This window comes from Rhineura floridana, chromosome 8 (assembly GCF_030035675.1).
Source record: "Rhineura floridana isolate rRhiFlo1 chromosome 8, rRhiFlo1.hap2, whole genome shotgun sequence".
Taxonomy (NCBI): domain Eukaryota; kingdom Metazoa; phylum Chordata; class Lepidosauria; order Squamata; family Rhineuridae; genus Rhineura; species Rhineura floridana.
This window is the reverse complement of record NC_084487.1, coordinates 55,676,402-55,798,297: the sequence shown is the minus strand read 5'-3', so window position 1 is coordinate 55,798,297 and position 121,896 is coordinate 55,676,402. Positions and strand designations below refer to the sequence as shown.

Here is a 121,896-nt window from a genome sequence, read left to right as displayed (position 1 = left end):
TATAGAAACGCTGGACTTTCCTGTTCCAAGAATGGCAATAATCCTATGATCATCAGCCATCTCTCAACAGTTTATTTTGCCAGCAGTAGGTTGCTCCCATGCACTTGTTCCATAACTTGGATTTGCAGTTTGGTGGGGACAGAGCAAGGGCCCCAAAACAAATACTGACCATTATTTAAAATTCTCATGTAAAACATGTCCTTGTAAATTACTACCTTAAATTATTCCATAATTCCTGTGATTTGGGTCATCTTAAAAAGACAGACTCTCCAAACCCCAAGGTGCTCATGGTGGTGACGTTTATGAAGAGAGAATTATTTTTCCATACCTATCAGTGGCATAACAAATACATCTAGAAATATCTTGTGAAATTCTTGCTTGTGTGTGTTCAGGGTAACTCTCAGGCTGTTTTCAAAAGAACTGTAATGCCAAAAACAAATTCCACAATGAAAGTACTACAGTTATAAGAGAAATCAGTATGGGTTTCCATACATGTTAGTATATTTTGACAATTGTGCATGTTATAATTCTAGGTTATCACAAAAAAGGATTTTTTTCTACATTTAATAGCAAGCTTACTCCACTGCATACTTGTTATATGACTATGTTCTTCACGATAGACCTAGTAGTTGAACTTCTAGGTGGGTTTGCTACATCAGCTGAAATTGACAGGTCAAATCAACTATTTTTAATCTAGATTCCTGGCAACTAACATGCCTCCTTCCCCATTCTATTCAAGGAGTCTCTCATCTGTCAATTCAGATAATCCAAGTATTCTTCCATTTTTTAAGCATTAACTTTTATATTGTTCATTCTTGCTGAGTCATCCCCAGAGAACATAGCAGGACTTATTTCTGAGTTAATCATGCAATCTTGTGCATGTATGTTCTATTTGTTTGTGTCAGAGGGTTAGTTTGCTACGGTCATGTTATTACTTTCTGGCGTCCCTTTTAACAGCAGCCCTGAATTAAATGACTATTTGTAGTTTTGCTTTTGGGCCCAAGGCATTAATTTGTTTTCCTGACCATTTTAGCTTCTTCCATAGTTTTAAGTGTTGTCCAGCCACAAATGTGCTTTGAAGCACTTCACTTACATTGTCTTGATAATCCTTACAACAGCTTTGTATTATAGGCTAGTGTGATTATGCCTGAATTATAGAGGGGGGGGGCTGAGAGAGGGAGGGGAGGCAACCACATGCAGAGCTGACTTTTCATTTTACTTTTAATGGAGGCAAAATGGCTATATCATTTACATTAACTAGTGCAAACCACTTAGTAGGTACTAACCTTTTGCTCTGAAATTTACTATAACCAAAATAAGCATAAGTATTATATTTGATGAAAAATTGTTTAATTAACACTTCGACTAAAGCCTCTGTAACATTCAGTGTTACTGTGAGGCCCAGAAAGGATACCTTGAGAATACCAATCCAAAGGTTTTCACTTTCTTGCCTGTATTTTCTCTTGTAGGTTGTTCCATTTGGTATGTTTTACCCCTCTTAAACAACTATTTATAGTTTAACATATTCTGGTTCTCACTTAAATGTGTTCCTTCTTTAGCATCCATAACACACTGTGTTTTAAAAACTGGTATTCTTCATGCAACGACATACTTTTTCTCCAATTTGCAGTATAATGGAGTGTGAGAAGGGCAAATACCTGCTTCATCAGCACTGCAGTTTTTGTCTATTTGTATAAATGGTTGTTTACAACTTGACTTTCCACTAAAGATGAATTTCTTGCTAAATGATCTTGGCAATAGCTAGTTTATGCAGTGTACAGTGTTGGCTCGCTGTTGTAGGAATATTCCTAATGAGAGTAGGTTGCTCCTGTCCATATACCTGCTGACTGAAGTAAGACTCAGTGTGTATTAAGTTTTCTTCAGAGTAGCTCCATGGGACACCTTTAATGATTCAGACAAGATCTTAATGGCTCTGTAGCAGTCAAACACAGTCTCTGCAGAGACAGCATCTTGTCACACTATATGAAAAGCTTGCTAGCCAAGGGCCATGTAGAGTTAATCAATACAGGGAAGCAGGCAGCAGTTGATAAAGTCAAAAGATAATACTTGTAACACAAAAAGCATAAAAAGGAGGGTTTTGGTCCTACATTGACTTGGCCTCCAGAGAAGGCCCCTTTATGTATCTTTTAAAGCAGGAATAGCTAAACTGGCCCTCCAGATATTGTTGAACTCCCATCATCCCTGACCATTGGCTGTGCCAGCTGGGGATAATGGGAGTTGTAGTCCAACAACATTTAGGAGGCCATAGGTTAGCCATCCCTGCTTTAAAGGTACAAAGCAAAGGCCAAGTTGGCAGCATTTCTCACAAACTCAGTATTGCAGACCATGTACTTATGTACCACTTCTGCAGATAAATGGTAGCTTTAATTGACCATCATATTTCGGAAAAGTTGTCTGTACATAGCCTTAGACTGTTGCCTATATGATTTCCATGGGAAAGTCAGTTTTCTCTGCAACTTTAGCTTAAGCTCTATATTCAGCTGAGAAGCTTTTCATATATGAAAAGTCATATATATATGACTCCTGAGCAATGTTCCCTCTCTGCCTCACTGCTTCTGCTATTGGAATGGAATTGATATTTAATTAAGATGTTATGGTGCAGCTAGGAATAACTTGTTTTTCAGCCAGCAAACAAAAGATATTTGTTGCAACAGAGGCAAACTGTTTTCAGGAAGTAAATCTGTAGGGTGTTGAGGTGAGCAGCTGCTTAATTATGTGATAAACGTTGCATAGAATCAAAGATCTGTTTTTCAAGTTCTTTTAGTCATGTCTGTTGGCCTTTGCTTTTGCTGCTTGTTTGATAGGTTATCAAGGTGTATACAGGTAAATACAAATATTCTTTGAGGAAGAGCAACACTAGCACTCTGGATTTTCCAGTGTAAGGAATCATACTTGTTTCCTGAAGTAACAAGAATGTACATAGACATATAATGACTTGAGATTGTAACTTTTGAACAAGTACTTTATTGTAATAAAAAATTATTTCCTGTTTCTAAACTTCTTCAGATGCTTGACTTATATAAACTGTACTTTTATATAACTTTCTGAATTTCTGCTTTCTCTCATTAAAAGCTTGTACTACCCTGTTTTCCTTCTTCTCCTGTGTTACTTTGCCACATCTATTCTTCAATAGCTTACTGGTTTAGTCTCATAGACAAGGTTACAATATTTTACCCTACACAACCTACAAGTGAGCAGTTCCCTGATTTTAGAATTGCTGATGGAGAATCCGCCCTTAACCCTTTAACTGCACCAACTATGAGTGCAAAATAATGGCTGATATGTATAAAGGCATAATTAACTTGCTTTAAATGATCATTGCTGTGTGCCTTCCTTCTAATGCCAGTGTTTCTTCTCTCTTGTTTTTGCATTTTTCTACCACGTTTTCCTTTCTACAACATAAAACAGTCATTTGTTTTATGCCACTTTTGGCTTGTAAAGAGTTAAATAACCAGTGGTAATGTAAGAGTTTGGGGGCAGGATGAAAAGAGTATTTCACCCTCATGTCACTCATTCAGGGTTTTGCGGAATAAAAATAACAAGGTTGTCAAACCAAAGAATTTTAGAGTATGCATCATATGCCCTCTAAACTATTAAGTAATAGTTTCTGCACCCGTCTGGTGCTATACTCAGCTGGGTAATCCTTTTTGGAGATGGCAAGTGCAGCAGTAGGCCGGCTGGATGTAACATGGCACTGAACCTTCAGCTGGGTGGCCTCCACATTATTTACTTATTGGATTTATATCCCACCCTTCCAGTAGGAATTCCATTTCTGTGTAGATGAGGTACTCACTAGATCAGTCCACATTTTGGTGCTTGCTAAAAACCTTTTTTACCCAAGTCTTTCCTGATTAAGGTTTAACTCTATTTTACCTCTTCACACATAGTTCTGCATATGTTGTAATTGGAATTTGTGGCCTGTATTTTAATTTGTTTTGCATCTCATGTATTGATTTTATTGTACAGCACTTAGATATGTCAGTTTGAAGCAATATATTAAAAATAATAATACTTACCAAAGGCTTAATATTGGTGCTTATAACTGAATAAAGCTACCACTCATTGGCCTTGTTCAGACATAATGCCAAACCATAATTGAGCACTATGGGAATGAGCCTGGGAAAGCACTGGCTTCATACACTCTCCTCTTCCAGAGAGGCTATGAGAAGATGAGAAAACTGTGGTTTATCATTATACCTGAACCAGAATAAACTGGTTAGTTTTAAGTATGGTTGGACCAAACAAGCCAACTTGAAACCATGGCTTGTAAAGATAAACTAAACACTAAACACAATTCCTATTTGGATATAATGACAAACTGCCATTCATCAAAAGCAGAAACAAATGCTTCTGATCTTGGTGTGACTGAAGGGAGAAGAGTGCATAAGCCCAAGGTTCACCCAGATGTATCCCTTCCTTATAGTGCTAAACTATGGTTTATCATTATGTCCAAATGTAGCTAGACTTCCTTAGTTCTTTTCTCACTCCCTAATACATAGCACATTAAAACGAAAGTAGCCTGTAAAATAGTGTACCCTGAAGTTATAATTGGTGTGGCTGCATTTTATCACTACACAAACCTCAATTAAACAACTTCTGTAAAATTTTAATCCAATTAAAACTTGGAATAAAATTAAATAAAATTAAAAGCTTGTCACATCATTTCACATATTTGTTTTTGCTATTTTCATAAGAGGGAAGAAAATGAAACAATGTCACTCTGTGAATGTGTCATAAAACCTAGAGTTCTTCACAACCTAAATATTGTCTGTTGGGTCTGTTCTGATGTGCTGCAACAAACCACATTTAAAGATTTGGATGTAGATGCTACAGATCATAGGAATGTCTATACAGAGTATTATAATACCTTAATCTATAATCAGCAGGTAAATGGTAGCCCCTGTTGTAATTGTGCCTGGTTAGGATAATTTGCTTTTGAAGATCTCTCACTGATTTGCTGTATCCATTGAAAATGTAGTTGGCAAAGAGGAGCTTTCCTCGCGTGTACATCTGTCAAAAACATATGAAACGGGTGAGTAGAATGGAAAGTCTACTTTTGATGAAACATGCAGCCGAATAGGACTCAGTTTGGTCTGGGGCCACATTGGCAATTTTAAATTAGCAGGCTGTACCACACTGAGCTGTGTTCATGAGCCATCCTGCTTACCTGTTGAACAGAGTACCCAGAACTGAGCACAATATTGTTTTACATGGCACTAGAAAGTCCTGTCACCTCAGCTATGATGCCTCCATTACTGGCTTTCTCCTTCTTCATTAGAGCACAAACTAATGTTCAATTTGTTACCTGCAAGACATCTTGAAACTGTTTAAATCATCTGTTTTTAGCTAGATAGTCGCCATCTTGTTCCTGTGGTAGTGTTTTTCATAATTTCATTTTACGGCAGGCCAGCTATCCAGTTTATTAAAATTTTCTATTTTTAGCCAAATTTATTTATTTTTCATACTTCAGGCTTACAGAAAGATACACTTATACTGCAGCCCTGTACCCATTTACTTGGGTACAGGTAACAGAGCTTTCTTCTTATGCACACGGTTGCGCGGTTTGTTTGCTGGGAACAGTAGGGGCTGATTCAGGGCTGCCTATATGGAACCCCATCAAACAGTCTGGAATCCAAAGGATTCCTGAAAGTGGGTGGTGGGTGGGATACTTCTGAAGTTGTCCTGTTAATCAAAAGGTAAAAGTGGAGGAAAATTGAAATAGTTACCTTGAATGTTTGGGTTTACCAGTATGACTTCAAGTGGATAGCTTCAGAGAAATATTTTTTTAAATCCTAATCTAGCAGAGTTTGGGGAGAATGTTTCCTCAGCTATATAAGAACAGATAGTGTAGCATTCTAGAAGAAGGGCTGAAGCACATGCAAAAAGTCCCAAGGTTCAGTCCCCAACATCTCCAGGTAGGGCTGCAAGAGACCGCTGTCTGAAAAGCTGGAGAGCTGCTGCCAGTCACGGTAGACCACTGTTCTTCAACCTCAGATCCCCAGATGTTGTTGGACTACAACTCCCATCATCCTTGGCCATTGGCTAAGATGGCTCAGGTTGATGGGAGTTGTAGTTTGACAACATCTGGGGACCCAAGTTTGAAGAACAGTACAGTAGACAACCCTGAGCTAGATGGACCAGTGGTCTGGCTCAATAAAAGGAAGCTTCTTAACGAATGTGAAGACAAGCACTTGCCCTGCTTTGCCAGTTGATTGGGAAACAGAGGTCAGGTGCAAAAAGTACCTACATTATATTGGCCTTTTCTCCATTAAGGCAATTGGCTCATGTAAGTCAAGGTTAATAAAAAGATTATGTACAACCCAGACTACAGATAACCCTATATTTGTTCCATGACATACATTTTTCACAATTTAAAACTATTATTAAATATAATACCTGCTCTCCTTGGTATTGGTCTGTTTATAAAAGAATCTGCAAGCTATATTCACTATATATAAAATACCACCACAAGAGGTGGTTGTTTTAAAGCTGTGTCCTCTGTTTAATAATCTGTATAGCGTTTGCACAAACATTAATGATAATCATGGGGAACCATACACTTGGTTACAAGACCTACTTCCTGCCTGGGTTGAAAGTGGGAGTCAAATGTAATAGTTCAGAAACTAAAGTAATTCCAAAATAGCTAAACTATAGTGAAAGTATTTGCAGCAGATCAAAATAGTAGGGCAGCTAGACATAAATGAGATGTCTAGATGTAGGTGGACAGAGGACCTCTGCTGGGCAAACTTAGAACTTACAATTTTTTATACTGGAGGCTACTTTGAGGCCACTGCCAAGTGAGGTTTTTATTTTTTAGCTTCTGGGACAGGCATAGAATATTTATTTGCTTCTGGACAGTAGATATACACTACTAGATACAGAAGAAAATGCAGGATAGAGTGAGTGCCCAATGGTGAAGAATGGAAAAGATGCCCTGTTGTTCCAGAGTGAACAAAGCTTACTCCTAGTTCTGGGGGATTATTCCTCCCGGATTCCTGGTCCCAGACACCACTTCAGCATATTTCTAACATGTCCCTTGCATTGGGAAGGGCATGCTAGCTATTTCATTTTTGCATGTTAGGCTTCTTCTACATTGGCATGTCTACCACATGCCCATTTAACCTAGAAGAGTCACCTTCCCACAGTTTGCATCACATTCTGAGAACCAGTTATGGGCCAGTTCACTAATGTGCTTACATCTCAATTTGTGACCCTCCAACTTTGCCTATCTACTTAAAACAGGGCGGGGAAAGAGAGATCCTTCCCTTAGGCCTCAGATCAAAAACTTGAGAAAGAGTTATTGAACCCCCTTCGATGGAGAAATTGGAATTCTATGCCTTTTTTCAGTTGTGTATTTTTCACCTCTCTGCAGAATTAAACTATAAATCTCTGTGTTTGTTAAAATGACAGTGATGACACCAATCCCAATTGAAATGGGGAGGATGTCAACAATGCCTTTGTGCTATATAGCCATTTGCTACAAAATTGAGAGTGAATAGTCAATTCAAAAATTCAATTCAAATTCAATTCAAAAGCACAGACCCTGTTTTGCTTTCAGCAGCTTTCTACCAAGCTTCTTCAGACTCGGAGAGCTTCAAAAAGCAGGGCGTTCATGGAGAGAGTGAATGAAACAAACTTTTCAAAACCAAAATATACATGTGTGAAGGATTTTCAGTCTCCACTGCATTCCATCAGGTACAAGAAGATGCCACTGGAAGGAAAATTAGCAACTTGCCTCATTTGTACATATCTGACATATTCATATCTCTGGTTCCCTGTCAATCTGTTTTTGAACTGAAATGGCCTGGATGTGCAAGAAGAGAGCTATGACAAGACAGTTGTAACCTACCAAAAACATGCCAGGAGCGATATTATGCTTTTTCACCAGTAATGAACCACAATGGTCTGTAAACTCGTCTGCAGAGTTGATACTGTATTTGAGCAGGCGAAAAGAGTCTAGGCGACCCTACAAAAATAAAGACAGTTTCATTATAGGAATAGGTCAACAATAATAACAATGAATCTTATTCTATTAGTTGTCAGAGCACAATGTTCCCATTGAAAAAGTCAGCATTAAAGGAATTGAATTATCTGCTCTTCGCTGCTCAGACTGGCAACTGACCCAAGTACATTTAACTTAGTGATGGACATTCCTGATTGTCAGAATATCCCTCTGATGTACTCCCATCTTTAAAAAAAAGGCCATTGCTGCTAAATTAGATTTAGTACATATAGAAATACATCAGCATTCATGCTCAGAATAAGCTCACCCATCGAGACCACTTATAACCTAACCATCCTCAAATGATGTAGAAGGAAGTTTCATTACCAAACTCCTGTGTCAACCACCTGATTTCTTTGTACTTGTATAAAGGCAAAAATATCCAACTTAGCAAATGAACAAAAGGGTGCTTTATAAAGTTCTTTAAAATCTTCTTGTGTTGCATCAGTCATTAGCCCAGTTCTCATGTAGCCAGTAGTGTAGTCTCAAATTCAGAAGTGCAGGGTCCTTTCATTATAGTCACAGCCACACCCCTTCCCCACTTTTTTGCTGCTGGCTTGAGAATGAGATCCCTGGCGATGTCCCTGGGAGTCAATCAGCATGAAAGGGAAAAGTGTTAGCTACTGAGAACAGTTTTCTCAGTGGCTGACTCACCTTTCACTCCAATCAACGGGAAAGGACAAGGAAGCATGTTAGAAGACTCTTCTTGCTGGCTAATACACTCCCCTTTCATGCTGATTGGCTCGTAGGATGCTGGAGACATAGGGACCCTGCTCCAAAAAAAGTAAGGGGTCTAAGACACACACACCTGAGACTACACCCCTGCATGTAGCACTAATCCACACAATGACTAAGCATGAACAGGCGAGCATGTGGATACTCACAGAGGAAATCATGCCTGTTTTACACACACACCAGTCCTGCTGCTGTCACTACCTAGACTTAAGCCATGGTTTGTCTTAGCATTAGCCACTATATTTATTATGAAATTTGTATCCTGACCTTCCTCCCAGAAGAAGCCCTGGGCAGCAACCAAGGGACAAAACACTAAAAACATCTTAAACCATATTTAAAAGAAAACATCTTAAAAAGAAAACATCTTAAAAACATATTTTTTAAAAAACTTTAAAAACATCTTAAAAAGCAATTTCAAAACAGATACAGACTGGGATATGGGCTCTACTTAAAAGGCTTGTTGAAAGAGGAAGGTCTTCAGTAGGCTCCAAAAAGATAACAGAGATGGTGCCTAATATTTAAGGTAAGGGAATTCCAAAGGGTAGGTGCTACAACACTAAAGGTCCTCTTCCTATGTTGTGTGGAATGGACCTCCTGATACAATGGTATCTGCAGGAGGCCCTTACCTGTAGAGTACAATAATTGACTGGTATATAAGGGGTAATATGATCTTTCAGGTATCCTGGTCCCAAATTGTATAAGGTTTTGTACACCAAAACCAGCACCTTAAACTTACCCCAGTAGCTAATGGGCAGCATATGCATTATATCCAAAACCCATCTTCAGACAAACCACAAGCAATAAACCAAGAACAAACCTTGGCTATGGCTCACGGTTTGTCTGGAACAAAACAAACCATGAACTTGGGTATGGAGATGTAACACTTAAGTCAAGCCATAGCTTAGTTCTGGGTAGCACAGTAGCAGGATGATGAGGCACTTGAAGTTTGTGCTGTGCGTAGCCATGGATTGGCTGAACACAGCATGTGAACCGAGCCACTGATGTGACTGAGACACCAACACTAGAGAGGCCTACCTGTGTACAAGGCATACTCCTGTTTATGTTCTTTCTTTCATAGAGCTGTTCCAGGTTCTTATCTGTGCTAAGATCATAATCTGTTGCTTTCAGTGAAATAGTCACACAGACCACAATGATTTGCTCTGGGGAAGACACTTGGTTATTAATAATGTGATTATATTCCAGGTCTGTAATATATGGAATCTGATGGTTGCTGCATCTGCATATCTTTACTTCATCTCCCAGCATTATTCTTCTAAGGGCTGCAGGGCAGGCCATCTGTAATGTACTAGATGCCTTTCCACTGTCAAGATGGTATAAGGATGCATAGGTTAGAGTGTGACTGAAGTAACAAAGTTTTGCCAGCTTACATATAGCTTATCTTCCTGACAAAGCCTCTGGGTAATTCAAAAGGCCATGCAAAATGATCTCTCTGTTGCTTTCTCTTTACCATTTCTCCATGTACCTTTTGGTGTCTGCTATTTCCTTGAAGGCTCTCCAACAGTTTGTCGCTAACTATAGCTCCTCTATTACCTTCTCATTTATCCCAGCTCTTTAGCTTCCAGCTGGTTCTTTCTTCTTCTCCCACAACCACCTTTGCACTTTCTGGAGTAGCCCCCCTCCCCTGGATTTGTTTATGCTGTACAGCAAGTGTGGGGAACCTTTGCCCTCCAGATATTACTGAACCAATAGACAGGGATGATGGGAGTTATAGTTCAGCAACATCTGGAGAGCCTATACTGGTATAGTTTTATACCAGATTATTGTTCATGGCCTTCTAAAGAGTCCTAGGAAGTCTACTTGGATTTGCTACATGTCCTGATCTGTTATCAGGGCAACTTGTGATAATATTTACTCTGTACCGAGGCGTGATCAGGCCCTTTTAAGTTCAGCAGTTAAACTGTAGCATGTATCAAAACTGCAGTTTGCTCTTCCGGGAAGGATGACTTCGCTTGTGCCTGCTTTTTGAGACGAGCTCTTGTCTCAGAAGAAGCTTTTTCAGTATAAATAAGTCAGAACATTCTTTTTTGACTGGTGATGATTTTTTCCCGGGCAGGGAAAAATGTAGAGATTAACCATTAAAGCCTGTTTTTGTTTGGGAGGACTGGATCTCATTAATTTATGAGAGAAGGTTCAGCCAGCAATGCCGGAGGACGTCCATCAACCTCTAACTGACTAAGTGACACGTTTATCTTTTCTTCAAAGAAAACGAACTTAAACAAGCAAGCATCCTTCTTTCTATATTTTTTTTTATTTGGTTTAAATCGTTGCAGCAAAAAAGAGATTTGTCAATGAATCGGCTATATAAGAACGGCTGGGTGAGTTAAAAATTTTCTCTGTTATTCACGAAACTAAGGAGGAAAGAAACTGAAAAAGCCTATCTTAGTTTTTATTGCAAAAAGCTGGCCGGGAAGTGCATTCTAAAGATATAAATGGAAGAGAGATTTCTATTTCGAGGAGGGAAAAGAAATAAATAAATTTGATTTATGAACTTTGGAGCATTATATGTCTGGGACTATTTTTTTTTTGGTCTATTTCATTTTGACGAATCTGCTTGTTCACGACACTACTAACTCTTTTGAAGCTGGGAGCTAAATTTGTTTTGTATTCCTGAATATAAGAGATAAGGCAGGCTGTACTGTCTACACTGTGACTTCATCAAGCCTGGAATATTAACCCAATTGTGACTGAAATAATTTTTGTTTTTGTGGTTTTAAGAATGGCAATCAGGAAAGTGGCTGAGACCATGGAAGAAATTATGTTTCAGAAAATAATGGATGAGATTGAGATAACGAAACAAACCCTGAGACAGGGTAGACAGGAGATGAAAAATGAATTTAGTAAAATGACACAGGAGTTTAAAGAAATAGTTGATGAGATTAGAGATGAAAAAAGAAAAACTAAAGGGAAGATACAAGCTCTGGAGATTGGAACAAATGTGAAATTGGAAAAAGATCTGGAGTTTATGGATACTAGAAATAAAGTTTACTGTTTGGAAATCAACGTTGTCTCTGAAGAAATTAATGAAGATAATAGAGATAAAGTTATTAATGTCTTGGATAATTTTTTGGACTGGAATGATGTGATGGAGCTTGACATAGAAAAAATCTATGGAATGGACTACAGATATGTGACAATGGAAAAATTCTTAAGAGATGAGCCAGTGCATTTTGTAAAAAAGAAGAACAGAGATATGACTTTACAACAATATTTTAGCAACATATTCAGAATTGATGGCAAGAAAATATTTGTGATAAAGGAAATTCCCATCAGACTCTTACTATATGACTATGGCTATGACAGCAAGATTAATATGGGATACTGATAATGGAAGAATGGATACTGAAATTACTGGACAGAACAGGACTATTGAAGATGGAAGATGGAATTAATATTGACAATGGAAGAATGGCTATTGAAATTATTGGCTCAAACAGGTTTGGCGAGATGGATTAATCTATATATTTATTTGGATTATGACAATGACAACAAGATTATTATGGGATACTGATAATGGAAGAATGGCTACTGAAATTATTGGATTCAATAGGATTATTGATAATGGAAGAATGGTTACTGAAATTATTGGACTTAATAGGATTATTGAAGATAGAAGATGGAATTAACATTGATAATGAGAATGGCTATTGAAATTATTGGACCTAACAGATTTGAATGAGATGGATTAATCGACATGTTTATTTGGAGAAAAATTGAAAGATATATCTCTCAAGGAACTGAAACCTCTCTTTGACTTTTTGTGGGAAGAATAAAGTAATGTTTATGAGATTTGATGATTAAGATAACTACTGGAGGAAAGTGATTTTATAATATAATTTAGGAGACAGGATTGTTATATATTGTAGACTTATAACTGATCTGCGACAAATCGGAAGTCAACATTTTATTTTATTGTTTAATTATTTTTGTTTTGTGTTTTTTTTTGTCTTTGAAAATTTGAATAAAAATTAATAATAATAATAATAAACTGCAGTTTGCTAAAGTATGAGGGGGTTTTCTTTTGCTATTTATTTAACATCACAAAGTAGCAGAGCTTGGAAGTAACTCGTTTTTTTAACGAGTTACTTGTAATTCGTTACAATTTTAAATAACGAGAGGGTAATTCCATTACATTTGGCAAGTAACGGAACGACTAGTAATTTCCCTACTTTTCAACTGCAACTTTAACGTTTCCACGTTAGGTTGGACATTACTTGGGGGCGGGAACAAGGGGAAGTCAGCTCCTGGCTGTGATTGGTGAACACAAGACATGTGCCTCACACTGATTGGACCTCTGCGCAGACTCTCTCTTCCCTCGGTGAATAGGCAGGGCCTGCTAGCGACTGAGAGGAAAAAATGGACGCTGGAGGAAAAAGCCAGGGCAAGGACAATGGAGGAGAAGGCAGCAGCAGAATGGCGAAGAGCTGTGGAGGTGAGTGACAATGATTTGTGTGTGTGTGTGTGTGTATGTGTGTGTGTGTGTGTGTGCCTCTCCTTACCTCGCTGCTGCCTCCGCGGCACCTTCTGCCCCCCCCACGGCCTACTTCTCTTCCTTCCCCCCCTTTTTGAACTCTCCCCCTTGTTCCCATGCATACCTGTGTGCTGTATTTATCCAGACAGAGCACTCCTGCCTTTTAAAATGCCGGCTAGCTTTTTATTGTATATTTATTTGAACTCCATCTTTCTTTTTATTTGTATTTTTGTCCTGTTTAATCACAAGACTGAATTGTATGTGGGACAAAAACTGTCTCGGTAATAATAATAATAATAATAATAATAATAATAATAATAATAATAATAATAATAAATCATTAGGCGTATAATAAATGGCTTAAGGCTGATTTTTTTGTTCTTGGCAGAGATGAGGTGAGAAGCAGGGTCCTTGCAGCTCCTCCTCTCAGTCCCCCAGCTCTCAAACTCATGTTCTGTGAGAAAGAGAGAGATTCCCAGTCCCAGAGAGAGACAACTCCTGTAAACCCCATTCTCTCCAACAGCATCCCCAGGCGGGGTACCTGTGAAGATCACCTCTTGTTGAAAAAAATCCATTTATTGCAGCTGAATATCTGGGCAATGTAAAATTAAAATGTTTAACTGATTAATCCTCTCCCTTTCAATAAACTGATCAATTACATTTCAATTGATTTGCTTATCACCAAGACTTCAAATCTATGAGAATTTCCAGAATATAATAATTAAAAGGAGTGCAAGACAATGAAGAATTCAATACAGAAGCTCTAGGGCACACAGTTAAAAAAAATCAAGGCTGATCTTTGTTATTGTTTCATGCATTCCCCGGTACAGTAACACACAAAATTACTCTAAAAACAATAAACAAGTGTCTCATATTAAAACTCATTCTTACCAATAAAAATAGGCCCCACTGATTAATCAACTCTCCTTTTAGTTAATTAATCTGCTGAAAATTAAAGCTTGTAGCCCTAGAGTTGGTTTTTTTTTTAAAAAAAAATCATTTGACCAGGAAGACAAGTACCGTTCAGTTCGCATACAGTGAATTTCAGAGTTGAGATTAATCTGTTCTCATCACAGCCCAGGCTTGTGTATTTATGTGCAAGCCCTTTCTTGATGACATTGCCATGTGGTGACCAAAGCAAGGAGGAGGGAAGTCTCAGGCTGTGTGGTGCAGTCGCTGCAACACAATTGCTGCCTAGAAAAGAATGTGAAGGTGCAAAAAGCAGAAGCTCAAGTAAGCTTCAATAAGATGAACAGTGCCAAAGCTGCACAGGCTGCAATAGGCAATGTTGAGGGGTTTCATCATTACTGCTTTTTAGGAAGTGAAGGTCAACCACTGTCAGTGCCGCCCTGGGCTCCTACTGCGAGGAAGGGCGGGATATATATAAATATAAATAAATATATATATATACAGAAAGAAAGAAAGGAGAGATGTAAAGGGGAGTATTTCTTTAGATGTTACCCTACTTTCCATTTTTGCTTTCTATTTGCTTCTAGCCCTATTCTGTCACTCTCCAGTACACATGAAGAAGGGGCAGTGAGGGCAACTCCCAAACCTGGGTGTTGCGCCTCCAAGTTAGTTACTTAGAACTAGGTATGCCTTTCCTATCTACGATGTATTTCTATAAATGAAATAGCTTTTCTTATTTTACTAAGTCTTAAGTCTCAGTGATCTCAGTGCAGGGTAAAAGCCTGCCACAAACACACACATTGGCACACACAAGCATCATAGACTGTTGACAATCTCTGCTAATATCTATACAAATGTACATAACATGCATCACCTGAACTCACATGATCTAGAGTTACCTTAGATCTTGCAAGATTTGCAAATGAGAAGCAATAGGGTTTTATATTAGTTCTGATTGTCTATTGGGCTATCATAGGTTATATGTTTTTTTCATTTTCTATGGCAAAAACTCCAACTTCAGTGGAATTTATGTGATGTGTTCTAATCATTTGAATTTGGCTAATGAATGCTTTATTCTTTCATCAGAACTTTAGCAGTAGTACTAAAATATTAATAAAAAAGAAAAGGGAAAGAAAAAATACTTTACATACATCATTCAGCTGTATTGCTAATTATAGATATAGATATAAAAGATAAACGGCATTTTGTCAAAAGTATTTTTGTCTACATTTTATACCTCATCCTTGGTTTTCCAAGCTTGGCATGGAATGCTTCTCATACAGAATTAATTTGAAATGCTGCATATTTATTATCATAATCATCATATTCAAAATAAAAAATATATGTACCGCCTTCAAGTCGATTCCAACTTACGGTGACCCTATGAATAGGGTTTTCATGAGGCTGAGAGGCAGTGACTGGCCCAAGGTCACCCAGTGAGCTTCATGGCTATGTGGGGATTTGAACCCTAGTCTCATTTTGTTCTCACAACAACCCTGTGAGATAGTAGGTTAGACTGGCCCAGGCAGGGTTATTCAGTGAGCAAAAATGATGCAAATAGGATCTCTTTTAATTGTGCTATCGACCTGCTTACTTCCACTCTGACTGGGGCATCTTGCAGCATGGGGAAGAGATGGGGGCACATCACAGCTGAAGTTCACCCATATAGGAGCATTATCTCTTGTTTATTACAGAGACGCCTGTTGCAGGTTTTGCTGCTGAGAGCAGCAGTCAGTTAGTGCAGCCACTTGAGTCACAGCTTGTTGATCCTGAGGAGGCAAAACTAGAAAGTGAGGTTCAGAAAGGAGGCCCTGTGCACGAGGAGGAGGAGGGCATGAAGCAGTGCCAGTTGCCCACAGCCACATCTGCAGAACAGCAAGTACCATGGGTTGGCTTTGAGAAAGCTTGTACATTTGTGAGCCAGAGTGGGAAAAATGTTGTTGTACGATGCAATTACTGCCTTCCAAGGATCAAAAATCTGAGATCAGCTGTTTCCTCCTCATCCAATGTGAAGAAACATTTTGAGGTAAGCCTTTGTCATGCTGGTCCTCAAAGAGTGTCCATTGTCTATTTATGTTTAAATTGTGAAGTTTTTCTTCCATTTTTTCTTGGATTCATGCTTTGTTCTTCTTCCTCAGAGGGCACACCCTGAGAAGCTGAGAGCAATTGAAGAAGCAATAAAGGCAAGGAGACGTGGCCTTCCTGAACCAATGCATGACACCCCTCCTCCCAAAATGCTGAAGCAGCAGCAGACAACCCTTGAGAGGTGGGGATCTGGCAGGGAGCCTGTCACCCAGAGCAATCTCGTCAGGAGAATCATTGATTTCATTGTAGAGGAGACATTACCACTTCAGACTGTGGACAAACCATCATTCATTAATCTGGTTCGCATTGGACTCCTCAAAGATCTCACCATCATATGTGCCAAGACTCTGAGAGACAGAATTGAGAAGAGAGCATGCCACATAAGAAAAACTCTTGCAAACCAAATGGGTGCTGTGGCATATATAGCAACCACTGCAGATTGTTGGACCAATGGCAAGAAGAGTTACTTTGGGGTAACAGCCCACTGGATCAACCCAACTACCCTGAAACGTGAGGTCGGAGCCTTGGCTTGTAAGTGTCTGAAGGGGCGCCATACATACGATGTCCTTTCAAAAGCACTGCATGATGTACATGTGCAGTACAGGATCCACAACAAAGTTATGTGCACTACTACAGACAACGGCTCCAACTTTGTGAAAGCGTTCAGAGTTTTCATGGCCAAAGAACCAGTGGAAGCTGCAGGCACCAGTGACGATGATGGTGATAACCAGGACGAGGAGGAGGCTGAGGTGGAGTTTGTGCCTATCTGTGAGATCCTGGACACAGGACCTGAGGCAGAGGAAGAAGCTGCAGACTCAGGAGAGGATTTGTTTTACCACCACACCAGAGATGTGCTAGCCACACCCTAAACCTTGTGGCAACACAAGACATAGAGGCCATGCTTTCTGACTCCTCCAAAAGTAGTCTTCTTGGTCCTTTCAAGAAACAGTTTCGTCCCTTGATGGGAAAGTGCAGCAAGTTGTGGTCCAAGCAGAACCAGTCAGCCCAGATTGCTGAGTATATCCGTGCGCAATGTGGTGTGTATCTGAAGGTACCGAATAAGACCAGGTGGAATTCCACCTTTGATGCGTTGAAGCAACTACATGAGCTCCTGTCAACTGTGCCACTAAAAATGCACGCCATAATGGACCGCTGCTCCTTGTCCAGGATCACAGCTGCTGAGACTGAAGTGGTACAGGAATACACAGAGATTATGGAGCCACTAGCCCAGTCCCTAGATATCCTGCAACGGGAGAACGGCATGTTCATGGGGTATTTGCTACCAACGCTCTGCAATCTGGACCTCAAGTTAGAAGGACTGGAAAACAAACCTGAGAGGTACACATACTGTTTTCAGCTGCTGAGAGGTGTGCGCGAAGCCCTAAGAAAGCGGTTTGCAGCTATCTGGGAGGACAAGAGGCTTCTTCTGGCAGCCTGCCTACACCCTCGCTTCAAACTAGATTGGCTGGAATCGTGTCAGGCCACCACCCATACCAACAAGTAAGAACATTAGGGAAGCCCTTTGGGTGGATTACTCCAAGGGAAATGTTGTCTCAAGGGAGGCATCAGAGGGCTTAAGGCAGGGGCTGGGCCTTTTCTTCCTGGGGCTCCTCATCACAACCTTGGGTTGCTGCAGGTAATCCTTAAGGGTCTTCTGTGCTGCCCCATGAGTGTGGTGACTTGGTCACCTTCCTACCTTCCATGTCATCATCCACAGGCTCAGGCTGGACCCTGAACCAGGGGACATGACAAGCATCAGGAAATGAAGAGCAGATGATGGTTTCCTAACATATATGTGTTAACATATCCTCTCTCTTTCTTAGATACACAATGGAAGCCTTGTTGAAAGCTGAAATAAAGATGGGTGTACTTAATGAGGACAGTGATCAGTCTTCAGATAAAGACCAGGAAGGAGATGACTTAGAAGATGACTTCTTTAACTTTCTGCCCCAGGGCAAGAAGTCAGCACTGGACACTGCTGAGGAGGAACTGGTGAGGTACCTGAGGTCTCCCAGCAGGGAAGTGTCATCACTCCATGGCTTTCCACGTGTGCTGCGGTGTTTTTTGCAGCACAACACAGGCATGCCTTCAAGCGCCGCAGTAGAACGCCTGTTCAGTACTGGTGGCAACGTAATGACTGTAAAAAGACATTCCTTGTCTGACATGCTCTTTGAGCATCTTGTTCTTTTGAGACATAACAGAAACATATTATAAAAGCATTTCAAGTGTAAAATTTGATTTCAAGAGTTGGGGTATCTTCATTGCTTGGGGGGATGTGAGATTCTGTTATGCCATTATGTTAATCTTATGGATAATTTTTTTTATTCTACTACCCCCTGTGTGTGTGTGTTTATTTTTAATATTGTTTTAGGCTTCTTAGATGTGCAGCAGCCAAGGCCAGCACCTTGTAGGAGTTTTTTTAAAAAAGTAACTGAAATGTAATTGTAGTGATTACTTTTGAGAAAAAGTAAAGTAATCAGTTACTTTCAGAGCAATTGTAATTGTAACGGTAATTACTACTTTTTTGGGCCAAGTAATTGTAACTGTAATTTATTACTTTTTAAAAGTAAATCTTCCAAGCTCTGCAAAGTAGTTTACAATATTTTGTTAGAGAGCCCAGCAATTCTCATCAATGATGTTACCATTCTCTTCCTCTCTTTCTTTATCTGTCATCCTTACCTCCTTTAACACACTTCCCCAAACAATTTTCCTGGAAAGCTTTTCCAGCACCATTGCCTTTTTATTCTTTTTGCCTTGTAATGCATATAGCTATTTTTTTAAAAAAACTTATTTAACCTTCACCTCCTTACTGGTTAGTTAAAAAATAAAATCTCACCGTTTCCATTCATTTTCATACCTCAGAAGACATTACTATCACTAAATACATATTATACAATGATAAATAAAAAACAAATTTTATAATTTAGTTCTTATCACTGAAATCTGACAACAGATATTCTATGCAATGACGGATTATTTCAATTTTTACATAATCTAAGTCAGAGGTGAATTTTTTCCCCAAAGTGTGGATCTATGAGTGCCTACTAGCATATTTTTCCTGACACACATAGTGCTTAACAGATAATGCCTAAGTTAAAATTATGCTTTCAAGATCTGGTTCTGGTTTCAGAGCAACCTGCTGTTGCAGAGAATGGGGGAACAATTGTTTCATGGGAAAAGCAGGTATCATCTACTTGGTTTTGAATTTCTGGCCACAGAAAAGATATCATGGGATTCAGAGGTAGCGCTTGGCTGCCAAATTCATGAAAGCCTTTTTGTGTGTGTGTGTGGGGGGGGGGGTTCACAGAGCAATGCAGCTGCTCAAAAGGGGAGAGAGGAACAAAGTTTAATTCATACACTTCTTTTCTCCTTGCCTTTTTATAAGCAACCCTTATAAAATTCAAAGTGTAAAAAGAAAATCTGAAAGGAACTGAACACCCAACTACACACACAAAATTGAAAAAAGAAAACAACCCCTGAGTCCTGACTTTCACTGAAATCCATGGTTTTCTAAAGGTATAATGTGTCCACAGACTTTTGATGTAATCTCTGATCCTTCAGAGCAGAAAAGCTAGGTAGATCAGTATAAAGAAAATCCTGTCAGACGCTCTTTGTGTGAATAAACGGGCTCAGCAAGTTTAGAAGACAGCCTAAAACAAAATGTGGGTAAGACACTGGATAACTAGTGACAAGGTCCTGAAGTGTTGAGACAAAAAGGCAGCAGGGACAACTTGCCAAGGATAGAGGATAGAGAAAAGTTTTTCTCCCTCTCTCATAAAGCTAGAACTCATGGACAGGACATCCAATGAAGCTGAATCTTGAAGGATTCAGGACAAAAGAAAGTACTTCTTCACATTGTGCATAGTTGAACTATGGAATTTGTTCCCACAAAAGGCAATGATGGCCACCAACTTGGATGGCTTTAAAAGGGGATTAGACAAATTCATGGAGGATAAGAATATCAAAGGCTACAAGCCAAGATGCCTATGCTCTGCCTCCACAGTCAGAGGCAGTGTGCTTCCGAATATCAGTTGCTGGAAACTGAAGGAGGGGAAAACAATCTTGCGCTCAGGTCCTGCTTGCAGGTTTCCCACAGGCATCTAGTTGGCCACTGTGAGAACAGGATGCTGGACTAGATGGGCCATTGGCTTGATCCAGCAAGCTCCTCTTACGTTCTTAAGGCTACCATAGCTATACCTAACATTACACTGATTCTACTTCAGTAGGTTGGTAACTTTATAAATGTCAGAAAGAAGTAGTGTCTTGCTGCAGAGGAAAAGACCTGTTCCTCAGTTTCCTAGTTGCAGCTTACAACTTTGGTAATCTCATGCAAATAAACCAAAGAGTAAAATTTAAGAGACTGGATTGCAAACTGTTAAATTCTACTCAGTTTTACTCCAAAGGGTTGGGCTCCTTTTGGGAGGAAGGGTGGGATATAAATGTAATAATTAAAAATATATAAATAAAATGAGGGGTGGATAGATGAAAAACCATGTATGTTGCCCTGAACTTCTTGGAGGACAGGTGGGATCTATAAGCATAATGAATAGCATAATAAATCTATAATATAAATAATACAAAATTATTCTTATGGTTCTGCTATACTAATGGGTCCAATTGCCATATTTTCCTTACCCCTCCAAGTACAATCACTTGAAGATGTATTTCAGCCATTACATGTTCTAAATAATGTAAATGGCATTTTAAGAATCCTAGTAAGTGTTCAAAATACTTAACAACTTATTTGTATTTAACTTTACCTACTTTGCTTTGGGCATGTCTCTATTTAGATTAAAGTGACTCACGAATGGTTGATTGGTTTTGAAAATGCTGCTCAATAAATGAGGAGATCTGCAAGAGAAAAATAACCACAATTACAACAATTGTTCTGCAGTTCTAAGACAAATACACTGATATCTATTGGTATGTAATGTAGACCCATTTCTAATGGCTGTTTCACACAATACAGCACTTTTGACAAAGTGCCCCATGATATTCTGAATATTAAGCTAGCTAAATGTGGGCTGGGTGGAACAACTATCAGGTGGATCCACAGTTGACTACAGAATCGTACTCAAAGAGTGCTTATCAATGGTTCTTTCTCAAATGGGGGGGATGTAATGAGCAGGGTACCGCAGGGGTATCTGTGATGCCCCTGTATTTTGATTACTGTAAATATGGTAAGTGCAGGTTTATTAAAGTATACATGGTAAGTGGATTGAGTGAGAGGGGGGAGTACATGGGCTAGAATGTTGGAGAATGCTGGATGATGATTGGCTGAGCATTTGAGTGGCTGAAGGTATAAATGGGAGGATAATAGTTGGTTGGGGTTCTGTTGGTGGAGTTTTGGAAGTTGGAGTTGGTTGTGGGTTGGATTATATTTGGCTGGTATTGAGGCAGATTATATATGACTAGAAACATAAAGAGGAACACAATATATGAAACCATATGCTTGTTAAATATACCTAAAGTAATCTTATTTCCTGGTGTTTATAAATAAATATTTTATTGGTTTACCAAAAGCCTGATCCTTGGCTGGGGCTTTCACAGACCAGAAGGGTGGGCAGGGTAATTACTAAGGTTGGGAAACAGTATCAGTGGTGGCAGCGGTGAAGAGATAGCGTATCATCAAGTATCCAGGGCAACCCAGGGCTGTATGCTTTATTGGCACAAAGATACAGGGGGGTTGTGGCCTGCAAGTGCACCCAGATACTAAGTAACAATAAGCCAGAAGGAGACTAAGGCAAAGTCCCCAGGCAATATTGTGAAATAGGGAGTGGCTGGTGGTGCTGCCTAGCAGTGGGATGTAGTGAGATCTGTTCTAGAGCCAGTGAGAGAACAAATAAAACTGAGGATCCTGACTGGAGGGACCTAACAGGTGGTGGTCTGAGGTGGGATCCTCACACTGTCCTGGGCCCAGTGCTCTTCAACATTTTTACTGAGATGAGAATGAGGAGGTGCAGGGAATGATTATCCAACTTGCAGATGATACAAAATGGGGAGGGATAGCTAATACCTTGAAAGACAGAAACAAAATTCAAAGGGATCTTGATAGGCTGCAGCATTAGGCTGAAAACAACAGAATGAAATTTAACAGAGATAAGTGCAAAGTTCTACACCTAGGAAAAAGAAACCAAATGCACAGTTATAAGATGGGGGATACATGGCTCAGCAATACTACATGCGAGAAGGATCTTGGGATTATTGTTGATCACAAGCTGAATATGAGCCAACAGTGTGATGTGGCTGCAAAAAAGGCAAATGCTATTTTAGGCTTCACTAACAGAAGTACAGTTTCCAAATTGTGTGAAGTATTGGTTCCCCTCTATTCAGCACTGGTTAGGCCTTATCTCGAGCACTGCATCCAGTTCTGGACACCACACTTTAAGAAGGATGCAGGCAAACCTACTTCCAAGTTGATAGAAGTTAGAGTCCCAAAATCTAGAAAGCCACAGGATCCTCACACCTGAATAACAGTTTTAGTAGGTACACACTGCATATCCAGTACACTAGAATTCCTAAAACATGTTAACAGAGCAGTATAAGATCCATCTGCAAAGGAAGTTGTTCACGTTCTGGGTAATTTATCCATTGAACTTATGTGTGCTGTGGTCAATTCCAGAGTGCACAAATCTTAATGGAGAATGAATATTGCAACATTTTACAGCTGTAGCTTTGGAAGATTTTCTCAATTTCTTTTCATTTGAAAAAAATGAAATGAACTGCCTTCAAGTCAATTCCAACTTATGGCAACCCTATGAATAGGGTTTTCATGGTAAGTGGTATTCAGAGGGGGTTTACCATTGCCCTTCTCTGAGGTTGAGAGGCAGTGACTGGCCCAAGGTCACCCAGTGAGCTTTATGGCTGTGTGGGGATTTGAACCTGGTCTTCCAGGTCGTAGTCCAACACTCTAACCATTATGCCACATTGACTCTCTTCTTTTTATTTACACAGCATAAAGATTTAAAATTAACTTTCCGAAAAGAACGGTAATATAAAATTGGTCAATCCTGAACAAATTATGGAATTTAACAGCATAAACCTATATTTACACAATTCTGGAGCATTTACTCCCCATTGCAAAGTGATTTGGCTTTTGCTGCTTTTACCTGGAAGAACCAGATGACACATCTTGTGTCAGGCTGCAAGATGGACTGGACTGGGAAGGAGGAATGTTGTCTGACATAGGAATCCTACTGTCATTCTCTTTTCCCTGTGGCATGTGGGAGTCAAGGGAAGCACCCACAAACTGCATTGTGCACTGTCTGCCAGCTCTTTGAGGGAAGGTTAAGGTTTTGTATGTATGTGGTGAGCTGATTTCTGAAATGTAACAATATACCACAGAGTCAACACCGACAACAAAATATAAAGAGGGCATTAATCTTGCCTCTGAGACAGCTGACTCAGATACATTTGAAATTAGTTAACTGTATGCACAATTACACTGCACAAGAACTGAAAGTGCAAAGCAAATATTCCCCCCAGGTGGAGTCCATCCCATTCATACAAAATTTGTTTTTAGGTGTCTAGAGTATAAAACAGGTACTTTGACCCAGGTGTTAAACAAATATTTGCAACCAAATGTTAACCTTTATATTAGTTGTAATGCTTAGAGTTTCTGCACTGGGATAATACTGGGAAGAGTAATCACTGTGAAAAAAAGATTACTATAAAGAATATCACACTTTGATTAATGCTTTTTCTGGTTAGTTTGCCACGGGGTAAGTAGGCTGCTTCGGATAAAATGTTGGGCACAGCCAGGAAGGTAATGTTCATGGACACCACCCCCACCACACTGCAGTCTGCTTCTCTCCTCCCCCGGGTCCCAGGCTTTCATCAGCAGCAGCTTCTCCTCCTTGCTCTTGGGGAGCAGGTCTTATCTTCTAGCTCAGTGATGGGGAATGTTGTTAGACTCCAACTCATCAGCCATAACTGGCCTGGCATAGCCAATAATCAGCTCAAACCCACGTTAAGAACAGAGCGTTCTTCTGCTATATGTGGTGACTTCCCTGAAGGAAACCTGCAAGTAGGACCTGAGTGTGAGAGGTCCTGTGGTTTCCAGCAACTAGTATTCAGATGAATGTGTGAACTCAGTTTTAAAACTTGGGGTTGTATTCAATATTAGTCCTACACAGCATAGACCCAGTGAAATGAATAGACAGGGCTAAATTAATTTCAATGGGCTTACTTTGAGCAGTGCTAAAACTGGATACAACCCTTTATCTTTATTTATTGTTTGTTATGGTTTTATCTTGCTTTTCAGACCAAAATGTATCTCAAAGTAGCTCACAGCAATTAAATTTTAAACACATGGATTCACTGATGGCTATATAACTAGTGTTCAAAAAAAAGTCCAATCTCAAAACATATCCCACATGCACACAAACTAATTAAGTGTGAAATCAATGTTTACGTTAAAGGCTATCTTTCAAATAATATAAATCACATCAAAATGTAAAGCAAAAATAAAACAGTATATTTTTATTAACAGTCTTAACATTAAGTGGCGTTAAGGTCTCTTTGCAAGGTGTCAGGTTAATGTTACATTAACAAATACAAATGCAGATGAATTGTACTGTTTAGTCTACACACAGTGATTATAATAATTTTTAACTTTCCCTTTAAATACCACGCCCCAAATATATAAACCATGTTCTGACTTATTTCATTCCTCTGGCTGATAAAATATAAATTAATTTTAAAATGTTAATATCCTCCTCCAATATACTTAGGCTACTAAATTAAGGACTGACCAAAAGCTATTCGGTAATACTCCATCCAGTCTTCCACAATATTCTTGATTTTCCTCCTCAGCACTTTTAGTTCTCTGGTAGGATTGTAGTATTTGATGTGGTTTATATTTCCTTCTGGAATTCTAGGTATTATCTCCTGTGATCGTTTTTTTAATAAAAAAAAGGAGTGCGCAATATAAATGTTTGTCTGCTGTTGTCACAAATTCTTAGAAAAGCAGGAATTAGAGAGAGTTCACCATTTTGCTACTTGGCAGGATTGGTGGCCAAAGTACCCTGACGTGAAGGTGTTCAACCTGGGCAAGTTGGCTTGTCTATACAAGTTCATTTATGCCTGGATTGTGGCAACTGCACTCCAGAATGTGCGGCAATGGCTACAGTTCGCCACTGGAGATCATATTGGCACTGCCTCCTCTGATGCTCAGAGCACTTCTTTTTTCTCATCTCTTGGGCAAGGCAAAGTGATTGAGGGTCTGGAGCAAGTTCCCTATCAGAAAAACTTACAACTTTGGGGGCTTTTCAGTTTATATAAAAGGCAAGTAAGAGGAGGTGTATAAAATTAAACATGATATGAGAAAGGTGTGTAGAGAAGTTTTTCTCCCTCTCTCATAATGCTAGAACCTGGGGACATCCAATGAAACGGAATGTTGGACGATTCAGTACAGAAAAAGGAAGTATTACTTAACACAGCACATAGTTAAACTATGGAATTTGCTTCCACAAGATGTAGTAATGACCACTAACTTGGATGGCTTTGAAAAGGATAAGACAAATGTATGGCTATCAATGGCTACTAAACACAACAGCTATGTTCTACCTCTACTGTTGGAGGCAGTATGTCTCTGAATACCAGTCGCTGAGAATCACAAGCAGGAAGAGTGCTATTGCACTCATCCTGCTTGAGAGGTCCTCACAGGTATTTGGTGGGCCATTATGACAACAATATGCTGGACTATATGGGTCTTTGGTCTGATCCAGTAGGGCTCTTCTTATGTTCTCTTAAGAGAAGCATGCTGTGGTGACTGCCCCTTTCATACCTGTGTGGAGGTTCTAATTCAGCATTTGCCCAAATAGCAACAAGTCTCCCCACAACATGCCACTGACTGAATCCATGGTAGCAATCATGTTCTGCCATCTGTCACTCTGGGCCAAACAACACATTTTGTTAGATATGAAGCTGTATGCAGGTTTTTTTAAAAAACACAATTTGACCATGCGGGCCTCTGATCCAGATCTGGATCCTAGCATGGGGTTGGAGGCTTTGACCCTTTACCTCTGCTCTGCTTCTGACCCAGGTAAGGCCTGCCACACCTGCGATTTGCTTTGCATGGGGAAAAAACCCTTCCATTTCTCTTCAATGAGAGTTTTTTTTCCTATTCAAATTGAAGGTGTGACACTCCTGATCTGGACTATAGAGGGGCACAAACAACTAAAGCACCACCTATTCCCCATACACTAGTATCAGGCTCTGGCAATTTGTGTAAAACAATAACACCCTGTACTGTAGCTAATGTAATGAGTGGTTTGGCCCTCATTCTCAGCTCAAGAGCAATAGTGGCTGCTGTACAAGATGGGTACTGGCCATCTTGTAAACTCCTTTCTTGAAGGCAATACACTCAATTTGTCAAGGAACAGGGGAGATGTTGCTGAGCAACAAATCCATATCATCGGTACTTGGCCATTTTGGTCTTAGAGATAATAGGGACATATGAGAAACTCAGCCTTATGGTCTCAGAGATATGTGTTTAACACAAGGTGGCTATATTAAAGTTTCAAAATGAAGAGCTCCACCAGTGCTTATAGCTGAAGAATGCCGCATGGCTACAAAGATAACCCACTCTACTGCTGGTCTCTCACTATTTTGTTTTGTTTTTTAACTATCCTCTGCCATGCTACAGTCCCTTTTGAGAGTACTAGACAAAAGTACACAAATATAAAACTTCCCTATTGAAGCTGGCATCTCAAAATTGATAATGGTTGGCACCAATGAAAGTCACAGATTAAAACGTAGAAAATTACGTGTATACTAAAATATTTCCTGTAGAGTTTGGATTTTTTTCATATCTGTCTTGGGTGTTCCAGCTGTTATATTTAAAGGGATTGTTGCTGAGATCTTGTGGCGCTATAGAGTTCAAGCATTCAATTACTAAAATATAGTGTATACAAAACACCACATCATATGTACAGATTAACTGAAGAAAATATTTCAACACCCACAAGTCACACTTAAAATGCTATTATTTCATCAACATGAAGCCAGACAACTAATGTCAGTTGCTAATGTGGATTAGATTTCCATGCCAAAATAAATGAAATAAATGTTAAGTCAGGTGGTGCTGAGTCATCACATTTATTACTATAGATATGAATCAGTATTTTAAAAGAGGTATCTAGATTTATGTTTTTAAATATAAGACTGGGAAAGAACATGAGTGTTTTGGAAGGCAATGGTCAGGCACCGTAAAACATGCTTGTGCTACACACACACACACAGAGCGCCAAGGCTGTGTACACATACTATTCCTTTAAAGCACATTCATATCACATTTCCCCCCACAAATAATCCTGGGAACTGTAGTTTCTTAAGTGTGCTAGGAAGTATAGCTCTGTGAGAGGGGTAAATGACAGTTCTCAGGATTTTTATTTTTTTTTTGTAGCTGAGGGCAAGTGCTTTGAATATGCTTTAAAAATATGGTCTGCACAGAAGCAGTTTAAAAGAGGCTTAATGTTTTATTTCTATGGCAATCTAATGATGCATTCTAGAAACTAATGGGAATAGACAACTCTTATTAAAAGCTTCATCTCTTTACTACAATTTACTCTGTCTTCAACTCGATTGGAAAAGGCAAACTGATTTTTTTTACATTATTTTATGAATCCATTTACTATTTCCAAAATACTACAGTGTTGGATTACTCAGCTAGGGACAAAATTCTGTCTCTTAGAAATATCTATTATTCCACTCAAAATCCCATTATTTTACAAAATTTAGTACATTTAAAACCCTATGAAGAAAGAGAATATCCAACAGGTTTAAAAATAATTTTCCCTTTTTCTTAATCCTCCTGGCATGATAGTACAATGGGTAGCTGCTCTGCAGCAATTAAATACTTTATGAGCTTTGGTATGCGTCTATGTTTAAATATCCAAATTGCTCACAATAAGGGGGAAAAAGCAGATATAATAAAAAGGACAAATTCTGAGTTCTTTATGTCTTTGGTCAGTGGGAAAACACTTGCATTACTTCCCTGTCTTGTATTTATATAGCTCAGCCGGGCTGTGCCAGCGGACGTCCCTCAGCCCAGCTCAGCTGGGCCAACCTGGCTCAGCTGAGACCAGCACTGGTGGCGCTGGCATAAGCTGGTGTAAGGCCCCAAAAGGAGTATGTTGAGGGCATGGCACGGAAGGGGGCCGAGGTGAGAGGACTTAAGCCACATCCAGCTTGTGTTCGGAGTGCTCCTGCAGGTCCCAATCCAGGCAAGAGTTGTGCCAAGAAAAAGGTCAGTCTAAGAAAATAATTACAGTAAAAGTCAATGTGGAGAGCTTATACCCTGGTAGCCATATTTGGGAGAGCAAGCTTTTACTTTCTGGTCCCTACGCAAAGCTCCTGGCTCAGCTGGCATTCAGCCAACTGAGAAGCTCTTGAATGACAACTGGATGCAACAACTAGCTTCTCTTGCTGCAGCACAATTTACACCAGCATCCCCTGAGTTGGATTGCTCTGCCTGGGAGCAATTCAAACTCAGCCAAGATCTGCTGGCATATGCAGAGTTTGGAATAGGCAGATCTCCAGATGAGCCTAGGCTGACGTCCTTCATCATGGCTGAGCTGATAGAGCAAAAGCTGGGGTAAGTCCTGACGAGGAGGTGTTCCAGGGGAATGGCAGGGCAGAGGGAGGCTTACCCCTATTCCAAATTCTGTTTAGCTCGGTCATGCAGCTCAGCAACCCAGCAGAACTTACACTGGCAAAAAAGATGCTGTAAGTCAAACTCTACTTTAAAGTCTACTTAAACCCTATTTGTATTCCTTCTGCCAGCTCAGCCGGCAGTAGCCTTCATTTCTGAACAGAATTACACCAGCATAATTTCCTCAGTGTAATGTATGCTGACTTCCTATCGTTTGAATTGCTCTGTAGGTCATGCTCAAATCCATTGATTTCAATGGATCTACTCAGAGTATAACATTGCATATCGCCCATTATTATTAATAATGATGTTGTACTTAAAAATTAATGACATTTTAAATTTTAAACAACATTTCCAAAGAGGTGTGTAATAAATATTAATAAAAACCAAAGCACATCAAATAAAAGTTCAGATCAAATTATGAGTAGAATAGCAAAGGAAAAGCAGAATCAAGCAGTAAAAGTAATAAAACTCCAGATAAAAGAACCACCTGTGCAAACATTCCCAGCCAAAAAAAATTAAATAGAAGTTCAAAGACGTCTGAACCTAGCACCATGATGTTCACTGGAAGCCTCTAGGCCAGTAATTGCTTCTCCACCTAACTCACCTCACAGGGTTGTTGTGAGGATAATATTGGGAGGGAAAGAACCATGAATATCCCCTTGAACACTTTGGAGTAAAAGCAGGATATAAATATAACAACACATAAATAATCCATAACAGAAGGGCAGCATGTAAACTTCTCTGGGTAGTGCATTCCATAACCAGGGTGTCATCACTAAAAAGTCCTTGTCCTGGCAACCATCTAACTCACATCTAAGTGCAAGGGCACAAATGCTAGTCCACTTCTCTTTCTTATTCTCAGTTGCCTTTGTTCCACTTTCCTTTCTCTTGGCCTCTATTTTCTGCTCCACTCTAAAGACTCCAGTTGCCCCTGCCTCATATTCTTAATTCAGTACCAGCTTTCTCTGTGTGTTATTTCTTAGTATGCCGGCTTCATCTTTCTCTCAGTCCTCTGCCTCCTCCCCTTTTCCTTTCAGTTCCTCACAATACAACTCCAATGGTAGGTATGTGTATGGATTGGAGACATAAGGAAGAGCAGGCAATATCTTAATTTTGGCTGGCTTTAACTCATTTTTCCTTTTCCTTGACACCTGCTTCCTTTGTCCTGTGGTTCTATGTCCTGCCTGTCCTTTTGCCTTCTTTTCATCCTCTGCTATCTTCCCAGACTCTTTTTTATGGTCCTCCTTCCTTTCCTGCATTTGCTGATATACGGTGGAATGATATTATTATGGCACCCAAGCATCCAGCAAATAGCTGCAAATCTTGCACACTGCCTTTCATTTCTATTGGATTTGGTAGTTATTGTATAATAAGGAATCAAAATTGCATTAGCTAAAGAAGCATTTTGCTTACAGTTTCATGGGGTTAAGATCAGCATACTGAAAATAAACTACAGCAAAATATCTGTTATGTATCATAATAGTTTATTGAAAGCAGGGGAATATGTTAGGAAAAAATACACTGTAGCAGTGTGAAAATAAAATTACATTTACTTATTTTAATAATGGTTTCTGACAGCTGCTTACGTCTTTTTTTAGAGGGTTCTTTGCCGCCGCCTCCGTTTTGCCATGTGTATTAGAAAATCCTTTGACTGATGTAGATGGTAAATTAACTTCTGTGAATATCTGACCCTAGAAAACAGAAAGATAGAGAGAACAAATAAAGGGACATATTTTAAGTATGTGCAATATAATGAGTTTCTATCTTTTTTCTTGCAGGATTTCCTGTATTATTCCAGTTGCATACAGACAACAAAACAGGTGAAACTTTTCTTGGCAAGGAGATGCAACAATGAAGAAAATATGTGCTGCTGAATTGCTGCCTGTTATGAAGTACACAAGCCCTACCGGAAAATAGCAGCAACAAAATTCTATGTGACCGCAGTGAGATTACCTGTAACAAAACAAGAGCGTATTACTATTTGGCTCCTGTCCTGATTGTGATGTAGTTACTGCTTAAAATACTGTTACATGCACCCCAATCTCCAAGGGATAAGAGATTTCAGGGGTGCCAGCACATAACTCAGGATTGGTTTGCTCAGATTGAAGGTCACTAGAGACTGTGGCACCTTTGTTTTATGACAGGTGGAGCTTCCAAAGGGTATTCCCACTCACTTCACTATCAAGCTCACCCTGATTCTGAATTCAATGGAGAAGTCTGTTTGCATGGAAACAATATGTGTGTGCAAGAACATACAGATGGGAACCTCATCAACTGGAAATTGCCTTCTTATTCTGTTTCTTATTGCTTTTCAAGCTACTGTACAACAGATATTTTACTTTCTAAACATTCCCACAACCAAATTTTCCCACACACAACCATGACGGCTGTTATCTCCAAGCAGCCTCTGTAGTCGTACAAGCTCTAGCCTGACTGGGATGTCGTGTGGTTTTGAATAATAAGTGATTGCACCATACCAGATTTTCTAACTGTGGAACAGCCACACCTCGTACTGGTGACAAAGACAAACGCACACTTTCATGTTGCCACTTGTAAAGCAAACCAACAGCAAAGCGTCCTGCAACCTTCACAGTGATGCATTTGTTAACCTAGCATAAGACATAAGAAATGTGTACTTGTTAGTATTCTTTGGATAAGAAATTTGTCAATATGTGAATACTTCAAAATGCGAACAGAAAGCTGATTAACCTACTATCTCAATCTATTAATCAAAATATATAGTAGGTTTATCAGCTTGTTTAATAATTTTCTGTCATTTTTTCTTCTATTTGTTTTTGAGTTTCCCATATAGGCATATATAGAGAGAGACAGTTTTGAAAGCAACAAACAGAACTTCACCCAAGCTTGCTCTGGATCCCTATAAAGATTCTGTTAATCACCTAAAAATATATACATCTAATTGTGATTAACAGAACAGTAAATGTTTACTAGCAAAACTAGCACCATGTCCATACAACTACTGGTCTGGAATGTTTGCACCTTGTGTTGGGCCAGAGGGACAGACTAGGAATCCTTTTGGTGTACCGCCCACCTTGCTGCCCAGTGGCTTCCTTAACTGAGTTGACGGAAGTGGTCTCGGAGGTATTGTTGAGATCCCCTAGACTATTAGTACTGGGGGATGTCAACATTCATGCCGAGGCTACTTTGTCTGGGGCGGCTCAGGACTTCATGGACTCCATGACAACCATGGGGCTGTCCCAATATGTTAGTGGCCCAACACATATATCAGGGCATACACTCGACCTTATTTTTGTTACTGGACATGGGGATAGTGATCTGGATGTGGGGAGTTTTACATCTCTCCCTTTGTCATGGACAGATCACTGCTTGCTGAAGTTTAGACTTTCAGCGACCTTTTCCCTCCGCAAGGGTGGGGGACCTATTAAATTGGTCCGCCCCCGGAGACTAATGAATCCTGAAGGTTTTCAAAGGGCTCTGGGGGATTTTCCGGCTGATAGGACCGGCGCTCCTGTTGAAGCCCTGGTTAATCTGTGGAATGCGGAGATGGCCCGGGCTGTCGACACGATCGCTCCTGCGCGCCCTCTCCTTTGCAGAGCTCATTCAGCTCCTTGGTATACTCCAGAGTTGAGGGCGATGAAGCAAGATAGGAGGCGGCTTGAGCGGAGATGGAGACGAACTCCTGATGAATGCAACTATACGCTGGTTTGTGCTTTCACCAAGCGGTATATAGGAGCGGTGAGGGCGGTGAAAAAACAATATTTCGCCGCCACTATTAAGGCATCTCTCTCCCGCCCAGCGGAGCTTTTTAGAGTTGTCCGAGGGCTACTCCATCTAGGCCTTCAGGACACTGTAGATACTTCGGTGGCCCGCTGCAATGAGTTTGCTGAGCACTTCCAGCATAAGATCTTACACATTCGTCGGGACCTAGACTCTCATTTTATAGCAGTTAACCCTAGTGAGGTGTCTGGTGCACAGTCTTATCATGTTTTGTTGGATGAGTTTCAGTCGGTTCAGTTCGATGACGTGGACAAGGTGCTTGGACAGGTACGTGCAACCACTTCGGTACTAGATCCTTGCCCCTCTTGGTTAATAAAAACTGGCAAGGAGTGAATGGGCGGAAAAATGGCAAATGCAATTCAATATAAACAAGTGTAAAATTATGCATATTGGAGCAAAAAATCTTAATTTCACATATACGCTCATGGGGTCTGAACTGGCGGTGACCGACCAGGAGAGAGACCTCGGGGTTGTAGTGGACAGCACGATGAAAATGTCAACCCAGTGTGCGGCAGCTGTGAAAAAGGCAAATTCCATGCTACGGATAATTAGGAAAGGTATTGAAAATAAAACAGCCAATATCATAATGCCGTTGTATAAATCTATGGTGCGGCCGCATTTGGAATACTGTGTACAGTTCTGGTCGCCTCATCTCAGAAAGGATATTATAGAGTTGGAAAAGGTTCAGAAGAGGGCAACCAGAATGATCAAGGGGATGGAGCGACTCCCTTACGAGGAAAGGTTGCAGCATTTGGGGCTTTTTAGTTTAGAGAAAAGGCGGGTCAGAGGAGACATGATAGAAGTGTATAAAATTATGCATGGCATTGAGAAAGTGGATAGAGAAAAGTTCTTCTCCCTCTCTCCTAATACTAGAACTCGTGGACATTCAAAGAAGCTGAATGTTGGAAGATTCAGGACAGACAAAAGGAAGTACTTCTTTCCTCAGCGCATAGTTAAACTATGGAATTTGCTCCCACAAGATGCAGTAATGGCCACCAGCTTGGATGGCTTTAAAAGAAGATTAGACAAATTCATGGAGGACAGGGCTATCAATGGCTACTAGCCATGATGGCTGTGCTATGCCACCCTAGTCAGAGGCAGCATGCTTCTGAAAACCAGTTGCCGGAAGCCTCAGGAGGGGAGAGTGTTCTTGCACTCGGGTCCTGCTTGCGGGCTTCCCCCAGGCACCTGGTTGGCCACTGTGAGAACAGGATGCTGGACTAGATGGGCCACTGGCCTGATCCAGCAGGCTCTTCTTATGTTCTTATGTTCTTAACAGTTGGCTGGGCCAGGGAAGTGATAAATGCCTCCTTGCGAGAGGGAGTGGTCCCTGGCTGTCTGAAGGAGGCAGCAGTGAGACCACTCCTGAAAAAGCCTTCCCTGGACCTAGAGGATTTCAGCAGCTACAGACCAGTGGCAAATGTTCCATATCTTGGCAAGATCTTGGAATGAGTGGTTGCTGACCAGCTCCAGGCGCTATTGGATGAAACCGATTATCTAGATCCATTTCAATCGGGTTTCAGGCCCGGTTTCGGCACTGAGACGGCCTTGGTCGCCCTGTTTGATGATCTATGTCGGGAGAGAGACAGAGGGAGTGTAACTCTGTTGATTCTCCTTGATCTCTCAGCGGCTTTTGATACCATCGACCATGGTATCCTTCTGGAGAGGCTTGCGGAGTTGGGAGTTGGAGGCAATGCGTGGCAGTGGTTCCGCTCCTACTTGGCGGGCCGTCTCCAGAAGATAGTGCTTGGGGAACATTGCTCGACACTGTGGGTACTCCAATGTGGGGTCCCGCAGGGTTCGGTTTTGTCTCCCATGCTTTTTAACATCTATATGAAGCCGTTGGGTGCGGTCATCAGGAGTTTTGGAATGCGTTGTCACCAGTACGCTGATGACACGCAGCTCTACTTCTCCTTTTCATCTTCCTCAGGTGAGGCGGTCAATGTGCTGAACCGTTGCCTGGACGCGACAATGGACTGGATGAGAACTAACAAACTGAGACTCAATCCTGATAAGACTGAGATGCTGTTGGTGGATGGTTTTTCCAATCAGATGGTGGATACATATCCTGTCCTGGATGGGGTTACACTCCCCTAAAGGAACAGGTGCGTAGTCTGGGAGTCGTTCTAGACTCTTCCCTGTCACTTGAGGCTCATGTAGCCTCTGTGGCACGGAATGCGTTCTACCAACTTCGATTGGTAGCCCAGCTACGTCCCTACCTGAGTAAGGAGGATCTTACATCAGTAGTACATGCTCTGGTAACCTCACGTTTGGATTACTGTAATGCGCTCTACGTAGGGCTACCTCTGAAGACGGTTCGGAAGCTACAGCTGGTGCAAAATGCGGCGGCCAGACTGCTAACAAGAACGAAGCGGTCTGACCATATAACACCTGTTTTGGCCCTCTTGCACTGGCTTCCAATACGCTTCCGGGCCAAATTCAAAGTGTTGGTATTAACCTATAAAGCCTTATACGGCGCGGGACCTCAATATCTGTCGGAACGCCTCTCCCGCTATGAACCCGCTCATACACTACGGTCTGCTACGAAGGCCCTCCTCTGGGTCCCGACTCATAGGGAGGCCCGGAGGGCAGTGACAAGATCAAGGGCCTTCTCAGTGGTGGCCCCCGAACTATGGAATAGTCTCCCCGAGGAGGTTCGCCTGGCGCCGACACTATCATCCTTTCGGCGAGGCATTTTAATTTTTTGTTAATGACTGTAATGTTTGTAATTTGATTTTAGCCTTTGCTGTTTTTAGACTGTGAAATTTGATTTTAGACTGATGTTTTGTATTATATTGTATTTTATTGTATCTATGTTCACCGCCCAGAGAGCTATTGCTAGTCGGGCGGTATATAAGTTTTAAAAATAAATAAATAAATAAATTTGGCTTCCGCCTTCATCAGCTACTAACATACAAATGCTTTTACCAAGGTGGCAGTTATAGAGCTTTGAGGATGGAATGCTCAGAGGGGCTTCATTTGCAGAATGAAGTAATGTTTGTAGTGGTGTGTATGTGCGTGTGCGTGCGTGCATGCGCATATATACAGCAATGATGAGATAATGCTGAACTACTAAATTGCAAAATGATATAGTGGCGTTCTCTGCACTAAAAAGAAATGCAAACAGAAAGCCACAGATGAGACTTGCAACCAACTACAGAGCCCCTGTTTAGTGTTCTAGTCTGCCATACCATCTTTCCAGGATACTCTAATCCATCCCCTCCCCCCTCCCCTGATGTTCCATTCCTCCCCCACTGCAATTTGCCATACTCAGTTTTCACTGGGTTGCTTTTGACCACCCTTTTAGGTTCCCCCCATAGTTTTTTTTGTACTTTTGCAAATCTCAGTTTCACCCAAACCTGCTGATTTTTTGTGGATAGGTGGTGCATGCTACTTATGCCTGACTGAACATCATAACTAGAGGGAATATAAATGTTGTCTAAAAAGACATACTTGAATAAAATATATTAGTCCCGTAATGCAGATAATAGGCACAGAAACAAAACTACAACTTATCTGAAAAGAAAGCTGTAATCATTTGCCCTTCAATTCTCTGCAAACTATTTCTGAGCAATTCCTCTGTTTAATATACTCATAATTGTAATTAATGGTTCCTTTTTTTCTGAAGTGAATAAAAGGTGCTATTTTTAGTTCTGTTTCCTTTTAGTAGCAGCTCTAGTGAAGGAGTGGTGTGAACCAAGTAAAAAAGACACTGCATTTCATTTACTATCTAAACGTCATTCTCTGCTTCCAGACTTTGCTTATTTTCTCCAGTAATATGTCAGTTTAAACTGTGTCAGGTGCTACAAACGAGAGGTTAGTCTGACATCAGTATGGTTGGTGTGTTTACAAACTTTTTCCTTATTAAGATCCTTTTACCTGAGAGAGCTTTTAAAGGCAATCTGACTACCTACTGATTATTATTTAACTAAAGTTTTATAGCCTGCCTTGATAAAATCAAACTCAAGGTGAGTGACAAAGGAAAATAAACTTCTTCTAAAAAAAAAATCCTAAAAATATTAGGTTTGAGAATTTTGCATGCTGTTTCCTGATTCTTTGTTCTGACCTACATTATCAGTGATGGTTTTCATGAAAAGCTTAATCCTTTTAATCATTTTATGATTATGTGGATGCTTGTTTGGGACAAAATTTGAGATACAAGTTTTAAAAATAAAATAATTCTTACTTAAATTAATGGACCGGCTAACTAATGATTTTACTGTTTTGTCATCGAAGAATAATTCTGACACATATGCATCCTGGTCTAGAGTTGCACTTGCATAGCAATATTCATAGAACTCTTCCCCTTCAGTGGGATGGGTGACAGCAAGTGTGTGTGAACAGAAGATTCTGGGGCCAGGTACACAGATAACAAAATGGTTGGTCATGCTGAAAGCAACATGGGCCTAGATTCATGCTGTGTCCTGCATGTTAGATGCCCCCTAAATGCTGCCTGCTCGATTTCTGTCACAGCTGTAGAGACAGCTGTAGACAGAAATGCCTCTGGAATATTTCTTCCTACAAGTTAAGAAAGTAAACACAGACATATCCTAAAGGAGTAAAAGTTATATATATATTCTGGCAGACTGCAAAGTCAAGGAGCTTCTATCATTTGTCTGAAAAGGTTCAGGACCTTTCCAGCTGTTTTATTCTCATTCTCTGCTTCTGCTACTAGGGCAACCTTTCCCAACCAGTGTGCCTCCAGATGTTGTTGGACCACAACTCCCATCAGCCTCAGTCAGCATTGCCAATGGTCAGGAAAGATGGGAATTGTGGTCCAACAACATCTGGAGGCACACTGGTTGGGAAAGGCTGTACTAGGGCTTCAAACCAGGTTACCACAGATGATTAAACATGCAGCTTAGTCCTAAAAAAACTACCCACCTATTGACATGGGTGGGTCCTTGTGTCTTTTGAACACATAGATATACTTTTGAACTAACATCAGCTCAAAGAACTCATCAAGAGAAGGCAGAGGCACAATAAAAACGTGCTTCCTTGCCACAATCATGCAACATCATAAGGGCCTTTTGAGTGCATTGTATGTGTGTACATAAGAATACAGAAAGCTGCCTTATACCAGATCAGACCATTGGTCCATCTAACTCAGTAATATTTACACCACACTGACTAGCAGCAGCTCTCGAGTTTCATACAGGATAAATCCCCAGTCAGACCTGGAGATGCCAGGGATTGAACCGAGGACGTTCTGCATGTAAAGCAAATGCTCTACAACTGAGCTATGGCCCTTCCCCAGAAATGCTGTTGTGAGAACATCTGTCTTACTGAGTCAGATCACTAGTCCATCTAGCTCAGTACTGTCAACACTGACTGGCAGTGGCTCTCCAGTGATTCAAACAGGAGTCTCTCCCAGCCCTACCTGCAGATGGTGGGGATTGAACGTGGGACCTTCTGCATGCAAAGCACATCCTCTATCACACCTTTTACAAATACTGTCTGCAAGTTATAATTGGGCATATGATAAAATCATGCCTCTGTCTTCTTGCCAGATGTAGGATGCTGCGGTAGTTGTAGCAGTTACAGGCCATGGCTAGTCTACTGCAGCTGCCATGGTTGGTTAGGTTTGGGCTGCCAGATAATGGGGTGAAAATTAAGTCTTTAATTCAAGTTTTGCATGACAGAAAGGAAATGTCAAGTGTGGACAAGACTTTTCCCCTCTTCCAGTTTAAAAAGTGCTAGGTTAAGCATGCTGCCCTAGGGGAAAGAGGAAGGAACAGAAGTAAAGCCAAGCAGTTCCAGTTTAAAGTGATGCACAATTTTCCCACTCTTCTTCTGTTTAATTCTTCTTCTTATATTTATTAGACTTGTTGGTCGCTTGTTACCCAAAGGTCTCCAAGCAACTTGCAACGTATTTAATAACATAAATACAAACTCATTATAATATTAACTCATACAAAATCAGATGCAGTTCATAAAAATATTAATTCAATATATGAATATGCTTTGCATTAATTGAATGGAATTATTAAGCACAAATATTAAGGTAGGTCATGTAAGAAATTGCTGTATGGAATCAGAGCCATACTGTGTGGTATCTGGAATGCTTGCACACTCACTTATAATCCCATCAACAGCATCACTTTTCCTAAACTGTACTTCCTATTCTTTGGAACCAACACAGCAATGACTCTGTGCCAAGCTTGTAATTAAGATGAATCAATCTTAATTCATAATAATGTTTGTGGTGCTTCATTGTAAGGATAAGAAAATGAATTCATAGACTTCTCTTCTTCATTAAGCTTCATTCTTCATTAATTTTACTATGAGCAAGCTCAGGTAGTCAACTACTTCTTTTAGCTGAAGAATTCACAACTTTGCAGACATTTTTTTCCCAAACGAAAAACAGTCTTATAAAAAGAATTAAATAAAAGTAATAATTTTTACCTTTATAATAACTGGGTCATCCAGCTTTCCTTCCCCAGGCCATTTCCACTGGCGCAGTATTTCTCCATCTTTATTAGTCACCATGCCTCCTTCCTGATTAAATATCATTGCTGTGTTGTTACTGCAGAAACCAAAAGCCAGTTTTTCATGGTACCATTGAGTAAAACATAATGAGTAACTCAAACTGTCTTACTTTGATCTTAGTGCTTTTAATTAATGTACTAATTTGCATACTTATCACTTCACCATATTTTCTTCACTCAGTATTCAAGACAGGTGTACATGATGGATATAAACAAACAATCCAGCCTTAAAGAGTCACAAAACTGTTTCGTAATGTAACCATTATATTTTAACTGTAAAACGTGAAGGTGCAGGAAAAGTTCCATCTTAATACTGCTTCTTGTCAGTCATTATTCTAAGTGTATTTCACAGGTATTAACTATACACACCATTATGGTTTTATTCATGGCAACCCCCCACAATTTATACTCTTTTATGGCTGTGATCCAAGAATCAGCTTAGTTAGCACACTTGACCCTAACACATCATCCCTGATCCAAGGAAGTGTGAGTACCAGAAGAATGCATGTTTGCTTCTACACAGTCTGGACTGACAGTGTTGAACCAGGTGCAAAAATCTTTGCTCTTTCCATAGCACAGACATATTCTTCCCATTCTATTTGATATAAAATGTTGTGTATGCGGAATGCTTGCACACTCGCTTATAATCCCATCAACAGTATCACTTTTCCTACACTGTACTTCCTGTTCTTTGGAACCAACACAGCAATGATTCTCTGCCAAGTTTTTTTTTTTGCTGACAAAGGATATCTGAAATCCAGAGAGCTCTGATTCCACACAGCAAGTTGTTACATGACCTACCTTAATATTTGTGCTTAATAATTCGATTCATATCATGCAGCCTATAGTCTACCATGTATATCTAACAGATTCTTAAGAAATGATATAACAAATGCTGTGCTAGCACAGCACCTTCACCTGTTGTGCCACTGTTGTAAGCTAACCAATCCAGCTCATCAGGCACAACCAGATAGATCAATGTCACCATGTGTGATACAGCAGCACTGAATTGGAATGGATTTTGGGCTAGCTCAAGATGTTTGTGTTGTCCTAGGTGGGATAAACAGAAGATTTTGAGGCACACTTTTAGTTTGCAAGAGAGTGAGTCATGCTTGAAGCAATGTGGGAGCCTTTGAATCATGTGCTATGTTCAGTACAGCAGGTACTGCCAAATGGCTGCCTGTAATACCACAGTGCCTGCCAGCCAACATTTGCAGTTAGTCAGGAAGCTCTCTGGAATGTTTCTGCCTACCTGCTAGAAGAGCAGATACTGCCATGTCCAGAAGGAGTAAATGTTCCAGGTAAAGCACAATCAGGAAAATCATTAAATATATTGGTGTACAAACCACCACAAGGAGGATCAGAGTAACTTTGACAGATGGCAATGTGCCCAGAGGGATAGCTAAATAAACAAGTTAAGGAGTTTCTAGCATTGGTCTGAGATAGGAAGGGCATTTCCAGATGTCTAATTATAATGCACTTCTATCTTATCACTAAAATAGCACTAAGCAAAGGCAACTGGCAAAGGGGACAAATCTAGTTGCACACCAGATCATCAAACTGCCAGGGGATCTCCTGTTTGGTGTATTTTCCCTTCGGTTAAGTAGGCTGCATGTGTATTCCACTGCTGAATAAGGAAAAAAAGAATCACAAAAGGTTGGGGGGAGGAGCTTTGCTGCTGTAGGGAGGAGACAGCCTTGTGGCCGCTCAGCTAGGATTTGTCCAAATTTTTTCAGCACTCTAGAGAAATGCCTTATTTATATATTTACTTATAAAATGTCTATGCTGTTCTTAATCAAAGGGTTAAAATACAAGGAGTTAAAATACATTAAGAACAGTTGAAATTCAGTTCAGTTGAAAACATACAATATCACTTCCCATGTCTTACAACGTAGGTCCACTAAAATTAAGTTAGAAATGTCTTTAGCTGATCCTGGAAGATGCACAGTTAAGTGCCAGCCAAACATCAATGGGGGAGGGGATGTACAAAGTTTGCGTGCTAATGCCAAGAAGGCCTTCTGATGGGTCAGAGTTCCTCTGATCTCACTCAAAGGGAGTATAACCAAGAGGGCATTCTCAGCTGATCTTAAAAGTCCAGGCAGGACAGGGAGAGGTGCTCCTACAGGTATCATCATCATTTATTACCCGCCCTCCACCCAAAGGTCCCAGGGTGGGTAACAACAATATAAAAATATGACATTAAAAAGAATTTAAAAACAACCTAGAGGAGTAGTGGGAACTGGAGTCCTGAACCATTTAGGTCGTTATACATCAAAACAAAATCATATCAACGTCAAATAAATCAAAACTAAAACCTTGAATTGGCCTTAATGACTAACAGCAGCCAACACAGATCTTTGAGGCCCAATGTAATATGGTCCTGTCCTGAAGGCACATCAAAACTTTGCTGCTGTATTTTACACTGGTTACAGTCTCTGACCCTTCTTCAAGGGGCAGCCCCATGAAGAGTTAATGACAATCCTCCAAACAGGAGGTTACTAGAGTGGGGATAACCACAGCCAGGCTATCCCTGTCCAAAAACAGCTGGAGCTGACAAACCAATTGTAGCTTGGAAAAGGCACTCTGTGTCACTGAAGCCACTTGGGCCTCAAATGACATGAGTGGAATCTAGGAGTACCCTCAGGCTATGGACCTGATCTTTTAGGAGAGTGTAACCCCAACCAGAGCAGGCCGACTTCCTATTTTCCAGTCTTATAAATGTACTGCCTTCAAGTCGATTCCGACTTATGGCAACCCTATGAATAGGGTTTTCATGAGGCTGAGAGGCAGGGACTGGCCCAAGGTCACCCAGTGAGCTTCATGGCTACGTCGGGATTCGAACCCTGGTCTCCCATGTTGTAGTCCAACAGCTTAACCCAGCCTAAAAATTGAGCTGAAGACTCAGTATAGTGGTGTACAAAAATCAATGGCTTGTTGTGTGTTGTTACTCATTCTATTTCTTGTCTATTCTGCATTTGGCGGCAGCTTAAATCTGCACAGTGCCGAAGATTCACAGGATTTACCAAATAGGCATCAAAATGCTTCCAAATTATAGGCAATCACTGTGGTTCACCGCAGTGACCTATCCTGTGCTAAAGTAACTGCTATCATGAATGACTTTCTATGTTGATCCACCCTGCTGGCAGGAGGTATTTGTTTGCCCATGCTCAGATCATCCTTTACATGTATATCTATATCTATTTCTGTATAAAACCTTGGATAGCCTGTGGTCTAGTCACTTCAGTGGAAAAGGGATCCTCATTTTTCTCAAATCAGCAGCAAATAAAGACCTGAAATTCTGATATTAAAGTGAGTAGGAACAATAATCCTTGGATCTTGGAAGTGACTCACTATTCATTTTTCTTTTTAGTCTGGTCAAAATGTTTTAGAACAAGCCATTAAAATAAAAAGGTTGCCTTTCTCATTCCAGGCTTAACTACATAAAATTCTACTTTGACATTTGGAAACATTAAAAAAAGCAGATGATCTAATTGGTAACATCTTGTTCTTCTAAAGTGATCTAGAACCTAACTGATTTACAGTTCAGTCCTGTGAATGTTTACTCAGAAGTTCTATTGTGCCTAAAGGACATTTACTTGTTGACTGCTAAGTATTCAGGACTGAATTAAACCATTTTTAATATTTGCTTTTTACTTGGTTATAGAAACCATTCCTCCCATTCCTACTAGATTCTCTTTTACTTTATATGTTCAAAGGATATTAGATGAAGGATGATCCATCAATCAATCCATAATGCAGTTTCTTAAAGGCTCGCTCAGCCTGTTTGATCATTGGCAACTGTAGTTTTTCATGTAGGACCTCAGAAGAAACTTTCTTACTGAGCCACCCTTTGATGTTATGAGGAAAGGTTTCCTTCTTGCCATCACCATAATGACGAAGAATAACAGGTTTGTCAAATCCTGATTCGTTCAGCTTAGAAAGCTGTTCAATTCTGTTTGGAAGATGAAAAACAACAACAATGATTTACTAAGAAATAATCTTAAAGAAGGTCTTAACCATATCTAGCATTTAGGCTGAAAATGTTCAGGCTATCTATAGGAACTGAATAAGCAGTGAAGTACAGAGTGTTCCAGGCAGCATTCTTCTATTTATCTGAGTCAAAAGCAGTTTCATTCCATCCAAACCCTGATTTTAGACAGAAAAACATTTTTAAAAGTATGGTGCAAATCTAAACTTGTTCTTTCCTCAGGTAGTTCTAGTGGATTCCTAATATAGATTCCAAACACAGACATCCCAGTCTAGACTAGGTTTGAGTCCTACTTTACCTTTATTGTTTAGTTGCAAAAAATAGAATAAAAGAATAAAAAAAATCCTTGACCATTTATTTGCCTCTTATTCTGAATTAAAAAAGGGACACTAGCTATTGCCAGGGCTTAGCCCCAGCCCAGACCTAGTGAAGAAGCTGTAACTCTAACTACTAGCATGCCAATAGTTGTCATTCGTCCTTCTACAGGGAAACTTGCACACCACTTGCAATGGTGAAGTAGGAAGGAACAATGGCCATCTACAACTCTAAAATAAAGTATCCCACCATATATTGAACTGCTAGGATAAACGGCGAAATGGAACAGAACAGCTAGCTTCGTTCACTCTAAGTACTGAGGAGAGAAAGGGTGATATTGTTTTTGTGCTGAGGAGGGCCAGGGTGATATTGTGTTGGCTTGCACCAGCACAAGCCACTGCTTGTACCACTTCAGTCAAATAAGTGGTATCAGACTGGGCTGTTATTTCCACTGGTTGGCAACATATTTACTATGAGTCTCTTCAAGCAGCCTTATTTCAATGTCACTCTGAATTTTCTCACAGTCTCTCTATTACACATTGCTGACTTTGAGAGAGTCAGATATCCAAACGTTTAACTAAAAGCAGGAATTAAGCAGGAAAGCATTCTAGACACTTGCAATTCTAAATATTAACTAGAGGAAATCTAAGGAGAATCCTTGATTGGGAGCCAACATTCCTTACATCTTAAATTCTGTAACAAGATAGCACTCAGGAGGATACCTTTTTGCTGATCAGGGTAAGAATGAGCATTCAATAACACTAAGGCAAGTGCAATAGGGCTGGCACAGAAACCTGGCAACCATCAGCACAGTACATTCCAAAATAAGGATCAGGATTTCAGTGCCAGGTTTATGTGCCAACAGGATGATAAACACTGAAAAAGAAAGCACACTCTCCTCCTTTGGGATGGATTGGTTTGCATTGGTTTTGCCTAGAAAATTATATCTTAGATGAAAATAAATCTTCTTCTAATAATAAGAAAACATAGAACTATATAAACAGCTTTAGCTAACAGAAAATAGTCATTTGATCTCAATTCAAGAAGCTTAATTAGGTTCTTCATTAAAACTGTCGAAGAAAATATAGGGCATGAGAAAGTGAACGACTTCTAAAGATGATATATTACTTGTTCTTCAAAAATATTTGTTAGGATTAATGTCAATTTGGGGATGAAACTCCACTCTGTTGGGGAACTTTTTTATTTCCTATGAAAAAGTATCTTCACTTTTTTCTCTTTCACATACCAAATATTTATTGTTCAATTATTTACTTTTTTCACAGGAACGAAGTTTCTGTAATCTGGTTTTGACACGTATTATGCTCTGTCTCATGGTTGGCCCAAGACATTTTGCTGCCTGAGGCAAAAGGAAAGAGGCTGCCCCCATATTCCATGTCCAGAACCTGCCTAGACTGGCAACAGATTCTTACTTCAATAGTGGTGAGGGGCAGCATCTTCCATTGCACCTGCAGGCAGCAGAACAGCTTAAGAAGTGTAAGGCAGTCTACCTGGCACACAAACACATACCTCACTGCTCCTGCACACTCCCTAGCACCTGCCACTGGAGGCAATTGCCCTGGTCTTCCTAATGGTAGAGCCAGCCCTACTCCACATGATCATCCACAGGAGCATGTGGGGTTGCTGTTGGGTTCATGACCCAGGAGTGATTGCATGAGTACACCGACTGTACTAACCATTACCTTCATGTGCCACCTTTTACACAGTAGCTGTGATTTGATCACAGTGGCTCAGAAACAGAGTGCCTTGATTATGAAAGTTGCAGCAGCTGTATATATGGCCCCCAGTGGAAACATCAATTCATACAGTCTGTGTTTCTACACCATCGTTTCCAGTTAGAAAACTCCTACTGGCTCTGCATATTTCCCCAAATGTCTAGTGCTCTCTTGCTCTGTGTTAGTAATTTAACACAACTTAAACCAACTTTGATTATTTTAGATTTGTATACAACAAAGAAATTTCAGTTTTATTTAATCACAATACAAAAAAAGAGCCATAATAGAAAATCCCATTTTGATACATTTGGGTCTTAGCCTTTCGTAGTCTTTCCACTGCCCAGACATATGGCTCTTTCCATTCTAGGTCTTTAGAGTCATAATCAGAATGTTGAAAAATCCAACCTTTATGAAGAAATGAAAAACAAACAAACACCACAGAATAAGTTACCTGAATTGCAAAACTAAAGGAATGAAAAAACTCAGAATTAGTCATCTGAATTACAGCCTGTATTGCAAAATAAATATATAACTCTTAAGTGCCTGTCAAATTTATCAGTACATGTTTGAACTAATCAAAACAATATACCTAAAAGTTAAGAAAGCCAGTTTGATATAATGGATAGCAAGTTAAATTAGGATATGGATGACTTAGAGATAAATTCTACCTCAGTCACAGACATACTAGGAGGCACAGGACTAAGGCAACGGATACAAACAAAATAAGTATCATAAGACTATAATGCTTATTTTCTTAATTTCCCAGCTCAGATCACTGAAAAACAAAAATTCTGTTCACATTGCAAACTGTATGAGAATGTGCATCTCAGCCATTATCTTGTGCTGAATATGTCTTGAACATAATTATATCTGGATACACACACAAAAAAAATTATATATAAAATGTACATATATATATAGGCTATCAACCAATTAAGGAAGTGTTAGTTGATTAAATGGCAGATAATTGATTAAATTTCAATGAATTATCATATTACTATACTAAAATGTGCCTTTTGGGGTATAGTGAAGTTAGTGTGATTAACATAGTTTAACACAAACACAAAGTACTGGTTATTGTTACATCTTCCTATAGAATGCTTTTGTAAGCATCACAGTACATGCTTCTGAGGCGAGGCAGGGTGGCGGCGGCACTAGCAAGTTGGGCGAGTTGGCTGGTGGCAGTGTGCAAAACACCTGGTGGCAGCAGCGCCTGCGATGAGCAGGTGAACAAGTGAGTGGGGCAGAGGTGAATGAGGTGCCCCGTGGCAGCTGGTCCTGGCTGGGGCTGGTCCTTGGTGGGTGGGTGAGTCAGTGGATGGGAGTAGGGGGACCTGTGGGGGGAGGGAGGGGGACCAGGGAAGTGAGCAGGGGTGGAGACCAAATCTTTAATATTTTCTTATTCATTCCCCATTACAGTAAAACCAGAACCAGTTATCCTGTGTGTGTGTGTGTGTGTCTGTGTCTGTGTGTACGCACACATGTGCGTGTCCTTAAATATCATCTTTTGGTATTATAGTAGTTCTGCTGGGGAACGGCAGCTTTGGAGAGGGCTTTATCTGTGGCAGCCCAAAATTGTGGAACTCCCCACAAAAGTACCACTAGCATCATCACTATATAGCTTCTGCTGTACATGGAAGACAGATGTCTTTATCCTACATCTTGACAATTAAAGTATTTTGTGTTGTGGGTCCCACCACTTTTGTTTAATCTATACTGTGCACACCACCCCTTTGAAACCATTTTACTTGTTTTTTTTATAAGTGTATATTGTAATCCACCCTGGGACCTCATGGTGAAGGGCAGGTAAGGAATCTTATAAACAAATAAATCTCCATCAGCTAACTACCCTGCAGCTGTAGTTGACTAATCTACAAATTAACCTGATTAAAGAAAGAACAAACAAACATACATCATACCTCGTTCCTTGCATAGTTCTGAGGATAGCGAGAAACTGATTGCAAAAGGTGAATCACTGGTATATTTTTGTGGGACTGCAGCTAAACAGAAGAGAAAGGAATATTGATTATGTGCACACAGCTACATAACCACACATAAGCACATATATTAACAATTGTTTATTGCTTTAATTACAACTGTGCAAAGGGCTAGCTAATGATCAGAGCAAGTGCTTATGTGCTGTTAACTTTTTTCATTATAAGCTTACCAAATAAGGAATAATGCCAAGGTAGGGTGAAAGGCAAGGGGAAGAGCTCTGGTGTGACTGACAGGTCAAGCTTGTAATCAATGGGAATGATTTATCCAGAAACAAAATCCCTTTTAGCTCCCCCCTACCAAAAAAAAAGCAATGTTAAAGGAGTTTAGCACAAAAGACTCTGAACTCATTTGGCTAATCTCTTCTCGAGGAGTACATCTTTCATGACTGCAATTTTCAGGCAAACTGACCACAAAACATTACAGAAGATTGATTGACCCAAACTATAACAACTGCCCATGTAGGAAAACCACTGCAGCTATCTGTCATGAGCCCAGCAGAAAAGGGGGGGAGCGGTGAGAAGAGGAGGTAGACTTTGAATGCAATGACCATCCCAATGCCGGCCAACTGGCACGCAGGACTCTGTGCTCTCACCATGGATAGTGACAGCTCCACCCCATAGCTCCAGTTACCCACGAGGAGGCCCAACCTAGTCAGGTAGTTGCCACTCTGCCTGATGAACCTCCTCTTCCCACACTGGCTTCGCCGCCTCCTCAGAGCAGCCATCCTCCCTTTGACAGGGAGGGACCTGCTCATGCACCACAGCTGTCCTCGCCTCACACACAGAGGCGGCCATGCCAGCAAGTTCAACACACCCAAACGGCCCCTCTGAGGAGGAGCTCAGGTGTGCGCATGTTCTCTACCCTGACACTTAGTACACACAAGTAGGGTGCCGCCCATCCTTACTTAAGCTAGGTGAGGGGGGGAGTCTAGTTACAATGACAACATCTCAGTGCAGTAAAGTGGTGTCTAGTCTCTCCTAGTAATGCTGCTGAATTCTGTGTAACCCAATGCTTTTCCAAAGCATTAGATTGGAGTCTGAATAGAATCTGTGGCTGTTACACACCCCTACTGAATACTCTTTTTATGTTAATCAGGACTTTTGGCTAATTGGAGCTAAATATATAGTAAAGTAGTTACACTAAACCCTGAATGTAGGTATTAGCATAAAAACCAATCAGTTTGCTTGTATTCTTTTCTGTAAAAGTGATCTCAGGACTGGGTATAAATGTATGTTAAACCAGCTGTATCATCCCCTGCTCTATGATAATATTATGTATTAAGAGAAAACCTGTAATTTTTCCTTACTCTTATTTCCATTGAGCTTGTTTAATAGAGTCCCAGGATTCTCTGTTCCTTTTGCAACCCCAGCGGGACCAACACTTTTTCTGCTTTTCCTTTTTATGTTTTTAGCCATCTCACTGTGAGTGTATTCAGATGTAGGTGTCAACCTGTTGGACGCTTCTGATCCTTGCCTTCTCCCTGATTTTATGTTTTTGTATGCTAGTTCCTGCCAAGAGTTTTTATTTTGCCAGGCACCTTCAGTGAGATCTTTCCAACTGTAGCTCAGGATATTTAAAATCCCCTGAGGAAAAATAAACTTAAACTTGGAATAATTATTCAACATTTCTTCCAGCTCGCATAATATTGTAACAGCCATGCATTTATATTCATCCAGTGAGGTGGACTGTAGGTCGTCTTCTGTAAGCAGAACTGAAGGCATTTGGGAGAGCTGACCAACAGGGTTCTTATAGCTGGTTTGGAATACAGAAGGACCATATGTTTGAGGGGAAAATGGATCTTTCTTTGCTGTATTGTCTTTCATTAAAGCATAATTTCTTTCCATGTGTTCTTCCGTGCACCCAGAGTTCCTGCATGTGGATAGAGAATGTATATTATGCCTTTAATTCCAGAACATATATCAAAGACCCTATATGGACAAAGACCACATATCTATATGTACTAAAATTTTCAGACACACTTATGTATTTTTTCAGGCGTAACTCTCGATGAGAACAGCAGGACTCAGAAAAGTAGGAAGTACAGAAGAAATACTCACTTCCTGCTGGAATGACCACTACCCTTGTATATCCTATTCATCCTTTTGAAACTTTCAATTTGCAGTGTGCCTTTAAGTCTTGCCACCAGATCTATCCAGACCATAATATTACACGAAGATGTCAAAAGGTTAATAACCACTTCTACTAGCTATACTGATTTATTGGTGATTCACAATGACATCATTCCAAAGGGGATTAATAAATCAACTGACGGACTGAAAATGACTTGCACGACCTATTTCAATAATAATTAACATATTTTATTTGCATGCCAAATTTAGAAGATGCTCCCTTCAGATTATTTAGCTGTGCAACAACAGACCTCAGAAGCAACTGCTTGCCTATTAGTGGGGGTTAAGGGAAGGGCAGGAAGAAACATAATTTTTAAAGTCAAAGCTAATGGCAAAATGATCCATCCTACAAAATGTTAGGATATTTATTTGGAGATAGCTTTATGCTGGCCACCATATTATACTCAGATAGGGGTTTTTTGAGAAGAAAAGGTAGAGACAGCAATCAGGAGATATAAAGTAGTGGTGAGGATGGCAGAAATGAAAGAAAGGCTAAAGCTATGATGCTTCTGAAAACTTTTGCTAAAGAAGTGAGTTTGAGGGTTTTGAAGTACATACATATATGTGGGAGTAAGTCCCATTAATTTCATTTGAGAAAACTGAAAGAGATTGCAATTAAGATCATAGGCTTGTCTAGTGCCCTGGTAGTACCTTGTTTATGAAGAATGCGCTGGTTGTTGTATCATCATCTTTAAAAAGGGAAATAGACAAAATGGAGAAAAAATGGAAGTGCGTGCACAAGAGTAAAACAGATCACCTTTTTCTTAGTACTGAGCATGTGTGGCATTTAAATAAAGACTCTGAGGTTCCAGCACTTCTTTGCTGTACCAATACAGGTGTCAAAATAAGTTCACAGAGTTTGTTCCCTGACTGTTCCTAAGGAAGATGCCTGAGTGCCACATCAGGACCTGCACTGTCCTTTGAGCTTGTATTCAAAGGCATACCAAGTTGGACCAATAAATGCACTTCAGCCTATTCCACTCACAGAAGGATTGTTTTACACCTAGAATACTGGGCTAGAAAACTAAAACTAACTCTAAATATGGTTTTTCACTTGCACAAGTGGTTGTGCAAGACCTTATGTAACCTCCTGGACAAGCAAAAGCATGAGAATTGTTGTAGAACTTACCATGTATAGCACTGAGTGAACTCTTGTACATATGCTTGTAGAATTATTTTCCTTTTCCTCACAGTTTTTTGGATCCAGCTTCGTAAGCTGGCTTGGACAATTACATATCAGGTTTTTAAGCCAAGATGTGCATGATTTCCCCCCCTTAATTGATTGTGATTAAACCAGAAAGTTTCCAATTAACTATTGTTCCCCATTTTGTCCAAACTGGGAAACCGTGGTTATCTGCTTCTGAAAAAGTGGGAATCTCAGCCTATAGTTTGAAGTTCATTTAAGATCTTGGCTTGTTTCAAAATTGGTAACCATCATTTCCTCTTTTGGACAAACTGGAACACTATAGCTAATTAGAGACTTCCTGACAGCTCACAGTAAATGGAGGAATGAAGGGGCTGCATGCATGGGCAAAAGGCTTGTGCATATCTTGGCTTGGTAAGCCAAAATATAATTGTTCAAATGCAGCCATTGTCTCTAAATATTTAGCTATCATACCTAATAGCTGTTGAATTTCCCTATTTGTCATACATTTTTGAATCCTTTAAAAAAAGTCATGAAAGCTAATAACCATAATCACATTTTTAGCAGTGAATCCCATGAGTTCTGTAACTTTATAGTTGTGCATTGTGTGAAGAAGCCATGTGTGCAGCATTGCTTTATGTGCCTGCTTGAATCCCTTTTTTCTTTTGTCTCTCCAAAGTAAAAATGGGAATTTGCTGAAAGGGTGGGGGAAGAGGACCAATTTAGAGTATGGCACTGCAACAAATGCTGAGTCAAAATAGTAGTAACTGGATGTGGTGCTTGGACCCCAGACATCACCTCTGCCTTCTACTCATTTGTGATTGGACATATACACCCTTAAAAGGACCAATTGGCTGCTGTCATATCTAGTTAGTTTGACCCTGTGTTAATGCTGGGTAGGGATGGGACATTAAAGAATGCAACAATCCCTCCAGGGAACAAAGTAGATGAAATTGTAACAGCAGTATAGATGTCCCAAAGTTTCAGAGGCTCCTAAAGTTTATAACCAGGTGCCTTAAAAAACATGGCATATTCTCAAGTAATATCAGATGTTTTTGTATCTCTGGACAGGTTTATAAGATCTTCCTGATCTGAGAATGTGGTTGGAAATTGAACATTAAATGTTTTGTTAAGACAGTTTTATGAATAACATTTCATTCAACTATTCAAGCTTCTGATTCCTAAATGACATGCTTCTGGACAATCTGTAATGGACAGTAATGTTTAAAAAATCCAGCATTTTACTATCTATTACATACTGTCTGAAGGATATCATTTAGGAATTATAACCTTTAATGTCTTGCAATGTTATTAAAAAATACAAAAACATTTTAGGAGAACCTGAGGAAGCTATTTATCTATTTGCATGGGGAAAATACAGTGTATTCTTAGAGCATGATCTATTGCATTTTAGAAATTTGTACATATGTTGAACTCTCTGGTTGAATTCAATGGGACATAAATGCTTACCTTTGACTTTATAAATGCCAGACGTCCCAGCTAGATTTAGAAAGGGAAGAGGCACCAGAAATCATGTCTCAAACATACATTGGATAATGGAACGGACCAAGGAATTTCAGAAGAAAATCACCCTGTGCTTTATAGATTACAGCAAAGCCTTTGATTGTGTAGAATCATGAAAAACTATGGAATGCTTTAAAAGAAATGGGGGTTTCGTTCCCAATCGGAAAGGGTGTGAGACAGGGGTGTATTTTATCACCCAACTTGTTTAATCTATACGCAGAACATATCATACGGAAAGTGGGATTAGACCAAGATGAAGGAGGTGTGAAAATCGGAGAGAGAAATATCTATAGTTTAAGATATGCAGACGATACCATACCATAGCAGAAACTAGTAATGATTTGAAATGAATGCTGATGAAAGTTAAAGAGGAAAGCACAAAAGCAGGACTACAGCTGAACGTTAAGACTTAAAGTAATGACAACAGAAGATTTGTGTAACTTTAAAGTTGACGAGGACATTGAACTTGTCAATGATTATCAATACCTCGGCACAGTCATTAACCAAACTGGAGACAATAGTCAAGAAATCAGAAGACGGCTAGGACTGGTGACAGCAGCTATGAGAGAACTAGAAATGCAAAGATGTATTACTGAACATTAAAGTCACGATCATTCAGACCATGGTATTCCTGATCTTTATGTATGGATGTGAAAGTTGGACAGTGGAAAAAGGGGATAAGAGAAAAATCCACTCATTTGAAATGTGGTGTTTGAGGAGAGCTTTGCACATACCATGGACTGCGAAAAAGACAAATAATTGGGTGTTAGAACAAATTAAACCAGAACTATCATTAGAAGCTAAAATGATGAAACTGAGGTTACCATACTTTGGACACATCATGAGAAGACATGATTCTGGAAAAAGACAATAATGCTGGGAAAAACAGAAGGGAGTAGAAAAAGAGGAAGACCAAACAAGAGATGGATTGATTCCATCAAGGAAGCCACAGACCTGAGCTTACAAGATCTGAACAGGGTGGTTCACGACAGATGCTATTGGAGGTTGCTGATTCATAGGGTCGCCATAAGTTGTAATCGACTTGAAGACACATAACAACAATGCAAAAAATGCAAAATACAACAAACTCTGGTCCCAGATCCAACTAAGGTTAGTCATAACGACTCGGGTACAATCTTATGCACAAACTTGAGATTAAGCCTCATTGAATTGAGATTTACTTCCAATTAAATATACATAAAATGCATTGCCCTTTCCATTAAAAAAATATGTAAGTGATACAGTCCTAACCCAACCTACCTGGAAATAAGCCCCATTGAATTCTATAGGGCTTACATCTGAGTAGATATTAGGATTGCACTGTAAATTGTTTCAATGGGATTTAGTCATGATTTGCTTTACTAAGATTGAGAATTTAAGTGTTTTCGTCTACATTTTTGTGTAGATTATAAATGTTAAAAATAATGCTTTAATAAAAATGTTTTTACCAATTTAATGAAAATTATATTTTAATCTATAATTAACAAATCAGTTAATTAAAGTGATTAATCAATTATTACATTTTAAGTAGAAAAATATATTACCTATGAAAGCTCTCAATTTCATGAGGATTCATGCTGACAAAATTTATATCAGGAAAGTATTTTCCTGGTTCCATTTTCTTACCCCATTTTTGTTTGGTTTTGGGCTAAAATAAAATACAAGCTTTAATTAAATCCTCAATGGCTTCAGAGAAAGCAATAGAAATGAATTAAACATGATACATGATATGAGAAAGTACCTGGTCAAAGAAATATATGGGTCCTTGTTCCAGAGTTCCAGCCATTTTTCTCAATAAAATCTAGTACCTACAGTGATAAGATAGCATGAAAATACCAAAAAAAAAAAAAGGAATATAGGAAGGTGCCAGGTCGCAAATACTTCCTTTTTAGGGAAGGTGATCGAGAGCACTGTGGCGCAGCAACTGTCAAGTACCCAATCTGGGTTCAGGCCTGGTTATGGGACTGAATCAGCCTGGACGCACTGATGGATATACTTTATTGGGAGAAGGAAGGGGAATTATGATCCTGGTATTCTTACTTCATCTCTCCGTGGTTTTTGATTCCATTGGCCATGGTATCCTTCTGGGCCGACTTGGTGAGATGGGTACTGAAGGCACTGTCTTACAGTGGTCCTGATCTTATCTCCAGGGACAGTTTCAGATAATAGCACTGGGTGATTGTCTTTTGGCCCACTGGAAGTTGTGCTGTGGGGTTCCACAGGATACTGTCTTGGCCCCAATACTGTTTAACATCTATATGAAACCATTGGGAGCATCCATCAGGAGATTTGGGGCGAGATGTCAGCAGTACGCTGATGATACCCAGCTCTATTTCTCCGTAACATCTTAATCAGGAGAATTCTAGCAAGAGGCATGTGCTTGTGGGAAGGTGGTTCCTAAGTCTAGATAATTGGTCAATTGACTGCTTGGATGGGGTCGTACTCCCTCTGAAAAAGCAGATTCCTGGATCCATCTTTGTCACTAGAGGCCCAGGTGACCTCAGTGGCTAGGAGTGCCTTTTACCAACTTCAGCTGGTAAGACAGTTGTGGCAGTTTCTGGACTGGGATAGCCTGACCACTGTTGTCCATGCACTGGTACCCTCAGGTTGGATTACTGTAATGCGCTCTATGTGAGGCTGCTCTTGAGGTTGGTGTGGAAGCTGCAGCTGGTACAAAATGCAGTGGGGTGACTGCTCACTGGGGCAGGATATCACCAACATGTTACCCTGCTGCTGAAAGAATTGCACTGACTGCCCATTAGTACCAGGCCAAGTTCAAGGTTCTGGTTTTGGTGTACAAAGCCCTATACAGCTTGGGACCAGGGTGCCTGAAAGACTGTCTTACTCCTTATATACCATCTTGTCACGAGGTCCGTTATACACAACATGGGAAGCAGACTTCTAGTGCTGTGGCACTCTCTCACATTCCCTCCACTTAAATATTAGACAGGCTCCATTTCTGTTATCTTTTTAGCACATACTGAAGACCTTTCTCTTTCAACAAGTTTTTTAAGTAGAGACCTTATCCCAGTCTGTGTTGGAACTGCTTTTTAAGATACTTTAAAAGTTTTTTAAAAAAAAAAAACAAGAAGTTTTTCAGATGTTTTATTTTCAAGATGTTTGTTTTTAAGATGTTTTTCAGTGTTTTGTCCCTTGTTTGCCACCCTGGGCTCCTTCCAAAAAGGACAGGTCAGGAATTTAATAAATAAAAATAAAATAAAGGCAGATGCTCTACCAATGAGCTACAGCCCTTTCCCAAAGGCTCAGATCCTCTGTTGTGCCCTGTCCTTTTTTGCCTCAGGCCACACCCACCATTGGTATGTGGAGCCCAGAAAGTTGCCCATGAGGGAATACATCTCTGGGCTGAAAAAAAGGTTTTCCACCCAATGTAAAGGACTGCAGTCTTAACCGAGCTAGATTCTACTATGTGCTATGCACATGTCAGGTTGCAGCTCGGGTTATGCACATAGGGACAAAGAAGCACATAACAATTTTCTCCCCATTTTTGATTATTTTGATTGACTTTGTAGATTCAACATCAAGCCACTTTTTCTCACCATCATTTTACGTAACATTCAAGCTGATTCAAGATTTCTGCAGAACTTCAGTTTGCTCAGTATTTTATGACATTTTGGTTGGTGCTAGAGAGCCAGTGTGGTGTAGTGGTTAAGGTGTTGGACTATGACCTGGGAGACCAGGGTTTGAATCCCCACACAGCCATGAAGCTCACTGGGTGACCTTGGGCCAGTCACCACCTCTCAGCCTTATGAAAACCCTATTCATAGGGTCGCCATAAGTCGGAATTGACTTGAAGGCAGTACATTTACATTACATTGACTATATTTCTTACTGTAGATTTTAGCATTCATATGGAATAAGCATGTTATATGTTTTTAAGCATTTTATATGTTTTTGATGTTTTTAGTTGTTTTTGAATGTTTTAAATATTTTATTTTATTTTTAATTGCATTGCTTTACCACTTAGGTGTTTGCTGCCCTGGGATCCTTTGGGAGAAAGAGGGGTATAAAACTTAATTAACAACAGAAACAATATGTTGATCATTCTAATTTACTCAAGCTAGCAATAAAGCCTGGATCCTGACTTAAACTGTTAACCTTCAGACATGATGTGAATAGTGTCTTGTTAAGTAAAAAAATATGTTTGTTAATGAGACATTTTGTGTGATCATATCAGTTGTTTGTCAAATGTGGTTAGTACTGCTTACTCCCTTTTTCAGATCTCTAGCATCTTCTGTCTGTGTTTAGAAGGTATCACTAGTCTCATAAATTTACAAAAAATTAGATTGTTCGATAAACTGAACAAATACAATCTCTTCCTTTTGAAACTCTTCCTTAGACTGATACAGATAATTCACTTGCTATCTGTCTCTTGTACTCAAGTATTTTCAAACCTCCGTTATTAACTATAAATTCTGTATATAGTAAATAAATGTTAAAACATACCTTGGAAGAAGTCTTTCCACATAGAGAACTTGCTTGTCAGTAATGTAAAATGTAACACTTAAAAGCTCTCTTTCAAGGAAAAGAGACTAGAAGTTGTCTCTCTGTGTTGGCAGTCTGTCAATAGGCTGTTTAAAGCCCTGTTGCTTGGTTACCACATGGTGTGGATTGTACTCAGACATACTTCCTTTCTCCATTTCTAGGCATTAAGCAGCAATCTTAAACCAGGCTAGCCACAATTCAATGTACTCTTATGTGAAATCCACAGAATCAATGGCAGTGGAGGGTGCAGTGAAGTGCAGTGAAGCAATGGCAGTGGAGGAGGCAGTGATTCATGAGGGTGAATGGGAGCTGCCCCATCAACCTTAGTCCATCCTCAGCCAGCACCTACTTACCTGCCTGCCTTTTTACTTACACATCCAGTTTAGGGGGTGACAGTGCTTGCCAGCTTCCTTCTCTTCAATCTCAGTGTTGCCTTGTAGAACTCAGCAAGGAGAAGGAAGATAGGGACAAAACTAGAATTAGTTGGCTCTGCCTATCTTTAGCTTTGTTTTCACCTAGTGTTTGGGCTGCTTGCATTCCACCCTACCAGTTTCAATGGATATGAGCCACCACTAATCAATGGCTATTAGTATACTTAACTGTTCTGGATTGTTTGTGGCTGGTATTTAGAATAATTTCACTGAAAACAAGCTTTTGCTTAGCCTCTATGTTTTGCCACTGTCACAGACTACTAATGTCATCTCACTCTTAAAAAGCACAACTTAAGAAGAGCCCTGCTGGCTCAGGCCAAAGACCCATTTAGTCCAGTTTGCTGTTCTAATCAGATGCTCATGGGAAGTCTTCAAGTGGGACTTGACTGCAATAGGACTCCCCTTGCTTGCGATTTCCTCTGACTGTGGAGGGAGAATATAGCCATCATGGCTAGTAGCCGCTGATTGTGTTATCCTCCATAAATTTGTCTAATCCTCTTTTAAAGCAAGTCATCCATTACTCTATTAAGTAATATTAATAAAATAGAAAGAAAAGGAAACCTTGATCCCATATTAAGTGAATGTATATAGGGCTAAAGTGGTAATCTAAGAAAGGATAGTGCCTTTTTGGATTTAACTATTCAGTCTTGCTTTAAGGGTGACCAGATTAAAAACACACTTTTGGTTGCCTACTTACCCATTTCCCCAAAATTGCAATATTCCATTCAAATTCTGACTCTAGACAATTAAGTAAACCTGAAGGGGGGGAAGCAGCACTTTCATATAGTACCATACATGGAAGGGCTTTTTAACCGCTGTAAGATGCCTATTCTGTCCCCCACGCATTAAACATAAGCATCCTGCTACAACTGTTCTTTACAAGAACTGTGTAACCAGTTGCCCAGTAAAAAGCAATCCCTTGTCCTGTCTTCCACTTTTTTGGCCAATACATTTTAACTAACTGGGAAGGCTGACAATAAACAGAAGCAGTGAACCATACGACAATGGAATCAATTACCTAGAGAGGTAGTGGGCTCTCTGACACTGGAGGCATTCAAGAGGCAGCTCGACAGCCATCTGTTGGGAATGCTTTGATGTGGATTCCTGCATTGCGCAGGGGGTTGGACTTGATGGCCTTATAGGCCCCTTCCAACTCTACTATTCTATGCCGATTAATTTATCTGCATCATATATATAGATAAATAAAAGAAAAAAAGTTCAGATTTCTGTCTCCCCCTCCCTTGTCAATCACAGCAGTTCTGCTCCAGTTGGCCATGACTGCATTTCCCAATCTCCCACCCACTCTCCACATGCAATTATTTTACTGGCTGGTAACCATGGGCATTTTTTTTTTTTGCATGAGAGCACATTGGTGGACATAATGCATTTGTTTAGCTTTGTTTGGCTGTAATATTTTAATTTTATTAAAATTAAATGTTATTAACATTTCATAACTTAAGTGGCTCCCGATTCAGCTTTAATAGTGTTATGCATGATTAGCAATCCTGTTGGGGCCACACATTTTCATTCACATCAATAGATGTGATCATCCATTACATGAAAGGAGGATCAAGCGACCACTGGGGTATAGATATCAGCAGGTATCTGGGATATCTGCATCAGCAGATCACCTTTGCCAGATGGGGTAATTAGTAAATAACATACTACATTATTGTTTTTCATGTTGGCTAATGTATTCTTTTTCTTCTGCAAAAGAAAACCCATCCTTTCCACATTTATTTATGAAAATATATTTACTCTGCCTTTCTGCCCTAAGTGAACATCCAAAGCTTCTAACCAAATCCAGTAAGAATGACAACATACTAATATGATCAGAAAAACTATTTCTGTTGAAAGTCTTAGTGGACAGGAATGCTCTTAGCCTACTTTATTTATTTATTTATGATTAGATTTCTATCCCACCTTTCATCTCAAAGGAGCCCAGGGCAGCAATACTTAGCAGAGTACAGCTTGCAATGCTATTTCTCAGGAGGATTTAGAGCCATGATACCTCACATATTGAAATACTGTGTATTGTCAGGCACGAGAGCAAGTCCGTGAAGCGGTTTCTAAAAAATGTTCTGTAGTTTTTCAGATTAGTGATAGAAGCAAGCAAACAAACCAACCCATAGAGTCTTGTGGCAACTTAAAAATCTTAGCAAGTTTGTTGTAGCATCGTACATCATCTGATGGAATGGGTTCCTTCCAGTCCACGAACGCTTATGCAATAAAAAATGCGTCAGGTTGGAACCATGTCACAGTTACTTTGAAGAAAGACTCACTGAACTCAATGGGACTTACTTCTTAGTAGATAAGTATAGGAATGCACTGTTAGCCTTTAAGGTAACACGAAGCTCTTGGTTGGTTTTGCTGCAACAAATACGGGAAATTGTTCCCCCCCCCCTCTAAAAAAACCAAGCGTGAAGAAAGGAGGAGGCAGACAGATGCAGCTTTTAGAGAACCTCCGACTGATGAGAGTCTGTCGCCAAAACAATGTAACGCAACAATACGCATTTGGCGAGTCCTACGTCGATCTCTCGCGCACGCGCCTTCACACCAAATGTGCTCGCGGCTGCTCCCCTTCCATCCCACCCACCCTCTTGGTCCCGAGTCCTCCAAGTTTCCCGACGTGCCCCGGAGCTGAGCCATAGAGCAGCTGGGGCCTGAGCGGCTGTCCTTCTCTTCTCTCGCTGGATCTGTCGGCGGCAGTCGTGGGAGCGACGGCGGGCGCTGCAACATGGCGGGTGTGGAACAAGGGGGCAGTCCCGAGGAGGAGAAACACTTGAACGGAGAGCTGCTCTTGGATCCTGAGGAGAGAGAAGCCGCGGTTGGGCCTGGCGCTGACGAAGGCGCCAAGAAGAAGCGTAAGAAGAAGAAAAAGAGCAAAGGAGCCATCGCGGGTATGAGCTGAGTTGGGCAAGGCAGGAGGAGAGAGAGCTGGGGAGGCCGCGTCGGGGGGGGGGGGGAGGAGGCCGCGTCGGGGGGGGGGGGGAGGAGGCCGCGTCGGGGGGGGGGGAGGAGGCCGCGTCGGGGGGGGGAGGAGGCCGCGTCGGGGGGGGGAGGCCGGGGCAACCAAGGAAACAACTTCGTAGAAGGAGCGGGAACGAAATCTCCTCGGCGCTAGAACCTGAAGGGAAAGACGTATAGGGATGGGGGGACTTGGGTACGTCGACTGTGCAGGCAAACGTGAGGAAGGGGGTGCCTAGGGTGGGATTAGCTCCTCTTGCTTGTGCGGAAAGATGTTTAGTTGGTGCCCCTCCCCCCCGTGGGGGTTGTCAGGTTGTTCAATGGAGCCATGTTGGTCACTGCTGTGGGTGAAGTGTTTGGACAATGTTTTTCGGACGGGTTGGGGAAAGCGATAGGGTTGGATGTTCGACCGTCAAGCCAGTTATATCCCTTATAACCATAGGCCATCGCAGGCTATGATTTGTTGTTATGTGCCTTCAAGTCGATTACGACTTATGGCGACCCTATGAATCAGTGACCTCCAAGAGCATCTGTCATGAACCACCCTGTTCAGATCTTGTAAATTCAGGTCTGTGGCTTTCTTTAGGGAATCAATCCATCTCTTGTTTGGCCTTCCTCTTTTTCTACTCCCTTCTGTTTTTCCCAGCATTATTGTCTTTTCCAGTGAATCATGGCTTCTCATGATGTGTCCAAAGTATGATAACCTCAGTTTCATCATTTTAGCTTCTAATGATAGTTCTGGTTTAATTTGGTCTAACACCCAATGATTTGCCTTTTTTTGCAGTCCATGGTATGCGCAAAGCTCTCCTCCACCACATTTCAGATGAGGTTATTTTTCTCTTACCCACTTTTTTCACTGTCCAACTTTCACATGCATACATAGAGATCGGGAATACCATGGTCTGAATGATCCTCACTTTAGTGTTCAGTGATACATCTTTGCATTTGAGGACCTTTTCTAGTTCTCTCATAGCTGTCCTCCCTAGTCCTAGCCTTCTTCTGATTTCTTGACTTGTCTCCATTTTGGTTAATGACTGTGCGGAGGTATTGATAATCCTTGACAAGTTCAATGTCCTCATTGTCAACTTTAAAGTTACATAAATCTTCTGTTGTCATTACTTTGGTCTTTTTGATGTTCAGCTGTAGTCCTGCTTTTGTGCTTTCCTGTTTAACTTTTCATCAGCATTCGGTTCAAATCATTACTGGTTTCTGCTAGTAGTACAGTATCATCTGCATATCTTAAATTAATTGATATTTCTTCCTCCAATTTTCACATCTCCTTCACTTTGGTCCAATCCCACTTTCTGTATGATATATTCTGCATATAGATTAAACAAATAGGGTGATAAAATGCACCCCTGTCTCACACCCTTTCCGATTGGGAACCAATTGGTTTCTCTATATTCTGTCCTCACAGTAGCCTCTTGTCCAGAGTATAGCGTGCGCATCAGGGCAATCAGATGCTGTGGCACCCCCATTTCTTTTAAAGCATTCCGTAGTTTTTCATGATTTATACAGTAATCTATAAAGGACAGGGTGATTTTCTCCTGAAATTCCTTGCTCTGTTCCATTATCCAGCGTATGCTTGCGATATGATCTCTGGTGCCTCTTCCCTTTCTAAATCCAGCTTGGACATCTAGCATTTCTTGCTCCATATATGGTAAGAGCCTTTGTTTCTTGCTCCATATATGGTAAGAGCCTTTGTTGTAGAATCTTGAGCATCACTTTACTTACATGGGATATTAAGGCAATAGTTGGATAATTATTGCATTCCGTGGGATCCCCTTTCTTTGGAATTGGGATGTATATTGAACGCTTCCAGTCTGTGGGCCATTGTTTAGTTTTCCATATTTCTTGACAAATTTTAGTCAAAATGTGGACAGATTCAGTCTCAGTAACAACTCTAGCAACTCTATTGGTATGCCATCTGTTCCTGGTGATTTGTTTTTTTCCAAGTATTTTAAGAGCACCTTTCACCTCACATTCTAAAATTTCTGGTTCTTCATCATGCGGTTCCTCCATGAATGAATCTGTCATCCTGGCATTTCTTTTATAGAGTTCTTCAGTGTATTGCTTCCATCTTCTTTTTATTTCATCTCGGTCAGTCAGTGTGTGTTGATTATTCAACATCCCTACTCTTGGTTTAAATTTCCCTTTCAGGAACAGGGCTCTTGTTCCACCCTTTTTGTTGTATATGATTAGAGATCATTAAACTAGGAAGCAGATCGTGTTTGCCAAGGAGGATCTCTTTCGTGCGAGATCCCTGTCTTGGGGTTTGGGGTGGGGACATGCAGCTGAAGTTTTCTTGGGAAGTAGAAGGTGGATGGGTGTGCAGCTGTCACAGGTCGGGAAGAGAGATCTAGGAAAGTTAATAAACATAATACTGCATTTGATGGATAAATTTATATAGCGGGATTGCATGAAATTCATATGCAATGGGATATAGGCACGCTGCATTCACCATTATGTACTCTTATTGTATTGAACAAGTTTTCTAAAGTGGATGTCAGATCTCTCTACGAGAGGGAGAAAATATAGCGGAGACTTGGAAAGCAATTGTACCAGCCTACTTTTTTACAGGGCTGAAGATAAAAAAAATAAATAAATAGTTATAGATAGAGGGACTTAAGCTGTGGTTGCATAAGGCAGAAACAGTGGCTTTGCATGCTTTCAATAGAAAGAGCATCTGGTATCTGTCCAAGGGCTAGGGAGACAGAGTTTGGTTTATAGGATTACTTGAAAGAATTTCATAATTTATTTAGAATGCTAACACGGGGAGAGCATTGTAGAACTTAGAAAATAGAGGCACACAATTTTGAAAGGATCTTAACTTCGTTACTGGCATTTGCATTTTTCAAACTTACCTGCTTATTTTGCAAACAGGACAACAAGAAACTGAAAGAGAATCTGAGACAACACTTGACGAAGTGACAAAGCAGTTGGATAAACAAACACTGGAGGAAAAGGAAAAAGATGATGATGATGAAGGCAAGTATGATTTTACCCATCTCTCAATATCTAAAATATTAATGTATAAAATATTTGTAGATTACTTTAGTTAAGGGATTACTGGAGGTGGAAGAAGCTTCATGCTGAAGAAGTTTTATGATGTTGCTTGAAAATGTCACTTTTTAAAAAGGCAATTATCTAATACTTTGTTAATTGATTTTAAAAAGAGATCATATTATACTAAGCGATTATAACCTTGGAAGGAGCAAAGCTTATCAAGTAGTTCAAGATGAGAGATAGGAACCATATCAAAAGATAGCTGAGCACCTAGATTTTCCAGGTTTATGTAGAATAGGCTATCCACTACAGCACATAAATTGTGTTATATATTGAAGTTCCTCTTTGGAAAAGGTGATAGTGTATTGATGATAGCTTATAGAAGTTTGGCTAATTATTAGTACTTATAATTTAGCATCAGTCATCAGAAATGCATGCTTGAAAGTCATAGCTGGCCATATGTGTTTGTGAAATGATCTCTGAAAAGTTTCGTTCTAAACAAAACATCAGTCTTTTTCTGGTCATTTGCAGGAATTAAAGAAAATGCATCTTAATTTCTCAAAATCAGGAGTGGGGAACCTTTTTCAGCCTGAGGGCCACATTCCCTCCTGGGCAGACTTTCAAGGGCCACATGCCAGTGGTGGGGCCAGAGGCAAAAATGGGCAGAACAAGAAACGTAAATTTTAGCCTTCTACAGTAGGCTAGTTTCTACACACACAACCCTCTCTGTCCCCCATTCAGGCAAGTAAGAGGCACGATCAGAGTTAAGGAACACATTCCAGCCAGGTATAAATGGGCTTGAAGCAGGGCCAGCGAATAGTGTGGTCTGGGGAGAGGAGATGTGGCTTGGGGAAGGTTCTGAGGGCTAGATGCAGAGGGCTGAAGGACTACCTTTGCCCCCTCAGGCCTGAGGTTTTCCCACTCCTGCTCCAAAGTGACCATTTTAAGCTAGAGCAATGGTCCCCAAACTTTTTTTTTTTTTACACCAAAGACCACTTGAAAATTGTTGACAGTCTTGGCAGATCACTTAATGATTTTTCTGCCTGTTGGAGCAATTGTAATGCACTCACTAGGTGCTGTATGATTTTTAATTGTATTTTTATAGACAAAACAGGATAGATTTTTTAAAAAAGTAACACCACAGAAAATCAGCACTATGGTTCCTTATATGTTGTTTTAAGGGGCACATCACATTTGCAGAAATAGTGGGTACATACCTGGACAGTGCATGCACTCACTTGAAAACAATGGGTGCATATAACACACAGAATACACATCATTTAAAAATATAGCTCTTCCATATTAAGAGGTTAATCATGGATTGTTGTCATGTCTGAATTGACCATGATTTGTGATCGGTTTGAAAACAAGAACTGAAGACCAATGTTTGAAAGGTTTTCAAAAGATGGTTTTCTACTGTGCCTGAAGTGGCACATGTATGAGCACATGTAGTGCATAGGCATATCAGTCCCTTTATTTCTGATGTTCAGATGTGAGTACTGTTGCTTATTTAGGCAAAATGGCAACATGCATGCACAAGAGAGAGATATTGGGAGGTTTGGGGAAAACGATTTCTTAAAAAAGTCACTGATGTAGAAAAAAACACAAGAGGTGAAAAGTGTGAGGGGAGGTTCCTTAACTTGCTGAGTATTAAGCATCACCAGTGAGCATGGAATGCTGACTGACGTTTGTGGGGGAACAGAAAAAGAAAGGAAAAAACACAATGCAGGGCATGGCTGGCTGAAACACTGAACAGGAATGTACCACACTGCAATATTTTGTTGCAGGTTCCGCTTGTGCTTACTGCTTTCCATAATGTGTATCTCCATATGCTTCACAACATGCAGGAACCAGCACACATGCCAAACTCCAAATTTCTGATGGCATAAATACATGTAGTAAGTTGCTGGCACCTCATTGAAATTGGTAGAACATCAAAATGAAGATGACTGTGGTTACAGTCATGGATAAACTTTGTGCCTCAACAGTTTGTACTTAAGGATCTGGCTTGTTGTTGTTATGTGCCTTAAAGTCAATTTCAATTTATGGCGACCCTATGAATCAGCAACTTCCAATAGTATCTATTATAAACCACCCTGTTCAGATCTTGTAAGTTGAGGTCTGTGGCTTCCTTTATATAATGGTTCTTCATCATACGGTCCCTCCATAAATGCATCTGTCATCCTTGCATCTCTTTTATAGAGTTCTTCAGTGTATTGCTTCCATCTTCCTTTATTTCATCTCGGCCAGTCAGTGTGTCCCCTGTTGATTATTCAATATCCCTACTCTTGGTTTAAATTTCCCTTTAATTTCCCTAATCTTTTGGAATAGGGCTACCTTTTTTGTTGTCCTCTTCTATTTCTATACAATATAGTTCTCTTTGTTCCTACGTAGTGCTTGCTGTATTATTGCATTTAGGGTTCTAACCGTGTTTCTGTTTCCTTTTGCTTTTCCTTTCCTTCTTTCTTTAACCATTTTAAGAGTTTCTTCAGTCATCCATTAAGGTCTTTCTCTCTTTTTAACTAGAGGTATTGCCTTTTTGCATTCTTCCCTGATAATGTCTCTGACTTCAATCCGTAGTTCTTCTGGTTCTCTATAAACTAAGTTTAAAGCCCCAAATCTGTTCCTTATTTGAACTTTATATTCTTCTGGGATGTTATTTAAATTGTATTTTGGTACTATGATTGTTTTGTTCTTCTTCTTTAGCTTTACTCTGATTTTCGATATTACCAGTTCATGATCTGTACTGCAGTCTGCTCCTGGTCTTGTTTTCGCAGAAAGTATGGAACTTCTCCATCTTCTGCTACCAATTTTATAATCAATTTGATTTCTATATAGACCACTTGGTGATGTCCACATGCACAGGCGGGCCCCGCTTACACAGCGGGTTCCATTCCGGACCCCCACTGTAAAGCGGAAATCGCTGTAAAGCGGAACCCCATTCACTATAATGGGCTGCGTCGCGCGAAAATGGCACGAAAACAGTGCAAAAGAGCAAAAAATACCTTTAGAAATGAAAATGAAAGCCACCGCATCAGCGGAAAGCCTTAAAGCAGAACCCTACTGTACAGTTGTCTTTTCGGTTGCGGAAAAAATGTATTTGCAAGACACAAATTATTGGCTTCACAGAATTCAAGAAGTCTTTCTACTGCTTCATTTCTGTCTCCTATGCCTCATTTCCCCACAATTTCTAGTTCTTCTCTGCTCCCTACTTTTGCATTCCACTCCCCTGTGATTATCACCACATCTTGTTCTGGTGTGTGATCAATTTCTTCCTGTACTTCTGCATAAAATCTCTCCAATTCCTTTTCTTCTGTGTTTGCCGTTGGAGCATAGACTTGGATGATGGTCATGTTAATAGGTTTCCCATTAAATCCCATTGATAAAACTCGCTCAGACCTTGCGTTATATAGTTCCTACTTGCTTTTGCTACATCACTTCTTACTATTAAAGCAACCCTGTTTCTTCTTAATTTCTCATTTCCTGCATAAAATATTTTGTAGTTGCCTGACTGAAAGTGGCCCATTCCCGTCCATTTTAATTCACTCACACCACATATTGTAATGTTGATGCATTCCATTTCTTGCTTGACAATTTTTAACTTTCCTTGGTTCATGCTTCTCACATTCCATGTTCCTGTTGTGTATGTTGTACAACTCCGAACTCTCGTATCTGTGCACATCAGCCTCTGGGCTTCCATTTGGCTTTGACCCAGCTGCATCATTAGTCACAGCGCTACTCGTACTTGTCCTTTGTTCTTTGCCAGTAGCTTGGTGAGTGCCTTCTGACCTGGGGGTCTCATCTTCCAGCACTATCTCATGTTGCATTTTGGATACTCTGTTCATAGGGTTTTCATGGTAAGAGGTATTCAGAGGTGGTTTACCATTGCCTTCCTCTGAGTTTGGATGCATCTTCGTCTGGTGTCTCAGCTTTGACCATTTCGCCTTGGGTGCCCCTGCTAGGAGTCTAGCCTCTTGGTCTAGACTCCTGATGGCATTGCTCTCAGCTTCTTTGACACTCTCAAATGCCCTCACCACATTAAAGTGTGCATCCTAGAGGAGGATCTGGCAGTGTTCTATTAAAACACAAAGAAATATTTTCTTTGAGAGTGTTCATGTGATTGTCCTGGATATCCACTCATTCTGCTGAATGATGCAAGGTTGAGCAGGCATGAATATATGATGGTTAGGAGAAGGTTTTATAGGGGAAGCCAGCGGACCGTACAATAAGAACTCAACTCTACTATTATTTGCATGGTATGTTGTGGATGCATCATGCTAAATTGTGGAGAAGGTTTCTGCAAAATATGGGCAGGACAGCGTCATACTTTGCAACCCTCTTCTCAGCACAGTGTGATGTGATCTCATTGCACAAGATCCGCAGGGTTTGTGGAAAACGTCTGCAGTATCTGTATCTCCAACTCAACCCACTTCTGGAAGAAGGCCCTGTGCAAGCGTGAAGTTATCTCAGCATGCAGTTTGGGCGGGTCCAGTCAGGCTGTTGTAATATGTAGCTTTGTTCTGGCTTTTAGCCAAGCCTCTTGACCCCATTTTTCCTCTTGCAACTGTAGAATGATGTTCATAAGTGTTAGGGCTATTTTCAAAAGCTATTTTTTATAAATTCATAAAAGTTTGTCTTCTGCAGATGGTGAAGGTGAAGGTGATGGTGCTGCAGGAAAGAAGAAGAAGAAGAAGAAAAAGAAGAAAGGACGTAGGTGTTTTTATGATTGTATTGTGTGAATTTTATTTCTGTTCATCTCATGTAGCTGAAGCATATGTATAATACTGCTGTATGCAGAGTAAGACCATATGTCTATCTTGCTTAGTATTGTCTACTTCAGGAGTAGCTAACCTGTGGTCCAAGGGCTGCATTGAGCTCAGCAAGTTGTAGGAAGTGGCCCACCAACCTCCATAGTTATGTTGAGTGTGGAGATTGGGAGATAAAGCCCTTTGCCCGCTGTTTAGAAATGAAGAGTAAAAGGCAACATTTGCCCACCTCCTCATCCTAGTGATGGGGTAGGGATGAGATTGGGGTGGAGAGTGGGAGGTTCCTGTGTGTGTATGTGTGTGAGAGAGAGCACAATGGGTTGTATCCAGCTAAGTTAGAATAGACCCATTGAAATTAAAGAAGATAAGCTAGTAGACTATGAATAATGGATGCAACCTTGTGTGTATGTGTGCGTGCACATAAGTTTATGCTGGCCACACCCATCACTAACATGATTGACTGTCAATGTGGATGATGGACAAAAAAGTTTAGCCACCCTGGTCTAGTAACTGGCAGTGGAGTGCTCTTTCCCAGCCCCATCCCATGAGATCTATTAACTGTACCAGGTGCTAAGCAGCATACAAAGCATATGCTTTTCCACTGAGCTTTGATCCCTTTATTGTATATATGATTGATTCAAATTATTTTTTTTAGCCCCCTTAAAAAATAGCTGTCCCCTCCCCAAAAATTCCATGCCATCTGCCAAATGACAACTTTTTTACAGAAAGCAGTTATAATGGAGTTGTATTGCACTGGAGAGGACACGGGCACATAGTAACTGTTAGTCCTTTGGCCACTGGGTAGGTTCATGCTGAATTTGTTCTCCTCTCCTAGATAGTCCACCAGCCAGTGGATGGGACAAACTGTTCTTCATCATTCACATTACAGAGCAGGGTTGTGGAACCTGTGGCCCTCCAGATGTAGTTGGACTGTCACTCCTATCTTCCCTGGCCTTTGACCATGCTGGCTGGGGAGAGCTGCAGTCTATCAACATCTGGAGACCTACAGGTTCCCCATTCTTGTTGTATAACGTCAAGACAACTGTTAGTTATGATATATGTTTAGTGAAACGTTCATAAATGTGATGAGCATAGCATAAATACAGATGAAAACTTGTTACTCCCTTAGAATTTTGCATGCACCCCCCCCCAAACTGCAAGTTCCTTGAAGTCTGTTCATGGTATTATTCTGTAATGATTATTCTAAAATGTACATTCTACTTTTTCGCCCCCACTCTTTTAGAAACCTGCACTGATTTCTGAAGGGGGTGTTGGCATACAACCATGAGGGTTTTTTTTAAAAAAAATAACTTGACAAATGAGTATAGTCAGAGAGCATGTTAAATTTTATAATGACAACTGTCCATATTATATTATATTGTATTGTATATAATACTGAAACCTCAAGCACTCTAGTGTATGCAGTGTACAAGAGTTTTAATTTTTAAAAGGCAAATTAGGCTTAATGGTTTGCAAAGAACATTTATATAGATGTAGTTTTGGTAAATAAGGGCATTTGGCATGTACACAGATATAGTTGTGAAACTGATTATTGTTATGCACAAGCCAGGTTTTTTGGCTAAGACTGACTCAGCACTGCAACTGTAAAGGCACCCTGAGAACTGGCTCAATTATTTGAGGGTATCCTGGCATGTTTCTGTTTCAGATGTGAGCCCAAGCAGGAGGCAAGATTTTTTAAAACTGTAAATGCAGTCGTGTTGAAAATTATAGAACTTCACATGCGTTGTAAGAGATTCACATTCTGCATTTCACCCACCAGCTAAAGTCCAGACAGATCCTCCATCTATTCCAATATGTGATTTATTTACGAATGGAATATTTCCAAAAGGTGAAGAGTGTGAGTATCCAACAACACAAGATGGGTATGTATCTTGTTTAAAGTTTTTTAAATGTACAGAGCAGTACATTGACAAATTATTTTTTGTAGACTCACCTAATTGCCTTTTGTTCAAAAGTCTCTCTTTCCTTGCCCATGAGCCAGATTATTATCCAGTGCACTCTACTATATTCTGCTACTTTGAGGGTCATTTTAATTGGAAGTGAATGAACTTTAGAGCATTCCCATCTATACATTTCTGTATATTTTTGCATCTGCATAGTTTGTTGGTTGATGATCTTAGGAAGAATGTAGCTATGCTTCTTGAGCTGGGACCACTTCTATATATGAATAGCAAATCATATATGACAGTGACTTTGCCAGCAAACTATACTTGAACATGGGTCTAAATTGGAGGAACATTGGAGGAAGCACTTTGAATCCAAGACACTTCCTCCAACTCCCTGAGCTGCACAAGGAAGTTCCAGAAGAACTCCCTAGTGCAACTGATCCCAGCTGATTGTTGGATCTTCAGTTGTTGGTGCTTGAGAGAACCCTGCACGATTGGCTGATTGTCAATGCCTGCAATGTCAGCTGATAGTCAGGGCTTCAAAACACCTTGCAAAGGGCTTGGCAGGCTCAGCTGATCAGATGTGCCTGTGAACCCTTTTCAGCCCAGTTTTGCTTTTACCTGTCCCATACCTGATGTCACATATACTGTCTGGTGTAGGACAGGTGGATGTGGCTTGGCTAAAATGGCCTGGTGAGATTCCCCTCCCCTGAGATACATTAAAGCCTAGTCTACACTCTCAGCAGAATAAGGTGGTAGAATAGTGAAGTGATAGAGTGGATTATATTGTTTTGAACTGTAGGTGGGATTGTACTGCTTTTGAATGCTCCCATGTAAACAACCCCTAGAAGTAAAACTGCAAAGCAAGGGGAGAAGCTTGCTGTCTGATGTACTAGCATTCCACTTAGTAGATAGCTTTTTATAACAGAGGATTATTTAAAAACATGACCCTTTCTATGTGCACTTTTGAGTGGTACAATCTACTATACTATACCAGCTATTGCATGTGTGCAGGCACATTTAAAATTGAGAGGGGCATGTGCACAGGAGCTCCGGACACTTGAATTTTTCCTTCTTAAAAGGTGACCTGACTACGTTTCTAAACTTGTTCCTTATATTCCCCAAAGTTAGAGTCTGAGGCTAGGATTCAAGCTTTTTCATGGTAGATATGGTGTACGTGCAGTATTTCTCCTTCAGTGTCATTTTTTAAAAGCTTTCATACCAATTTCTAATATTCATAGTTTAAATAGCCTTTTGAAGTAGTTTGTGATAGCATATAAGATAAATTGGCAACAAGCATTGATTGTGTTCCCCTCTGAAACGTAATCATAGTGAGTTAGTTAAAGATTAATAACGAGTGATTGTATGTAATCTGAAGCATATAAGGATCAAATAAGGAACAGATTTGAGGCTTTAAACTTAGTTGACAGAGAACCAGAAGAACTCTGGAGTGAATTTGCATGTTTATTGAGTTCAGTGGGATTTACTCCCATACAGTCATGCTTAGGATAGGTAAAACTGACCATTGGGGGGGGAGGAGAAGAGGGAGGTAGTTAGGGCTGGAGTGGGCAGGGGAGGAAGAAGAAGGAAGAGGGGAGGGGAGGGAGAAGGGAAGGAGGAGAAAGGCAGGTCAGATCATTTGCATGCTTATTGAGTGCAATGGGATTTACACCCATGCAATCATGGTTAGGATAGGTAAAACTGACCATGGGGGAGGGGAGAGGAGAGGGGAGGGGGAAGTGAGGGGAGGGGGAAGGAGGGGATGGGGAGGGGCGAAGGAAGTGGGTGGGAAGGGGCAAAAGGGATCTGATGGGAGGGAGGAGGAGGGGAGGGCAGGTTTCATAATTTGCATGCTCATTAAGTTCAAAGGGGTTTACTTCTGTGCAATCATGCTTAAGATAAATAAAGCTGACCATAGGGGAGGGGAAGGGGGGGAGTGGATTGGAAGGGGATAGAGGAGGGGAGGGGGGGCAAAGGAAGGGAGAGGGGAGGAGCAAGTGGGAACGGATAGGAGGGGAGGGCAGGTTTGATCACTTGCATGCTTTTGATTTCAATCAGATTTACTCCTGTTCAATCATGTTTTGGATAGGTGAAACTGATCTGGAGGAGGGAGGGGGAGGACAGGGAGGGGAGAGGGAGGGGAAGAGATTGGGTGGGGATTGGGCAGAGGGGTAGCCCGTTTCCTTTCCAAAAGGAAAACATTGTGAACAGTATTATTGTTTATCAGCGTTTCCCCCACCTTTTTATTCTACAGCAGGTACATGTAGCCTCCCAACCAAATTGAAACCAAAGCTGTCCCTGGCCACATCCACACCAGACTGTTATTTCACTTTAGGCAGTCATGGCTTCTCCCAAAGAATCCTAGCAAGTGTAGTTAGTGAACGGTGCTGAGAATTGCTAGGAGAGGCCTTGTTCCCCTCACAGAGCTTCAATCAGAGCGGCCAACCAGGGCTGGCACCAGGCGTGCCAGGGCCCTTGGGCACCAGCTTGCCCCAATGCGCATGCATACACATGCACGCACACACCCCACCCACCTGTCTCTTCTGTGTTTTGCGGCTGTGCACGCTGGGCTGCCATTAACCAAGATGGTGGCCATGGTTCATCTAAGGGGCTGAAGCTACCTCCGCCACCATCTTGGTTGATGGCATACATGCGTGCTACATGCACGCATCCCTGCCATCAACCAAGATGGTGGCAGGGGCATCAGCACTTTAGGGAAACCTCGGCTGCCATCTTGGTTAATGGCAACCCTGCACTTACAGCCCACATAGCCACAAAATACAAGAGAGACAGGTAAGTGGAGCCAGTGAATGGGTGGGCAGCTGGGAAGCTCTCTCCCTGCAATCCGCAGCAGTACAAGGGGAGTGCTACTCCTCCCCCACCCTATTGAGGGGCCCCTGTGGCCCTCAACCAGAGCCTGATCTGGCCGCCCTTTAGCACCGGCCCTGAGGCTAACTGTTAAACCACTCCAGCCACTGGAGGTCTGTCAGGGGAATAGGAGTCTCCTCTCAGCACCATTCACAGACTACACTTCCCAAGATTCTTTGGGGGAAGCCATGACTGTCCCAAGTGAAATAAAGGTCTGGTGTGGGTGTGGCCCCCTGATTAGCCAAACCAAGCAGCTGTGAGTCTGGCTTTTAGAACACTGACAGTTGGTTCTTACTGAGCATGCCCGGGCTTATCATTGACTCCAATGTTAAATGTCTTACATTAATTAAAAATGGGCCAGGCATTCTTTTAACTTTTAAACTGCAGAAGATGAAGATCAGAGTATGGGGCAAGGTCAGTCATAGGATTACAGGTACTCTGTGAACGTGACTGATTTTTAATTAATTTTAACAAATTATGAGAACTGTTGAGAGAAAAAACTCCAACAGAGGTCTTTTTTCCCCTTTCTCTACTCTTTGAACTTTGATTCTCTCTGACTGTTTTGTGAATCGCCAGGAAAACTTAGAGGGTTGTTAAGGAAGCGTTTCTGGGTTCAGGACTAAGTTTTGTAAGGTTTAGTTTTGAAATGAGCTTATAGGAAGCATCAGAATGGCATGGGGGGTATTTTCAATTTAACATTGTGGAATGTGAGAAATCCATGCTGGCTTTAGTATACAGCCAGTCTTATGGTTGTATAATTAAAATAGTTTTCCTATTGCGTATATCTGTGCTTATTTAGTGAACCAATACAAGCATTTCCTTGTCTAGTTTGGATTACATGCTATGATGACGCAAGTCTCCTTGACTGTCCTTGTTTTCCAATATTAAAGGCGAACTGCTGCGTGGAGAACCACAAGTGATGAAAAGAAAGCACTTGATCAAGCAAGTGAAGAGATTTGGAATGATTTCAGAGAGGCTGCTGAAGCACACAGACAAGTGAGGAAATATGTTATGAGCTGGATCAAACCTGGAATGACAATGATAGAAATCTGGTGAGAATGGAAGATTATAGGAGTTTTTTTATTAAGGGAGTGCTACCCAAGAGTCTGTATTCATAGATTTAATTGGATGTGCTGGGCATAGACATTAGACGTAGTGTTTCAGTATATCAGCTTAGTCCCACACAGTTTTCATTGCCATTGGTGGTGATTGCATATATTGCTTCTTTTGAGGCTGTGGGGAAAGTAGCTGGCATATTTATTTATTTATTAATTTTTTATACCGCCCCACTAGCATAGCTCTCTGGGTGGTGAACAACAAAGCAATACAAGTATATACAATAAAATCCAATAAAACATACAGCAGAGTACAGAGAATGAAAGATCTAAAAACAATTAACATCACCCTTTAAAACTAAATTAAGTTAAATTAAAAGCCCTGGAAAAGAGGAAGGTTTTAACCTGGCGCCGAAAAGACAACAGCGTCAGCGCCAGGCGCACCTCATCAGGGAGACTGTTCCACAGTTCGGGGGCCACCACAGAGAAGGCCCTAGTTCTTGTTACCACCCTCCGAGCCTCTCTGTGGGTCGGAGCTCGGAGGAGGGCCTTCGATGTGGAACGCAGTGTACGGGCAGGTTCATATTGTGAGAGGCATTCCAACAGGTATTGTGGTCTCGCGCCATATAAGGATTTATAGGTCAAAACCAGCACTTTGAATCTGGCCCGGAAGCAAATTGGAAGCCAGTGCAAGCGGGCCAGAACAGGTGTTATGTGTTCGGACCGCTTGGTCCTTGTTATCAATCTGGCAGCCACATTTTGCACGAGCTGTAGCTTCCGAACTGTCTTCAGAGGCAGCCCTACGTAGAGCGCATTGCAGTAATCCAGTCGCGAGGTTACCAGAGCATGTACCACTGATGTGAGGTTGTCCCCGCTCAGATAGGGACGTAGCTGGGCTACCAACCGAAGATGGTAGAACGCATTCCGTGCCACTGAGGCTACTTGAGCCTCCAGTGACAGGGAAGGATCTAAAAGAACTCCCAGACTACGAACCCGCTCCTTTAGGGGGAGTGTAACCCCATCCAGGACAGGGTATATATCCACCGTCTGATCAGAGAAACCCCGCACCAACAGCATCTCAGTCTTGTCTGGATTGAGTCTCAGTTTGTTAGCTCTCATCCAGTCCATTATCGAGGTCAGGCAACGGTTCAGCACATCGACAGCCTCACCTGAGGAAGATGAAAAGGAGAAGTAGAGTTGCGTGTCATCAGCATACTGATGACAACGCACTCCAAAACTCCTGATGACCGCACCCAATGGCTTCATGTAGATGTTGAAAAGCATGGGAGACAAGACCGACCCTTGCAGGACTCCACATTGGAGAACCCACGGTGTTGAGCAATGTTCCCCAAGCACTACCTTCTGGAGACGACCCGCCAAGTAGGAGCAGAACCACTGCCAGGCAGTACCACCAACTCCCAACTCTGCGAGCCTCTCCAGAAGGATACCATGGTCGATGGTATCAAAAGCCGCTGAGAGATCAAGGAGAATCAACAGAGTTACACTCCCTCTGTCCCTCTCCCGACATAGGTCATCATACAGGGCGACCAAGGCTGTCTCGGTGCCGAAACCAGGTCTGAAACCCGATTGAAATGGATCTAGATAATCGGTTTCATCCAATAGCGCCTGGAGCTGGCCAGCAACCACTCGTTCCAAGATCTTGCCCAGGAATGGAACATGTGCTACTGGTCTGTAGCTGTTGAAATTATCTGGGTCCAAGGAAGGTTTTTTCAGAAGTGGTCTCACTGCCGCCTCTTTCAGAGGGCCAGGGACCACTCCCTCTCGTAAAGAGGCATTTATCACCTCCCTGGCCCAACTAGCTGTTCCATCCCTGCTAGTTTTTATTAGCCAAGAGGGGCAAGGATCCAGTATCGAAGTGGTTGCACGTACCTGTCCAAGCACCTTGTCCACGTCCTCGAGCTGCACGAACTGAAACTCATCCATATGAGTTGCTACAAAGCTGATAAAGTATGATATAACTGCAGATCATGGTACTTCCTCAGTTTTTATATATTACATTCTTGGGGTAACAAATATCTTCTGTTCTAACAATATTGCCAGTAGTAATGGATAGCAAAAGGAGAAAAATGAATTGTTTGGAATTTTTAAAACCTATCATCGAGGCAACTAAACAAAGCTGTTGGAAAACAAATTCTTTCATGTAATGAAGACCTTTGCTTTCCTAGCGAAAAACTAGAAGACTGTTCACGGAAGTTGATCAAAGAGAATGGCTTAGATGCTGGGCTTGCATTTCCCACGGGGTGTTCTCTGAATAACTGTGCAGCCCACTACACCCCTAATGCTGGGGATCCAACTGTATTGCAATATGATGATATCTGCAAGATAGATTTTGGAACACATGTTAGTGGTGAGTTTTCTCTTGCTTACTATGCATTTAGATAATTTAGTTGAAGGCAAATTATTTTATCTAATTTATATCTAATTTCAGGTCGTATCATTGACTGTGCTTTTACTGTCACATTCAATCCAAAATATGACAGGCTGTTACAAGCTGTAAAAGATGCAACTAATACTGGAATAAAGGTATACTCACAAGGGGAAGTGTAACTTTAGCTCTTGCCTAAATACTTCGTGAGAGATAATTTTTACTTTCAGTTTCAATCTCTCTTATCTGTGTGTACAGTGCGCTGGAATAGATGTTCGTCTTTGTGATGTTGGTGAGGCTATTCAAGAAGTTATGGAATCTTACGAAGTTGAAATTGATGGCAAAACATATCAAGGTAAATTCCCCCGTCTAGTACACATGGTAGTCTTAATTCAAAACTGTGTGTGTGTATTGTACAGACTGATATAAATATCCCATTTGTTTGACTGCTGATTACTGTTGCTGGCCATGAGGAAAACATTTTAAGACCTAGCAAGCTTTTTAAAAGTTTTTGACTTTTGTATTCAGCAGCATTTTCAGGAATTTCATAGTCTTTTGGTTTTAAAAAACATTTTTATTATAGAAAGGTTAATTCTTCTAGCTAACTACAAGCATTTTTTATAGTGCTTTGTATTCTGTTACAGTGAAACCAATTCGCAATCTGAATGGACACTCTATTGGACCATACAGGATACATGCAGGCAAAACTGTTCCCATTGTGAAAGGAGGAGAGGCAACAAGAATGGAAGTAAGCAAATTATTCTTACACTTCAATCCTCTGTACTCAGAAGTCTCGGAGCTCAAAGGGCCTTACACTCACTGAAGTATATGCATAGGGTTAGGCTGTTAATGTTTACAATTGGACTGCCAAACTTTGCACGGCTTTGGCTTGAGATTCAGTTTTTCTCCCTCAAATGAAGGCTTTTTAGTTTGTAGTACTAAAATCTTGAAACTTGGAAGCATGTGTCTGCCGCTTACAATGGAATGTGAATATGTATGTGATACTCATAGTTGGCATTATTTCTGTTAAAATTAAAAAGAACAGTATACTTATCCAAGGCATAGAGAACATTTCCTTTGTTTTTCCAAGTAATTAATAATGCCCCATCCCCCCATTTAATCTTGTATTTAGAAGCTAATAAATGTACCGTTTTTAAAAAATGGGAAGCGAACTTCTCAGCTAGGAAAAGTAGAAAATCTAGCTGTTTGGTTGAGATGACAAAAGTAGGCAGTAGGGTTAATGTACTTCTTGATAGATCTTCTCATGATCTGCGATAACTTTCACACCATCCTGTCCTAGTACATGCCTGTCCAGAAATAGGCCATAGCTCATGGAAATTTATTCTGAAAATGTGCTGCTTTCCTTATTCTTATTCACAAGAAGTAAGCCAACTGGGTTGTCACTGCCCTACTTGCTGGTGGTATTCTCATATAGTATGCCACTTTAGCTCCCAGGTGTAACCACAGAATGAAGGCTTATGACTTTCTACTGTTGAAATGAAGCAGGTCTAGCCTTATCTGCTGCCTGTGTGGGAGACCACCTAGGAACATGGGAACCTGCCTATGCTGAGTCCATCTAGCTCAGTATTGTCTGCACTGACTGGCAGTGGTTTTCCAGGGTTTCAGGCAGGGTTCTCCCCCGGCTCCACTTGGAGATGGTGGGGATTGAACCTGGAATCTTTTGCTTGCAAAGCAGATACTGTACCACTGAGCTACGACCCATCCCCATATGTAAGCCAGTCTGAATCCCTGGAAAATAAAGAGTAGGTCTATAAATGAAATATTCACTATATTAGACTAGTTATTCCTAGTACTTTGGATTAAGTTGTTCATTAAACCTGATTGAACAGTGTCTGACTAAGGAAGTATCTCCCGCACAGCATTGAAAATCTTTGATTTAGAGGAAGGGAATAGATTGATTATATTTCATGGGCATGCCTACATTTATAGTTATGAGAAATTCCAGAGAGGAAACTGTGTTACTCAGCAGTAGCAAAATAGTGTTGTGGAACCTTTGAAGAATAGCAAATATATTGCTTCATTGGCTTGTGTTGGTCAGAGTCCACTTTGTCAAATGCAAACAAATATAATTCTTCAATTAATTCTCAGCATGCACTCTAGTGTGCTTATCTAGTATGTCTATCTGTTTAATTCTAGGAGGGAGAAGTATATGCTATAGAAACCTTTGGCAGCACAGGAAAAGGCGTTGTTCATGATGATATGGAATGTTCTCATTATATGAAGAACTTTGATGTTGGACATGTGCCAATAAGGTTAGTCCTGCTTGTATTATATGGACAAAGATGTCACTTCGTACTATGGAAAGGAATATATTGGCTAATTCAGAACTTGAAAAGAAGAATGGTAAGTAAACTGCTTACATGAAATATACTCTAGATGTACTTGTGAACCAAAAATAACTTTTAGAGCCATTTATCCAGTTCCTTTTTAAAGTTACTTGCTCTGTGTGAGTGGTAAATAAAAAGGTGCATCTATGTCTGTAACTGGTGGGAAACCTGTGGCCCTTCAGATGTTGCTGGTCTACCACTCCATCATCTCTGACATTGGTTATGATGGCGGGAGCTGACACAACATCCGGAGGGCCACAGGTTCCCCATCCCTTGTCAATAACATAGTGGCTACATTTGGAAGCCATACAAAAATATGGATTAGCAAGGCATGCACAGTTTTTGCTTCCTCCTGGACATGCATACTTCTCCTGCACAACTGGACGCTTTCACTTCTACCCTTGGTTAACACAGTGGTTTGTTTCAAAACAGCCAACTTAAAAATGTTGAAGCTTTGTTTAAACCAATAATAATTAATATTAACCACAGTTCTGTTTGGATGACACAACAAACTGTAGCTAACCAAAAGCATAAGTGAAAGCTTTCAAGTTCCTTGTCCTGGCTGCGTAGGAGTAGGAAAGAAGCAGGGAGAGGATGTGAGGGGAGGGAAGGCTTGTCTGTATCTTGCTAAACCGTAATTTAGTGCAGCTGTCCACACTCTGGTGCCCTCCCAGATGTTGTTAAACTCTCATCTCCCTTCAGCCCCAGCCTACATGGCCAATGCCCAGGGATAATGAAAGTCAGAATCATAGAATCGTAGAGTTGGAAGGGGGCTATAAGGCCATCAAGTCTAGCAACAGCTGCAAGGCACCATATTGGGGAAGGTTAGTTTTGCATGTTGTCCAAATGCAGCCAATACTAGGAATAGCTTTAAATTACTGTGGTTTAACATTTGTGATTTCAAAATGTTATATGCAGGTATGTTGTTATACTTGTTATATGCAAGTATGGCATCTTAAATACCTTGAATCATTCTTTGTTAGCAGTGGTGAATTAAATGGCGCATGGGCTAGATCTCAAATTATCTGCAGTGGCAGGGACAACAGTGCTGAACGAGGCAACTCTCAAAACATTTTGAACCTTGTCATTGATAGCAGGTTGGAGCACTCCAGAAACAGGGGTGCTCTGAACTTCTCCAATGAAGGGAAGTGCTGGTCTGGTAAGAGTGTGGGGTGTATTTTCTTTCTCATCTCAGTGCTGGACTGGGCATAGAGGCTCTTTTCAGTGCTGTGCAAGTAAGGAAAATCCTTTCTCCCTCCCTGCTCCTTGAAGGGTTGGCCAATAGCAAATTTAGTCCTTAGGTCAGAACAGGTTAGCCCACCCATTTTTATATGCTTATTGTTATTTGAAAGCAAAGCTCACGCTCTGGAAAGGTTTTCCCTAAGAAACAAGGTATGCACAAACAGTGATGTAATTTCAGTGCATGCCAAAAACGTTTTTGTTTGCCATAGTTTTGTTGGCTACTGATGCCAGTTGTTAATGGGATTTTAAGGATATTTTTAATGTCAGTATTTTAATGATTTTGATTTATTCTGCACCACCTCAGTGGCATACCTAGCGGATCATTTTTAACACCCCCCTCTATATGACAAAATTATTTTAAATAATAATCATAAAATGAAACGAATAATAATAATGACCAGAAAAGAAACGGAGACAGTGAAAATTTTATTTTATTGAACTTCGTATATATAATCATGCCAGTAAAAAAAAAAAAAAAATTACAGTACAAATAAGGAAAAAAAATAATGGATTAATACTTTTTAATTAATTAATGTATTTTTTGAAAAAAGGGACAACATGTATACAGGCATACCCCGCTTTACGTCGCTTCACTTAACGTCGCCTCACCATAACGTACATGCTCCATATGACCCCATACCCCACTTAACATTCGCTCGCTTTGCAATAACGTACACTTTATTGGCATGACGACGCTGCCATCTAGTGGTGATTGCGTGCAGTACAAGTGAAGACAATTTCTTCACTTAAAGTTTATTTTCGCTTAAAGTATACTCTCCAGTCCCATTGCGAACGTTAAAGCGGGGTATGCCTGTACCTACATATTGAAAAATTTGAGGTGTGACCAGTGGGGTATGCACTTACCAACCCTCTGTCATCCATGCATTATGGCATGTATACAGTTTGCTGATACATAAATATCGATGGCTAGAAGTGACACTTAAAATGGCCTCCAAAGGTGCATTTATGCCCTCACATACACACCGAATGTCCACATTGGTCTATATACCTGCGTGCACACACACACCGGTACAAGTACAAAGCCCCTCGTGTCCACATCCACAGTGCCGGCACCCTGACTGAGCTGAGAGATGATCGCCCAGTCCACAAACGCACCTGCACAAAGTTTGTGATCTCTTCCCACATGCAAAAAGAGGCAGGCCAAGGGTGTGTTGCCCCCGTGGCTGTGTTCAATGCCACATGCCTGGAAGTTAGCTTCACGCATCCACATATCTGGGCATTCACCTGTCCGCACATGTCTTCCAGCTTGCTGCCTGCTGGAGAGCCCTCCTTTCCTGCTTGCTGCCGTCTCTGGGACGCACGGTGGTGGGAGAGGGCAGGCACCTCTGAGAGCTCCGCTGGCTCCAGGGAGCTCCTCCGGTGCAAAGGCACTGATCTCTCCCCCCCAATGGCCGCCCCTTGAGCTGGGCATGCTGGACCCCGGGCACCCCTCACTGGCTTGCCTGCCGGCTGTGTCTCCTCTGCCTGCCAGCACCAAGAGCCGCGCTCTGCCTCCTGCACAGCCTGCCTGCGCCTCTCCAGCTGAGCCCCGAGCATTAACTGCTTCAGTGCCAGCCTGCTCCAAAGAGCTTGCAAGGGGGAGGGCTGGTCCAGGAGGGCGCAAGGGGCACTGCCCTACTGGCCCCCGCCTGCCAGCCGGCCTTCTTCCCTGCCTCTGTCTCTTCCTCCCCGCTCATCTCGGGGTTGCCCCCAGCAGGGAGGAGGGAAACCCAGGATGAGCTGCTATGCCTGCCATTGGGTCTGGCTCTGGCATTATCTGACAATGCACCCCCTTATTGCCTGCATCCTGGGCAGGTCGCTCCCACCGCTCCGCCCTTGGTACGCCACTGCACCACTTTGAGATGCCTGCATAAAAGGTATTGCACAAATGGAAATAATAAAAAAATGTTGGCATCTTACAGAGATTTCTCAGTGGGGCCTTATGAAGCCCAAGCTTACCTGCCTTAAAAATGTTCTCTGGTATAGCATTACCCTTCAGCAAAGAAACTTTTAAAATACATTTTATTGATAAGAGGATTTTTAATAAAGGGAAATGTATTTATACTCCCAATTGATCAGTGAGAAGTGATGAGTTTTCAGTTGTTAGTAACCTAAAACTTTTTTGTTTTAACTGAAAATATTGTTAAAATATTGTTTAACTGGAAATATTGTTAATGTAAAGAACATTGCTTCTCTTTTCCATAACCAGAAACTTGGGAGATGGTAGGAAAACATTATGCCCTGAATCTTAAATTTCAATCGATGAGTTAAGGCTAAAGTCCTGAATGCTTTTACAAAGGAATAAGCTTTTTTGAACACAATAGGACTTACTCTGAGTAAACGTGCATAGGATTGCACAGTATCTGTCTGATCAGCATTTCTTCTTGCTCATTTAGTGCACTCTTTCTCCTAGGCTTCCAAGAGCAAAACACTTGCTGAATGTTATCAATGAAAACTTTGGCACTCTTGCCTTCTGTCGCAGATGGCTAGATCGTCTGGGAGAAAGTAAATATCTAATGGCTCTGAAGAACCTGTGTGACTTGGGTATAGTGGATCCATACCCTCCCCTATGTGATATTAAAGGCTCATATACAGCACAGTTTGAGCATACCATATTATTGCGTCCAACATGCAAAGAAGTTGTCAGCAGAGGAGATGACTATTAAAACTTCAAGACTATGTACTCTGTTGGAACACATTATGCCAGAATAAATTTGCAATCTGTTTTAACAGTGGACGCCATGTGATAACTTTCCATGTTCGGAAAGAGAGGAATTTAATCAAAGGCAAGTTCTTTAATGTAACTAACAAAGGAAAAAACACCTTTTGGGGCCTCTAGAGTATTTCAGGTTACTTCTATTTTTCTTTGAGGGAATATATGCTATAAAGCGCAATTTTCAGTTTGGAATGTTATACATTTTGTTTGAATATTTCTGAAAGAAGGCTTTTCAAATATTTATATTACCATATTCCTACTTGAATGCTTTGAAATGACTACATCTGATTTCTGCACCTAAGTCGTCTCTGGTATTGCCTTTTAAACTTCCTGGAAACCATTTTGTAAAATAATAAAGACAGATTTACAGATCTAACACCAAATATGGTTTTTTTAAGTGTTAAAAGTACTAGGCAGCAGTACACTGGAAGAAAACCTGCCCTATTAAATCTTGTTTTAGAAATACTATTTCTATATTTACTTACACTGGACATCAACAGAAGGCATGCTCTACTCTTCTGATGGTTTGTCTTCCTATATAGCATGAGTCTTGCCTCCCTTTGGGTCATGAAGTTACCAACTTTCTGGAATGTATCTGCCCTCAGCTGTGGGATTACTATGGTCTAGATTGCATAGCTTGCTAGGTTCTTTCTGTGAATGGGGAAATTAGAGTTCATATTCTACTCATCTTTCTGCCATTCCTTTATGATAAATGCACTAATTAATTTAACATTTGAAACTTTAGTTATGACACTTATTTAAATGACAATGCAAATACTCCATTTATCAAAACTTGGATATTCATTGTGTTCAGATACTGGATTATATTTTCCCATAACATTTGTTAAAACTAGTTTCATTTGAAATCTCTGCTAATAAAAGTTTGATACATTAGATACTATTCTCTTGTACCCATGTAGTGACAATAGGGTTGAGATTTATTAAAGTGTAACAGGAGTTTCTATATTTTCCACAGAATTTTTTAACATTCTGGTCTGAGCATATAAAAGGTTTTAGCAGTTTGTGGTTTTTTACTATTCAGATAATTGCAAACAACAAAGAAGCAGAAAAGTCCAACTGCAAAGTGGCACTAACTTGTATGGTTACTTGACCATTCATAGAATAGACCTCTGCAGCTATTGAAAGTCATAAAATAGTATAATACACCTATTATAAACTGTTAGGATGTGCTTAGGACTTAAGGTATGGAAAATACAGGTTTTGCTCCTTAAGGTACTATCTGTGTATAAATTATATTTTTAGATTGACTTTAGGATCTGTCCAACTTGCAGTACTGTTTAGTTTTTGTGACCTAGCATTGCCCATATGCCATTGAACTGGAGCCCTCTACCATTAAGATCTACTCCTTATTTGGCTGTGAGATTACTTAGCTTTCATTAAATTATTACATTTCTTTCTTAATCCTGCAAGCTACATAAGAGATTTGTTTTATTTTTAGTTATCCTCCTTGCTACTGACACAAGATGAGTACAAATGAACATCTAATGTATTGAGCTTTCATTGTTAGGAAAAGCTAACATGCTTCTGTAGAATGTAAGGCTGCAGACAGACCAGCCCATAGTCAGCATGCTTCTTGAGTAGCATCCTGGCCAGCCCTCAAGAGAACTGAAGCAGTAAAATACCACTTGCAGAAAAAACAAAAAGGCAAAGGGAGGGTGGGGAAATAATCTAGTTATTGGTAATTAGAATAAAGTTCTGAATACTGCTACTGTTGAAGTTGTCAAAGGAACTGAGCAGGAAAGTGGTGGCCATGCTTCTTGGGGGATGTGTCCTGAGGGTCTGGGCCTCCTTCCAAAATGTTTCCTTGCCTAGCTCTAGGAGCCTTCATATATTGGTTTATATACTGTAAGCACAGACCATGACAAACTATGTACAATCCTGAATAGACCAACCGTTAACCAACACTTTAAAATACCTTTTGAGAAGCAGAAAGGTCCCTGCGTTGGAGAATGAATCATACTGTAGAAGTATGATTTTGATTTAAGTTTTCTTGGCATGGCGTTAGCTGAGCCTTTTGGTTATTCTAAACAGAATGATATTTTTGTTAGGTATCTGCTGTGGATGTTCAAATAAAAAAGCATATAGCTAGTTTTATTTTTGGTGAGCTGTTTTTAAGAAATATAAACCTAGAAGATTGAAAAGGGCAGATGGTCTTTTTTTCCAAGAGGACACACAGAGAAGGGAAAGCTTCACTTGCTAAATTTATGCTTATATAGTGAAACCACAACTAACACATTAAGAAAAACGAACCTCTACCTGAACTGGTATAGCTCAGGGTGGAGACTAGCATGATAGTTCTTTTAAAATACATTCAGACTTTGCCACAGTAGGAATCTCCAAATGTAACCAAATGTTATTGAATTGTAACTAGCTTAGAATTGCCTTTTTGGTTTATTTTATTTTTATTTATTTATTTTTATTTTGTTGCATTTATATACCGCCCATAGCAAGTAGCTCTCAGGGCGGTAAACAGAATAGGATAAAATACATACATCCTAGTCCTTTTCCCTTTCCCCCCCTCTGCTTGGGAGGGACTTTTCCTGATTTCCCCCCTTAATTTTGTCCCGTTTTCCCCAACCCTCCATTAATTTTATTATTCTCTGCTTTTCTTTCCTTCCAGATCTATCTCTTGGCCTGTTTTTCTCTGTCCCTGCTGCTATATCTTAAAGCAAAAATACCTGTTTCCTTTACACACAGATCTGTACCTGAGGGGTGGATAACATCTAGCCCTCAAGATAAATGTTGGACTCTTAACTCCCATCAGCCCCAGCCAGCTTGGCCAATAGTTGGTAAAAATGGGAATCATGGTCCAAAATGTCCTGAAGGATAATCCCCCCCCATATAGATTAGGTGCTTAGAACAGGACTTTTGGCAAACTGGTTCAAGCACTTACAACTTACTATGCTTGATTCCCTTTCATGTTTTTTCCCCAGTTTGGGCCATTGGGTTTTCTGACGGTGATAACCTATCCTGCCTAACTATTCATTTGCTATATTGATGACTGCTACAAGGGAAAGGAAGTGCAGTACCCTCCCAGCTGAGCTGTGGAGCAGGCTGGAAATAAAAGCATGTTGCTAGTTAAAATCCAATATTAATAGGCAGTCTGTTTTTGTGTTAAATAAAATATGTAGTCTTGATCTAGGTATCTCACTTATGTTGGTTGTCTATCACTGCACAGTGGAGTTTTAGAACTAATCCAATTACAGTAATTAAGACAAAAGGCTATGCCCCAGTGGCCTGATATTTCTGCCTTGTGTGCAGAGAATCATGGGATCTGCTATGTTGAAAGGGGCTCTAACACTTGTTTTTTTGGGGGGGGGTTGGGTTGAGAGAATGCTCATTATTATGCTTAAAGTCTCTTCTACCAACCAAAAAGAGGTGGTTGTCTTTACTATAATCTCAGTATTCCTATCTTTTATAGGAAAGTCATTACTGAATGCTTTTCACTTGACTGATGTAGAAGACATAGTTCAGAATAGGAAAAAATGGGTAGATGACATGCACCGGTTGGCTTAACTCTGGAAGCCACATATCTAATGAATCACGATCATATATCCATAAAGTATCTTACATAGTGGGGTGTTTCAATAAAAGCCTATATATAACACATACCAAAATATGTAGAAAAGAAAAAGCAACTGAGGAATGCACCATACAATAAATTTTGCATCATCCCATTACACACTCACACCTCCTGGCATTTCCTCTACAAGGTACCACTGAATCATGTCTGGTCCAAGACTTTGGATGCAAGACATTGTCAAGGATGCGAACTTATGCAAATACCCAGAATATACAAAACTAGGTATATCCACCTCACAATAAGCTTTGTCCCTCTCCAGTTACGCGACTCCCTTACGAGGAAAGGTTGCAGCATTTGGGGCTTTTTAGTTTAGAGAAAAGGCGGGTCAGAGGAGACATGATAGAAGTGTATAAAATTATGCATGGCATTGAGAAAGTGGATAGAGAAAAGTTCTTCTCCCTCATAATACTAGAACTCGTGGACATTCAAAGAAGCTGAATGTTGGAAGATTCAGGACAGACAAAAGGAAGTACTTCTTTACTCAGCACATAGTTAAACTATGGAATTTGCTCCCACAAGATGCAGTAATGGCCACCAGCTTGGACAGCTTTAAAAGAAGATTAGACAAATTCATGGAGGACAGGGCTATCAATGGCTACTAGCCGTGATGGCTGTGCTGTGCCACCCTAGTCAGAGGCAGCATGCTTCTGAAAACCAGTTGCCGGAAGCCTCAGGAGGGGAGAGTGTTCTTGCACTCGGGTCCTGCTTGCGGGCTTCCCCCAGGCACCTGGTTGGCCACTGTGAGAACAGGATGCTGGACTCGATGGGCCACTGGCCTGATCCAGCAGGCTCTTCTTATGTTCTTATGGAGGAACCGTATGATGAAGAACCAGAAATTCTAGAATGTGAGGTGAAAGGTGCTCTTAAAATACTTTGAAGAAACAAATCACCAGGAACAGATAGCATACCAATAGAGTTGCTACAAGCTGCTGAGACTGAATCTGTCCACATTTTGACTAAAATCTGTGAAGAAATATGGAAAACTAAACAATGGCCCACAGACTGGAAACGTTCAATATACATCCCAATTCCAAAGAAAGGGGATCCCAGGGAATGCAGTAGTTATCGAACTATTGCGTTAATATGCTATGCAAGTAAAATAATGCTCAAGATTCTATAACAAAGGCTCTTGCCATATATGGAGCGAGAAATGCCAGGTGTCCAAGCTGGATTTAGAAAGGGAAGAGGCACCAGAGATCATACCGCAAACATACGTTGGATAATGGAGCAGACCAATGAATTTCAGAAGAAAATCACCCTGTGCTTTATAGATTACAGCAAAGCCTTTGACTGTGTAGATCATGAAAAACGATGGAATGCTTTTAAAGAAATGGGGGTGCCACAGCATCTGATTGTCCTGATGCGCAACCTATACTCTGGACAAGAGGCTACTGTAAGGACAGAATATGGAGAAACCAATTGGTTCCCCATCGGAAGGGGTGTGAGACGGGTGTATTTTGTCACCCTATTGGTTATCTATACGCAGAACATACCATACAGAAAGCAGGATTGGACCAAGATGTAGGAGGTGTGAAAACTGGAGGAAGAAATATCAATAATTTAAGATATGCAGATGATACCATACTACTAGCAGAAACCAGTAATGACTTAAAACAAATGCTAATGAAAGTTAAAGAGGAAAGCACAAAAGCAGGACTACAGCTGAACATCAAGGTAAGGACAACAGAAGATTTATGTAACTTTAAAGTTGACAATGAGGACATTGAACTTGGCAAGGATTATCAATACCTTGACACAGTCATTAACCAACACAGAGACAATAGTCAAGAAATGAGAAGGCTAGGACTGGGTAGGGCGGCTGTGAGAGAACTAGAAAAGGTCCTCAAATGCAAAGATGTATCACTGAACACTAAAGTCAGGATCATTCAGACCATGGTATTCCCAATCTCTATCTATGGATGTGTAAGTTGGACAGTGGAAAAAGCAGGTAAGAGAAAAACCCACTCATTTGAAATGTGGTGTTGGAGGAGAGCTTTGCGCAGATCATGGACTGTGAAAAAGACAAATAATTAGGTGTTAGAACAAATTAAACCAGAACTATCATTAGAAGCTAAAATGATGAAACTGAGGTTATCATACTTACATCATGGGAAGACATGATTCACTAGAATAGACAATAATTCTGGGAAAAACAGAAGGGAGTAGAAAAAGAGGAAGGCCAAACAAGAGATGGATTGATTCCATAAAGGAAGCCACAGACCTGAACTTACAAGATCTGAACAGGGTGGTTCACGACAGATGCTATTGGAGGTTGCTGATTCATAGGGTCGCCATAAGTTGTAGTCAACTTGAAGGCACATAACAAATTATTACAGTGTAGGATGCTGACAAGTGTGTAGAGGTCCATTTTAAAGCCATTATCTGCAATGGAATCAGATCAGTTGTAGCAATTACAATTCCCATCTCTTGAAACACAAAGTAGCTACTACCCAGGATTGTCTCCGTTCTTTGCCAAAATGCACAAATTCCTTGATAGGGGCAAACAGGAATGAGAAAGGAACTAGGTAGTTGCTATATTAGCTGAGTTAGAAGTTAATTTTAGGTGATGTGCTATATAAAAGTTGTACAAATGTCAGCATAAGTAGATGCTAATGACGCATACAACTGTTAGTTTCTGCTAATATTGGGATTTGTATTGTTGAGTGTTCAAAATGCATTGGCCTCAGATTGAATCTAGTCCACATCAATAGGAAGGTATTAAGTACTGGAGCACCTGCCCCATGTTTCATCCTTATCTGTGCTTTAAAAAAAATCAGTATGACTCCAAAACTCTGATCTGCGATTCAGGTTCCAAGCCACTGTGTGTTTCTCGGTCACTTCTATAGAGAAATCTGAAACAGATATTGAAAATCAATCCTCATAAGGGCGTCGGCACAGGCAGTTTGGACCACTTGGCTCAATGTCTCATGGAAGACACCTGGCAACAACCAGAGCAGCTGGAGCGCTGGCAAGAATGGCATCTACGGGCAGGACTCACCCCTGTGGTGGTTGGCTGGTGTGCTGGAGGGGCTTGACACTGGCAACACCTGCAACCCCCTCTCCAACTTCAGTGTCTTGGCCGCTGCCACTGCAGGTATGCCGTGGCTCACCTTCATCCAGCACGGTGGCGGGTGCACCTTCTCCGAGAAGATCTATGTGGCCGCCAAGCGGGGCTGCCGCTGCCACCATTTACAACTGCGGCGGCGGGATGTGGAACGACATCCAGGCCATGACCCAACCTGCTTCTGCAGGACTGCCTGGTGCTGGGGAAAGCTTACTCGTATTTTGCCATCACAGAAGCTGATCAGAAGTTCAACTGAAGGTGTCGGACTTGCAAGCATAGCAGGAAAGAGAACCAACTCACAGCTTTGTTGGGGGCAACCTGAGATGTTTCTGCCGCTCCAGGCACCTGCACCACCAGGGCCAGCCCCCGGCATGCTGTGGCCCTTGGGTACCAGCCTGCCCTGGGCCCATCTGCTCCCCCTCTGCGATCCATGGAACTTAACCATCTGCGGACCACAAGACAGGAGCTTCCGTACCACGCGCCATCCCCCCGCTTCACCTACCTTTCTGTTTTTTGTGGCGCGCCCAGGTTTGCCATCAATCAAGAAGGCGGCTGAGGTTTCCCTAAGTGTCTGATGCCTCTGCCGCCATCTTTGTTGATGGCAGCAACACACACGTGTAGCACGCATGTGTGCCATCAGCCAAGATGGCGGCAGAGGCTTCAGACCGTTAAGGAAACCTCGGCCGCCATCTTGATTGATGGCAAATCTGCGCGCCGCAAAAAACAACGGAAAGGTAGGTAAAGCGGGGGGATAGCAGTCCACGGATGCCTCCGCTAATTGCAGAAGGACAGCGGAGGACCCCCTGTAGCTCCAGGGGCCCTTGGGCCCCACTTGGCCACCCTTTAGAACCGGCCCTGTGCACCACCCTGTATTTTCACTGGAAGTTGTAATAGCTGTTCTTTAAATAATGTTATTTGTTATTTAATTTTTGTAAATTGTTTTGTTTTATTGATGTATTTTTATACTTGTGTTTTTCTTGTAAGCCACCTTGAGGGCCTTTTGGCCATAAGGTGGGGTATAAATAAACTATAGTAATAAAAATAATAATTAAGCCTGTCAAACTGCAGAAGTAGGGCTTCTGTCTGGAAGCAAAAGGGATTCACTTTACTCCATAATCCATATTAAGACAATACAATTATTAGGCCAACTAAAACTCCAAAATTCATATTTCCTATTTTAGAGGACAGGAGTTTCTTGCTTGCTCTCTTAATTATTTTAAGGTATGTATTCCAGGTTGTAATTTTTTTTAAAGAAAACCAGCAGCTTCACACCAGTTACTTATTTTCCTGGTGCTTGTTTTTGTGGGAGGGGGATGTCCTCCAATAGACATGACAAGGTGGGGCTGTCCCTCATACTGCCTGGGACGTGTTGAACAACGCAGCAGGACTTTTTCCAAGTTAAATGAAGCTTTTATCTTTTGCAGAGCTTGCACTTTGACAGCCCATGGACCTTGAAAAATAAAAAAAGTACAGAAAAACTAGAAATACAAGACTTTGTGGGGACAGTATCAGATTTGGGGTGCTTTATTGACAACATAGTTTGTCTCAGAGAGGGTTAAATCACTTCAATTTGCCAGCTATTCAGCCCTAGTACTATGCAGTTGCATACGCTGAGAAAAGACACAATCTCCTGTTGGTTTTCCCCAGGACTTGGTGAATGAGCAGATAATATAGTTTACCAAGTACAAGGATGAAGAAAAGTTGTACCCTGCTCTCAGTTGGACTCTTCAGTTCAGAGGGGAAAGTAAATTTTAAACAGACATGGGAAAATGTTTTTACTTTTGATCCCATCATTTTTTTAATTCTGTGGAAGCAAGACATATGCCTGCAATGACTAGTACTTCAACAAACATGGTATAAAATGCACAACTTTTATAAAAAACCCAGGATTACACAAGTTGCTCACCAAAATTTCTCATCTATGTTTTCTACACCAAAATATCAAAATATAAAAATGCTGAAAAGCAGCTTGAGGTAAGATTTAAAAATTCAAATTGCAATTTTCTTTAAAAAAAATAGCTATAGAGACATCCTAGTCATTTTGGAAATTACCTACCATCAATATCAAGTATTTATACTAAACAGTTTCCCCCAAACAATTTTTTTAGCCAGTACAAAAGGGTATGAACAGATACATTTACAATACTGCACATCTTACTACATGTACAAGTGACAACTAGCAGACTTGTACTGTACATAGTAAATTGGCTTTGGATTAGCTGTTACTGTCTGAACTGGAACAATTAACCTCAGTATTTGGCTGTTTTCCAGATGGGCAGTCAAGAGCTGAAACTCTACAATGTCCATTTGCCTGAGTAACTCGTTGGGTATAAAACAAGATGTAGGCCTGGGCCTCGCATACTTCTTCCATAGTGCACATGTTGAGCTTGGAATCATTGCAGTGAACCCAGAACCCTAGAAGAGAAGAGTAATGTCAAAATATTACAGCGCTTGTTCTTATCGAAGATCACTGGATTTTAAGTATTACAATATAACTTCTCATCTGATGTACCATCATCCAGAGAGAATAGCTATATTCATAGAATCATAGAGTTGGAAGGGGCCTTGTAGGCCATCGAGTCCAACCCCCTGCTCACAGCAGGAAATCCACAGCTAAAGCATCTCCCGCAGATAGCTGTCCAGCCTCTGCTTGAAGACATCTAGCGAAGGGGATCCCACCACCTCCCTAGGCAGTCGGTTCCATTGCCGAACTGCCCTTACTGTCAAGAAGTTCCTTCTAATGTCCAATCTGAATCTACGCTCCTGCAACTTAAAACCATTAGACCTAGTCCTACCCTCTGGGGCAGCAGTGAACAAATCTGTACCCTCTATGTGACAGCCCTTCAGGTACTTAAAGAGTGTAATCATGTTGCCCCTCAGCCTTCTCTTCACCAGACTGAACATGCCAAGTTCCTTCAACCTTTCCTCATAAGACTTGTTCTCCATACCGGCTATCATCCTTGTCGCCCTCTTCTGAACCCACTCTAACTTGTCTATATCTTGTCTATATTCCCATCCACCCCTGCCCAAAAGAAGGTTATATGCAAGACGATCCAGATGAGAGACTGACCTCTCAGGATAGCATTCACTAAGATTTCCCTGACAAAGTATTTCAAGAATTTAGATACTCTTAAAGTTAGTCTGTAGAAGGGAAGCTTAAATTGGATTTCAATTTCTTATGCGTACCTCCTTCTGAATTATAGCAATAGGCAGTGTAGTGTCCAGAGCCAAATCCTTTCCCATGATGCATCACAACAGCAGACAGGTCATAGATAAAGCAATCTGGAACAAGGAACTTGAGAGAATCTCTGCAGCAGTAGGGCTCCATGTTGAGCATCTGATCAAAGCTAACATGTACACCAATCTTCTCACGATGATTACGTCCTGACCATCTTAGGGGAGGAAAAAGTATTAAAAATTATTTTTCTAGTTCTTGTTCTGAAGGGTACCTTCAACGTAACTAGGAGTTAGGAATTGCCATTTATGGGCTAAAGCATGGGAGTATATGGATCTCTCTTAGTGTGGCAACCGTTACAGAATCGAGCTGGAGGACACTTCGTAGATCATCTAAGTCCTACCTTCTGTTTAACACTGGAAATCCACAGCTAGAGCATCCACAACAGTTGTCTGTCCAGTCAGCCTGAAATCGTCCAGTGAGGGAGAGCCCACCACCCTTCTAGATGACTAGTTCCATTGTCAAAACTCTTACTGTTGAAGTTTCTAATGTTAATTTGAAATCCAGCCTCATGTGACTGAAGCCCATTAGGTCAGTTTTCTTCAACTTTGGATCCCCAGATGTTGTTGGACTACAACTCCCATTATCCCTTGACTACTGGTTACGCTGGCTGGGGATTATGGGAGTTGAGTTCCAGAACGTTTGGGGACCCAAGGTTGAAGAACAGTGCATTAGATAAAGTTGTGTTCTCATCCGTGAGACATCAGTGTTATCTGAAAAGAGTAATGCACTCCCCTCCATGTCTTCTCCAGGCTACAACCATCACCACCAACTTTATATTCAGTTCAGGGTTTGACTCCATCATAACCACTCCAAGCAAATTTGACTGGTTCAAATAAATAAAATGTTTCGCTCCAATGCTGCAGGATCCTTTGGAGTTTCTAGTTACAGAGACTGGGAGGGTCTTTTAGCATTTCATAGGAGGGAGAATTTCACCAGCTGTGGCTTTCCCAATCATAGCCTAGCGGTTATGGAAAAATATGATGAACTATTCCCTCCTTTGCAACTTACAAGCTACAGCAATCTCTCAAATTTGGACCAGTCCACTTTTTGAGTTCTCATCTCTCTGACTCATAGCCCTCTAGCTGTCAAGGCTCCTTTGCTCATGTACCACTTTATTGCAAACGTTCTCAGCTTCTCTGAGCTCTAGACCTCATGTGGTTCTTGGCCCTGCCTCAATTTCTCCTTGGCTCTTCATTGTTCAAATTCATGTAACTATCATGCCATCTCCTGAAGTTTCCTATTTAGTCATGCATACCTATGTAAGCTTTCCTCATGGTACCCTTTTCAATTAACCTCTTCTCAGCAACTGCCCCCCTTCACTTACCCACTATAAAATTCCTGTATATTGCTCCCCTATTTACCTCTTTCTATCACCCATCTTGCCTATAGACTCCATGCTTCCTGGGACTTCTTCCCAATCAGCTTTCCAGACCTCAGTCTGTTTCATATTGTTCCCTCTTGCTCTAAGGCACATACAAGCCAAACAATTTAATTTGTTTGGCTTAATTTAACCCAAACAAACAACTTGCCTTCCCTCACAGAAACAAGACTGCTAACATTTGGATACTGACAGCTTTGTTTCTTGAGCAACTGAAATGTTTAGGAATGTTTCAATATTCACACCAGTTCAAAATAATCAGTGTCAGAAGCTTCATCACAAATTCCTTTACTGCAATACAGTATAGATAATGAGCAACATATACCCCATGATCTGGGTGGAGTGCATTTTTACCCTGATCTCAAGAAACATTCTTTATAACCTGACAAAACAGATCTTTAAAAAAGAAAACACCACATTCCTTAAGAGAAGACTTCCACTCCATATTTTCTTAATATACTAGCAAAGAGATGGTTCACTACATTACCTGAACCGCTTAAGGTGTAACCGTAGAACTTGAGGTAGCTGGCATACCATAAGTTGCTTCTGTGCTTCTGTGAGTATAATGGGCTTAGAAGAAAACTTTCTTCGTTTTGCTGAAACGAGAAAAAAAAATCCCCCACTCATATTAATAGTAGATCAAGTTGTAAAATTAAGTTACATTAATGTACTTTGAATAATACATGCAAAATATAGGTTGCATTATTCTAGAGCACTGTTCTTCAACCTTGGGTCCCCAGATGTCTAACAACTCCCATCAACCCCAGCCAGCTTAGATGATGACCAAGGATGATAGGAGTTATAGTCCAACAACAACTGGGGACTCAAGGTTGAAGAACAGTGTTTTAGAGGTTCTCAGCTAGACAATGGTTTAGAAGAATTCTTGTGCATACAGTTTAGCAGGAATCCATTTTGGAGTGATCCTGCAAACATTACTTGGACTTAAGGAACCTTCAAGATACAACTAGACTGAGTACATAAGTCATAGTGATGTGGGGCTGAAGATTTTGTGTAGAAAATTTTCCTGTGCTCTATTTTTCCATAGAAAATATAGTTTCACAACTTCATTAGTAACAATGTGAGTTCAAGGTGCTGTTCACATCTATTGTTAAACATTTAACATGATGCATAAATACTAAGATGTATTTTTTCTGATTGTGTTGTTTAAAAATGTACTGGCAGTATCTGTGCTCTTACCTAAAGGTAGCTCACACGTTACATGAAAGTCAGATGCCTGAGTACATACTGCCTTTACTCACTGTTGCACTGATCGCAGGCATATATCTTTCCTTCCAATGCTTCCGTTTCTGTAAACTTGGCCAACATTTCTGTTAACAAGCATGGATACTGACAGCTTGTCTCCTTTCCGTTGCAGTGGTATCTTTCAGGAAATTCCAGTGACAGGTCCCAAAAGGGTTCTATAGTATTTGACTTATTGTCACATGCAAGACAAGTTACCTGTCAAGACAAACCATTACTTAATTTGACTCTTTAACCCTGTCCCTTCCCACCTTCCAACAAATTAGAGTAATAGCAAGTGAATATGCATAAATCTCAGATGCAAAGCAACCCAACCCCACAATCCTCCACACTGACAAGGGCCTGGATGGAGCAGAGGAGTCCCTCTGCCCAGTCTTGCCAGCCTCTGCTAGTGGAAAGGAGCATTTTGGGGCTCGGACTGGGTAGGCACAGGATCCACTGTGCAGTCCCTGCTGTAGTCACATGACCGCAATGGGACCAATCCAGGCCCCTCTTCCATCACCAGCCTGAAAAGCTGTGCAGTAAAGGAGCATTTCCTCCCCTCCCCCCACCTTCTGCCCAGGCTGGCATAAGCAGTGGGGCTGAGGATGCAGTGCTGGCTGTGCTGCTCCATCAAGCCCTGCCAATGCTGTCCAGGGTTAGGGTTGCTGTCTTAGTTGCTGCCACTCTCATCTTGAAAGCCTCATCATTGTCTTAAAAAACCCTATGACCTTTATGTTTTTAGTATTTCATAACTTTTTTAAAAAAACCAAATGGAAAGTTACAGCTCAATGACAGTTCCTGATGTCATCCTTCAGTCAGATCTTTCATTTCCTAGTTTATATGAAGAGACTGGACTGGAAGGGTCTCCACATTTACTGAAAAAGGCTTTTCAACTTAAGGCCCCAATACTGAAAAGCTACCATAATTGGAGAAATCTCTCAGAATCCCCCCTCAGTGCATTGCAAACCAACCAACAGGTATGATGCTCTTTGTTATTTTCCACTGTAATGCTATTATTATTCTACCAATAAATACTTTATATCCTATCAGTTTGGTGTGCTTCATTAGTAGGGATGCCTAAAATTAATTTATAGAAGTTTTAAGTTTTCCTATGAGGGCAAATATCTTTTTTAATATACATATAATGAAACAATCTATCATAAAGATGAAAATTAAGCAGGCATCTATGTGTACCCCTCACTGACACATCAGGCTGCTGAAACCTAGAAATAGATTAGTAGCTTCCTGCTCATCTAGTCCTGAATCTGTTGAGGTATATGGGCTAGATGAAGTTTCCTAAACCCAAGCACTTCAGCACAGTAAGGACTATTTTTACACCTCATGCTCCTGAGCTGTATGGGAGGCAAGGAGAAGAGATAGGATTGTGGTGTGGCGCTGTGTGTAGTTGTGTTGCTTAATTTCGTTTAAAAGCAGCACCACAGCAGCAGAGAGTAACAGCAGATGTTGAAATGCGAGTGTGCCAGCGTGTGTGTGTATTTGCCTAAGAAAGCAGGCTTTTACCCTGCATCAGCATCACTGAGACTGGAGACTTAGTAAAATAAGAAAAGCTACTTTATTTAGAGAAATACATAGTAGATAGAAAAGGCATACCTAGTTCTAACTAACTAGCTAAGTTGGAAGCATAACTCCCAGGTGTAGGAGTCAGCCCCATGCTTGGAGAGAGAGCAGAGACAAAGGGAGTCTCCTCTCTCCTGGTCAGCCGGAGGACAAAGGAGTGGAAAGGGCGGAAGGAGGAGGAGCAGGTAAGCTTCCCTAAAGGCGTCACAGTCTAGCAAGTCAGTCAGAGCATCACAGGTAAAAGGTAAACAACCCTATCCATCTGGAGGACCCTAGCTCTATCTTCCTTCTGGAGCACAAACAAAAGAACAAAACAGGAGTTGCTCTTGCCCCACTTCCAACATGTGGGACCTAAGTATCCCCAATCCTAATTTGTCTCCTATTCCACTATACTATAAATTGTTAGGGCTCTGCCCTCTAGCCATCTTAAACAGTCTGGGTGGGCTGTGTCCCACTCCAAGGATGATAGCTCTCCTGCTATCATGGAGAACGATGGTCTCGGGGAAGGAGAGCATCCAGCCGAGGAAGAGGAAAATGATCCCTTAGAAGGGACCCATTTCCTGGGGGATGAGCAGCTATCCTCTCATGCCGAGGATATATCTCCGGGGGCTGGAAGGATCCTTGTAGTGGGCGATTCGATCATTAGGAACGTAGACAGTGGGGTGTGTAATGGGTGTGTAGACCGCAAGGTGATTTGCCTGCCTGGTGCAAAAGTTGCGGATATCGCCCGTCATTTAGATAGTTTGGTAGACAGTGCTGGGGAGGAGTCAGTGGTCGTGGTGCACGTTGGCACCAATGACATGGGGAAATGCAGCTGTGAGGTCCTGGAAGCAAAATTTAGGTTGCTAGATAGGATGCTCAAAGCCAGGACCTCCAAGGTGGCTTTCACTGAAATGCTACCAGTTCCACACGCAGGACCAGCCAGACAAGCACAGCTTTGTAGTCTCAATGCGTGGATGAGACGATGGTGTCGGGAGGAGGGGTTTGGATTTGTTAGGCACTGGGGAACATTTTGGGACAAGCCGGGCCAGTACAAAAGGGACGGGCTCCACTTGAACCAGAATGGAACCAGACTGCTGGCACTTAACATTAAAAAGGTGGCAGAGCAGCTTTTAAACTGACTGAGGGGGGAAACCTGACAGGAGCTGAGGAAGGTCCGGTTCGGAATAAACCTCCCTCCTAGGATAAAGACCAAAGAAATGATGAAATTTTAAAAGGGGTAGGCCTAGAAGTAGGCATTTTGAGAGCAGGGGCACAGGATATCAATTCAGAAGGGCAAAATTACCACAGGCCAAACCACAAGTGCCAAAGACACTTTAAGAGAGACATTGCTTACAAGTGTCTACGCTAATGCTAGGAGCCTCCGAACCAAGATGGGAGAACTGGAGTGCTTGGTCTTAGAGGAGAGCACTGATATAGTGAGCATAACGGAGACCTGGTGGAATGGAGAAAACCAGTGGGATATGGTTATCCCTGGATATAAACTATATCGGAAGGACGTATTGGTGGCGGTGTCGCTCTATACGTGAAAGAAGGCATTGAATCCAGCAAACTCAGAACCCCAAAACAGGCGGACTCCTCCACAGAATCGTTGTGGGTGGTGATACCATGCCCCAGGAGTGATTTAATACTGGGAACGATCTATCGTCCCTCTGATCAAAATGCTCAGGGAGACCCTGAGATGAGATATGAAATTGAGGAAGCATCCAAACTAGGAAATGTGGTAGTAATGGACGACTTCAACTACCCGGACATAGACTAGCCGCATATGTGTTCCAGTCACGACAAAGAAACAAAATTTCTAGATATTCTAAATGACTATGCCCTAGACCAGTTGGTCATGGAACCGACCAGAGGGATGGCAACCCTGGACTGAATCCTCAGTGGGGACCGGGACCTGGTACGAGATGTAAGTGTTGTTAAACCGATTGGGAGCAGTGACCACAGTGCTATTAAATTAAACATACATGTAAATGGCCAATTGCCAAGAAAATCCAACGCGGTCACATTTGACTTCAAAAGAGGAAACTTCACAAAAATGAGGGGACTGGTAAAAAGAAAGCTGAAAAACAAAGTCCAGAGGGTCACATCACTCGAAAATGCTTGGAAGTTGTTTAAAAACACTGTATTAGCTCAACTGGAGTGCATACCGCAGATCAGAAAAGGTACCGCCAGGGCCAAGAAGATGCCAGCATGGTTAACGAACAAAGTCAAGGAAGCTCTTAGAGGCAAAAAGTCTTCCTTCAGAAAATGGAAGTCTTGTCCGAATGAGGAAAATAAAAAGGAACACAAACTCTGGCAAAAGAAATGCAAGAAGACAATAAGGGATGCTAAAAAAGAATTTGAGGAGCACATTCGGTGGCCCCCGAATTATGGAATAGTCTCCCCAAGGAGGTGCGCTTGGCGCCGACACTACCATCTTTTCGGCGCCAAGTTAAGACCTCTGAGGCATTTTAATGTAATTTAATTTAATTTTAAATTGTTGTAATCTGATTTTATATTGTACAGTTTTTATATACTTGTTCTATTAGATTGTGTAATTTTATTGTATTTTTGATGTTCACCGCCCAGAGAGCTATCGCTAGTCGGGCGGTATATAAACTTAATAAATAAATAAATAAAATAATAAAAATTGCTAAGAACATAAAAACCAACAACAAAAAGTCTATAAATACATTCAAAGCAGGAGACCATCTAGGGAGGCGATCGGACCCTTGGATGATAAGGGAGTCAAAGGTGTACTAAAGAACGATAAGGAGATTGCAGAGAAGCTAAATGAATTCTTTGCATCTGTCTTCACAGTGGAAGATATAGGGCAGATCCCTGAACCTGAACTAACATTTGCAGGAAAGGATTCTGAGGAACTGAGACAAATAGTGGTAACGAGAGAGGAAGTTCTAGGCTTAATAGACAATATAAAATAGACAATATAAAAACTGACAAATCACCGGGCCCGGATGGCATCCACCCAAGAGTTCTCAAAGAACTCAAATGTGAAATTGCTGATCTGCTAACTAAAACATGTAACTTGTCCCTCGGGTCCTCCTCTGTGCCTGAGGACTGGAAAGTGGCAAATGTAATGCCAATCTTCAAAAAGGGATCCAGGAGGGATCCCAGAAATTACAGGCCAGTTAGCTTAACTGGAAAACTGGTAGAAAGTATTATTAAAGCTAGATTAACTAAGTACATAGAAGAACAAGCTTTGCTGAAGCAGAGCCAGCATGGCTTCTGCAAGGGAAAGTCCTGTCTCAGTAACCTATTAGAATTCTTTGAGAGTGTCAACAACCATATAGATAGAGGTGTTCCAGTGGACATAGTGTACTTAGACTTTCAAAAAGCGTTTGACAAGGTACCTCACCAAAGACTTCTGAGGAAGCTTAGCAGTCATGGAATAAGAGGAGAGGTCCTCTTGTGGATAAGGAATTGGTTAAGAAGCAGAAAGCAGAGAGTAGGAATAAATGGACAGTTCTCCCAATGGAGGGCTGTAGAAAGTGGAGTCCCTCAAGGATTGGTATTGGGACCTGTACTTTTCAACTTGTACATTAATGACCTAGAATTAGGAGTGAGCAGTGAAGTGGCCAAGTTTGCTGACCATACTAAATTGTTCAGGGTTGTTAAAACAAAAAGGGATTGTGAAGAGCTCCAAAAAGACCTCTCCAAGCTGAGTGAATGGGCGGAAAAATGGCAAATGCAATTCAATATAAACAAATGTAAAATTATGCATATTGGAGCAAAAAATCTTAATTTCACATATACGCCCATGGAGTCTGAACTGGCGGTGACCGACCAGGAGAGAAACCTTGGGGTTGTAGTGGACAGCACAATGAAAATGTCAACCCAGTGTGCGGCAGCTGTGAAAAAGGCAAATTCCATGCTAGCAATAATTAGGAAAGGTATTGAAAATAAAACAGCCATTATCATAATGCTGTTGTATAAATCTATGGTGTGGCCGCATTTGGAATACTGTGTACAGTTCTGGTCGCCTCATCTCAAAAAGGATATTATAGTTGGAAAAGGTTCAGAAGAGGGCATCCAGAATGATCAAGGGGATGGAGCGACTCCCTTATGAGGAAAGGTTGCAGCATTTGGGGCTTTTTAGTTTAGAGAAAAGGCGGGTCAGAGGAGACATGATAGAAGTGTATAAAATTATGCATGGCATTGAGAAAGTGGATAGAGAAAAGTTCTTCTCCCTCTCTCATAACACTAGAACTCGTGGACATTCAAAGAAGCTGAATGTTGGAAGATTCAGGACAGACAAAAGGAAGTACTTCTTTCCTCAGCGCATAGTTAAACTATGGAATTTGCTCCCACAAGATGCAGTAATGGCCACCAGCTTGGATGGCTTTAAAAGAAGATTAGACAAATTCATGGAGGACAGGGCTATCAATGGCTACTAGTCATGATGGCTGTGCTCTGCCACCCTAGTCAGAGGCAGTATGCTTCTGAAAACCAGTTGCTGGAAGCCTCAGGAGGGGAGAGTGTTCTTGCACTCAGGTCCTGCTTGCGGGCTTCCCCCAGGCACCTGGTTGGCCACTGTGAGAACAAGATGCTGGACTAGATGGGCCACCAGCCTGATCCAGCAGGCTCTTCTTATGTGTCAAGCAGGATCAGAGGAAGTGTTTTTCGTGTATTCCCAATTAATCATCATCCAGTGCTCTCAGCTTTAGAGTAGTCAGAGCCATTAGAAGCTTACAGCGTCCTCAACTGGGGAGGGAGAACTGTGTTTAGGGAGGTGCACATCTTCATCCAATGTATTACCCACCCTTCATAAGCAAGTCCCAGTGCAGGTTACAAAAATGTGAAGTTAAATATTAAAAACAGAACAAATTATACGTGAAAACACAGATATCAGGTATCACAGGCTAACATAAAGACATGTGTCTTCATCCCCTTAACCTTATTCCAATACACATACACCAATGACAAACTGTTACCAAAAGGAGACAAACTGTTAATGACTTGAGCGGGTTCTTCCTTCCCCATTTTAAATTTACAAACTAATATTTAACTACATATCTGGGAAGCATCTCAGGTGTACCAAAGCCCCAACCTTAATTGTGGGTGGTCTGGTTTCACAGCCCTACCAACAGGCATAGGATAACCAATTTCATTATTAGAATTAGTAGTTTACTAGAGCTCAAGGTAAGATACATAAACACAGATAAATGACAACGCCACATGTACCAAACAGTATTATCAGACACTACTCCAGAAAGCGAGTTCTGCTTCATGGAGCTCCCTTGTGAACAGAGAGAGCTATTTCATTACAAATGTGGAATATTTACATGATTTCATAAGTGTGAATGTAGACCAGGGTAGATGTACTACAGACTATTAATTTTAGTCTAATCAGTGTTTCTAATCTCTAGCCTCCAAGTTAATGTTTCAATGCAGACTTGAAGAAGCCAAAACCTATTAACAGTCTAAGATTATAGACTACAGTCTAAGTATATTTTGTATCTGACAATACTCCATAATCCTCTTATTTTTAAAAAACTTATTTGATAATTAATCTACAGACCCATTAGGCCAATATGTTATTAAAAGGATTGATTAAAGGTAAAGGTGTTCCCGCACTTGTAGTGCGAGTCGTTTCCGACTCTTAGAGTGATGTCTTGTGACATTTACTAGGCAGACCGTATATATGGGGTGGGATTGCCAGTTCCTTCCCCGGCCTTTCTTTACTCCCCAGCATATGCCGGGTACTCATTTTACCGACCACAGATGGATGGAAGGCTAAGTGGACCTCAACCCCTTTTACCGGAGATTCGACTTCCTCCTTCCGTTGGAATCGAACTCCGGCCGTGAGCAGAGCTTCGGCTGCGTTACCGACGCTTACCACTCTGTGCCATGGAGGATCACTAAAGGATTAAGGGGAGTTAAATCCCATTCCACTATAGTCTTCAATCTGCCATGCCTTTTAGATGTTTGGGTTGCAAAGGAGGCTGTTTGATGGTTTTCTAATCTACTTTGCAGTGGTTTGTTTTATTATCTTGATTTTTGTATTATTTTATTTTAGTAAGCTACTGAGAACCTGCTAAAGAGCAATAAATAAGTATTGTAAAATAAATCAATCTTCAAAAATAAAAAAAAGGATCTTGGGTAGCACAGCTGTGAAAGACTTCTGCTTGAGACCTTCAAAAGTCACTGCCTGATGAAGCACACTATAACTGAGCTAGATGGACGAACTCGGTATACGGCAGCTTCATATATTCAACTTCCTAAAGGTGTTCTTACACTGAACTGAATTTTCTATAATTCATTTCTTTAATTCTCTTATCTTGACCTATTAATTTAGATGAATTTTAAATTGTTACAAAGCTTTATGAATGCAACACAACGTACCTGACTTAAAAGCTGTCCATGAAAAATGGTATTGACAACGTTCAAAACCTGCTTAATAAGTTTCCTTTGAGAAGTAGGAATGAGGGCTAGGCATTTTGTCCGAGCCATCTCCAATTCTTGCTGTACTTTATCCAAAAGTTCACAAAGAAATTCCTGAGCATCTTGTTGGGCATAACCACGAAAGGCTGGGATTAGTCTCCACACAGAATGGAGCATGGCAAAAGGAGATACCAAAGCCCACTTGCCAGACCACATGACTTGAAACAAAGTATGTAGCTCATGACAAAGAGAAATGTACTTTGAGCTTGGTTCCTTAGGCTGAATAAGTTCCATATTTCTACTATTTGATGCTCCACCACTCAAGCCTGATGATGCGCTAGATCGTCTTGCAGAAGATGCCTTGCCCTTAAATTGGCTTTTGTTCACATAAAAAACAGAGCCAGCAGTTGGAGAATGCTTAGAAGATGATCTTGTTTTGCCATTGGCTGCAGCAGCTAACAATTCTTGAGTTTGGTTTAAATCAAGTTTTAAAAAACATTCCCGAAATATGAGCAAATGACTCAATACCTGAAGAACAGAGTTCATATAGCATGTATTTCCCAAGTTTCGTAATCCTGTTACACCAGGAGTCACAGTAGGCCTTCGTTTAATTGGAGAGTCATTAATTTTTTTTAATTTAACATCATCTGAGGTAGCTGTTACTTTCAGCTCTACAGCAGAGTCCAAGTTCTGTGACATTTTTAGTGCATAGAGTGATATATTTGAGAATTCTTTATTCTGATTTTGTAAGCGAAAGCTCTTTCTTGGAGGCATTTTTTCCATTTCTTCTTTCAACTGGCGTTTTCGTTCTTCTCTTTTCTTCCTAGCATTGATTTTTCTTTCTTCTGCTTCTTCTCTTAGCTTCTCTTCTTCTAAAACCCTTTCCCCACTTGGTGTCAGTTCAAACCAAGATCTAAACACTTTGCCCATTAATGCATGCCTCCTGTGCCACAGAGCTGTGAACATGCGGTCTTGATTACGAAGCAAAGCTTGAGCGTTATTATGTGAAATATCATCACTTGTGCCCATTGATCGCAAAGTCCTGCCACTACGAGTAGTACAGTCATAATTTTGACTCTTGATTGCACTTAATGTACTTCGCAACAATTTTAAGTCACCAGTTGCATTATCATTAAGAACATAGTCATCACAAAGGTAGCAGAAAACATACAGCTCATTCACTTCCAATGCCACTGGATGATTGCTTTCCTGAAAGTGCTTTAGTGCATGTTCTTCAATGTATCTTCCACAAGCAACATGTGAGCAGCTGAGGCAGGCCCATACAGATTCTGTAGTATTGCATACCATGCAATGCCATTTGTGAGGATTCACAATGGAATGGTCTTGGGCAAGCCGAAGTCGTCCTACATGTTTACACTTATCCATTCTCAATCCTATAATGTTGATGAAATACTACAGAAATGCATCATCCAAAGAGTTTCCCAGTCTTTGCATTTTGGCCTACAAGCAGAAAAAAACACAGAAGTTACTTTCCCCTTCTTTAAATGCCATACCATGTATAAGAACATACAAAGAGCCCTGCTAAATCAGACCAAAGACCCATCTAGTCCAGCATCCTGTTCTCACAATTGCCAACCAAATGTCGCTGGCAAACAAGACAAATATAACAGCACTCTCCTCATTTGTGTTCCCCAGCAACTGGTACTCAGAAGCATACCACCTTTGATAATAGATCACATGCAAGCCCCTATTAATGACATAAGGTGGCTGATTGTGCTATTGCTGACATCAACTCTGCTTCAACTACCTACCATCACCTAAAATGCTGCTATAGCACTTGGGAGAAGACCCTATGTTGCACAGTGGCATCATGCAAGAGCATTTTTCAAGGCAGGTAGTAGCAAAAATGAGAATAGGGTAGCCTCAAGGCCAAAAGGGTATCTGGATGTTCCTACTCACAGTATTGTATTCAAAGGTGATGCTTTATTGATGGAAAGCTTCCCTTTGGCAGAACAGTAAGAGAAGCCATTTTTGGCAATTTCCCTCCCTGGTGTGCACCTCTCAACCTGCTCCACAGGGTCTCCCAATCTTCAGAAGAAATGGGGGGCATGGGATGTGGTATTGCCAAAAATTGCTCGGTTCCCATTCCGCTGACAGAAGCTTTCTGTCAACAGCGCAGTGCCGTTGGATACAGGCACTGAGTAAAGGTGATATAACACAAAGGGGAAAAGGGGCATAGAGATTTGAGAGGCAGGAAGACATCAAAGCAACTCTGTCCTGTTTGCGTCACCTAGAATGCCACTGTAGCTGTGTAATGTGAACTGCCACCATAACTAGAACTGAAGCACCCTTTTGCAAATTATTCATGTGGAGGCACTGATTCACACAAACAGCATTTTCTCAGAAGAATGGTTCAGCTGAAAATCCAGTAACAACCTTGCATATTCCTTAGCCATGACATGCTCTTTTTTCAAAGATTTTTCTGTTACCCAGTATATCTAGGCATCTGAAACACTGAAGCAGCTTTCAAAGGCACTGGACTCTTCTGAAGATAAGAAATGTGCCCTCATTAGTGAGGAATGGAAGAATCATCCATAGCTTCCAATATATGTTTACAAAGATAATTTACTAATGTCATAAATCTGCAGGACAACTAAAGAGGGTGAAACAATTAAGGATTATTGAACTAATTATATTTTCTTATGCATATTTTAAAATTTGCCCTAGTCTACCTTAAACTGTAAGTTTAAACAGACCTGTTTAATAAATCATGCCTCAAGTGGTCCACTGACAAATACTAGAATGGGACAGCACTTACTGTTGTCTGTACATCCACCACAAACTATGGAGCTCCAAGCTAAGGATGTGTCCTTGTACAGGAACATCATGAGTCAACACAAATTTCAGCCTGACAAGCAGTCAGACTTAAGTAGTGCAGGATGTTTCATAGTTTCATTAGCACAAATCACTCTATTCAGCATTGCATGCCTACCTATTTATATCTTCTAGGTTCCAGCTTTACAAACATATCATATTTATTCAACAAGATTTAGAACCACCTAATCACAAAACAATCCAAGTTTATATAAATAGTATAAAATATTTGTAAGAAAATACTGATAAACGTCATTAGACTGTAAAAGCAAGTAGACAATAAAATTATAAAAATATAGATAAGATCAAGAGTTTTAAGAAAAAATAAACATTACAATGTTTCTGTTTTTATATGAACTGTATTTGTGTTTTGCTGTATGTCGCCCAGAGTGGCAGACTAACCTCTGCCACATGGGCGTCTAATCAAATCTAGTAAATAATAATAATAAATAATAATAATAGACATGTGTGGGTAGGCTTGCTTAAACAAATAAGTTTTTAGCAGGCATCAAAAACAGTTAAATGAAGGAACCTGCCTGTTATCAATAGGCAGGGAGTCCCAGAACATAGGTGATGCCGCACTAAAAGATCTATTCCTTGAAAGTGTGGAATAAACACTATATGGCACTTGTAAAACTGTCAGTACCACAAATCAAAGACATTGAGTGGACATATATGGAAGTGTCGATCCTTCAAACAATCTGCTTGCAGGATCAAAGACTTTATTTACTAATTGTAACACCTCAAATTTTGCTGGTAACAAACCAGCAGCCAGTGAAGCAGTGTAATGTGCTAACAGGGTCTCACTCCTGTCAGTAATTGTGCTGCAGCATTCCATATTAACTGTAGTTTCTGGGAAACCTCCCATAGAGTGCACTGCAATAATTCAACCACAAAGTGACCAATGCCTGACCTGCTGTGGTCAAGGTAATTCTAGTCCAGGAACAGTCACAGTCTTGTCAGCAGCCAAAGCTGATAAAAGGCAGTTCTGGTCACCTGGGCCTCCAGTAACAATGCTGGATTCAGAAGCACTCCTAGATTGTGTACCTGCTCCTTCAAAAGGAATGCAATCATGTCCAGAGTAGGTAACTGACACATTTCTCAGAAATGGGAACCACTCACCCACAGTGCCTCTGTCTTGCCAGAAGCCAAGCTTAGTTTATTGTTCCTCATCCACGCCACCACTACATCCAGGCACCAGATCTAATTAAACCATGTTCAGTAAGATGTTTAGACAGCTGGTATAGCACAGTGAGGAGAGCCTGGCTGGGAGTCCAGAGTCTGTGATTTCAAATCCCCGCTCGTGCCCCCTGGGTGTAAAAGGCCAGCTAAAGATCACCCCCACAGTGAGTGGATCAAGGGTTACGTGCCCTGCCACCTGTGCAGCCGTGGGCAAGCTGCATAGTCCCAAGGAGCCCAGTTGCCCCCCAACTGGCAGTTGCAGACAAGGAAGAGGCTGGCTTGTGCAACTGTGGCAAGCTGAGCAGGCCCATGCCAGCTGGGGAGGACTAGCCTCAGAGGGAGGCAATGGTAAACCCCCTCTGAATACCGCTTACCATGAAAACCCTACGCATAGGGTAGCCATAATTCGGGATCGGCTTGAAGGCAGTCCATTTCCATTTTCAATAAGATGTTTAGTGTTTTTTTTAAAGCACCCTGATAAATTTCTGTTGAAGGGAAGTATATTAGAAAAGCCTTGCTAGAACAGACAGAAGGTCCATGTTATGCAGCATTTGGTTCCCAACAGGGAGAAGTGAAATGCCTCTTGGAAGTTTACAAGCAAGATATGAAGGAAAACCCTCCCCTGTTTGTCCCTAGCACATGGTACTCAGAGGTATATTGCTTCTGACACTCAATTAAGTTGTTAAAGTAATATGTGTTGACGTTCCTCTGCTCAGGAACCAATCTAAAGGTTTTTTTAAAGCCATCTAGGCTACTGGCCATCACCATGTCCTACAATAACAAATGATAAGAAATCCCACATGTTCACTCTATATTGTGTGAAGTACTTTCTTTTGTCTGCCCTGAGCCCTTGCCACTCAGTTTCAGTATTATGAAACAGGGAGAAAATACTGTCTCTACACCACTTATAATTTTACAAACTTCTATCATATCCTGCCTTTCTTGTCTCTAACCATTTTTGTTAGCTAGAAAGTTCAAAACGCTGACGCTTTTTCATTGTAGGGAAGATCCTACAAGAGTAAAAAAAACCCTACTGATTAAAGTTGCAACAAAAATGCACCCCTCCTGAATTTAATAGAAATAGAAACCATCAGAATGATCAGCTGTACATACCTGGCTTTTAAAAAATGAGAATGTCCCTATTGTTTTAAGGAGTTGTGCAGACAGAATACCTGTACATCAAAGCTTTCTAGCTGAGGATTTTAATGCAGTTTTAAAATCACTGATTAAATAGTTTTGATTTACATCACTTCAGCTTTGCTACGTCCTTCTCCCTGTTGTCTTACTTCACTGATGAAATATAAAATACCAGAGCAAAAAGCAATCATTCCTTCTTTGTCCTCTATTCATTATGAAACAATCACAGAAGAGGAATTTTTAATACGAAGTTTAATACACTGCTTGCTAAAACATCTTACTAGTAAAGCAGGCACTCAACTCAGTGCTAGATCAGTCAGAAAATATGAACCCATATTAGTATCAGTCAATATATTTACATACAAGACTCTCCAGTTATTTTCAACACTCCGCATCACATTACTTAAATGAGCTGACCCAATTTGGTGCCCTCCAGATGTTAAGTGTAGAAATTAAAAAAACTAAGTGACAAACGTTGAGCTATGCAGAAGAAATTAAATGGCAAATGTTATTGTACATAATTACATGAAAAATCTGGTCTAATATTCTAAACCACACCTTAGAAGTGCAATCCTATACATTAGCAGTAAGCCCTACTGAATTCAATGGACTTGCTCCCAGGTAATTGTGCATAGGATTACAGCCCAACACCACAATCTTACCATATCCACTCAGAAGAAAGTCTTACTGAAATTCAATGGGGGTTATTCCCAGGTAGGCAGGGTTAGGATTGTAGCCTAAATGATTACTTTTAAAAATTTGTCAAGTCCGTAAAGAATTTGCATTTTCCCAACAAAATCCATTACTTAACTTGTAAGTGAGCATTCTGATTAACACATTTTAGATCATTTTATCTTGAGCATGTGATGCCTAATCTCCTCCAGGCTGTGATCTAAAACATGAGTACTCAGAAGTAAGCTCCATTGGGTTCAATGGGATTTATGCCCAGGTAAATGTCTACTGGATTGGAGCCTAAGACCATAACATAACCACCTTCAAGGGCTTATTTACTCAGATATAAAAAAGAGGAAAATCAAATTAATGATATCAGGGACAAAACTTGAAGTTCATTTTCTCATTGTTTTAACTGTCTGGATGGCCCAATGACTGACATAACCAAGATCTCTTTGATGGAAACAGCATCCCACTGAATGAATGATGTAAGAAAGCAGCGTGTCAGCAGACACCTGGAGACAAAGAGAGCCACCAAAAAGAGAACGCCCTAACCACAGCATCCACAACACAGTCCTCTTGACTATAAACAGGGGGCATAATAGAGCTTTATTAGAATCGTGTTGTGAAAAGGGGCATAGCTTATCATAATGAGAGCTCCAGCAAACAATGCCAACTTGCATCCTGCACAGGCCTATTTAGTTTTCCACTCCTCCATAGTTTGTGCATGCACACTACCTTTCTGCTGTATGTACACAAGCTAGGCTAAAAGGGACTTGGATGCAATCACAAATCCATGTGAAAAACCATCAAGCAGCAGTAGAAATAGAATTGGAGCATCAGCAGTCTGTTCCTGGACACTCCTGAGTGAAGTATCCAGAAGCAAAGATTCACCCTGTCTCCTCCCACAGGGAGCTCAAAATAACTTCAGCATTTCTCCTCATTTCTCATCTCTTCTCTTCTGACTCTGCCTACCTGAAAATAATCCTGCTGTTTGTGGCTTTATTTACTGCTGCTGCTTTTTCTGAATCTATGTGAAAAATGCTCCAGATTTTCAGGCTCATGGAGAAGAAAATGTTGTAAAAGCCTCCTGATCTACCCGGCCTCCGATGCTAGATAGGAAGTTAAACACTGAATCCCACAGGAGAAGAGAAAATGGTAGCTGAGCAGATTCTCCCCACAGCCCATCTTCTCCCAAAAAGCAAGTCAGAAACCATTGGAAGCATTTTTAAAAAACAGTATAGCAGCCTGTGGTTTTTTTCTCCTGCTGAAGTGCAGTTATCCAACACAGGCACCTGAATCACAAGGGTGGGGCTGCTGTCGAGGCTGGTGAGAGATAAATGAAAAGGCCAACATTTGTGATGTCACTAGAGTAGAATGGAGTGGCACCAGCATTTATACCTCTGGGTTTCTAGCAGATAAGAGTTGGGTTTGGACCAAGGAACTCCTCTATCCTATTCACCTCCGTTAGATGCAAAAGGACAAAATGGAAAAATCTCACAATAACCTTGTGAGGTAGGTTGGGCATAATGATGTGATGGTTTAAATGTCAGACTTGTCCATGAAACTCTGCATAGCCTTGGGCCAGTTATTCTCTCAGCCTATTCTATCTCACACGATTGTTGTGAGAATATAAGGGGGAAGGGAAAACTATGGACATCACACTGAGCTCCTTGAAGGAAAAGTGGGATAAAAATGTAATAAATATTTCTGGTGGAAGTTTTCCAGTGAACTCCGTGGCTGAGCAGATATTTTGAACTCCACTCTCCTTAATTCAAGTCCAATATCTGCCCACTACTGCACTTCGGCATATTTTGAGAGTAGCTGAAGCTAGTTTAGAAACTGACAATATCTACTTCAAACCTAGTACTTCACTTGACAATGAAAACTGTTTTAGGTTGCAATTCTAACGATGTCTATTCAGAATTTAATTAAATGGGCTTACTCCTAGGGGTGAGGATTGCAGCCTTAATCCAGCTCACTGAAACCCAGATCTTCATTACCTTGTCATGTCATAAAGGTCCTGCACTACCACATTAATTTAAACATATAAAGGCTTAACAAATCTCAAACTTTTAAGTTAGCATTATAATCACTTGCCATTATTAAAAGTCACACACTACTCCCCCTGTAGGAGATATACTACTTTGAGTACCCCTCTTTACAGAATCTTTGTTAACCCTGTTATTTTATTTGAATATAAAGAATGCATCAGAATCCCAGAAATAACGTGCTGACTTTTTATATATACTTTTTTCATTCCAATTTACATTTAATTGCAGCGCTTTGCTGACCTATTAGCAAATTTGTTAGCACACATTGTTTCACAGATTTTCTCTCCCATTATCTTTTAGTACTCTTTCAATGAGTTGTATGCACACAAAGTAACAGATTCAAAAGGTATTCCATTGCCAGTTATTCAATCACAACAGAATTCAAGTATGGCGCCAAGTATGCCATTTGTCTGCTTATTGTCTCTGATATTATGAATTATATGACAGATGCCTCACATTTAAGAAACCATTTCCTCCACTCACTCTGGTTCCTAGTTTTTGATTCTCAACACGTTCACTTGTGGGCTCATTTCACTGGAATTTCTATAAGAAATTATGTTTAGGAGCACAGCCTTCAGGTGCATACTGAAGATCACTTAACACTTATTTAGTAGTCCTTTGTACTCACAATTAGGATAGTTAAGAAACAGTAGAGACAGGTTTCTCCTATTTTTCAGAGTATTACTACTAATTTGTTCAACTAATCTTAGTTAGCAATTACACAAAAGCAGGAAATATTCAGATCAATGAATCATGACTAAGCAGGTGTCAACTTCCAAAATATACAAGTAAGAAATATGCATGGAAGGATTTGTGTGTGTGTTTAAAAGAAGAGACTTGTTTCTGAGGAAATGACAATCTACTGAATGCACTTTTACACTATTTATGATTCCAGGTAAGTTCAGTTTTTGAGAATTACAAACCTATTCCAGGTGGAACAAGTGCTTCCTTTGAAAGACAGGAATTGCATCTCTGACAGCAGAAATCTTAGCAAGCCCTCAAAAATCTTCCACTTTCATTATTTTTTTTAATACCATCACCTAGAGATCAAGGCAGTCGTAACTCATACATCCCTTTTTACAACATAAAAAAAGTTTTAAAACACTTCCTATCCAACCATCTCAAAACGAAAACGTCAGATCATCCGGAAAGGCTTTAACCTATGAAGGCCGATAACGTTTGGGGACCGTCTCCATATGAGATATAAAATATTGGTAGACTGGTGTGAGTGAATAAAATAAATATCAAAGAGCTGCCCACTCCCAGTTACTTAAAAGGAGGTAGTAAATGAAGCGACCCGATCCAGCTCCAAGGGCTCTCACATCCAGAGGGGCGCTTCCGAGGTTAGCCCCCCACCGTATTAGTACAAGGGAAGAAGCCTGTACTCTTTTACAAACACCGGGTGGCGAAAAAGGGACTACACAAGATAGTGTGGCTTCCTCAGGACAGAGTGAAAGAAGTTCCCTCCCCAGCTTCTTCGGAGAGGCGCCAAAACCGAACTCTGGCGCTGGGGCTTCCCTGGCGATGGGCAGAACAGACGACAGTTAGAAGTAACGGGCTTCTGACAGACAGAGCGCGGGTATCCCCCAGCTACGCAATCGCCAGATGCCTCCCCCAGCCCCCCTCTATCGCCAGCAGGCTGGAAGTACCAAAGCCCGACCAGCTCCAGCCAAGTCGCTGCTGGAGAAAACTTATTTAGTTGTTCATTACCTCGCGCAGCCGTCGCCCTTGCCGCCAGCAGCCGCCATCTTGAGCGCCCCCACGCCTCAGGCTTTTCAGCGGCCGAAGCAACCGCCCCCTTGGCAGCGTCAGCGCCGCCGCTCATTCGGTCTCTCTCAAGCAGCTTCTCTGTCACTCACATGCACGCGGCGGGGATTCCTCAAGTGGGCCGGCGGGTAATGCTTACCTCGTGTCTCTCCCAGCTATTGGGCCAGCTCCAGCGTTTTTTGACCTGCCACAATAAGAGCCCTTCGCGTCTCTGTTTTCGTCTCTTGCCTTGTAAACTTGCCGGGCTTCCTTCAGCAAGTTTGAGAAGCCAGACCATGTGTTTCGCCGCTGCCGCCGCCTCGGACTCTCTTTGAGGCTATTATTTACCCAAGGTGGAACATAGAAAGCTTCCTTTTAACGAGTCAGACCATTGGTCCATTCAGCTCAGTATTGTGGTTACTGACTTGCAGCTCCGTAGTTTTTCGCACTAGAGTCTTTCTCAGCTCTGCAGGGAGATGCTACATATTGAATTTGGGATCTTCTGCATACAAAACATGTGATATGCCACTGAACTGTGGCCTTTCCCATAGAAGTCTGGAGGCCCTGGTATCTGTTCAAGGTTACATGGAATCCTTAGTCGCATATCTTTGATAGGGTCTCTGCCCTTCTCCCCTTTCAGCTGACCAAAATCCTGACAGACAGAAGATGAGCGAACGACAGCTCTTATGGGGCAGCCCAGGAGAGCCCAATCCTTTCTCAGGAACCGCACAGAAGAGTGCGAACGACTGTGTAAAGGCGGCGGTAGCTTCGTAACGAGTAGCCCCCTCTTGCTGAGACTTTCTGGGTATTACAGTAGCGGGACTGAAAGCAGGCAGAGATTGAAGCTGATCCTTTTGCCCGTTGCTTATGTGCTCTGTCGGGACCTGCAGTATTCCCCACCATGCTGCCCAAAGAGAGTGAACAAGTACAGGCACTAGTTGCTTCTGTATCTAGCAGCTTCATCTTCATAGTTCTTTCTGAGCAGCCGCGCTGGGTCTGATCCTTCCTGCTGTGCAGAGGAAGAGTATAGCAAGTAATCAGAGACACTGCCGGCATTACCAGTAGACAACCCACCCACCCCGGCACTGGGGCCTTGGCAGTTGCCCAGTAGTGATAACCCCCGAACTGTTTTTTTCTGGAAGCAGGAAAGTGCAGTCTCGCTGGTTGCAACTTGACACCATTTCGCCACGCGTAATGCAATCCTTAGTGTACAACCTACTGAGCTAGAAGACCCACTTATGCAGCACTGCAGATACACTAGTGTTTTCTGTGGTAAAGTGTGATGGGGGAGAGGTGTCTTTAAAGACAGTGCACCTCTTGCCATACAGGACCATTGTCTGATTTCATATGCTGCTGCTTTCACTGCTACAAAACAATGTACAATTCCCAAACAGCAACATGATGAAGCTTACGTGCATGGATGTAGTGGGAAATACTCTTCCTTCAACAGACATGGATATGTTCCTGGCTGCATTCTTAACGCTAGCTGTATGGAAATTTAGAATATTGGAAATAACAGCTTGAGATGAAGTACACAGCCTATAGAGGAGATATTTTGAGGACAAAATAGGCTGCAAACAGGAGTCCAGCCTTCATATGTGTGCAGGAGTGCTAGCAGAGGAAAGAATGTCACTGGTCAAAAATGTATGGTTCAAAATAATGTCTTCATTGGTTTTAGGTTGCATTCTCCTCAGTATTATTGGTCAATGTGACTACCCAGACAGAAGGTAATTGATATATAATGCTGGCCTTAGAAACTAGCATTTACACATATTGTAATCGACCTATAACAACTCTAGGATCTATTGGTTTAATTGATAGCATAATCAATGTAAACTGCAACCTTTTGCAGTAGCGCAGCTGGGGCTGGACCTCAGGGTTAAAGTCCAGGAGGCAGTCCAAAGAGGCCCCAAATGAACACCCAGAGAGCAGCAGATGATGGAGGCAGTGGCAAACAGGCCCAGCATCAGCATTTGAGCTAGCATTGGCATGCCAAGGCCCACTGGGGCCGACAGTTTCCTACAGCATTATTTCCATTATTTTTTTTAAATCGGGGTCAGTGGCAGGCTACGTGAATAGTTACAGATGTACATTTTATTATTTTTACTTTATAAGTATATTATCCTTTTGTACAACAAAAATGGTGTTTATTCCCAAGAAAATATGCTTACTACAAGGGCAGCAGAAGCAAATACCATTTTATTCTTGTAGATTTGTGCTCTGATTTAACTGAGTTTAAAATGTGAAACTGCAAGTGTTCAGAGTATTTTTTTTTAATCAGGATTCGATGATAATGACTTTACTCTAACCTATCAGGAGTGTCCAGAGAAGTGTTAATTGTGTTGCACAACTGAAGTTATACACATAACCATCTATCTCCCCATCCCCCATTAAGTCCAGAGTTTAAAATTACCTTTGTGCACCACTGACCTATGCACATTGAAGTAAATATGCATATGATTGTGCGGTAAAGATTTAATGAATTTAAACAGAAGGGCACAATTTTAATCAGCTAAAAGTTAAGGCTTATCTTTAGAAACTATTTTCTCACTACAATAGGAAATAGAAAACAAAATATTCAAGATGTTATTTTAGTACTGATTGCCCATGGGTACTTCCATTGTTATTGTAATTGGTTTGTTTGGTTTATTTAGGGGGGTTGAGTCACAGAACCATTGCTGTGTTAAATCTAAAATCTGACAAGGGTACTAATTTTGAGATACAGTGTTCTATGACTAGTTGTAGTGCTGTGTCTAGGAAACTGCTACATATGAGGAAATTCTCAGTTCTATATACCACCTTCTCAGACATTTCACATTCGTTTCTTAAATATTTTGCTTTATATTTCAGCACAGGTACTATTGAAACAAAAGGGACAGAATCTATGGCTCTCTAAAATGAGGTAAGTAAGGTTTCTTAGTTCTTGTGTATGTGTTATGTACCTTCAAGTTGATTATGACTTATGGCGACCCTATGAATCAGCGACCTTCAGTAGCATCTGTTGTAAATCACCCTGTTCAGATCTTGTAAATTCAGGTCTGTGGCTTCCTTTATGGAGTCAATCTATCTCTTGTTTGGTCTTCCTCTTTTTCTGCTCCCTTCTGTTTTTCCCAGCATTATTGTCTTTTCTAGTGAATCATGTCTTCTCATATATCCAAAGTATGACAACCTTAGTTTCATCATTTTAGCTTCTAGTGATAGTTCCGGTTTAATTTGTTCTTAATGGGACTTAATATCTAAAGCTTCTGACTGGATGGCAGGGGGTGTTCTCTGATGCAAATTAAAACACTGCCATTGTTAGCATAGGTCATGCAAGTTCAGCACCAAAGTAATCAGCCTGAGGACAGTAAACCATCGAGAAGAATGGACCATTAGCATTTCTTTCCACTACTGAAAAAAGGTCACATACAACAGAAAAGCAGCATGGTATTCCCTCTTATTTTGTGTCTTCTTATCCACATGATCAGCAGTTACATGATAGCCTCCCATATCCTGATAAATATATAAAACATATATATAAATATGAACATATTATAAAGCTACCCTATACCCATTGGTTCATCTAAGGTCCGTATTGTGTACTCAGACCAGCAGTGGCTCTTCTGGGTCTCAGGCAGAATTTTTTCTGCCCAGGTGCTAGAAGAGACCCTTTTAAATGGTGATGCCAGGTTCTGAACCCAGGATCTTATGCATACAAAGTACCTACTCTACCACTGATATGGCTCAAGTATGATATTTGGTCCACATGTAATGAATGAGTAGGGGATAGCCTTGTTTTATTATTTATTTTATTTATGTGCTGCTATTCGAAATATGCAATCTTCCCACAGTGGCTTGCAGCATATAAAAATGTATATTTAAAATCATATAAAATATGAAGCAACACACTAATGATAAACATTCCACTTCTAATCCAAATCCATCAGCTGACCATCTCACTAAAAATAGAGACCCTTAGTTCTTACACACCCTCACTAAAGCACCATGAATAAAAACATTTTAGAGCTCGCCTAAATGATAGCAAGGATGAACCAATTGTGTCTGTTGGGGCAGGGAGTTCCACAATCGAGAGTCCACCATGGAAAAATCTCTATTCCTTGTACCTACCAGCTATTCCTTGTACCTACCAGCCTGATTTCTGTCCTTGGTGGGGATACATCACTGACTGTTGCCATTAGCCCATTTTTTAAAACAACAACAACACAAGGATTGAAATGTGCTAGAGGTAAGAGAACACAACTTTCAAGCAGCTGAATAAAATAATTTAAAAAAATTGGAGGACATGAGCACTGGAAAAATTGGAGTGGAGAGGAGAGGTGATTTTGTTAGTTTGCCTTGTTTTTTTTAAAGTCTAAGTAAGGCATCCTAAACTGAGATGGAACAGGAGAAAAGTGCTCAGACTCTAAATAGCGATAAAATAATAGGTTAAAAAGTCACAAAGCTGTGTGTGGGTATGAGGCCGGTTGTGGAGGGAGAGGATAACAGTTCTCTCTTGTATAGCTGTTACAAATACAAGTACCCTACCAAAAAGGGAAATGACAATTCATTATACTATAGTGCTGCAAGAAAATTGATATTTTGCTTGTAGAATTTAAAACTGATTTTGAAACTCCCAGTGTTCTGCTTATACTTTGTATTGTGAAACATTTCTCATTTAGAATGCAAGTACAAGTGCGACCTAATCATAGGCTTGTTTACCTGGAAATGACAGAGCAATCTAACACACACACCCAATCTACTATGCTGATGCAGAGTACCCCAATGGAGGGTTTGGGGCCAGGGAGAGGATAGGCCTCTTTGCAGTGCCAGCTTGGGTAATGGTGCAGGAAAGGGGCATTTCTTCCTTCTCCCCTTCTACTTTTTGCCATAGTTGGCGTGAGCATCAATGGCGTGGATATGATGATGGCTGTGCCACTCCATCAAGCCCTGCCACTGCCAATCAGGGTTTAGGATTGCAGCCTAAGTCTCATAGGATTCACTGGAGCTTATTTCCAAATAAGTGTATGTAGGATTGCAGTCTTACATGTATATAAACACAGTCCAGAGTTTGTAGAGCATAGTCTTGCCTGTTCATAGTAGCCACATTTCTTTCTTTGTTCCCCAGCTTTTAGGGCTGCCGTAGCCAATGTGCCTTCCAGTTGTTGTGAACTACAGCTCCCATAATCCCTGATCATTGGCCATGCTGGCTGGAGCTAATGGAAGTAGTCCAAAACATGTAGTGGATATCATATTGGCCACCCATATTTTAGTCCCTACAAGGTGACTCATAGTAAAAATATGAAAAACAAATACAAAAAAGGGACAGTTTGAAATTATTCTGGGACAGTTCTGAGTAATGTCTTGGAGTGTTCAGGGACACTGGATGGTGAAATGTTTTTTGTTTTAGGCAGAAAAACAAATTAGAAAAATCTAAAATGACTATCCCCAAACCTTAGCTGGGAGAATGTCCTACTGAACTCAGTGGGGCTTACTTCTGAGTAGACATGTATAAAATCGCACTGTAAGAGTGCAATTCTTAATCCTAAACTCACTAGCAAAGCTCCCAACTGTGCTACTCAGAAATAAATTAAAGTGACCTACTTCCAAATAAAAAAGTAACCTACACTTGCAATCCTATGTATACTTACCTGGGAGTAAGTTCTATTAAACTCAATGAAGCATACTTTTGAGTAGACATGTATAGGATTACACTGTCTGAGTATTCTACACATTTAATAACACAACTGAAGTGCTTCAGATTGCTTACTGAAGTCCCACTAAGTACCATAATTGAATTGCTGCTGTATTTTTCAGAGATCTTCCTGTCTCTTCCATCTAAGAATAAAGGAGAATGCAACAACCCATTTTTTATGCTGATTTGAATGGAGCCTCCTAATGGCTACTCCTCTTCTCAGCCTCTCAGTTCTTTTACTACTTTTTTACTTGGGATTTTCTTTGCCAATGACCCCTTTGAGAATTTACTTTCATCTCCTCTTTTAATCCTTATTGTTAACAAGAAGAGCAGATTAACTAGCTTTTGCCTTGACACTTTAGAAGTTTAGGTTTTACTTCTCAAGAAAGCTAGTCTAGAAGTTTTATGTCTATGAAGCACTGTTTACTTAAACTAGAATGTATTCCTGTTTTATCTGTGAATTCATGAAAGCTTAGGTCTTCGTAGGCTATTTTTCTGTATTAGATTTGCAGTCTGTCATATGAATTAAATTATTTATAACCCTAGGGAAAAGTCTGGAGACAGATTCTAATGCAATAGGAATGCATCCATCATATTTTTTCTATTCTTTGGATATGTATAATGTGATTTGAGGGCTTGTCAAGCATACAAATTGAACCACGCTATGGTAATGGTTTCTCCAGCAAAGTCATTGAAGCTTACAAAGTCATTACAGATGGCTAAATTTGTGGATAAGACTAAAGCAATGATGTGATCAGCTTCTTGCTCTCTTGACCTCTGTGCATCCTGGGAAAGCCAGTCAGAGGTTGCAGTGGCTGGGTGGTTCAGGGTGTGGTGCCTGTGCCCTTACAGAATGGTCTTGTGCTTGCTGTCCTTAAGCAGGAGGTAATGTATACACTTTTGAAGAAACCCACCCTGGACCCTATGGTTTATAATGTATACCGCCTGATCACAAATATCCCTTTCTTGAGTAAGATGATAGACAGGGTGGTGGTGGAGCAGTTGCAGGCTGTGACGCCCTTCCCTGGCTCTCCCTGTCAGGTTCCTACCTGCTCGTGGTTACTGCCTGTCTCTAGGCACCACCAGGGACTCCACCAGTCCGGACTGTCCTTTTTTATGGTTTCTCTCCCCGCTCTAGCACAGATCTCAACAGATCCCCCTGCTAGGCAGCACCACCAGTCACATCCTATAACCAGTAGTCCCAGAGACTCGGCCTGAGTCTTCCTCAATTAGGTTACCTCTGTGACTGCGTGCTTAAGCTGTCCCAATCCCTTTGATTTACTCAGACTGCTTGTGGTGTTATTCTACCCTTCCCCGCTGCCACCATTTGTTATCCTTCAGCCTTGGTATTTACCTTACCCTCCCTTCTGGTCTGTGAAACCCCAGCCAAGGATCAGGCCTTTGGTAAACCAAAAGTATTTATTGAATAACAAAGATAACAAGATTTCTTTAAAAGGCACTTAAGCATATGGTTACATCTATTCCTGAGGTACTGGTCTTAGTATTAATCCGAACTCCACCCTCTCCTCACAATCTCCTCTCAAAACCCACCAAAACAACCCTCTCAAGTCCACCAACGTCCACCCAGATTTACCTGTCATTCTTCCTTTTATACTGTCAGCCATTTTAAACATTCAGCCAATCATCCATCATTCTACTGCCCATTCACTCCCCCTTCCTCTTTCATTCTACTTACCATGTATCTCCTATACAAACAGCACTTACCCTATTTACACTAATACAGGAACATCACACAGGCATCCTGGAGAATACAGATTATTTGCATTAGGGTTGCCAGGTTCAGGGCCTGAGACTGATCCTGTGTCTTTAGGAGAAGAGAAAGTCAGCCAAGTGCAGGTGTTCTTGCAACACTCTAATGGGAAAAACCACAAGGTGGAATTCTCCCTTCCCCCTGCACAACTTTTAAAGATACAGAAGACCCCTTGGTTGCCAGGCCCAGCCTCCAAGATGGTTTCCATGTCCAGGAGATTGGCCGCACCAGTTGCCTGTTCTGGATGGGGTTGCATTCCCTCTGAAACAACAGGTTTGTTGTTTGGAGTACTCCTGGATCTATCTTTGTTGCTGGAGCTTCAAGTAGTCTCACAGGCTAGAAGTGCCTCTTATCAGCTAAAGCTGATATGCCAACTATGGCCATTCTTGGACAAGGATTGCCTGGCTGTGATGATTCATGCATTGGTAACCTCAAGACTCAATTATTGGATTGTGCTCTATGTGGGGTTACACTTGGGCCTGGTCTGGAAGCTCTAGGTGATGCAAAATGCTGTGGCTGGACTATTTTGGGGGACAGACTACCACCATCACCCAACTCTTCCTTAAAAGCTCACACTGGTGTTTATGCTCCTGAGTCAGGTTCAAGGTTCTTGCATTAATTTACAGTGCTATGAACAACTTGGATCTAGGATACCTTAAAGACTGCTTGATTCCTTATATATTCCTGCCTGATTATTGACATCTTTGGGGAAGTCATTGTTAGTGGGGGCCCCCATGGCTTTGACGCACAGCTCTTATCCACTAGGAATCAGAGTTCTGGTTCTGTAGAACTTTCCTGGCTGAAATCAGACATGCTGCCTTCCTGTTGAACTTCCAGTGCTTGGTCAAGACTTTTTTTTATTTCTGCAGGCACTTTAAGTAGAGTTTTCTGATTTTATGGGTAATTTGATCAATTTTATCTTTAAGCGTATGTTTTGTAACCTTATTGTACACTGCTTAGAGACTACAGTGCTACACAGTATCTAAATTGTTGAAATAAATTTATTTATTTAATTATAATCACTTTTTATTTTTCTTTATACTTTTTATTTCTTCTGTTTCATTAATATATCTGGATTTGGATCTCAATCATACTGGTGACATTGGTGGATTCTACAGTCCCCTAAGTACAGGCATACCCCGCTTTAACGTTCGCAATGGGACCGGAGAGTATACTTACAGCGAAAATAAACATTAAGTGAAGCAATTGTCTTCACTTGTAGTGCACACAATCACCACTAGATGGCAGCAGCATCATGCCAATAAAGTATACGTTATTGCGAAGCGCGTGAACGTTAAGCAGGGTATGGGGACGGATGGAGCATGAACGTTATAGCGAGGCAACGTTAAGCGGGGCAACGTTAAGCGTGGTATGCCTGTAGATTGTGGAACTGTGCACTTGATTGAATCACCTGGATTTGTTAAATGCTACCCACCCCCCTCACTGATGTAGAAATATAGCAACCTGTAGATCCATGACATCCAAAGCCTACTGTCTCTCAAAATAATATCAGAGAACCAGAAGAAGAGATTACTAGTGCCAATGTAGCCATGTCTTTTAAAATCAGCTTTGCTTTTCCTCAGCTGTGCTATGTTGATACTGAAGCACATTAGTAAAAAGTTGGAAAGAGTGAAAAATACCAGAGGTGTGGGCTTTACCATTTCTTTGCATACTTTCAGAATCATTCTGAGAGCCAGTGTGGCATAGTGATTAGAGTGTTGTACTATGACCTGGGAGACCAGGGTTCGAATCCCCACACAGCCATGAAGCTCACTGGGTGACCTTGGGCCAGTCACTGCCTCTCAGCCTCAGAGGAAGGCAATGGTAAATCACCTCTGAATACCGCTTACCATGAAAACCCTATTCATAGGGTCGCCACAAGTCAGAACTGACTTGAAGGCAGTCCATTTTCCCCCCAGAATCATTCTAGATGCCTAGGATGTTAGAAGAGGAACCCTGGTTCAGGACTGCCCTCATGTGCTTTGTATTAACCCGTGGGTTTGGGAAAAGATGCTCATTGTGTGAAGAAACCTTGTATCAGGTCTGCCATTACCCAGAAGCAACAGGATTCAGGAGAACTTCAGCCTAGTATAGTAGCTAAGACTGGGCCTTGCCACACAGACAAAGATTTAAGACTAAGGAAAAGCTTCCAACCTGTTCTAGACAGT

The 121,896-nt window shown here is 41.0% G+C and overlaps 2 protein-coding genes and 1 pseudogene across 3 annotated transcripts; 1 reads left to right on the top strand and 2 right to left on the bottom strand.

Annotated features, from left to right (window-relative positions):
- Nucleotides 1-270: 270 nt before the first annotated feature.
- LOC133363328 (uncharacterized) lies at nt 271-59,486 on the bottom strand (annotated as a pseudogene).
- On the top strand, nt 59,487-83,001 carry METAP2 (methionyl aminopeptidase 2). Its single transcript, XM_061639554.1, has 11 exons — nt 59,487-59,811; nt 62,762-62,866; nt 67,529-67,594; nt 69,431-69,533; nt 73,316-73,477; nt 75,667-75,848; nt 75,930-76,024; nt 76,125-76,221; nt 76,511-76,614; nt 78,024-78,139; nt 81,870-83,001. Exons 1-11 carry the CDS (start codon nt 59,649-59,651, stop codon nt 82,120-82,122), a joined length of 1,446 nt encoding a protein of 481 aa, XP_061495538.1. The 5' UTR covers nt 59,487-59,648; the 3' UTR covers nt 82,123-83,001.
- Nucleotides 83,002-90,348: 7,347 nt separating this feature from the next.
- On the bottom strand, nt 90,349-113,026 carry USP44 (ubiquitin specific peptidase 44). 2 transcript variants are annotated; one of them, XM_061639547.1, is made up of 6 exons: nt 112,447-113,026; nt 102,622-104,121; nt 94,716-94,914; nt 93,944-94,052; nt 92,027-92,232; nt 90,349-91,255 (listed from the first exon to the last, which is right to left on the bottom strand). In XM_061639547.1, exons 2-6 carry the CDS (start codon nt 104,044-104,046, stop codon nt 91,056-91,058), a joined length of 2,139 nt encoding a protein of 712 aa, XP_061495531.1. In that variant the 5' UTR covers nt 104,047-104,121; nt 112,447-113,026; the 3' UTR covers nt 90,349-91,055. The 2 variants fall into 2 exon arrangements, with proteins under 2 accessions (XP_061495531.1, XP_061495530.1); XM_061639546.1 differs by lacking the exon at nt 112,447-113,026 and adding an exon at nt 112,251-112,424.
- Nucleotides 113,027-121,896: the final 8,870 nt, after the last annotated feature.

Excerpts from the sequence above, each read along its gene's own strand:
- METAP2 (XM_061639554.1), top strand. The coding sequence starts at position 59,649 with ATGGCGGGTGTGGAACAAGGGGGCAGTCCCGAGGAGGAGAAACACTTG. Across the intron at positions 69,534-73,315 it reads TATCCAACAACACAAGATGG|GCGAACTGCTGCGTGGAGAA; the intron begins GTATGTATCTTG and ends CCAATATTAAAG. Across the intron at positions 76,615-78,023 it reads GAGAGGCAACAAGAATGGAA|GAGGGAGAAGTATATGCTAT; the intron begins GTAAGCAAATTA and ends GTTTAATTCTAG.
- USP44 (XM_061639547.1), bottom strand. The coding sequence starts at position 104,046 with ATGGATAAGTGTAAACATGTAGGACGACTTCGGCTTGCCCAAGACCAT. Across the intron at positions 94,915-102,621 it reads ATGGACAGCTTTTAAGTCAG|GTAACTTGTCTTGCATGTGA; the intron begins GTACGTTGTGTT and ends TTGTCTTGACAG. Across the intron at positions 92,233-93,943 it reads TTACACCTTAAGCGGTTCAG|ATGGTCAGGACGTAATCATC; the intron begins GTAATGTAGTGA and ends TCCTCCCCTAAG.